This window comes from Cyprinodon tularosa, unplaced genomic scaffold (genome assembly GCF_016077235.1).
Source record: "Cyprinodon tularosa strain WSP-4 unplaced genomic scaffold, ASM1607723v1 ctg52, whole genome shotgun sequence".
In the NCBI taxonomy this organism is placed as follows: domain Eukaryota; kingdom Metazoa; phylum Chordata; class Actinopteri; order Cyprinodontiformes; family Cyprinodontidae; genus Cyprinodon; species Cyprinodon tularosa.
The window spans coordinates 1,570,327-1,689,582 of record NW_024039252.1 but is presented as its reverse complement, the minus strand read 5'-3'; the positions used below and the strand labels follow the sequence as shown (position 1 = coordinate 1,689,582).

The 119,256-nt window shown below is 37.8% G+C and overlaps 4 protein-coding genes across 6 annotated transcripts; 1 reads left to right on the top strand and 3 right to left on the bottom strand.

Annotated features, from left to right (window-relative positions):
• Positions 1-7,360: 7,360 nt before the first annotated feature.
• On the top strand, positions 7,361-9,086 carry LOC119795716 (insulin-like growth factor-binding protein 1). The gene is made up of 4 exons (XM_038303878.1): positions 7,361-7,771; positions 7,884-8,026; positions 8,179-8,307; positions 8,393-9,086. The coding sequence occupies exons 1-4, from the start codon at positions 7,426-7,428 to the stop codon at positions 8,516-8,518; spliced, it is 744 nt and encodes a 247-aa protein (XP_038159806.1). The 5' UTR covers positions 7,361-7,425; the 3' UTR covers positions 8,519-9,086.
• A 166-nt stretch (positions 9,087-9,252) lies between these two features.
• LOC119795715 (insulin-like growth factor-binding protein 3) lies at positions 9,253-16,388 on the bottom strand. Its single transcript, XM_038303877.1, has 4 exons — positions 15,925-16,388; positions 13,893-14,119; positions 13,026-13,145; positions 9,253-10,236 (listed from the first exon to the last, which is right to left on the bottom strand). Exons 1-4 carry the CDS (start codon positions 16,301-16,303, stop codon positions 10,114-10,116), a joined length of 849 nt encoding a protein of 282 aa, XP_038159805.1. The 5' UTR covers positions 16,304-16,388; the 3' UTR covers positions 9,253-10,113.
• A 9,490-nt stretch (positions 16,389-25,878) lies between these two features.
• LOC119795662 (tensin-3-like) lies at positions 25,879-89,419 on the bottom strand. 2 transcript variants are annotated; one of them, XM_038303749.1, is made up of 27 exons: positions 89,077-89,419; positions 78,809-78,980; positions 78,519-78,569; positions 78,273-78,395; positions 76,451-76,515; positions 74,780-74,863; positions 73,611-73,726; positions 73,113-73,173; positions 72,884-72,959; positions 72,654-72,783; positions 72,366-72,431; positions 69,734-69,835; positions 50,290-51,483; positions 43,960-44,111; positions 42,185-42,317; positions 42,029-42,103; positions 38,458-38,587; positions 36,638-37,170; positions 36,472-36,558; positions 36,248-36,379; positions 33,413-33,508; positions 29,641-29,718; positions 29,367-29,444; positions 29,002-29,170; positions 28,852-28,920; positions 28,727-28,756; positions 25,879-28,595 (listed from the first exon to the last, which is right to left on the bottom strand). In XM_038303749.1, exons 2-27 carry the CDS (start codon positions 78,956-78,958, stop codon positions 28,451-28,453), a joined length of 4,125 nt encoding a protein of 1,374 aa, XP_038159677.1. In that variant the 5' UTR covers positions 78,959-78,980; positions 89,077-89,419; the 3' UTR covers positions 25,879-28,450. The 2 variants fall into 2 exon arrangements, with proteins under 2 accessions (XP_038159677.1, XP_038159678.1); XM_038303750.1 differs by lacking the exons at positions 50,290-51,483; positions 89,077-89,419 and having other exon boundaries at positions 78,809-78,958.
• A 4,136-nt stretch (positions 89,420-93,555) lies between these two features.
• Positions 93,556-111,188, bottom strand: LOC119795675 (desmoplakin-like). Of its 2 annotated transcripts, none has more exons than XM_038303773.1 (24): positions 110,706-111,188; positions 109,969-110,053; positions 109,659-109,777; positions 109,431-109,572; positions 106,821-106,946; positions 106,114-106,173; positions 105,845-106,012; positions 105,629-105,733; positions 105,438-105,533; positions 105,222-105,347; positions 104,868-105,020; positions 104,596-104,750; positions 104,189-104,315; positions 103,875-104,061; positions 103,253-103,473; positions 102,963-103,144; positions 102,728-102,866; positions 101,915-102,108; positions 101,670-101,832; positions 100,357-100,440; positions 100,160-100,267; positions 99,843-99,941; positions 97,929-99,743; positions 93,556-97,546 (listed from the first exon to the last, which is right to left on the bottom strand). In XM_038303773.1, exons 1-24 carry the CDS (start codon positions 110,939-110,941, stop codon positions 94,352-94,354), a joined length of 8,085 nt encoding a protein of 2,694 aa, XP_038159701.1. In that variant the 5' UTR covers positions 110,942-111,188; the 3' UTR covers positions 93,556-94,351. The 2 variants fall into 2 exon arrangements, with proteins under 2 accessions (XP_038159701.1, XP_038159702.1); XM_038303774.1 differs by having other exon boundaries at positions 99,246-99,743; positions 110,706-111,185.
• Positions 111,189-119,256: the final 8,068 nt, after the last annotated feature.

Below are 119,256 nucleotides of genomic sequence, written 5' to 3'. Positions count from 1 at the left end.
GGAGACAATTCAAGAGGAGTCAGAGCAAGAAGATGAAACAGTGGGAAGTAGCAAAGCAATAAAAGAACAAGAGGAGGAGGGAGAAGATGGCAAGTTAGAAACTCCAGTGGGTGTAGAAACCGAGGAGCTACTGGCAGAAAATGAAAGGGCAGAAGATGATGTTCCACTAAAGGTTCTGAGACCAGGGCGGCGTTCTGGTTCTATGAGACAGAAAAGTTCTATTCAAGGTCAATTCAGAGAACAGAGGAAAGAAACTGGAAGCACATTAGTGTTAAATGCAAGTGCCCATTCTACTACATGTGAAGCAGCTGAACCCATGTCAGTATTTGAGAATAAGAGACGATTTAGTGAAAAACTAAAAATGAAGGTAAGAAAAATGAAACTCTTTATATTTCTGATGTTTGACTTTTTAGCTTTTCTTATAAATATATTTTCTTCAAGGTTTCCAAGATTAACAAGCAGAAACAAAGGGGATCAGATCAACCAAAGAAGAAGAAAAAAAGGTCAAACCATATGCAGGTGGTGGCCATTAGTTTTGTTCTTTGTTAGTCAAGATAACTTGCCACTTACGAGCTCTTTCTGACCTTTTTTTTGTTTCTTTTTTTGAAGCAGGAGCCTTTTCCTCAGTGGTTAGTGAACCTGATGGTCAACATTGAAGAGGCGACAACTCACCAGCTCGTGGTTGAGTAATATCTATCCTATTAGGTTTAGATAAATCATGTTGGGAAAACGGATGCAGAATAGAACTGCATTTTTGACTGGAAATGTTTAACTTTATTTTTTTTTTTTCATCATCAGATGCATTATATATATGCACATTACTAAGCATTCGCTAGATTCCTAATGATTGGTTGATACTAGTTGTTTTTATTGTTGTAACCAACTCACAATTAAACAGAGTAAAAATAAAGGCTTTCGTTGTATAGATTTTTTTGTCTTATTCACCACAGGTTGGTAAACACTTCCTCTGCAACTAGTTATCAAAACACATTCTAACTTGTATTTATGAAATTTTGTACATTGCAACTCAAATTTGTAAAAAGGCAATGTTGTGTAATCTGTAGGATTGCAAATGTCTGTGGTTCTTAGATACTTCATAGAAGACATTTCTAAAGTTTAGAACAATATTTTTGTTAAAAACCCTGGGTCAGCAATAGATCATGGTGGCTACAAGCCTCACCCTAAAACCAGACATGGGGAACCTGCTCATCGAAGACCAATTGATAGTTTGGTCTCAAGGTTGATCCCCTGACTTGCCTGTAGGTTGGGCTGAATCAGATTAAAAGGGCATCTAATTTGTGAACAATTGTGTCTGAACCTTCACCTATTTCTTGTTGAATTGTGTCACAAGCGGAGAAGAAAATAATTTAGCCTTAAAACATTGTAGCATTTAAAACTATTCCACAAAAGAAATGCTAGATATTTATTTGCCCTGCAATCTTACTGTGTTTCTTACTGTTTTTTTCTCCTGCTTAGAAGTCCTGGCCTTTCTCTTCTGGTAGTGATGATGAGATAAGGCCTCCTGAGGCATTAATCTGTTTGCCCAAATTGCTTAATGATCCCCACAGTTCATGAGGCTTCATGTGAACATCTCACCACCTACTGGTGGAGTGCATCACTACAGTTGATAACAGATCTGAGCATTTTTTTCTGCAATTTCTTATTTTGTTTTCCCATTTAGGTTCCTTTGAAATTGTTAATAGGTGGTAAGTATAATGTATCGTAAGTTGCACTGTTCTGCCATTTTAGTGAACTAAGCTCAAACTGACAGTAAAAATGCTTGTGCAAATTGGGCAACGGTGAGCAAAATGAAAGGTGTTAGTCAATGTTGTTCAAACATAGTTTTTCCAGTTTTTGGTTTTAATCGGGTTGGAAGTTATTTGTTCAAACAATCTTTTAGCTAAACCAACCAATCTAATTTGGCAGTATTTTTACCCAATCTATATTTGTACTAGTGCAAACCAACTTTCAAAAGGCTACGATGGCACTCGAATCGACAACCTTAGAACCTCACATTTTGATAATTACATTGTTTGATCTAACAGCTTAAACCAACTAAATTTGTTGTTTTTCCAGCCAATTTATCCTTAGAATATATCCAAATTCTACCACATGACAGCAACTCTCCTCTTAACTATTAACTACAAGTAAAGTTCTCCCACGGTCCAAACCAGTGAGGCTGCGGACGTCATCAATTTTGTCCCCTCCCCTAAATGAATCAAGCCTTGACATTCGCCTCGGGGAAACGCTCCCATTTCTCGACACGCGCCTCGAAGCCTTAGCTCATCTCATAACATCACTACCTCCTGGGTTCCTCATTTTCTGTAAACACTGGCACTTCATTGGTTCCGACGTTTCACTGCACCTCCAAGCAACTTTTTTTTTTTTTTTTTTTTTTTTTTTTTTTTTTTTTACTTTAGACACCAAATGTTGGTGAAGATTCTCAGTCCTCCATGTCAGTCATTCCCAAAAAAGTTGAAAAACAATCCACTGGAGTTTGTTTCCAAGTTTGAAGACGTTTGGCTTCCCATCCAGGAAGCTTTTTCAATTCAAATGTCAGGAAAAGCATTGAATTCAAGGTTTTATACAGTAGTTCAACAAAGCCTTGTTTTTGTTTTGAAAACATGCAAATGCAATGGATGAATGGGGGTTGTTTGGCTTCTTTTGTTAGCCTGCAATGCCCCATACCCATTTAAGTATTTAAAGGGGGGTTGTTAAAGGGGATTGTTGGCCTGGCTGAATAGGTCTTCTGCTCCCCTTTTAGAGGGGTTGGGGTTGCAATGACGGCGGGAAGGGATTAACTCAATTGCTGCATTGTAGGTTTTTGAAAGCTGAACTCTGAGTCCAAGCCCTCTGTGTAAGGTTGGTTTTTCTGTCTTAACGTAGCGTCATTTTTTCTACTTTCAGAACACAGATTTTCTTTGTCCAAAATGTGAACATTCTGGTGCACAAAAGAATTTTTGCATCTGTGGAGAGGTTGTTTGGTTCCTCCAATATAAAGATCAGAGCATTCCTCACTGCATTGAACTGCATACACCACTCTGCTCATATTTGGTCTGGGGGTTTTGCCCTTAGGATGCACTAGCCTCTAAGGGTCACGTTAGGTTTAAAATGTACTGGGAATCCAAGCTTTTTCACTTCTTTTGAAATGGAAAAAGCTTCCTGGGTAGGAAACGGAACATCTTCAAACCTGGAAAACAAAGCTCAGTGGTTTAACTTTTTTGGAATCCCATTCTTTGCAAGATTATTTCTTAGTATACCTCTTAGGAAACTGAAACGTTCATTGCTTTTAGTGCTTTAGAGTGGCAAAAAAGCAGTTTAAACCATTACATTTCATTCTAAAAACTGCACTTCAAGTTGATAAACCCAAGTTGCCTCTAAACCATTTTGTATTACCTATTGATGATAAAGTGTAGCGCTTTCTTTAAGACAGAGTGAACACATTTCATTGTATTCTTGCAGAAGTTGGTTTTTGCTAGCAGTACAGTTATGAATGTCATTCTGCACAACGGCTTTTGTGTTCTGAGTTTTTATGGACAGTACTGTAGAAATACAATGTTTTCTGTGGGCCAAAGCAGGTTATCTGACTAACTATATAAGTACCTTTCTTATCAGTGATTTAATCAGTAAATTTCTGTTAAGGTATTTGAACTAATACTTTACACACCTCTGCTGGTACTAAGAAAAACTGTAATTGAAATGTTTGCTAAAGGAGTGGAATGGAGCAGAGTGCTTAGCTGGAGCTGGTGGAAAAGAGGCAATATAAAATCTAATAGAAAAGCGACAATATTGCCACCTGTTTATATGTGCAGTTTTCCATCCTACAGAAGGAAGTACTGATATATATATATATATATATATATATATATATAATTTTTATTTTTTTCTTTCTGCAAACTCACTGTTAACACTGCAGCAAGTAAAAAGTGGTTTACAGCCTCTGATTACACTCATGATTATTCAATATTTTTCCTATGTTTACTCATTTTCATTAAACTATATTTCTAAAGGTGCATGTTTAAGCCATCTGACAGCTCATATCAACTATCCCTTATGTGGACAATAAAATGTATCTTATTTTCATATTAATTAGTTCATGATTGTTTGTGTGAGGTTTGTGTGTCAATATATTTGATGTTTAAGCAGTGGATCTGTCAAACTACCCTCTCTGTGTCATCTTCTCTATTTTCGACAATTATAGACTAAGTCTGAAATTATCTAATAATAGATATCCTACTCCTTCACCTTTTTTGGGGGTCAAAGATAAGAATTCAGTTGTTGGTAGTAAAGAAACCTCAGACTACGTGGATGATGCTTGTCAATCGGGGACTACAGTCTTCTGAAAAAAAAAAACATCTTAGAGTCTGATTAACTCTAAGATACTGACTGAATTAGCCATCGCAATTGTGTCTAACGTTAGAAAATAGAGTAAATAGAAAGTAATTCACTGTGAAATGTCAATGTATTAATTGTTAAGTGGATGACGCTGTTGTTTTTGTAGTGTTTGTATTTCTCATTTGAAAAAGTAATGTGCTGAAACATACTGCATGTTATATTGATGGGGGGGGGGGGAAGCAACTCAAACATTTTTAAAGGCTAATGCACAACCGCAGCATAAAAGTATATGGAACCATGCATGCACATTTTGCTAACAGAAAAATACTATAGCATTAACAAACATGTACCTATAATTCAGTCTTGATGTGAAATCTTGAAATTATATGTAATATGTAACTACGACATCAATATCATCAACACATGTATATTACATGTACATCAGTTTAGCATTTTTGGTGAATCTGTATTATTGTACTCCATAAACACACAAATTTTGTTTTGATGGATTTGTATAACATGTTACATGATTCATAGACTTCATTGACATAATGACTATGTAATGTGATGTGCCTAATTTTTTTTATTATAAGTTACTAATCTACTTACCGGTATGCTATGAAGCAGCAAGTATGTGTTCAAGTGATTTATCTTTATTCTAAAAGTGTTAAGCCTCCCTGAAAATGACATCATTGTTGTTCAATGCTGTAGCGCATTTATTGTTTACATTGCAACCGGTCTAACTAGGGAGTACCAACATTGCGGCTGGTGGCTTCACTCCACCCCGTACTACCAACAGGCTATCAGCAGTCCAGTGAATAGAGATCAGTTGCGACAGCGAAGGACCTCACAAGCTTAACTATGATAGGTAGCATACAGGCTATTCTTCCTATCTCCTTCTTTACTCTTAGAACAATGCAGCCTTAGGTTCACTAAAAGTCTTTATCACTACTCATAACATTCTTTTTTGAGTAATTCTTAATTTTACATCACTAAATGCTACTTCTATTTCTGATATCCTTATGATCATTTAAGTAATTCCATAATTAAGATTTATCAGAGCCTATATTCACAACTCTTTGAGTTTTATTTATTTTGTATTTGGATCATTTTAAATCACTCCTTAAAGCTCATTTATATTCCTTGACATGTCAATATCTGAATCTGTAAACTATTTGTCCTAAAGGTGCACTTTGGTTTGGTGCTTTATGATTAGAATTGACATTCAGTGTAGTTTTTGGTGCACGTTATGTAGTAATAGACCAACACATAGTAGAAGAAAACTGAGAGGGAATGAGGACAATACATATCTGTCTAAATGTTTAACAAACTGAATCTAAAAAGTCTACAGTCCATTCAACTCCCATTAACCACTGTGTAGAGTTAAAATTTTGGTTACTCAGCCAGTGTTCCAGGGCCCAGTATACCCACTATTTTTTTCTGAAATTCAATACCAGCAAACAATTTCACATAAGATGAAAAAAAAAAACTTAAAGACATCAATAATTGCATATATTGTTGATATTTATCTTTTAACTCTAACACTATGACTGTTGGATTTCCTAAACCTGTCCCTCATTCTCTGAGATATCCCCTGTACATTTTTAGAAAGTCCTTCTCTTGAAAAGTATCTCGCCAGATTGTTTGAATGAACAATCTGTTTTTTTTATCTTTACCCAATAAGCAATTATATGTTGAAAGTTTGAAAAAGAAAATCCCTTATAACATTTACTTTTTTTTAAATAAAGACAAAGCAAACTGATCCAGACCTAAACACAATACGAGCATAAGTTTGTTCCTGCCAAATTAAATTGAGTTCGCCTCGGAAGTCACCTCATTAGAAAACAGGGTCCCTATGATATACTTCTAATACAATCTGTATGCATATAGATGTGAATTTATGTGTGTATCTGTGTGCATGTGTCTGGCCAATGTCGTCATGGTTACTGAGGTCCGACACGCCAGGATTAATCAGTCTGTCCAGTAATGAAAGAAAGGAAACAGGAGCTGCTGAAGTTCAGGTAGTAGAGGAGTTGGATATTTAGTCCATTTCGGAGGTCTAGGCCTTAACATCCACATTAAAATTTTGCATGACTTTTTCTTGGTCACTCATATAAAATCATTAAAGAATACATAAGACTTTCTGGTTGTAGCCATATAAATACCAACAAGCATCATTTTTGTATTAAAATGTTTAAGCAGAAGGAAAAACAATTGTTCAGCAAGGGATTGTAATTTTCATTTAGTTTTTAAATGTAGCAAAACACGCATATTTAGTGAAACATTTGTTATAAAATGACAATATTTTCAATTAGTGGGCTATTTTAAATCTGATCTTACTCAATGAATTGAATTGCCAAAGGTTTACAGCAGGATGCATGTCGGCTTATACGCAAAACCTCTGTTATTTGTCATTGTATGTTTTGGCAAATGATTGAAGGAAAAACATCCAATTATGATCCTCTCTCTGTAGACAAACATGTTGTGATTCTAGTAGAAAAATCCATAATGTTAGGCTTATGCAATCCCTCAGAGGAGTGATCCTGATTATCTGCCTGCGTGATGGGATGAACCTTCACCAGCAAGCCCAAAGGGGAAAGTAGTTTTTATTTGCCAAAACAATGTCACTGAACAATCAGTCAGCATTACTTCAAAAGATAGTACCCTTTGCCATGTTGTCCCAGTGACCGATCATTACCACCTTTGAATGATAGTTTATAATTTCGATTATTTGGTTGTCTATTGTTAATAGTTTTATTAAGAGCTTGTCAATCCAGCTTGGAAACTTTATTTGAAGTCAAATTTTAAAGAAAAGCTTGAGCATAGTTGTTTTTATGTACAATCTCTTTATGTTCCAGTGTCAATATTTACTGCTGACCTCGTGAGCATGGATCTGTGCACGTCAAGTAGGGTCACCCACTGTTTGTGTAATCTTTTTCAAATTCTTTTTTATTTATGTGGTCAATGTGTCAATGATTAACCCCTTATGAGGCCAGATCTCCATACAAATACGAGTGCCTCACAGAAATCTCATAAGAATAAATCCTAAAGCTGTTTGATGTACTTTTAAGAAGCTCTACTACAAAAGCAATGCTTGAATTTTCTGAGAAGCTGACATTTGTTGCGGCAGTAGCTCTGGCTGTCCTGGCTTTGGGAGGTTCGTCCCCGGTATTGGTGCCTGAGCCTATTCGCTGCGCTCCGTGTACACAACAGATGCTGAGCAACTGTCCCGCACTCTCTGCTGACTGCAAGCAAGTGCTGAGAGAACCAGGCTGTGGGTGCTGCATGGCTTGTGCTCTGGAGAAAGGAGCTTCCTGTGGGGTTCACACAGCCCACTGTGGTGAGGGTCTACGCTGCACTCCCAGGCCAGGTGAGGCCAGACCACTGCATGCCCTGACCAGAGGACATGGAGTGTGCACTGAAGATGTGAGACAAGGTAGGCTTAGGAATTCTTTTTGTGATGCGTTTTAAAAGAATGTTATTTTTCAGCTTTTGAAGAAAAATTATGAGAGCTGATGTCTGCAATGCATTTTTCAAAACCCCTTTAGAGGTAGCTGATGAAGTCCAAGAACATGACTCTGTGCACTACCTTTTGGGACTTAATCTTCCATCTGATCACCAAGACGCTGCAGAGGGCCGTGAGAGTTTAAAAGCAAGAGTTAATGCTATTCGCAACAAACTGGTACAGCAGGTGAGGCAATGCATCAGTCTGATTAAAGAAGACCTTCTTGATACACAAGAAAAGAGTAAACCTAGATAGATAATCTTTAAAAAAAAAGTATAGTTGGATTAGATAGGGGATAGACAAATAGGGGGTACAAATATTTCTGCTTCTTCTTTCAGGGTCCCTGTAATATTGAACTGCACACAGCACTGGACATGATTGCCAGTTCTCAGCAGCAACTGGGTGATAAGTTTACAACATTTTACCTCCCAAACTGTGACAAACACGGCTACTACAAAGCCAAACAGGTGACTATTTTTTGGGTTTCATTCCAGCACAAAAGCAGGTATTTGTGTAGGAATATGTGTGACTCTGCTTGGTTTTATGTTATAGTGTGAGTCCTCTCTGGTTGGGCCGCCTGTTCGCTGCTGGTGTGTTTCATCTTGGAACGGGAAGAAGCTCCCAGGATCCAGTGACCTTCTTGCTAATGCACAATGCCATCAAGAAGCCACTCTTTAAGATATGAACTAACACAAGAAATACATAAATGTATTAAGTAACTTTAATTTTAGTTAAATATGTAAAATTGACCTAATGTACATAGAATTTTTAATCATGTGAGGCAAAATGGCCACCTATTTTATGAACATCATGCAAAACATTATTTATTCTTTCCTTGTATATTCTTGAAACAATTATCAACTTGTCTTTTTAAGAGTTATACATTTTTATTTTTAGCTGACTGAATAACTCCATTACTCAAAACAAGTCTGCACCTCAGCCAAACTAAGTATGCTTTGTTATAGCCAAAAACGGCGCTACCATCACGGGTCGTTTATCCAAAGTGTTGATGTTTTCTAAATCCCTGTTCAGGTATTCAATGAGGATTCGCAAAGGGATTCACATTTGCTAACCAGAAGTATAAAAGGGTTATCCAAGACACTGCACATTTCAATATGCACTGCATATTTGTCTACCTCTGCTTGCATCTGCAAGTTATTTGGCTTTGTGACCAATGGTTGCAAAGATTCTTGTATTTATTTGTTTGTGCATTTTAATGTAATGTTATAAAAATATATGCAGTGGGCTGGATGGAGTGTTATTTCTGAAATGTTGCTATGCTGTTAATGCATTTTCTAATAAAGCATTGTACATAGTACTCAGGGATGCTTATTGATACGCTTCATAAAGTTGAAACTATTTCAGTGTGTTTAATTTTTATGACTAGGGTGAAAAATAAGACAGAATTCACCTATATTTTTAATGCCTTTATTAAGTAAAAATAGATTTCAGTTGCTGTACTGTACATGCAAAAATACTTTTGCTAGGAAAATCATAAAACAAAACCTGTGGCTTTTAGAGAAATTGATCATGGCAGAGGCCTTAATCTCAAGTATTTGAGTTTTGCACACAACGTCAATAATAGAAGTGATAGTCACAGTTGACATAAAAAATAGTTTTTCTATCTGTGGCTTAAGATCCAGCATAGCAATGCATGGTGGTGTTTGAGCTGCACAAGGTCATTGTAATCAACTAAAAACAATGAAAGTAATACAAATAGGCATTTATAGTAAGGCACTGCATGATTACATTGAACAGCAAATTCATACATACAGACATTTTATGCTCACCTTATCCACATATAAGGTTTTTCAAAATTACAAGCATACAAATAATGATTACAAAACAAAATGTATGTACACTTATGCGATGCCACAGAATTGTGCGTAAAACGAAGAGCTAAAACATCGCCATTCTTCTTCTGGTGTGCTTCTTTTGTATGTGTGTTTCCTGATCGGTTTAAGGCATTTGAAATTAATTCTAAAGCATATAACTTTTCCAGAAGCTGTCCAGGTGGTAGTAAGAAATAAGAGCTTATTGTCTGTGCGTAGCACAAATTCCGGGACTTTCCTCTCGGTACACTTTCTCTGCACCCTTTTGCTCTGCCTCAATGAAAAAGGGTCCCACAGGCAACAGATAGAAAGAGCAAACATCCATATATCAGCAAAGCCATCTCTTGACCTCTCCTCCAATATCCTTAGTGTATCTATTTGTTTACAGTTCTTTTTGATCACTCGCAAACTCCGTCCCTCTCTTTCCAGCCTCCTTCACTCCTATTGGCTCTCGGAATTGTAGCGCTGGACTCCTTGATCCTTCCCATCAAACCCTGGCAGAGGCTGCCCGTATTTGTCCACACACCAACAGATGCCTCGCTTTCTGCCTTTGGACGGACGGCACTGCAAGTATACAAAGAGAAAAATTGATGGGGGACAAAAAAAATGCAGGAGGCCTTGACAAAATAAAAAAATATTAATTATTCAAAGCATCTCACACCTATGAAGTAAAACAGCATAGTTAAGAGGCATTAATGCTTAGACTGCACTGAGCCCATGCAACCTTAGCCATCCAACGCACTGTGGTATTTTGAGCTGCTAATTTTACGGTCCACCTCCTGTTTCAGACACGTATGGAGACCTTTAAGGTAAATAGAACCATAGTAAAATATTTACTTAGTCCCGTTTGTGAACAACTGTGAACCAGAAATCTATTTTCAGAAGCTCCTGGCCAGAACGAATCATCTGTTGCTGATTATACCCCACAGCTCCAAATTATGGGTACTACAAATGACTTACAGAGTCTGTGGAGCTACCCAAGGGCTGTTATTTTACTGCCAATTTTACTAAAGGTTAACCTCCACTCCAGTCAAACATGCAGCCATTCATTTCAAGGGCTAAAGCAACTGTGCCATGGCTCCACTGGCTGGTTGAAGCTGATCAGAAGGGAGATTTTCTTTTTTTAGTTTAATATTTTAGAAAAAAATAACTTAAATGATTAGTTTGTTAAGAATAATTTTCTATTTATGTTTAATCAGTATGCAAGAATACATTTTTTAATAAAGCTGCACAATAGGAAAATGATGAAAACTTGCATAATCTAGGAATGAAGTATTTTTTTGTGAAAATTGTTCTTTTGGTGATTTGCAACAGTTATCAAAGCAGTGATTAGACATTGGCAGGTTACCCTTATCAACCTACTCTTTATGCAAAGCTGCTTGAAAGGCTTTGATAAGTTCTAAAAGGTATATTATGGATACGGAAGCATTTACCTCAATCATAGAAGCAACTCATATCAGCTGTTTGTGTAACAGGAAAGCCAATAGGAAAAACAAAGTATGATTTTCTTTGCAATTAGCACTTGAAACATACCATTTACTGCTTTTTCCTCAAGTCTATGAAAAACAAAGTCGCACAATTGTTTTATCTTGGAATACTGTGCAAGTCTGTAAATAAAACGGCACAATATTTGTAAGTAACAACTACTGTTTTAATAAATGTCGGTAGGATGTTTTTTACTGCCATTATTAAAACCATTAAACTGTGTGTCCTGTGCATAGCTTTCCAAAACTATAGTTTATGCACATGATTTTATTTTTTATTAAATCTGTATTTTGTTTTGTCTCACAATGTTTAACCTTTTTCAGTTTTTTCCAGGTTTTCACAGTGAGAAAGACAGACTGCTGTGGATCGAACTTCCTCATTTTTAATGCTCTGAGTGATGTGCTCATTTGAACACAAGCGGCTTAGCAAAGCTTAAAAACTTGCCATCACTTTAAAAACAAAGCATTCCGTTTTCTGAAACAGGAAAACAAGTTTTACTCAAAGTTGTCTAAATTTATTTAATTGGAACAAAAGCCAAATTATTAATGTGATTTGTCCAAAAGGATGGTAAAGTTAATCTTGCACTAAAAATGACCTTTCAACACTAGGAAGCATTATAATTATTTCATATCAGAAATGGAGCAAAAATCCTAATCACACTATAACTAAACAGTGGTGTAATTCACCAGCTTTTGCAATTTGTTTGGGTGATGATATCAGGAGTGTAATAAGAAATAGAACCGCATGATCTACATCCATTTAATGATTAACGATTTAAATATGAATAGAAATAGAATCATGAAACACTTTGCAATGTTGACAAACATTGTATTATTTTCAACGTTTGTCAATATTCAATAAAGGTGACAAAGTAATCTATATAACTGGATATCTGACTGAATCCATATATTAATGTGAACAGATTCATTGTTATCATCCTATTACTTAGTACAAATGTATTAATCAAGATGTCATATATTAGCATCAGCAGGAACAATAATTGCTTCATTGTTTTTAAAATCTAATTAGATCATCTTAAAGTCCCTTGGTTTGGAGAAAATAAACTGTTTTATTTTTACTGAAGGCTATGATGTCTTGAGACTCAGACCAACAAATACCCACCTATACCAAAAGTTAATTTTACTTAATATTATACATGTCTCAGAGCTGAAATGCTAAAACTGATAGGCCCTCCAGTTTCTAAGTGTAACATATGAACCCGCTATGGTAGACCTGTATTAAGACGACTGCAGGCCAGGCAGAGGGAAGAGGGGTTGATGTGCAAAAAGATAATCTGTTTTGATGATACAGTTGAGATGGAGCCCCAAAGGTCTCCATGTGAATCCGTCAGAACTGCCCATTTATTACAGCCCTATCGTGGGTGAACCAATTGAGGCGGGGACGGCTGCAACTCTATTTCTGTGTCTTCTTCTCAAAAGTCCAGCAATTATGGGGCAAGTACATGGGGTGCCAGTGGCCACCTTGACGTCTGTCTCCCTGGGAGGGGAGGTAAGACAACCGTCGTCCCAGCCATCAGCTCTGCTGGGGTTTTGGCCCCTGTGGTTTGTATTTCCAGAGCCAGTGGCTACAGTCTGCCTCACTGGTGTGGTGTAGTGACGAAGCTCTAATAACTACTGATGTAAAACAAGAGGACAGCAGCGAGGCTGTAATTGGGAGGCAGAAAACCTAAAGTTTGAGTCACTGGAGTAAAACATTTAATCACTATTAAATTGTAGGAAAAATAAAAAAGCTAATTTTCAGTGACTAGATTTTTAAAGCTGCAAGATGTTAAGCCGGCAAATCATTTAATAAGGAAACATGATCAGTGAATAAAATGCAGAATTGAGGGTAATTCTTGCTATCTGTACCTGTTTTTTCCTATAGAAGCCTTTCTTATCACAGTTTGGGATGCGGAAACCTCTGGGGTTCAGGATGTTAATGATTTTCAAGGTGCTGAGAATGTGCTCAATCTCTCTCCGACATGGACCCTGAAACAATGAGAAGAAAGTTTAGTTGCTTTTTTCACACCCAATAAATTGTCTCAGCTTTCTAAAAAAAAGTGCATACTGTTCATGCTTTAAGCACATGCACATCATTTTGTGCATCACTAATGGCCTGTGAATAAACTAAATCTGACTCACTTTGCTGTGCACCCTGCTCTGCTCTAATACCTTAACAATGGAGGCGGCAATATAAAAGAGGCAGCATATAAAAATTGTATTCAACTGACTTGAAGAGGCTTAACAGTTTGCAAAGCTGCTTAGAACTCTTACGTGTAACACAAAGGATAGGGGATAAATTGAATTAAAACAGCTAACGGATTGAGCAAAAAGGCCTGTTCTCAAGTCCAAGTACTTCAGTCACTAATCAGAGAAGCCAGTCAAAGCCCATCACTAGAGTGTGCTCACTTCTCTGGCCAAAGCAAGATGAAAATAGCAGCAGGGTTTCCCATCAGGCTCTCACATCAGCCAGTCCATCATTTGCTGGCTCTCACAGCACCCGGCACGCGGACGCCTTGTGGCCAAACAACCGCCTGACCTAGGTCAGCCGCAGAACCGTGGTACACGCTTGTTGCCATGTCACTCTGCTGCACCAGATCGCTGCCAGCCATCGGTACTGCTATCCAAAACATTTCATCACCCGCAGCAGGAAGAGAAAACACCAAAACACAGAGGAGGGGAGAAAAACATTCCTCCAGTGTGTTCAAAAGTCAGAAAAATGTTTGCGGTACTTACATACTCAGACTCCTGTTTGGTTTCTAGAGAGATGTTTAGTTGGTCTTTGATGGTTGGTCCTGGGAGATCCTCCATCTTAAAGTTCTGGGTTGCCTTCTGTTGTTCCCATCTGATGGCATTTGACTTTGCAGAGTCAAAGTAGGGATAAAGCGAAGGCCTGGGAGGTGCAGGGTTACAGGGAGTTTCGAGATGTCGGCTGGATGGTTTTCCCTCCTTATCCTTAGAGTCTGCCAAAGTTTAAGAACATTGTGTTTATTTCAGACATTCAAGATATCGAGTGGAATGGTTTTCACATATTTTATAAGAAACGGGTAAACCCAGTTAGTTATAGGATTTTTTTTCAGTGTTTTTTCACACGTTTTTTAGATAACCTAGGTCCAAAATGTAAAAAATTAATAAATACAGAATAAAAATTGTAATCTAAAAATCTGCTTTGACCTAAAAATGTTAACAGAGCAGCTGGGGTAGGTAAACAACTGAAACTTGCAACAATTTGAACAACTGTAGATATCGCCTTAAATATATAATGATTGGGAATTAAATTTAATTTTGTTTCCTTTACAATGCCCAATCTAACTGTGTCATAGGTTTGTGCTTACATGCAGGCAAATCAGCTTGTACTAAATAAAATGATCCTCTTGCCAACTCTCAGAGTAATAAATAGCTTTTTCTTATGTTTATCCTTCTGCCTTGATAAATCTCAATGCAGATAAGAGAAGTATCTCGAGCAAAAAAAACACAAAACAATTTTCCTGTTCCTGTAATGGTTGTTCTAAATACTGCCAATTATTACAATTCCAATAGGAGCATGCTACTATACCAAAGTGCAAGGTTTACATGTTTACAACATCAGACATCTAAGATTGCTCTACTTTTATTACTACTTTTTAAATACTGATTAGAGCTTATCATTTGCAATTATCTCACTCTACATCATTTAAGGGTCAAGGTCAATCTTCAAGGTTTGGACATCAGACAGGAAATTATTTAATTCATAAAGAACTAAAGTAATACGTTTTTTTTTTCTTAATATAAACAGCTATTTTATTGACGAATCTCATTAAGTTCTTAAAAGAAAAGCAAACCAGATCGGTACCCTGTGATGTACAATATAAAACACAACTATGGGTCAAGGTTTGTTAAAAGGTCCGATTAGATCCCCTCCAACTACAAGGGAATGAACTGTAAATGGCTCAATCAAGCAATATAAGGGAGCTGTCCATGGCCATCTGTCCTAAAATAATTACATGTTCACTCATTAACAACATTGATCATAGTTTTGAGATGAAACACCAGTTTATAAAAAGACACCTTTATTGTTTCAAGGCAGACCTGGCACTGTCCAGTACAATAATCAATAATGTTCCAGCATTTTCCAAATTTAGCTGTAGATAACTGCTGCTCAACTACTGCTTTATCCTCGCAAAGTCATTATTTAGGAAGATAATTAAGAAATTATCAAAAAGAATCAAGAAAAAAAAACACGAAAGCATAATTAAAGAACTTTACATGTAATGTAAAAAACTAGAGCTTTTTGGATAGATAGATAGACAGACAGACAGACAGACAGACAGACAGACAGACAGACAGACAGACAGACAGACAGACAGACAGATAGATAGATAGATAGATAGATAGATAGATAGATAGATTGATAGACAGACAGACAGACAGACAGACAGACAGACAGACAAGATCTTTTACTGTAATATTTTTAAGTAGCCATAAAATTGCAAATATTCTATTGAAATAAGATAAAAATATTTCAATCTAAAACAGGCTTAACCGATCAAAAGCATATTGACTTTGCAATGTGCCCCAAATTATAGCAACTCATCATATCATTAAGTTTGATTTTGTTTTATTAGACACATGTAGTGGCCCTTATTGTCAGATACATTTTCCTTTGACCTGGGGTAAATTTGAGCATTTTTAATATTGAGTCTGAGCAGATCTTTAGTAAGAAAGTTACCAACCCTGCAGAAACATGACATTAACATCCATGCATATTTACATTGGAGCATAACATCACCTGGCATTTCATTGACCGGCGGTGTGGATGTAGGTCTGACTGACGGCTGCCTGTTCGTTGAGTTCACGCAAACACCACGACCTTCCAACAGAGCCTGCAGAGGTTTCGTTTCACCTGGCTGATGCTGACAGGTCAGCCCTGAGCTGCATCTCCTGGTGTAAACTCCGCAGGGCTGACCGATGCTCAGGGCGCAGGTCATGCAGCAGCCGCAACCCGGTTCCCGAACTCTTTCGGTGCAATCCTTGGGTAAAGGTTTGCACAAAAGCCGCGCTCTGATGTCGCACGGCTCGCATCTGATGACCGGCCCGATCGCACCTGACCTGCGGGTTAACGATGCCACTAGAAAAGTCATGCAAAGTGCTACAAAAAAGGAATCCATGGTGATGAGAGAGAGAAAGAGAGAGAGGGAGAATGTGAGCTGCAGAGAGGAGGCGCACAGTGGTCAGCCTCACTCATTCACATCCAGCCTACAGACAAAACATCTCAATATATAGACCCCAATGACTGTAGTCACACCCCCGGAGGACTTGTGGCGCACTGCTGAATAGCTTCTGCACATTATAAGGGAGTTTGCTTTAGTTTTTGTCAGACATACTGAAAATGTTATCTATAATGCATCCTTTAAAAAATAAATTACACTATAGGGAATTTGTTTTCTTTATTAAAAAAAACAGTAACTCATTGACAATAAATATGTTTGATCTAATAAAAAGATAATATTTGTGAACTTATTTGAAAATGGATAAATGAATATAAATATATAACGCTCCATGTTTCCACACCGGAGTCTATGCATTAACCATATTCCCTCTCATTTAATACTAGGGGGCGCTGATGAGCCATGTGTCAGGAATTACGTAACGTTTTGAATTTGACACACCTGCAGTATTACTGTAAATAGATAATAAATAAACTTACATATACAGCTTTTTCCTTCTCTCTCCATCTTCTCTCTTGTGAACTCCCTGTTCAAACAAGGCACACACAAACAGTTGCTTAAGTACACACCTAAGTAGTTCAAACTTTATTCAGCAAGCCCTTTAAAAGAACATAGGGCAACTAAAATGCTGCTCAGGTGAATCAAAACACAGCAGGGTATAATCATAATGATAAAATCATTATGCAATAACATCATAAAACAATACAATAAACAATATAAAGCAAAAGCCTTTCTGTTCATGCTCTCACAAGTTGAAAGTTGGAGTGAAAATAAACATTTTGAAAGATATTTAAGTTCTTTGAGATTATTGACAGACCTTACAGAAGAGGGACTGTTCCAGAATTTAGAGGCTGCAGCTGAAATATCTCCCGAGTCACAAATCAAGTTCTTTGAACCTCTAAGTGCAATTGACCTTCACCTCTCACAGCAATACATTGATGATAACACTGTAGGATCTCAGAGAAATAAGAAGGTTCGATATTATTGCATGAACCAATTTAAAAAAAGAAATCTATTAAAGAGAAAATCTGGTGGGCATGAATGACCCTTTTCAAAGGCATGGGAGGAAAATAAGGATTTACTTTTTTAGTTAGCGGGAAGATAAAAAAAAAGATAAAGATAAAAAGATTTTTAAAAAAGAAATTAAAAAAATTGTCATTATTGTCATTTCTGACCAGCTTTTTACAGGTTTCCTCTGGGATTCTGATTACCTGTATTTGATGATGACCTTCAAGAGTTTAAGAGCAACACACAAAGTAGCCTGTTGGAAGCTCCATCTTATGCTGAATTTAACCAAACTCAGCCTCAGCCAGTGGTGTTTTTTATCACTGTGGCATGAACAACAAACCCAGGCTGTTCTCACAAACATTTAATAGGGCTGACGTTGATGATTCTATTCTTTCTGCTCCCAAATTCTGGATTTACACAAATGCTCTGCTCAGCATCAACTTTTCAGCAGACAGAGTTATGCTCCTAATGTTGGAGCTAGAGGATTTACACTTGGTGAAGAAGCCTATCATGATATATTTTTGCCTTGAGATGTGAGATGGTCTTTAATGATGACAAGTCTTCTTCTTTTTTTTTTTTACAGAGGGATATGCCGCCTAATACCATCTCACTGCCTCTACCAGTAGCTGTCTCTCCCTGGCCAAAAGGATTTGGCAAGCTTCTCTTGGGTGCAGCACTCATACTTAGCTCTGCAGCTCAACCCACAAATACATTTTTCACATTCTAGCCACTTTAAGGGGAGATAAACATGTCTTTCAACTATACAGAAAGTCCTAAAAAAATAAAAAATAAAAATAAATAAAGTGTAAAATCACCAAAAACAGATTTCTTTTCTTCCTTGGGCTAAATGTATATAAAAGGATCCCACAAATAATCTATATATTTAAAATGGACATAAGGAGAACACAAATATCTGTACCCTCATAACAGCACTGAGGAAATAAAATCTAAAATTAAATTAGCTGTAATGGATATTGAATATGACATAATAAAGAAGGAGCTTCCAGCCTGATTAGTTTTTTTTGTACCACAGAAAAAAATCTACCTAAGAGTCCAAATAGAGTAAAACTAAACATGATCAGGATAAGCAAATGTTTTATTTGTATATAGGCATGTGTAGGTTTGGACAAACATGGGCTGTTGTATGGCAACAGCCTTTTTCTGGAAAGGTACTTTATTTTCTAATCAATCAAGTGCTCAAAAAATTTGATATTTATTAGACAATATAAGAAGAGTAGTTGTTAAGAGGATATGCACATGAAATAAATGTATAAACTATCTAATCAAAAACATACAATTTTGGTATATTTTGGACAGCTAAATTTAAACATAGAAAATGATTTTAGTTTACGGAAAAAGATAAAACTTTCTTTAATCCAACAAGACAGAACATCTCAGAAATGACAGAATATTTTATTTCTTTATATCATGTTTCTTTGTACTGTAAAAATAAGGACCTGGTCTTTTTGCTATTTACACACACATCTCTATTAAGTTACATCACGTAACAAGCTTTGTTCAGCTCATTTGTCTGTGCTAAATAACACACCTTAAAATAAGGGTCTATACTGCACAAGTGAGTGAGAAAATGCCTGGGTACATTGGTGGCATTCTTTAAGGCCACTAATAAATGGTCACAGACGTCTAACAATACCCCCGCACAAAATGTCCCCAAGACTTAAATAGAAAAGCAGCACTAAATAGAGGTGCAACATTAGTTGTTTTTTTTTTTTTATCTTAAAATGTATTGGAAGTCAAATATGTTGCCAAAAAGCTCTGGCATACTTCCATCTGTCAACAGAGAGGCCTACAGCAGAGCAGGGTTTATGGAATGCTAAACATTTGTTTCATATGCTAAAAAAAAAAATTATGATTTTCCTCCCTTGCCTGCATTCTTAGCTCCTCTGAATGGGCTCTCTCAGCCACCTGTGCATATTCGACATAGCAGAGGAGAGCAAGAGTAATGTAGTGGAGGAATGTCATCCTGCAGAGCAGCCACTCAATAAAAAGAAAGTGTGAAGAATGTGGTTTTGTGGACACAGGATATTACTGTACATGTGTTTAACATAACCTGCTGTCAAACGCTGCACCGTAACAGCTTGTCAAATCTTAATTCCGTGTAATTTTCCACTGCTTTAGGATAATTTGGGAAAATCAGATATACATTCTTGGAGCTTTGTGTGTTTGCTGTATTTGATCCAGCAGCCAAACTGTATTATACTGTCATCTAGCGTGCTGAAACCATTTGCTAAATATAAGATAGATACTTAACTTTTTTTGTCAGCAAATGCTTTTTCAATTACGCAATTTAAGTGGAATGAAAATGAAAAGAAACCAAAGAACATAACTTAAGACAGTATGTTTTGAAGGGGAATTAAACAGGAGGACAAGTTTACTAAAGAAAATGAAAAATAAGCTGCTAAAAGGCTCAAAACGCCAAGAAAATAGCTGTAATCTGAATTTAAAGTGCAACCCTGACTGCTGGGCATGGAGCAGTTTTAGCATTATTTATGGCCTATTAAAGCGGTTCTCATTTTCAGGGAGTTGCCTTTTTTTTATATATAGATAAAAGAAATTAGCTCTTTCAAAGCCTTTACGACATTACTGCTACAAAATGCAATAATCCTAGATGCAGTAGCATGGTAGAGGCAACTGTGAATACAGTTGGGCCATAAAACAATTATAACTAGGTGCTTTTTGCAAGACTCCAAACAGTACAGCAAATAATAAATAGAAGAGTTGTCAAAGAACGACCTTATTTAGGCATGGATCGTTTTTAGGAGTAATACATTTAATTATAATTGCTTTGAATGGAAACTCATTAGGCAACATTCCACAGCTGAGCAAAAAAGAGGATAAGTTAAAATTTGCTGTACAACATTTAGATTAGTCAGTTAGAACTGGAAGAATATAGTCTTCTCACAAAAGATAAAAATTGAGAATATTACTACACATTTTATGTTTGGAGAAAAAAACCCTCAAATACCTCCAAAATGCATTACCAACAGTCAGGTTAAAAAGTAAGATTATTATTTGGGTCTTTTTTTACGGCATATGGTACAGGCAGAGTTCATATTACTGACAGATATGAAGAAATTTACATTTTTGGTTAAAATCTTAAGGTATAATAAGGGTTGAAGTTTTTGTTTGCATACGGCCTTAATGTTTATTAAACTAACTCACTGTTAGGCCTCAGGATCAGTAGCAAAATGGCTTAAGGAAGAAAAACTCAGTCTGTCAGAGGTCAAAGAAATATCTCTGTTTTCAAACTAGGAGAACTTGTGTGTGCATGTTTGTCAGGGACTGTGTGTCCTGTGTGTGTGTGTGTGTGTGTGTGTGTGTGTGTGTGTGTGTGTGTGTGTGTGTGTGTGTGTGTGCATAACTTTCCAGAAAAAAATAAATCTATGTAGATTCTTAGAAGTAGGGATGACTGTAGAGGTCAAGTGTCTCTGCCTGGTGAGGGAGTGCGGTTAGAACATGTATAAAGGTGCACTGAAGTAAGAAAGAATTGAAGGTTAGCAAACGGATCACATGGCAATGTCTGGTTCATTTGGTGCCCCTCCACAGTCAGTCCCATGACTCTAGCTCAAATAATAATTCATGTCTGAGGGCCTTTTTGTGACACTCATCTTAGATGAATTGGAAGGAAGCATAGGTGCGCATTGTGATTAATAACATAATCTTTTCTCTTTGATTCGACTCTGACTAGCAGCCATAACTTCAACAGTTTTCTTATTATCAGAGGCCAGAGGCCACCTTTCATCCTGTTCCAAGGGTGGTTAATCATTTTTGGAGCGCTGTGGTTATAGAAGTGCCACGGTCCCCATTTCTACAAGCTTGGCCCCCCCAAGGCACTCCTAAGCTGTAATTAGGCCAGAGTGGAGGGGTGTGTGAAGCTAGAGGAACTCCCAGCATCCAGAGATTGCTGAAAGTGGCGCCACTCTTTTTTTGTGCCTGGAGTCCTGCCTCTATTCAGCCAAATTACAAGCATTTACACATTCACTATACAACTATTTCTATTTTGACAAAAATAAAACAATGAAAGCATTAATGGGAAACTGCAGTCAATAATTGAACACAATTTGCAACCCAAAAATGTATCATTGTTACTCCTTCAAGCATTTCTAACCTACAGTGGATGAAATATATGACTTGTTTGTGCTTTTGCACTGTAATCATCCCACCCCCAGCAAGTTTTTTTCACATCCAAGTAAAGCAATAATATATGTGGAGGGGAGAAAGTTGCAGACATTGCAGTGCTTCATCTAATCTATGACAGAGATGTTATCTGTGGCTGAAATGGTGAGAAAAGGATAAATATTTATTCTGGTAAAATATCATTATAAAAAAAACAAAAAAACAAAACAAACAGAATTTTTTGATACCCATGTTGAACTTCTTAAATGTTTTGGAGTAGTTACAAGTACCATTAATCTATAACTTCACTCAGCAAATACCATGAGTGTTGCCCTTCAGCATGAAAACCATAAACCTCAAGTCCAGGATTCTTGTTAACGTTTAGGAATTTCTTTAGCTTATCTGATTGCACTGCAGAAACTTGATCAACCTTAGTAAATTACACTGTGCACCACATTGTACAGTATGCGACATCAGAAGGGGTAAATTCTATAGGTCTCTTCTACAGAATCATAAGACCGTGTCACCATTTAGAGCTGCACCATCCAAACATCCACAGTGAGAAGCACCAGGTATATGTGAACTGTACAATTCATCAACCTATGTTTAATAGGTCACATATTTAAACTTGGGACTTAAATATAATAAAAACTCAAATGGTTTTCAGATATTATCTCAATGTCCTCTTGCATAATTGCTAATTTTCTTGTTTGCTTTCATTTTCCTTTTCGCATAACAAAGCGGGGGCCTCATTTTCTGTGTCTGGCCCAAAGTGAACTTTCTATTTTTGTCCACCAACCTTTGTTCTGCCTCAAATGGAACTGATGAGCCCTGCCCTTCTAATTAAGTGTCCCAAAAAAGTCCTGCATAGCTCAGTGCTCGAGGAATGACAATGGGTGCTCTCAGTCTAATAAACAAGACCTCTAAACTCTGCATTAGTTCCAATAAAAAAGTTGAAAAGACTGCAGAAAAGCTGGGAAGTTAATTTGAAGGATGTTGACTGTATGTTAGTTTAAATTAGTGTCTCTAAAATGTCTTTTGATGGGTCAGGACTGCCCAATAATATAAGTTATCATGCTAAAAGCTGCAAACATTTGTTTTGCATTCATATGAGATAAGATGCCATCTCTTGACCATAGTTAACAGAGGTATCCTAAAGCAGATATTACACTAGTTAATGCAAATAGGTGCCTAGGATTTGTATATACACTGTAGATACAAAATGGCAATAAAAGTTGTCTAAGTCTAAAGTAACATTTCTTTACTGTTACTTCTTAACATGTTTGTAACCCTGAGATATTAATTTCCATGTTTGTTTTCAAGTAAAGTATTTTTAAGCGGAATTATAATGCTTGACAGTTTGTGAAGACAAAATCAGTTGTCTAGTTTAAGACATATAGAGAACACAATGAGTTCAAGAGGATACTTTAGTCAAATGAGAACCAAATTGTACCTTTTGGCCTATATGCAAGATACTACATATGTGTGGGAGAAACACTGCATGTGTCCTGGAACTCAACACAACTGCACAAAAAGATGGGAGCAGATGTGTCAACAGTTTTAGCAGCAGAGATATGAGGATAAGTCGGAATTCATGATAAATGAGGTTCAGTCCTAAGAGAAAACCTGTTTAAGGCTGCAGAGATCTGGGATTGGATTATAACCCTCTAACAGGGCAAAGCCCTAAACATTCCTCAGATCTACAATTGTTGGAATTGCCCAAGCAAAGTTTTGCCCCTAATCAGATGAAGAAGCTATTTCAGACCTTAAAAATGTAATACTCTCCATCCGATCTAATGGAGCTTCATCAAAAGAGGAAGAATGAGCAAAAGTTTCAGTTTTAAACTGCACAAAGCCATTGTAAACAAATGTGGAGGTTCCACAAACCCTTTCTCCTCTAATTCATAGTTATGCACCTTTTTCTGTCAGTCTGTCAACTTAAATCTGTTAAATGAAAACGGGCAGAACTTGTGGTTTAAATTTGAAGGGATATTTATACCCTCACACATTGGCATTCTCAGAGCGATTACCCTCCCTCCTGACATGTTCCTCTTTGCTTCAGTGGTGTTATTTTTCAGTCTGGACTTTCCCCACCTTTTATTTCCAGACCACCTCACTCTAAATAACAGAGGAAGGGCTCTACAGTCACCACACCACACCTGGGCCACAGCATCCTCCCAGCCCTCACCGGGAATTCTTTCACCACCTGCAGAGAGGCATTAGTGAGAGGTGGGAGGCAGGAAGTCCACCCTGTAAGAGTTTTTCTGCACTTTGAAAGCTCAACTCTGCAATTTAATCTTCCCAAAAGCATTTTTTAGTAACTTGTATGGGCATGTGAATACCTAGTATACATATTTTAGTGCACTTCTGACAGAGATTTGGTATTAATGATGCACTAAAAGAAGAGGCAATGTTTCATGTTACTGTATAATGATCAGCCCCTCCCCTACCCCCTAACCTGTGCTTATTCATAAATTTTAGCTGATGTTGCTAGTGTCCTCTGCTGGCTGTAGATTTAATTTCTCTTCAGCTACCATGGGGCTGTAAAACTAATGCAAAAGTACTTATAACAGTCACTCCACTACATTTCAAAATCAAATATTGTACTTTCTAGTCCATTTTGAGGAAGATGCCAGTTACTTGTTCCTTTTGGCTCAGCTTGGCGTTGTATTCCAGTGTTGCTGTTTTTCTTTATTGAAATGCAATCTGAACACGTAAGATAGACTTGCTGAGACAACTTTTATCATTTTGTGTACACAGAGTGTACAAATTCAAACTTAAAACTTCTATTCCATAGTGAAAGTGGAAGGAGAATCAAGACACTCCTGTTTTCTTATTGGCCTTTTTTTTAAATAAGGAATAATAACCAGCTGTCATTTCTTTGTGGCATTTTTATGCTGAAGTTCTTTATAGGTGCTGTAGAATCTGTAGTAGGTGGCTCTATGCATTAGTACATCAGGTGCTTCCTGAAATGTACAAGCTTCTTTAAAAATGCTCTGAAAATTATATAGAGAAATGCATCATTTAATTTGTATTTTTGAATACTTAACTACTTTTAAACACGTACTTTTGAATAATTAGGTATTTTCAAATGTGAGTACTTCTGTAATTTAACTTGACGTTTGATCGAGTAGCTTTTACTTATAGTTTAGTAAGTATTTGACTAGGAGTATCAATACTTTTACTCAAGTACTACTGTTGTGTACTTCCTCCACCACTGCTGAAATTATATATCTGATCTTTTAATATTTCAATATTTCTTGTTGGGAATCAAGGTTTTTGACTAAAAAAGGCCAATACAAGCTGTGTTGAGATTAGTGGGAAGGATTTGAAATAAAAAACTTGAGTAGATTAAAGGAAAGAAAAAATACAACTTTCATTAAGAGCTATAGATTCATACAGTAAAAAAAGAAAAAAAAAAACGCTATAAGATTCCTACTGAGCTACAGTGAAGAAAAAAGCAAAAACAAAAGCACAGACATATGGATGAAGCAACAATCAACATAACAAATCTTAAAGTTATTCAATAAATTCATACCACTCCAACTGAGGTCAGTTTTGATTTATCTGTGCCTCACATCACATTCAATTTTTTTTTTTTTGGGTGGCGTACTTACAGTTTGAAAAAAATATATTTAGAAATCACCCAATGAAGCCAAACATTCATACCCAGCAGATATTGAGATATTTTTCATTCAACCTGTTGATAAGAAACAGGATGGTTGTCTGTAAAACGATACTAGAATCTGAGTAAATTAAAAAGGGGCTTCATTATTTTGAGTTGCATATGAAATATTGTCTATACTAGTAACTCCCGGCTGCCACTGTCCTGCATGCCTAAAATTAGTATTTGCAAACTTGATCATAGCACAATCTCCTCAGGAATCAGCTTCAATGTGGCAGATGCTTGTTAAATGTTCATTCATTCAAATTTGGCATGTCAGCACAGAGACAGCTAAAACCTGTGAGATAGTGTTCCTTAAAAAACTTAAGATATGGAACCAGTGATTTATACTATTATTAGTAATCAATGGAGAAATGTTTTTTCTTTATTGACATCAAAGCACTCAAACTCATCTAATAATTTCAGTTATTGCTGTTTATTACCAGTGTTATTTTGGCTTTCTTTGGTGAAAAGTTCCCAGGCTTTATGATATAAAGGTACTTACCACTATTGTAATCTTAAGAGTATTTTCTTTGGACTATCTTGTTAGTTTTACATTCTAATATATCCATACTCATCGTTCTATTTGGCTCATCTACAAAAAACATGAGATCTGAAGACAAACAACCTACACTGAGCAGGAGTATTCTCTATAGAGTTTGAAATGTGTTTTGCTGAAATATGAACCTGCCTTTTTTCAAACAGATAACATGTTTTCCACTGTTTATTTACATCACACATCAAACAAAATAAAATGGATACACAAAAGAGCATGAAAAGTGGTTTTCACTGAAGAATTAGAAGAATGAGATACATGCATAAAAGGTAGAACTGTGTAAATATTTGATTTCAAGTGTAAATGACTATGATGCATATTACATACAAACACAAATATACATATACTGTAAATCATATAAACTTAAAACCACATTTTTACATATCTACTTTAAAAAAAAGAACAATTTTTGTTCTTGGTGGCATCAAAAGACTAAACTTTTCCATTCTTATTTCTATTGGTTAAAAACAAGAAAATTGCAAGAAATAGAACATGTTTCAACTTGCTTGAAGTTCAGAGGTTTCAAAAACTTCTTATGACACAAACCTGGTCCATTCTATCAGAATAACAGGTGCCAATTTGTGCCCAAGGTTCATCTTCCCTGCAGATTATCTGAGATGTTGCCTTTATGTTATACACGTTATGTTTTCAGCAAAGCAGGCACACAACATGACACTGCCACCTTCCTACCCAAAAGTGTGTAATGGTTCATAACTCCTTAGAAGCTTCACCCTTTTTCCTTTAAAAGTATCATTTGTGATTATAAACAAACCCTCAAATTCTGTTGTCAGACTAGAGGAAATCTCTGTGAGTCAATTTGCAAATTGCTTTTCTTTTATGCCAGTACCTGTGCAGGATGCATAACTGGATGATGATGATTATAATCTGCTACCAGCTTCATCTAGAATCATCACAAGTTCCTACAGTTCTTCTTGTGGGTTAATGTGAACATTTTAAACATTATCAAAGAATGTGGTTCGACATTATCATGGTGTTAATACTCACATATTGTTTGAATGGCTAAAGATGCCACCATTAGAAGAAAGTAATGGAAGTGATCTGAAACAATTATCTCTGGTATTATTGTGGTGTTGAGCAAACTAACAATTAGCGTGATTCTAAATTAACTAAAAGAGGAAAACAGTCTGATGAGTCAGACAGTGAAAAATAGCAGTTTTTTTAATACATTGTAAAAAATAAAAAAAAATAAAAATAAAAAGGGTCATGTTCAACCGTTAATGCAACTGTTAATGCAACGCCACCAAAAGCTTTTCTATCACTGTAGGTCTCTCTCTGAATAGAATTAATAGCCAAAGCAAAAACATAGATAAAAACTGTTATCTCAAGTAATATAGGCTTGGATAATTCAGTTATTTTCTGAATCAATGAGCAGGTTTATGTCATTGACAGGTGACTAATGGAGTAAGGCAAATACATTGTATTTGTAAAAACTTCCAACACTGAACTAAATAGATATTTTACATTAGTTAGTAAAAGACTGACAGTGTTCTTTGAAAAACAGAGAAAGTCTAAACTACATATGTGATAGTATCTCAACAAAATAAAAGGTTAAAATCCAGCTGATTTTCATATGCATTAATCATCTACTACAGAAAAGCAGTCTTCTAACAATTTTTATGCCTGTTTGTGTTTATAAATATATGTATACATATATATATATTAGGGTTTAGTTGAGAGTTTTATACACAGCCTCTACATTTAATACAAAAAAGAATGTTTCCATTAAATCCCTATTAAAAAACATTGGTGTTCAAAAACATATTCAGAAGAACAAGATCTTAACATATAAAAGACAGTTCTATACGTGTGTATCGTACCATACTCAAAAAAATAAAAATACATATATATATATATATATATATACAATGCATAGACAAAACAAAAGAACACTCCTGCTTACAAAATAAACAAAAGTGGTTCCAAAGACCAAATTATGCACAATTTGCTCATATATTGTGCTGTTTTTCAAATAATCAAAATCCAAACTGAGATGCTCAGAAATAGTAAAGAGATGCTTACTTATCACCTACAAAATACAGTTTGTTTTATACATGATTAAGCCTGTTTGGATTGAAATAAATAAAAAATAATCTATGTAGTGCCGACAGCATATTCTCAGCAGCACATATCTGCCTCCCTTAAATAGCACGTTCATTTGTCTTATTTTTAAGAGTCTAAAAAAAGTCACTCTCTGGGTAAAGCATTGTTGTACCTCATGCAAACAGGAAAGTATTAACTATAAACTGAAAATCCTAAACCCTTTGATTAAAATTTATTGCAATTTATTTTCTTTTTTAAATAATTATATAAAAAAATGGATGAATATTTAGACGAGTTCAATTATGATACAAAAAAAAAAAGCATAATTTATTCTAAGACTTTTTAACCTCACTTGTGGAAATAAATCGAGAACCCTGATTAAACAACAATTTGGAAAAGCCCGAAATATGAGGATAGCAAACATATGAGGAAAAACAACACTGAGTTATTTCTAAACTAGCTTAAAATCAATTTAGAAAACACATTCCTGCATTTCCTTGTTTAGAAAATCTCACTATATTTCTGCTAATAGTAACCAGTGAGTATTTCTGCAACATCCAGTTAACAATGAGAGTTAAAGTCCAGTTAATAAGGAGATCTAACTTTTTTTATCCTTTGTGTCCTCAGTCTTTTGGTGTCTGAGCAGGGAATCAGCTCCATCCTACTTACTCCTTTGTGAGCCGATCATCACTTTAGAAACAAAGTTCACAATAGCGCTTGCTGGCTGTTCAGGGTCATGTTCTGCAAATAGGTGGCACACATTGTCCATTGAAGTGCCTGTTTTCCTTGCCACAAATCCAAAGATTCTACAAAAGCAGAATACAGCAGTTAATAGCAGCATGGTCATCTACCACAAACTGATTGAGTGTTTTCCAAAATAACTGTGGGGACACCATTTTGGCTGCAGCTCTGGAGTAAATAATAATTATTTACTTACTTTGCTGATGGGCAGCCCTCTTTCTTCCACCTATAAGCAGTAATAATATGACATCAGAAACAGTGAAAATAACTGTTGAGACCTAGAATTTGCTTTTATCCTAAGATTCAGAGAATAATACTCACTTTCTATCTTGAGGGTCCAATGCACAAAATATGACTGTGTTGACATTATAATGCCTTCTGAAAAAAAGCCTGAAAAAAGACAAATTCATAAATAAGAAAAGTGGATTTATTTGTAAATCAAGAGTGTATGTGTGTGTGATTTGTACTCACTTCCTCTGGTTGTCTGTAAGAGTAATTCCCTGGGAGGAAACCTTGAAATGTACCACAGTGGGGACTGGTGGAGGGTTGGTATTAAGGGTTATACTGGTGGCTTTCTGCACTGCCTGGACCCCTGTGAGGGACTCCATTTCCACAGAGCCGAGGTACCATACATTACAGGCTGCAATTACAAAAAACAGTTAAAGTCCAATAGTATTACAAATGGTAAATAACAGAGTGAGTGCTCTCTGAGAAACAATAACAGGTTCAAAAAACACTTGTTTGAAAAAAACAAAACAATTGTTTAATTATGGTCTCGTTTTCTTGTGTTTTTCAAAAACTCTATTTACAGAGAACGATCCAAGAAGTCTAATTACCTGCTCCCTGCTTCAGCAGCTCAGCAGCCGAATTAGTGACTGAATGTGAAATGTTCTCCACAACATCTTCGAGTGGATCTTATGAACAAAAAAGAAGAATATAAGAAACATTCAGTTTTAATAAAAAAAACTTATTATAAAAATAAAAAAAATATAACCACAAGCAGGCAGTTATAGAGAGGCAGTGAAAAAAAACTCAGATAAAATGAAGCTTCTATAGTGGCCATGGTCTCTAGAATTGTATTAGATGCCAAGGTTGTCTGTAAGTGTTTACCTCTGTTAGGAATAATGAGTTTACAGGGCAAAGCCAAGGGAGTTATTGAATGTTGGTAAACCAATGCAGTTAAGCTTCCTGTAAAACAAAATGAGAAAAGAGAATTCATGATGAAGTCACGCATTCAGTCACAAATAATTATTGAAATTGCTTTGGTGAAAGTAAGGAAATAAGATGCAGAGTGAACAAAAGTACCGTAAATTCTCTAATATTGGCCTGTATTCCATTAGCGGCCGGGACTCTAACATTGGCCGGTCTCGCTGTCAGAGGAGGTAAATAATGGCCGGTCTCTCATACAGGCCGGGGCTATAAACGTTTTTTCTGGGCATACCTCAACATTATACTTGTGGTAGTAACATACAAGTACCACAGCCCTGCGCAGCTGGACGACAGGCCCTGACTGCTGCCCGTCTGCGCGAGGAAGAGGACAGATACGCAGCAGAACATGAGAAGGAGCGCGAGTGATGAGGAGATTAAAGGGAGAGATGAAGAGGAGGAGAAAAACTGAGGAGGAGGATTAAACAGAATTGGAGGATTTTTTTTTTCTTTTTTACTTCAAACCAAGCGAGAAATGGTAACTGTACTTTTTCAATAAATGAACCTAGTGTTTTATAGGTTCAAAATCCGTGTATCATTCGTTCTTTCTATTTTCAATTGCCAATCAAAAAACAAAAAATTGACTGGTTATTTTGTTATTTGTTTTTTATGGTTAAACCAAAAACGAAAAAAGGATTTGTTTTTCATATATCAATTCTAAGCTCAGATCAAGAATACGAAATGGAAAAACGGACAGCAACGCAGAATTTGATTTTAATATTTAATCGGTACAGTTTACGTGACCCGGAAATAGCTCTTTGCGCAGCAGTTGGGGTAATGAAGTGGCTACCATGGCGACGCTAGAACCACACACTATGTTGATCGAGAAGCTGTTTGTTGTTGCTAGTTAAAAGTACAGTGCACAGAAAAGTTTCAAGAAAAAAGTTATACCTGGAAAATCCTGCAAATTTTCTCCGTTGTCATGTCCTCCTCAAGAGTCACACGCTTGGATCCTCGAAATAAAACGTAACTGTCCATGGCTGATAGGTCCGACTGCCTTATCTGGTGCAGTTTGATCGAACGTGGTGGGAGTAAGCCAATTGTTTTTTTAGCTAACGCTCCACCAAACTTCCGGGTCATGTAAACTGTACCGATTAAATATTAAAATCAAATTCTGCGTTGCTGTCCGTTTTTCCATTTCGTATTCTTGATCTGAGCTTAGAATTGATATATGAAAAACAAATCCTTTTTTCGTTTTTGGTTTAACCATAAAAAACAAATAACAAAATAACCAGTCAAATTTTTATTTTTTGTTTTTTGATTGGCAATTGAAAATAGAAAGAACGAATGATACACGGATTGTTCAAATAGACACAAAATCTCATTTTTATTCATTCCACTGGTAGTCTGTTTTGCTCAAATAGCAATAGAGGCCTGTCTCTAATTCTGGCCTCTTTCCAATAAAGGCCTGGACCGCGATGCACTTGAGTGAAATAAAGGCCCTGGCCTATATTAGAGGATTTACGGTAAGTAATGTTTGTTTTTATAGGACGTTTCACAGACATAAAAGCCACAAAGTGCTTTACAAAATTGCAATACAAATAAAAATACATTTATAGTCACAAAAGACATGTTCATAAAAAAAACCTTTAATCTACTAGAATTAAAATGCTTTTTTAAAGGAGTAATCTCCCCTGGTCCTGCAACGAGTACAAGGGACCATGAGCAGGTTCAGGTCCTGAGACCTCAGCCTCCGAGAGGGGGTATAAGGACACAACAAGTCTCTAATGTAGGAGGGGGCCTGACCGTGAAACGCCCTGAAGGTCAGCACCAGGATTTTAAACCTAAAAGAGAGTGGCAGCCAATGAAGAACTTTTAGAATCGGCATAATATTAGCCCTTCTGTTTGTATGAGTCAGTAACCTCGCCGCAGGGTTCTGAACCTGCTGAAGACGAGAAAACTCCTTTTTGTTTAAACGTGAGAATAGACTGTTACAGTAGTCTAAACGGGAAGACACAAAGGTGTGAATAATCATTTCAAGATCATCTCTGGACACAATTTTTCCAAGTTTAAAGATTTTCCTCAGTTGATAAAAACAGTTCTTTGCCAGTAGTTTTGAGTGGTGCTCTAAGGACACTGTTTTGTCAAAGATAACGCCTAGGTTTCTAAGGCTTGGTTTAGCAGACAAACCCAGATACTGGTGGATCCCTGGCATAGCATCAACAGGGAAACTCACCAGCACCTCTGTTTTATCTAAGTTTAGTTGCAAGGAATTTTCACCAAGCCATTGTATTTGTTTTTGTATGCAGGACAATTCAGCAGAGAGCTTAACTTCTGGATCTCTGAAGACTTAAAAGAGCAGTAAATCTGGATATCATCAGCAAACAGATGATAGGAAACATCATCAAATCTCTGAATAACTTTTCCTTATGGAAGGATATACAGTAAAAACAAAATTGGGCCCAAAGCAGAGCCCTGAGGAAGCCCTCACAACAATTCGGCAGAGTCAGACAGGATCTGGTTTGCAGAGACACTAATGCTCCAACCCGTTAAGTAAGAGAAGAATCAAGCTAAGATCGGTCCAGACATTCTGACCAAGTGACATAATCTTTTCAACAAAATTTCATGGTTGACCGTTTCAAATAGTGATGAGAGATCTAATAACACAAAAACAGTGCATTTTCCAGAGTCTGCAGACATCATAATATCACTGGATACTTTAACCAGGGCGGTTTCCGTGGAGTGATGCTTGCAGAAGCCAGAATGAAATGTGTCAAAAATGTTGTATTGCTCCGTTTTACTCATGCTTTGACCTTTCACTTGCTTATACAGAGTAGCAGTGGCAATTGTTTTGTAATAGATAGACTGCCACTTTTGTTATGCCATTGCAAAGTTATTGGGAAATTGATTTTATTTTTACTGCAACACTATTAACTACATAAATTAAGTATAAAATATTGAAATAAGAAAAGTACAAATGAAAATATTCCCCAGGTGAAATTTAAAACTTATTCAACTGCCCTTATTCAAAATAAACACAACATGCAGTATGATTATACAGAGTGTATAATAATAGTGTGCAATAAAAGTGAGAATTATAAAAATAAACCTTTGGATGTTCAAGATTAACAAAATTTCAAACAAAAATCATAAATAGAAAAATAAACAATTAAATATTCATTAATATTGTTTTAATTTATGAGATACATAATTAAGTTTAACAATTCAATTTTGATATTTAATTAAAAGGTTAAAAGCATTTACAATACAATAAATACTTTTTTACTTTATTTTGAATAGTTCTAATGTGAAGCACATTGTTGTTTTTTTTTGTTTTTTAAACTTTAACTGCTGTGCAGATTATCCGCTCAAATTTTAGGGTCTGTTTGACAAATGATAATTAAATGATAACAACATATGAGTTGGGAATATAACAATTTTATTGAGTAATTAAAACTTCTGATACATTTATTTCAATAGAATAGTTTTCTAATGTTATAACCCTTACCATTCTTATAACATATATATTAACAAGTACTACCATTATTACTTTAAATCGTTTGTTGGTTCATATTTCTTTTTTTTTATATTTTAAGAAATAAGACATGAAAGGAGTTATTGTTTTGTACCATTTAGATCACAACAAACCACTTGTACCATGTACTCTACACCAGCAGGGGGGAGTGTTGCACAACTCTTACTATTACCAACAGAGGGAAACAGTGTAAACACTCACCAAAGTAAGGCTCATTGGGACATCCTTTAAGGCGCACACCTTTCTGTGTGCACTCAATCAGGAAGTGGCGCACCAACTCATTCGTTAGATCACCACCTGTCAGAGAATATAAACCAAGTATTTGACATTTTTGAAAAAAACAAACAAAAACAGTTTGGTTTATCTAATATAATTTTCTCTCCAGATATTATTGTTATACGATTCATCAAAATCTGGATGGAATGTGGGGTGTCTTTGCGAGGAATATTGAAACAAAGGTTTGGAGAAAACTTCCTTATAACACCTGGTTATATTTTAAAATTTGAGGAGCTATGAGGCTCCAGGATCAAATGGGAGTTTACTTGTGGTTCCTTGAATTTCCTAAAAGTAGAATGAGATGCAGATCTTTTAGTCATCAATCTCCTCTCTTGTGGAACCAACTACCAGTGTTAGTCTGTGAGGCAGACATTTGGTCTACTTTTAAGGCAAGGCTATAAACTTTCCTTTTTGATAAGGCTTACAGCTAGAGTGGCTCAGGTTATCCTAAGCTATCTCTATAGTTATGCTGCTATAGGCTTAGACTGATGGAGGACATAGGGACCAATTTTTATCATTCCACTTCCTTTTTTCTCTATTCTCCCTTTCTGCAGTAATTCTTAGTTCAATCTCTTATGTTATGCTCTCTTTCTTTTTTCTCATTATATTAGCTTCATCTGGTCTGTTCCTGTTCAGCTGTAACACCATCCTGGATAGAAAGATCAACTGTGGTGTTGCCATAAACACCTTTCTTTAAAGATGTTGGAGTTTGGCCTGTTTTTCAGGGTAGTCCTGTTTCTCTGACTATGACTAACTGTATGTGCTCTCTTCATCTTTTGACATGGGAGCTGGCTTGGAGCTTGTCTGCCTGGCTGTGTTTCCTGCATGCGGCTGTCTGTGGAGCTTATTGAAATTTGCCCTTTGTATCTCAGCTTCTTTCTGTAGGTCTGCTTCTCTCTCCTTGAACCCCACTTGGTCTTGACAGACGGCCGCTCACACTGACCCTGGTTCTGCTGGAGATTTCTTCCTGTTACACTGGTGCTTTCCTCTCCACTGTCGCTGCCAGCATGCATGGAGTGAGGGATTGCTTTCCAATCAATGCAATCAGCTGGTTTTCCTTAGATAGAAAATTTTTTTAACCAATCTGACAGCATGATCTGGTTGAACTGTCTCTGTAAAGTGCCTTGAGATGACGTGCTGTGAAAAGGTGCTGTATAAATAAACTAAATTAATCAGTTTAACATATTTGTAAAAAATTCAGTGTCCGAATCAGTAATGATTCAGATAAAACATTTCTATCTATCTATCTATCTATCTATCTATCTATCTATCTATCTATCTATCTATCTATCTATCTATCTATCTATCTATATCTATATATAGATATAGATATATAGTATAAAAATAAAGGAATCCTTCTTCTCCTGGTGTGTCATTTTCTCCTCTCTCTATAAAATGCTTTAACTGTTTCTCTCTACAGTTTCTGTAATCAAGTTTCTATCAGCCACCTACTCCTTGTAAGGATTATTTTCTATTATTCACGTATGAGCTTGTTAAACCCTAATATTACTTGCCTGTTAAACATCAAGACTAATCTTTAGACTAATCTTTCAGCAGGCTTTGTTCTAATGCTTCAAAAAGTATATTGCCCAACTATGCAAAAATAAAGCAAAAGCTTTTAAGCAAAACATACAACAAACAAACCATATATTCTGAAAAAAGCGTTTAAATACGACAGATATATTGTATGTCAGGCAGGAAGGTTTCCTCCAGAATCTCGTGAGAACACGCTTACAAAACAGGCATATCTTTTGTTGAAGGGTGAAACATTAGCTGTACATTTATGATTATTTGGCACCTAAGGTCTTTTTCACAAGATGCCCAGGAGAGAAAGAGACAGAGTGATCAGAGCTGACATATAAAAAGAAAGAAGGATTCTCAGGTTCCAACATGAATATGAATACAGTGGGCAGTAAGCAAAGATTGTTTGGGTGTGACTCTTTTGTTGCTGTTGTTTTTGGTTTGTCTGTTTTTTAACATGATACTCAGGACAGCCCTGTATTATTAACATATATTGTAAAATTACTTTTAAAGCATGGTGCTGGAGTCCATGTTTCTGTGGAGGGATGTTAGCATGGCTTAGCTGGAAAACTAAAAGCAAAAGTCACCTGAACAACTAGCTGCCTTGGGTATTTTACTGTGAAATTTTCATTAAATGAAGCTAGTTTGAAATAGATAAGGAGAGTTAAACATAGCAATGAGTTTAGTTCAATCAGAGAGGAAGCATAAGGTTTACATTACCAAGCAAAAGTTGTTTAAATTCCTTAAGATTTATAACATTTTGCCACATTAAAACCATACATCTTTTGTGTATCCTTTTAACATTTTAGAAGACCAAAAAAAATAAATAAATAAAACGCTAAATTAATATAAAAGAAACAAGAAAATGTTTTCTTTTTGAACAAATTCTGAAAGGTTTAACATTTATATTTGGAACTTATACATCTAATATCCCTTTGGGATTAATTAAGTTTTATTGAATTTAATCAAATACTTAACCCCTCAGAGATCAAATATATAACATATTTCTGCTGCAAACCTTTTTTTGCACATCTCAATAACAGTTTTACACATCTGGAAATTCATTTAACTTAGTTTACTTTCAGTCCAGTTTAATCAAAATTTTCTGCCTGAGAGGAGGAGTCTGACTTGACTTTTTAGTGATCATGGGCCACACTTTTTACATTTGCAGAAAAAAAGGTAAATAAAAATTTTCTTGATGCACTGTAAAATCACAAAACAACACCACATGTAACACACCTTTTCTGCTCTGCTGGATGACCGATGGAGGAGGTGTTGCCACTTTCATAGCCAGACCGTAGGCCCCTTTAAAGGAGTGGCTGTCCCTCACTATGAAGCAGCCGGGCTCCTTCTCCTTTAAAACTGAAATAGCTAAAATAACATAATCACAGTGAGTCAAAAACATGTATACTTCTTTCATTTAGTTAAACAGGTCAACCTCACTTAGAATAAAGGCTACCTACCTTGGTCCCTTGAGATATCTGGTTTGTACCAGAATTTTGAGGTGTCCTGTACAAACTTTACAGACACCTGCTTGCCCACAAGTACATCTGGAAAAATACAGAAGCATTGAAACATTATAAAAAAGTTTAAAAACACTCAGCGAACCATAAGTGAAATGTTGTTAACCTGGCAGTGGTGAGACAGAACATGGTATTTGAGCTGACAAGTCAGGCAGCACATTAGGGAAAGGAATACTAAGGGAGCTCCCACTGTGAGGACTGGAGAACCCACTGAGGGCTGGAGATGCAGTTCCCAATGAATGTTCACCATCTGATGCTCTCTTTTTTTCAGGCAGCAGAGGGGGCTGTATCTGGGGAATCGGTGACTGATGCTGGCCTTCCATGGAGGTCAAAAGATCCCCATCTACACCCATGTCTGGACACTCTTTGCCATAGGTATGAACAGACCCGTCTTGCTCATCAATGCATTGAGGACTACGGCTGAGGGCATAGCAAGCCATATGGCTTCTCTGGCTGCTTCGTGGAGAGCTGTGCGCATTGGGAGCAGGATGGGCATGAGGGAGGTGTAAAGGGGGGGAGTGATGCCCATAGTCCAGAGATGTTGAGTGCGATACTGGCGGTCTAGCAGAGAGGAAGCTATTCAGGGAGGATTGGTGGGTCAGAACATGATGCTCTGGCCAGGAATGATTCACAGATGAGCTGGGTAGACAAGAAAGTAAGTAAAAGTTTAATACTGCTCAAAAAAACCTATAAACCCAACAGCAGTAATATAGCTAAAGGTGCCTCTTTAAGTATTCATTTCCCTGGAACATTTTCACGTTTTATCACTATTATAAAATACTAAACAAAAAAAAAAAAAAACGACATAAACGTGCATGGACCTTTACTTATTGAAATTATTTCTCAAATAGCATCATGAGGACCAAGAACTTAGCATTGAGTAGGGCTGGGCAATGAATCATATTGGCATTAGAAAAAAAAAAATGCAGAGACACTCAATTTTTGCTAAATTACATTAACAAGAGTAATACACTGACATTCTAACTCCAGCCCTTTAGGTTTTTTAGTAATATGCCCTTATATATGGGAAGGAAGAGTTGCAGTTAGCAGAAGAGTTGCAGTTAGCAGAATATTCAAGATTTAAGCATGCCAGTAGAAGTAAGCATTTTTCCATGAAAAGTAACAGTTGAGTATTGTCCAGAATCTTGACTCTGGACATAGTCTAACTTTCAAGGTCTTGAAAACAATAAATCCTTGATAAAAAGGATAACAAAAATCCCAACTTTGATTTTTTTATTAAATCATTCAGTCTTAGCTTTGAGAAGCTTGGAGAAGTTTAAAGTGAAGCCATAAAGCAAATTCCAGAGCTTCGAACATCTCACAGAGCAGGGTCTAACCTACCATCTGAAATTTGATATAGCAAAAATATGACCTACTGAGATGTGGCTGTCAACCTAAATAAGCAGGTTGGGTAAGAAGAGTAGTAACAAGAAAGCAGCTAAGAGGACCTTCAGAAATTTAGAGGTGGTTTTAAGATGATTCAAGTGAGAGATAATCCAGAGGAAAACATATTAGTTGTTAACTCCATAAATCTGGTTTGTCACAAGCAGAAATAACAAGGAAGCAGGTAATATTTTATACATTTTACCCTAAATGCAAAATGCATTGTATGACAAAAAACCCAAACTACACTCTAAATACTCCATCCCCATGCTGCAGCATGGTGGTGGAGGCATCCTACTTTCTTTAGAAGAAACATAAAAGCACATCAGAGTTGATTTAGATGGGTAGAGCTAAATACAAGATACTTCTGGAAGAAAACTAGTTTGATCCTGAAAAAAACTTGAGAGTAGAGTAGAGGTTTACCCTCAAGCAGAATTACTATTAAAAAAATCCCACAGTTTCCCCCATTCTTATTTAAAAGACAAAAGCATAAGAGATCCTTCTGATTCAAGCATACAATAAGCATTATAATTGATCTGCTACCTATCGATCTGCTGACGATTTCCCATGATGGAGGTAGAGTATGTTGAATTTAGCATCCTGTGGCAGTTATGGGAGGGATCTTGCAAAGCTTCGAAGCTAACATGATTGATCTCGGAATGTCCTTGTTGTTCTGTGGGGGTAATAAGAGAGAAAAAAAAAGAATATTACCAACGGAAGGAACCAAAATAAATAACTAATTTACTTGTCAGTACTTTATACCGTTCTAAAAAAAAAATTCAAGTACATATAGCAAGAGCTGCATATATAGAAAAAACTGTCAATCTTTTGTAATAAGCAAAAAGCAAAGTAGAAAAACGTTTAAAAATATATATTGAAAGAATTAGCTGAGTAAAAAGGCTCAGCTCTAACCTCATCTATCTATCTATCTATCTATCTATCTATCTATCTATCTATCTATCTATCTATCTATCTATCTATCTATCTATAAAGCCAACTACTGATTATCTCTCCCACAACCCATTAAGTCAACAAATAAGGCCCAAAATAAAACTCAAAATTAAAGAAAAACTCCTACCATAATTATCTTAAAGCTTTCTTTAAGTAAACCATAATCTGGGCAACTGGCATATACTTATATTCCAACTGAGTCTCTTTCTCTCTCACACTTTAAAGCTTTAAAGAAATCAGATTCAACACCAAAGGGGTCTCTGTTTCCACCATGACCCCCGTTTCCCCTGTGTTTACACACATATACACATGGACTTTATATGGAGGAAGAAAAGTTGATCTGTTACATTCCATCCAGCTTGGCAACCATGCAGATGGAGATTAACTGAAAGCAGTATTGTCTGCGACACAGCAGGGGCACAGACCCCCATCCAAACCCCACAACCTTTAGACAAACTGTATATCTTAGTAGATCAATTAAAAAGAAAGAGGTAACTGATTGGAAAATGAGAGAACATACTCTAAACACCAGGCAGTGTAAAATCATAAAGCTCAGCAACATATATAATCACAGGGTGTACATCCTAGAAAAAGACCTCAGCCCCAAAAACAATGCAGATAGTTATAAAAATGTTATTTTAGTCAAAACAAAACCACACAAGCATTCCTGTGGGTGCAGGAATTTGTTTGGGGAATCTCCCTCAACTGATGCAAAAAGATTGTTTCCACTCTGATGATAAAAGAAGATAAAAAAATAAATAAATAAATAAATATGAGAAAACCCTCTTGAAGAATTCAGAAACAACAATGTGGGAATTTTTCAGGGAAAAAGGGGAATCCAAATAGTCCAGTCGCAATAACAGTCAGACATGACAGAGGTAGAAGGTTATGGTTTCAATTCCTGGTTTGGGGTCTTTCTGCATTGAGTTAGCATGTTCTCCCTGAGCATGCGTGGGTTCTCTCTGGGTAATCTGGCTTCCTCCTACAGTCCCAAAACAAGACTGTCAGATTAATTGACATCTCCAAATTTTCCTTGTGTGATTGTCTCTCTGTGTTTCCCTGAGACAGACTGACAACCTGCCCATAAACTGAGACAGACACAGGCCCCGACAAGACCCTGACTAAATAAGAGAAGATGAATGGATGGATAAACAAAAGGTAAATTGACATTTGGAAAATGATTTCTGAGGGTAAACAAGCTCTCTCAAAAACTATATTTTTACTCTCAAATATAGGTTTATTTTGAAGCCGAGTGAATTTTTTCTCAAAAATAGATTTCTCTCTCGAAACCCTTGATCTTGATTCAGGATTTTTCTCTCGATTTATTGCCTAGTCTCAACAGAATTGACAGCTGACAATACATGCTTGTATTAGAGTTATTAATGACCTTCCTGTGTAGAACCTACTTGTGAGTGGATAGCTATGTTTACATGCACAAATATTTCCTGACTGCATTGGAATGTGTTGAAATAAAAAAAAAAAAAAAATGTAATCAGATCGTACAGTTTATATGGACATGAGAGACTGATTATGCAAATCATTGTAATCTGATAGTATCTAGCCATTCAAAGAGGAACTGCTTCATGTTGACATGGGGGTCAGCTTAAGGGCAGATTATACTTCTGCAATCGCACAAATCAAATGTCGCTCTGGTTTGGTCGCAAACCTGTTTTGCTGTTATGCTTCTGCACAGTCGGTCTGGAATTTCTAGGGACGCACAGCAGTGAGGCGCGCAAGGGGGAGCCTATTTGAGAACCCGTGAGAACTTTGGCGGATGGTCACGAGAACTTCGGCACCGCAGGTGGGAGTGTTTATCTTCCAAAACAACAACTGCGCGTCTGCAAGATATCACTGTCATTGAGATGGATTTAGAGTTGCTAGACATAGAAGGGGAACAGGTTCTGTTAATGGAGTTGGCAAAAGGACAGATTACCCTTTCCTCATAGTTGTCCATTGTAGTTGTTCCTCAGTTTTTAAAAATGGCGCACTGAATTGAGAAGGGCGACCACACAGACAGGCGGAAAGGCATATCAAGGACCAATCACAGCTGCTTTTGTCTGCGCACTTCCGCTTTAGGTCTGCGCAGGTTTGCTATCGTCCAATGCTTAGTCAGGATTTTTTTGAGGTGCGCAACGACGGTTGCAGAACCTCTGCGTGGGGGGCATGGTCAAGCACAGAGACAGATTTGATGTTGCAGAGGCTATGCGTCAGAAGTATAAATTGGATTTAGGTCAGTTTACATCAATCAGAATTACTTGATCCTCCTGACAGCATTTACATGCATGCCCATTGGACTGTCAATTGGCGTAAACCAATCTCTTACAGTGGGATTACAGTTTCATTCCAATCCTGCTAAATCCAATCCGAAAATTGACCATCATGTTTATATGACGCATTTTTAGTCCGATCAGTTGTTAATTCCAATTCCATATGTCCATATAAACATATCTGATGTTTTACACGTTTTTATTTATTAGCGTTCCCCTAAACCACTGTAATACTTAAAGCAGCTCTATAGAGCTTTCAGTTTTGGTCAATTTTGGCTCCCCCCAGTGGACAAAGCTGTACTGTTTTGGCTGAAGGAAGACAGCATTTCCCATGAGCACCAGCACAGTAAAATTCTGATCTCCCCAATGGTCTGCAGTTGGATTGAACTGAGAATACAGGGATGCCCTCACAGGTACACTGCCAACCTTAGATCAATACCTTGAGACCTGCCAACTTCCCTGTCCATTGGAATTCCTCACCTTCATCAAAACAGGGAAAAGAGAAGCACAAGTCCTGGCAAAAATAGGGAATCTTATTCTAGTTGGCAGATGGCTGAGTCTGGTTCTGCTAGAGGTTTCTTCATGTTAACAGGGAGTTTTCCTCTACACTGTCCCCACATGCATGCTGGGTGTGAGGGGTTGCTCAGTAGTCAACAACAAAATGCAAACATTAAATCATAGCCACAAGCTTCTTCAGGAGGAGCATCAACGACTGGATGCAATCAACTGCTTTTCCTAACCAATTGTTGGCCTTGTATTTTCTCTGTAAAGGGCCTTGAGATGACGTGTTGTGAACCTCATAGAAACATCAACATCTTTAAACGTCTAAACATTTTCAAAACTTGAAAGTGTCTAACTGATATCTTTTAAAACAAACTGCACATCTCTGGGCCTACCTTGATTTGTTCTGAAGCCTCTGAATGACTGCATGTTGGGAGATGGAGTGTTCCTAAGTTCAGGGAAATCGGACACTAAAAATACAAAGAAAGGGTTGACAGCAATTATGCATAAACAGAAGACATGTCTATTAAAAGGACAGTTACAATATTTACCATAAGGTGTTGGCGGTGAGATGGGAAATGCAGGGGTGGGTGGAGTCATGTCAGGTCCTGACTCTATTTCATTGGTAATGTCAGGGCCCCGGGCTTTATAGCTGGTACCATCACTTCTACACAATTTAGAGTGCTGTAACAGACAGAGTGTGGAAAGAAATCTTATGTTGTGCCTTAGAACAATGAGATAATATGAACATGGAATGGAATGTGATGTATAGATGGCCACAGAATCATAGACTTTTGTTTTAAGACTGTCAGCAAAAAATAAAAAATAGACTGCTGTAGACAACCGTAGAGAAAAACTGCAACTTTTTCACTTCAAGTTTTGCAGGAAGCAGAATCTTTAAATTGCTTTGTATCATGCAGGAAAATACAGGGATGCCCTCGCAGCTACACTACCTAACTTAAATCAATATCTTCAGACCTGCCAACTTCCCTGCCCATTGGAATTCCTAATCTTCATCAGAACAGCGGAAAAAAGGAGAAGCACAAGGCATGGCAAAAACAGGCAATCGCAATCTAGCCCAACAGGTTAGATAGAAGCTACTGTAGAGCAAGATTCTTTAAGGCCCCCTAAATGTCCCTTGTGCTGCACCTTTTAGATGTGTCCCTGCTTCCACACCTATGCTAAAGACGTGTTTGCTCTGAAATAATGAGATTACAGACCACTAGCTTTCTCATAGTCATTAACAGTCGCATTAGTGGAGTGGGAGTGGTGGCCTAGTGGTTAGGGCAGAGAGCTTTGAATCCTGATGTTCTGAGTTTGAGCCCAACTCCCACAGACTGCCGCTTTGGGTCTCTGAGCAAGACCCTTTAACCCAAATTGCTCCTCGGGCGCTTTGCAACGGCAGCCCATTGGTCCCCAAGGCGATGGGTTAAATGCAGATGTAAATTTCTCAAAAGTTCAATTATTATTATTGTTATTGGTGCTTTTTGAAACTCATGAGCTAAATAGGATACCAGCTATTTTAGCTACCGAGTAGAAACCCAGAGGAACTCTCAGACACATCCGCCCATCAATCAGGCTAATTGGTCTTCTGATAAAGACAAATAAAGTTTTCATCCCTGATTTGTCTTGAGTTTTATCCCTGTTCTACTATGAAATTAGAAATAATTATGTAAAGTTAGGATTCAGTCATCTAAATGGTTCTGATTTCCTGATTCTGATTTTGTAAAATCATTCTTACCGGTAGTCGTTTTCTAAAATAATGTTTTGCCTACCTCTTTGATTTGCGCTGTGAATCAGTTTTTAACACATTCCAGTTATTCTGTTAGTTGTAAGGCTAATTTAACTTCATTAAAAATCCTTCACGATAACCTTCTTCTCTCTAACATAAAATACACACTAAACTGGTACATCATTGCATCATTATGTTAATAATGTGTTTTAACCATTTTTATTTTTTCCTTCTTTCAATATGTTCATTATTTTACTATTAATTATTATTAGTCTATTATAGACCATTAGCGGTTTAGTTGTTCTTTAATCAAATATTTTTCATAGTCATTTTATTTAAATCTCACTAGCTTGGTTAACTTTTAAAACAAAAATATGTTGAACTTGAAATTGAACTGATTTTGTTCAACTTTTAGCCCTTAATAGGAAGTTTTAAGAATTTAAAATTCAAATATGTTTTCACAGGTTGTTGTTTGACAATGACGGTGCTTGAAACACTCATTTGCACATCACAAAGGAAAGGTAAAAAGGGGAAAACAAACAAACAAAAAAAACATGATTTTGAAAATAGCAGTTTGCATGTGCCTAGACTTACTTGAAAATGGGAGACGCATGGAGGATATGTCTGCTGGCTTTTGTACTCCTCTGGGTCATTCCACCCTGAAAAGCCTGAGTGATCCATTACATCCTTTCCTTGGTAACTCAAACTCCGCGTGACACCACCTCCCCTGTCGTTTGACTGGGCAGCTGAATACACAGAAGCAGAAAGAAACAAGAAGTTGATGAATCCTATAAACGAAGTCTAACGTAACATCTTAAAAACATAGTTTGGACGCTAAAAAGTTTTACTCATAATTTCAAGAGGGCCTGAGGGTGCCAACAGCTATCATACAAATATAACCACCATGAGGATTTCTCACAATCATTCATAATATCTAATAAATATTTCATTTTATTTATATATATATATATATATATATATATATATATATATATATATTTCAATAAAAAATAGTTATTATATTTTATATTTATTATATTTTATTATTTCAAAAACTGAAATGATAGAACTGTAAATATTGTCATGTTTATATTACTGTTTTTATGTATTTTTACTATTCTCAAGGCTGCACTTTCAAAAAAATGTAATTGTCTAGAGAGCTGTTCTTAACAAAATTTCTTTTTGTGTATACAAAATGACAGAATAAATCTGTCTAAGTCTAAGAAACATGTCATGTGTGAAAAAAACATGAATCTCTTCAGAGTAAATTTACAAAAATCAACCAAAGATTAAAAGCTCAAGAAGATGTTGGTTATATCAACCCACATTAGCCAGATCAAGCCAACACAGAACAGATTACTGAATTCCAGCTTTGATTAGTTATTGTAGACACATTGCTGCTCCCGATAGAAATAGTTTACAAAGGAATGCTAAGTCCATTGCTTGTGAGTGACGTCATACGGACGCAGCCTGTGTGCGTTGCTTGATTGAAAGGGGGTAGGAGTGTATTTTTCAAAAACAAAATGTGTCAAACTTGCTAATTTCAAACAAACTTATTTTAATCTAAAGGGACTGCTACTAATCACAAGTTAAACACCTGTAATCCTTTAAGGTCAAGTCCAACGGTGAGCTAATGGAGAGCAGATAGTGGACTTTGTGTGTGCTTGAAGTGTGACTCTTGTGAGAGGTATTACCAGAGTGTTAATTTGCACCCTCAAACTGAGCTCTGACCTCTGAGCACCAAAGATCATTTTTTCTAGTACATATTAGACTGTTTTACATTATTCTTTTCATTTTGCTTCAACAGCTGCATGATAGAACCAGAAATACATAGCAAATATGCTATGATTTCAGCATAAGCTTTAATTTTGCTGTATATGGAGTTATTTTTATGTTATTTTTATTAAATTAAAGATGGTGATCTGAAATAGGAAAATTATTTTATAATGTAAAATAAATATTTTACAGAAAACAAATTTTTACCCTGATAGCAAAAACTGATTTTATTCAAGACTGAAAAAAAAGCTTCACAACAGTCTTTTATCTCCGCCTATCAGCTCAGCCATAAGCTCTCGTCCACATTTCCAGGTAAAGCGCTGCTCATCTCTATCGCACTTAATACCACCGCTCAGCTGACAGTTCTGTTGAGACTGCTCAATATTAACACAGGACTGCCCATGATCCTGCCAAAAAAATCCTGAATCAAGAGCAAAGAATAAAAACATATTTTTCAGAGAGCTTTTGTACCCTTGTAAATCATTTGCCAAATGTCAATTCATCTTTTTATCCACTGACAATCTTTTCTCTCAAAACATTTTCTTCAGGCTCAAATAACATCAGCTTTTGCAATCACTGTGCAAATGTGTTCTTTCCAAAATATTTTCCCCCTTTAGATCACTTAACTCCATGGCTATATTCTTTTTTCAATGTGGGATACCTGATGTATCACAGGAAAGTTTACAGTTTGTTGTAGAGATACAGGATTTAGTACATCTGCTCTTTGAAAAACGATTAGCTGCTCTGTTCATCTAATACTTTGCTCCCCTTTTTTCATCTTTTAAAATGTTTGGTGTTAGGTTTTCATTATCTCTGTTTTTTTCCGATTGCTATCAATATCATCATTATCATGTAATTTTTTTACAATAATCGGTAAATCTAAACAGACTCTCTGTGTCAATCAACGTACCTTAATAAACAAGTATTTTAGCTTTAAAAAATACCTCTAAAACATGTAAAAGCAAAAATTCAAAAGCAATTACAAACTAGGAGTGCACCGATTCTGTTTTTACAGATCCAGTCCAATACCTGAGCGTATCGGCCAATATACGATACAGACACGACTTCACTGTAGAATTGATGACCCTTATATCTTGCCATGTGAGTAAATGATTTAGCCTTGACGCATTGATAAATTAACAAATAACATAGAGATAAATGTATTTTAAATTTTCAATTAATATCGGAGCAGATATCCAATCCAGGTATCAATGCATCTCTAATTCGAAGTCAAAGAGTTTTTATCTTCAAAGGAAAAATTTACATATGTCTGTATATTTTTGGCTTAGCTACTGTTCTTTCAGTAAATGGCATTTTAGGATTCAGTTTTGTTTTACCAAAAAAAGTAATCACGGTTCATTTGAATAATTATTTCAGCCCAAAAGCATAGTGGGATCATTGTTCCATTTCGGAACGCAGTTTGAGATCGTTTAAGTTTTATGACATAATGCAGGATTACTTTCTTCAACGTTTTCCAGGCCAAGGACCCCAAAACTGATGGCGAGACGGAGTGGGGACCCCCTAATTATATATATTGTATGAATTTGTGTCATATCAAACTGTTCACTCTATTACAGATGGAGTAACATAACGAAAGTAATTTCGCCCTGGGATTATTAAAGTATTTCTGAATCTGATTCCTGGTTGACAGGACAGGTGCTGTGAATGAAACGGTGCCCAGCTTGAAAGAGCTCCTGTGTGTCACTGAATGTGTGCATTGATGACTGAAAGCCATCTTCTGCCTTCATTTATCTGTTTACTACAGTGTTTTGAATTCATGTTAATGTGTAAAGACATTTCAATTAGTGGAAAAAATTGCACTGGGGAATATACAAAAAAAAAAGTCTAATGAACCAAAACTTTCACGACCCCCATGCAGTACCTCCGTGGACCCCCTGTTGAAGACCTCCGGTTTAGAGGAAGCCATAGGATGGATACACTGTACTCAAAAGGACAGACATGGATGGGCTTTGGGCTACTTAGGTGGGCTCTGGCATTTAAAAATTATCATTTGGTACATGGGTGTCAAAATGTGACCAACGGCCTCACACTAGCATCACCAACATTAATTGCTACAAAAAACAAACAAAAAACACTTCAATCTGACACGGCAAGGTTTTGTAATTTGTTATTGTTCTATTTTGAAGCCCTGTGAAAATGATAGCTTCAGTTTTCTGTTCTCAGCTAGGGTGGTCTTCTGCTTCACCACCAGTCTACCTGTCTGCTGAGTCTACAGGGACCTCTGCATGAAAAAAAAAGTTCTACACAACTTTCACTCAATGGTTACATTCTCTTTTTAAGGACATTTACATGGGAAATGGTAGCATGGCAGATCAGCAGTTTCAGAAATATTCAGAACTGCCCAATCAGATTTAACAGCTTTTCACATTAAAAACAACCTAAATACGCTTTTTACCTCTGCCAAGTAGGTTATGTTTTAGGGGAGTTTGCGTGTTTGTTTGTTTGTCTGTCAGTGTACGGGATATATAGAAAAATTAAGGACATTTTAATAAATTTTTTTATCAGAGGTGTCCTTCAGGCCAAGGAACAATCCATTGAATATTGGTGATGATCCAGATCCTAATCTGGATTCAGATTTTTTTTTAAAACATTCTCTAACATTGTGAGATTGGGATATTTGGCAGAACAATCAGTTCCCCAATAAACCAGAGTTGCAGCATTGACTACTAACAGGCTCATTATCAGACTCAAAAATCTGCAGGTATTTTACTACAGACTATAGAAAGAAAAGGTAACGTTGTTGGTTTGTTAGCAGGATCAATTTAAAAATTCCAAACATATTTTAAGGACATTTTTTACCAGCTGTGCCTCATGTGTGCCTAAATATATTTACATTTATTAATGATCCAGATCATGTGTTATTTTAGCCATCTGTGTAAGACACAATTTGGGGCAAAGTTTGCTGCTTGGCAGAGGTGTGCAATAGAGTATATTTCAATTTTTTACAATCTAATGATCTGTTTAAAATACTTTAATTTCTCTTTGCCATACCTCGATACTGAAATGTATAGGGTTGCAGAGATCTAATTGATAGATTTAATTGCAGTGTTAATAAGCAACTGAACGCCTGTTTATAAAAAAAATAGACCATTACTGTGTCATAAGTTTCCAACTAGAACCAACTACTAGCATATAACGTCTGACTGCGGTTTATGGTATTGTATCTATTTTCCACAAATTGTTACAGAGACATTTTAAACGGAGGCTTGTATGTTAAACTCCTACAAACTCCAATACGGTCTATTCTATACCAAGGTTAATCAATAGAATACTGCACAGCACTCATTGTGTAAGAGAAAATAAATACTAAAACCTTCTACCTTCTGGTACCAACTCTGTACATTAGGACTGCTCAATGCTTAATTTGTGGCAGGGAAGACATCACTGATATTAGTGAGGTGTTTGCACAGAGCCTGAGACGCATGAAAAGACAAAACAAGCTGTAGCATGATCGACCTGCAAGATAATCAGCAGCTTTGCCAAAATACCACAGAGTAAACTCTCCACTCACTCCAATAGGCACAGTAATACCTGCATTAAAGGTGTAGACATTTGCTGTAAAGCAGGATAGTTAAATGAGCTTAGTTCATTTTTTTAATTCATGCTAGTAGAAAACAACAGAAAAGAAACAATAACAAAAGAATAGGTAACTTTATTATTTTTTTTTTACTTTAAATTATTAACTTTATTATGTATATATGTATTATTAACTAACTTCTGTTTTAGCAGAAAGAAGTCTTCTTTTTTCTGCAAACACTATTCATGAGTTACATTTCTAAAGAGCAACCAAAGCCAACACTTATCTTCCTACAGCTTTTCTTGTAAATGAAGCGTCTGTGTTGATATGCACTTACAGGCAAGTATTTGGAATCAAATGGAAAAGGTGTGCCTGGGGGTACACTTGTTCCTTCTTTGGAAATTCCTAAATGCCGTACATTGCTTTCCTCCCTCTTTCTGCGATTGCAAGCTATGATTCATGAAGCTACACACCTTTCCATGTTTTCCCTGCATGGCTTAGTTTCACTTTGACTGCACCTTCTTAAGTATGCAGCACAGAACAGTTTAATCTGATCCAAAAAGGGAATAATCTGTGTAACACAGAAAGATATAAAGTGCACTTGATGAAATCATAAAATGTGAAATGTTCTGTGAGGCGATAAAGAAAGAGCGTATTCTTTGGATACGTGAGGGCTTGGGATGCATGACCACAGTTCATCTAAATATAGTAAATTTCGAGGACACCAAAGTCTTCAAGCTGAATAAAAATGGATCTGTCAGTCAATACCAAAGCAAATATTTAGTCTCTAGAATCAAAATTCAAGAGTCAGAAAAGTTACCAAGCCTGAAAAAGTTGGTCTTCTTTTCTCCGTGTACCTCATTGATCCTACAAACACACCTACACATACAAGTTTGGACAGAACTCTTTCTTTGGAAAACAAAATTAGAATTTCTGGCGGGAACCTTGTCATTTCTGCCCAGAAAACATGCTGGGGGGAAAGGGGGGAGAACCAGTAATGTGATACTCCACCTCTTACTGGAGCCTATTAACCAACTACAGTATTAGCATTATTTCAGTTTCTTTTACACAGAGTTCTAACATAACTTTCTCTGAAAAATATTCATTTTAATAATCAGATTTCATTTATAATGCCTTTCAGACCATGTTTAATATTAATGAAAAAACTTGAGAGTTAATTTACATTGGTCAGGTTTAGATTGAACCTGCATATAGACAAACTGGGTGGGAGGGAGGGAGGGAAAAGAATGGTCCAAATGGGAGAGGATAAAAAATAGATGAATGACTAGAAGACTGAGTCATTGAAACATTTTTTTAATCCATTTCCTTCTATAATCTAAGTAAGGCTTGCTGACAAATGAAGTGTTGATGAATGTTGGGATGAGAGACACTGGAATGGTTTATGGATTAAAACAAAATGAGGCATGAATGAACAGTGAACCAAGAAGGGATAAAGAAATGATGAATGGAAAGGTGTAGTGGACAGATCAAGGGATGGACAAAGATGGATAAATCAATGATATTGGATAGACTTTGATGTATGGATGGATGGATAGATAGATATTTCTTTTGATGATAACACTCAAGAATAACTAGGCTGACTATCTTACCTGTCTGATGGGTGCTTTTTAGGGTTGCTGTGTTACAACCGTTGAATCCGACATCGATGCTGTTTGAACATTTCCCCTCTAAGCCATTGAACCGTGTCCCTCCATCCCTGTTGACAGAGTTGCTGAGGCCTGATCTAGGCACAAACGTGGGATCCAGGTCCATGATCAGCTGATTCAGCTGGTCAATGGAGTTATCAATGTCCATTGTAAGAGATTTTATCTCGTCATCATGCTTTTCGTTTTTATTGCTACTGGTGTTTGGCTGTTGTTTGTGAGGTGCTGCGCTTTTGACGGTGTCCACGTTTGTGTTCCTGATGGTGTTCTGTGATTCGATTGCGAGGCCTTCTTTGGGTGAAGTACTCCTACATTTGTTCCCGGAATATCTTTCTGTTTCATTTCCATTCTCTGGCATGTAGTTGTATTGCTGTGCAGCGACCATCTGTTGTTGTCGAACCCAGGACTGAGTTGAGTAGCTCCCCTGTCTATATACATGCTGCTTTGGTGTAGGAGCACTGCTGGGATTACTGGAAGCCACAGAGTTGCTTCTTGAGCTCAAAAAGGCTTTTCTAGCCTCAGCATGGGATCTCTCAAACTCGTCCATGTGTTGGGGTGCACTGCTCGGCAGGTGGTTCTGGTTTTGATGCTCCTCTGATCCAAGACAAACAAAGCCATCTGACAAAAGGGAGTTCTGGCTGCTCTTATGGCACGAGGATGACAGTGTTCCTAGGCTATCCACGCTGTGCAGATCGTGACCTGTTATAACTTCATCATCAAGGATGTCAGTCTCTCTTTCTCTGGGTCGGGTGTCTCCATTTAAGTGCAACTGTGGTTGAAGTTTCTGTTTCAAATCTACCTTAGGGCCCGGATCATCCATCTCATCCAGGGAAGGATCTTCCAGACCAAAACCACTAAGGAGTTGTTTCAGCTGGACCTTCTCCTGCGGACTGGGTCCCTGGTTAGTCTTCACAATGGTGCTTGTGGTTGTTGTGGTGGTGGTGGCAAGTGCGGGTCTTTCTGTCCACAGGGATGTGCTTGACAGGCCCGAGTCACTGCTCACAGAGAGAGCATGGTCGCTATGATCAGGGCTTGAGGTGGTGGACGTTGTACGGGTCCCTCTGTTCAGAGTGGCCTCTCCACCAACAACGCTCCTCTTGCTAGCTGCTCTGTCGTGGATTAGACCCTGAGACCGCGGTGCTGCAAAACAGAAGAAATGCTGCAGCTTCATACATTTAGCTGATTTGGTCACACGCAGAAACAACACAAACAGGGGACTCACAAAGACAAGACTGTCACGTGAACACTCATGTCATTCTATAACTGACGAGGACACAACAGAAATCAGGACTCAACTCGAAACAAACAGACATTCAAGACAACAAATCAACTCTACAACATGATAATTCAGGATCTCTGAAATGAGGATCTGTTGAAAAAATATTACATTTTAATTTCTTATCTGGGGTTGATAAATGTCTATTCTTTTTGATTAAGTATTAATCTGAATTAGCTTTTTTCTCCTGACACTAAGAAAGTGAAGATAACATCAAAAAATAACAAAATAAAAGCAATAAAAATAAACAAATTATTCTAACTACATTTTAGATAAACAGCAATCAATATCTCTCTTCTCCAAAATATGTTTTACATAGACAAGTACAGTGCTCAGAAAATAATTTGACTCTCTGTCCAAAGGATGTGAAACATTCTTTAAATATTGATCCTTTATATGTTCAACCTTCAAAGTTACTCGTCCTCTTATTCAATAGAAAAACTGTGTTTAAAACTCTGAATGTCCAATGAGGAGGCAGTGCTGTATCTTAACTCGTAATTAGTAAAGATTAGTTGTGGGCCATTATCGGGGTTTTCGCACTGCGTTGATGCCAGACTCTTCAAGCGATAAAAAACAATATCGCCATTAATCTATTGTTGGGAGCTGTCCATACTAATGATGACTTTCACATTGATATTTTGGTGCGGATGTATATCTCGTGATATACATCCGAGATATACATCCGCCCACACAGGTTGTCTTCCAACCTGTGTAGGCGTACTGTGAAATTAAATTAATCTGATGTGACATGCTGACATGATGCAGCTAAACTCACAGCTCTATCAGCCAAGCTAACCAATCTCCTCGCTCAGTGGATAGCCAAAAGCTGCCAGACAAGCTCATTCTCCAGGCGGCAACAGGTGACCCACCTTACAAACTATCTGCATGGCGAACTATCATGAGGAGAATACTTGCCCAGCACGCCGCGGAGAAAGCCATGAACGATGAGAGGTTGATTGAGGCGGCGTGTGTGTCAGATTTTTGGGACATCTATAATTGGAAGTGGGACACTCAAGATTTTGACAGTTATAAATCATTTTTTTCTGCTCATTTGTTACTGTGTTTTTGCTGCAAAAAATAAAGCAAATTAGGAAATTTTAATCTAGATTAATCAATATTAATTCCAAGAATACTGTGAGATTAATCTACATTAAAAAAGTGTAATTATGCCCACCACTAATTATTATCATCACCACCATCAAGTCTAAAACATTTGACTTAGAAAAGTGATAAAACGTAAACGCTTTAAAGCTATCAAAATAAACACATGAATGGGTCTTATGTTACTCTACGTCACCATCTGATTGGCTAAACAACTCTTTGCAATATCTGCACACTAAGTAGGACATTTTTCCGTGCATTGTACACTTTGCTGAAAAAAAAAAATGCCTGAGAAGTTTATACAAATAAATAAGGGAAACATTTTCTACTTTATACTCTTGCAGTTCTGGGGCTTCATGTATAAAGTGTGTCTGCCCGGAAAAAACACGTGAAATATTTAACACGAAACTGCAGATGTATAAAAGTAAGTCTTGTGTGAAAGTGTGCAGGAATTCACGCAAACTTTTAAACCTGTCATGAGAATTTGCAGCAGTTACGCAAACTTTTAAAATCCACAATTTATTTGACCTTTTATTGTTCTAGAAAAAGCCTTTCTAGAATAAAAAAATGATGCCAAAGAAACTTTGTGGGACTATGAGATATTTGGCCATACTCATATGAATCCAAACCAAACACCTGGATCTTTGGATCCAAATGAAAACTAGTTTTAAATTATATTGAGGAAATACTGGTCTAGTTGTAAGTTGGATAATAGACAGTAGCATTCTCCTTGCCACGCAACATCCCACCCCCATTCTGCCTTTATTTGGGAAATGCAAAAGTCAGAAAAAAAATCTCTGCTTTCCTTGCTGATCTCAAAAGAGTTAAGTCTGCCAAACACTGATTAATGTAACAATAACACCAACATAAACAGGATGGGTGTTCAAAAATAAACAAACATATGTAAGTTTAAAAAAAAAACATACAGTTGGGATAAAATATTGGATTATTTCCCCTCAGGAAACATTTTAGTTGCTAACAGTGAGACTTTCACTTTATGGTAAACAGCTGTACAGCACAGAACTCAATTCAATTCAATTTTCAATTCAGTTTATTTATATAGCGCCAAATTCACAACACATGTCATCTCAAGGCACTTTACAGTTCAACCAGATCAAATTGATACAAAGTTTTCTATCTAAGGAAAACCAGTTGATTGCATTGACTCATTGACTCAAATACAATCCCCCACACTAAGCATGCTTGTAGCGACAGTGGAGAGGAAAAACTCCCTTTTAACAGGAAGAAACCTCCAGCAGAACCAGGCTCAGTGTGAGCGGCCATCTGCCGAGGCCGACTGGGGTTCAAGGAGACAGAAGCAGAGATACAAAAAGCAGCTGTAAAAGGCGGCCCCGTCCAGGAAACACACAGCCAGGCAGACGAGCTCCAAGGCAGCTCCCATGCCAGAGGACGAAGAAAGCACATCCACTCAGTCACGGTCAGAGAAACAGGACCACACTGGAAAACAGGCCGATCTCCAACATCTATAAACAAGGGTGTTGATAGAAGCAGCACAGCTGATGTTTCTTTCCAGGATGACGTCACAGCCAAACAGGAACAGACGAGGCAAAGCTACTCTGAGGAAAAGCAGAGAGAGCAGAAGGTTAGAGATTGAACTAACAGATTCTGCAGAATAGGAGAACAGAGAGAGAATGAAGCAGAATGATGAAATGGGGGTCCCTATGTCCTCCAAAAGTCTAAGCCTATAGCAGCATAACTATAGAGATAGCTCAGGATAACCTGAGCCACTCTAACTATAAGCTTTATCAAAAAGGAAAGTTTTAAGCCTAGCCTTAAAAGTAGACAGGGTGTCTGCCTCACGGACTAAAACTGGTAGTTGGTTCCACAGGAGAGGAGCCTGATAACTAAAAGATCTGCCTCCCATTCTACTTTTAGAAATTCTAGGAACCACTAGTAAACCTGCAGATTGAGAGCGAAGTGCTCTGTTAGGAACATAAGGAACAATCAGATCTCTGATATAAGATGGAGCTTGGCCATTTAAGGCTTTATATGTGAGAAGGAGGATTTTAAATTCTATTCTTGATTTAACAGGAAGCCAATGAAGAGAAGCCAGGACAGGCGAGATATGATCTCTCTTTTTAATTTTCATTAGAACTCTGGCTGCAGCATTTTGGATCAGCTGAAGGCTTTTAACTACAGTTTGTGGACTTCCTGATAGTAAAGAATTACAATAGTCCAGCCTTGAAGTAACAAATGCATGGACTAGTTTCTCAGCATCACCCCTGGACAGGATATTTCTAATTTTTGCAATGTTCCTCAGATGAAAGAAGGAAATTCTAGAAACCTCTTTGATGTGGGATTTAAATGACAGGTCCTGATCAAAAACAACACCAAGATTTTTTACTTTATTATCTGAAATCAGTTTAATCCCATCCAAATGAAGTGACTGGCTAATCAGTTTCTTTTTCAGAGACTCTGGTCCAAAGACTATAACTTCTGTTTTGTCTGCATTCAGAAGCAGAAAGTTAAGAGTCATCCAGGTTTTTATGTCTTCAAGACATGCCTGTAATCTATGTAATGGGTTAGCTTCATCTGGATTTATAGACAGATATAGCTGGGTATCATCAGCATAACAGTGGAAATTAATCCCATGCTGTCTAATAATTCTACCAATTGGGAGCATGTATAAAGTAAAGAGAATTGGTCCTAGCACTGATCCCTGTGGTACTCCACAGGTAACCTTTGAGCGTGTTGAAGATCTATCATTAACATGAACAAACTGAATTCGATCAGATAGATAAGATTTAAACCAGTCTAGTGCTGTTCCTTTAATTCCAACAAAATATTCAAGTCTTTCTAAAAGAATATTATGGTCAACTGTATCAAATGCAGCACTAAGATCCAACAGGACGAGCACAGATACAAGTCCATTATCTGAGGCCATGAGAATATCATTAGTGACTTTCACCAGAGCTGTTTCAGTGCTATGATGAGCTCTAAAGCCAGACTGAAACTCTTCAAAAAGTTCATTATGGTGGAAGTGATCGCAAACTTGTTTGGCAACTACTTTCTCAAGAATTTTGGATAAGAAAGGAAGATTGGATATAGGTCTATAATTGACCAAGTCATCTGGGTCAAGAGACGGTTTCTTAAGCAGAGGTTTAATTACAGCAACCTTAAAAGCTTTAGGTACATATCCCTGTAACAGAGATAGATTAATCACATCTAAAATGGAGGAGGAGATCAAAGGGAATACCTCCTTAAATAACCTGGTTGGAACTGGATCTAACATACAAGTTGAAGGCTTAGATGAAGACAATAATTTTGCTAATTCAGAGAGTTCAACTGGATCAAAGCAGTCTAAACCCAGTTCAGATTCCATGACTACCTCAGGTACAATCGCGGATAGAGGAGTGCTTATGATCTTATTTTTAATAAGATCAATCTTATTTATAAAGAATCCCATAAAGTCATTGCTGCTAAGAGCAGGTGGAATGGACGGTTCAACAGAGCTATGGCTCTGGGTGAGTTTGGCAACTGTATTAAAAAGAAATCTAGGATTATTCTTATTCTCCTCTATTAATGAGGAGAAGTATGCTGCTCTTGCTTTACAAAGGGTCCTCTTATACAGCAGTAAACCATTTTTCCAGACTAGGAAGGACTCTCGCAGGCCTGTGGAGCGATATTTTCTCTCCAGTTTCCTAGCATTTTGCTTCAAAGTACGCAGCTCTGCATTAAACCAAGGAGCAAGCTTTCTATTTTTAACGGTTTTCATTTTCAAAGGAGCTGCGTTGTCTAAGGCAATACGCAGAGAACTAGCAACCCCATCAACAAAATCATCAACCTGTGAAGGGGAATAAGCTAAACTTTTGCACTCTGCAGCACTGCTCAGTGACACAGAGGAGAGAGAAAGTGAAGCAGATTCTTTAAAATTTATAACTGCACTATCTGATAAAGATCTACTAAAATTGAACCTTCTTTTGGGGGAGGAGAACTCTGTTAAAGTAATCCTGAAGGTTATTAGAAAGTGGTCAGAGAGGACAGGGTTGTGAGGAAATACTGTTATTTCTTCACATTCTATGCCGTATGTCAGCACAAGATCCAAAGTATGAAGATGAGAATGCGTGGGACTATTCACATTTTGAACAAAGCCAATAGTGTCTAAGATAGCATTAAAGGCTGCTCTTAAGCTATCGCCTTCAATGTCAGCATGGATGTTAAAATCTCCCACTATGATGACCCTGTCAGTATTTAATACCAAATCAGAAAGGAACTCTGAAAACTCATCTAAAAATTCAGAGTAAGGACCTGGTGGACGATACAAAGTTACAAAAGAAGAGGTTTTCTTGCCTTGAAATTTGGAATCAGGGAAATTAAGGGTTAAATGTTCAAAAGAGTTGTAGTATTAACTTTTTAGGAGTAATCAGTAAGTCAGACTGTAGAATTGTTACATAGACAATACAGTGCTCCTAGAAAATAATTACTTGTCAAAGGATGTGAAAATTTTAAATATTGAATCCTCATTATGTTCAACTTCCATCTTCTCGCCTGTTTTCTGTAATGTGAAAACAATGTCAATGTGGATTTATCTACAATATAAGTATTAGTTTATATAGTCTTTTGAGGTTGATGCGATCTTAGCTTAAAAACAACCGCATTTAATTGTTTTACTTCCCAATTTGAGTTCATTTTTGGATTTTAATTGTATATACATGATTTACTCCTCCCAGGTGTTCAATCTTTGCTATTTGATTAAATTAATCTGTGTGAGACATGTACATGATGCAGTAAAAGAGTCGTATACAAGAGAAGCTAACAATGTTCGTCATATACCAAAATTTGCCACAGCTATCTCCCCCTGGGGGTCGGGGTGGAGCCACTTAAAAATTGTGGCAGAACTATAGAGAGAGAAGACTGCCAGCACCAAAGTGGGATGGATGGCCGTGTGTGTCGATTAGACGGCTTTAATAAGGACACTCCAATTTTAAGTTATACCACTTGTTTTCTGCTCATACTTGTAAACCTGGTTTTGGAAAGAATAAAGCAAATAAAATATTTATCTAGATTACAATATAATTCCAAGAAATTACTGGAGTTCTACATTAAAAATTTTATTTTTTTTGGCCAAACTTTATACACCAACCAACACTAAACATTATGACTTAACGTGATAAACGTAAACCGTAAGTCATATAAACCATGAATGGTCTTATGAACTACTTACTCTGATTTAAACACTCTTCAATAGCCATATTAGTAGGACTTTGTTGCCGTTTGGTCACCTGGAAAACATTAATAATGGTCCTGGTGTTTCTAATGGCACATTTTCTACTTTGATGCTCTATGCAGTTTGGGCTTTCATGTATAAGGTGTGTACTGCGGGGAAAAACCGTGTATTAGAAACTCAGTGAAAGTACGGTTGGTGTGTGAAGTGGGCAGGAATCACGAACTTTTTAACTTTTCCATGGAATTGGCTGTCAGTAGCAACTTTTAAATATCCACTTTAATTAGACCTTATTGTTCTAATGAAAACCCTCGTCTAAATAAAAAAATATGCACAAGAAACCTTATACTAAGGGAGCATATGGCATAACTTGAATCAACACAAAGCAGGAGGACAAATGAGGAAGAAGAAGATTTTGGAAAAGAGTCTGGGTGAAGTGAGAGAAAGACAGTAGCAATCTTTGCACGCAACCCTACCCATTCTACTTATTGCTAAATCAGAAAAAAACCGCTTGTGATACTGATAAGGTCTAAAAGTAAGTAAAATAACACCACGAAAGGTGCTATGTTTCAAATAGATAAACAAACATGAGAAATTAAAAGAAAAAACTTAACTTGGATAAAATATTGATTTTCCAGTGCAACTAGTTTATCATAACAGGAATTATTTATGGTGAACATGACAGCACCAACTCAATGATATTGGTACTTTTCTTTTTGTTGCTAATTATATCAGGAATCTATTTTTTCTCTTTGCTTCCAATAGATTTTTTGCTGTAAATACTTTTAATTTGTCCTATACATAGCCTTTGCATTTCACAACCCTAAAATGATCTACAGTAAAAAGCCGCCTCCAACCTTTTAACAGAACCTCATATCAGAGCTTAATTACCTTTCCCTAAGACACTGGATGGTGAAAAACAAGGTAATAGAATCACCATATTGAGATACATTTTTGAAAAAAACTTAAATCAAACAAAGACCACCATTACCACTGCACCAGAAAACTTCCAAGCTTCCAGGTAGCAACAAAACACAAGCAGTTGCCAGTATTTCTCTTCATGTGTAGGTTATGGATATGATATATTGTTTGCATACTGCCAGAAGATTTAGATGGATTTGGCTTGTTTATTGCACACTGCTGACAATGAACCACAGGGCTCACTTTCACTTACCCCTTGACACACAGCATAGGTCCAAATAACCTTCTTAATCCTCTAATGCAACAGAATAAAGACCACAGCAAATAAAGAATAAAGATAGTGTTTCCATGTCCCTCTCACCCTACCTCAACAAAAGAGAGCTAGAACTTTGACTCCTGTGCTTCTGTCTAAAGCTATCACCTAAAGTGCTGGGCTTTGAATTTAACTATGAGTAGAAGGTACAAATACCAGACACGCATGTTAAAACCTTTCCTCTATTCCCATCCTTCTTTTCTTTAAAAAAAAAAGACTTCTTTCAGCTATAGCCTGGGCCCCACACAAACCTGCATCCCATCTCAAAAAGCTTAAAAGTTCAACACAGTTCTTCTCTGCTGGGAGATTTCCAACAAATCCTTCCCATGACATTCCATTTAGCAAGGTGCAAACCTGCATTTAACCTCTTCACCTCGATTCTTGCCATTTTTTCCCCCCTCAGTCACCCCTGACATTCAACACTGCGCCCCCCCACCATGCACTCCATCATGGCCACCCATATACTTCAAGAGGAAAATATCTTACCTTAACTGTCCTCCACAGGTAAAGATTTAAGAAGATCAAAGTCTGAGGTAAAGCCAAATATGTACAGGAGAACCAGCTATGCAAATGCATCAGTAGAAACATGACTTTAAACAAGGGGGTAATAGCAGAAGGCATATCAACAAAGTTTCAATAAGTTGGTTGGTTTTCTTCCTTTGCTGAGAAGGTGAGAGTGATGAGCTCTACAGAACAGAGGTAGTGCAGGTGGGGGTGGTGAGGGGTTGAAATATCCATGTATGGGCAAAGGAATGTAAACAAGGAAGGCGGAGCTATCAAGCTGCATCGGGTTGGAGGAAACCAGAAACCCGACCTCTTACTCCTTTTTTATGGGACTACCTCACTGGAGGAAAGAGGGAATAGGAGGCGAAAAACGACAGATCGAGAGGCAGTGGGGGTGGGTGAAAGGACAGAGGATGAAAACAACATTCCAGGAGCTCAAGACATTTCCACTCAGTAAAAAGACACTTTGTAATTAAAAGGAAGAGATTAACTTCTGCTGGGAGGCCACAGCCGTTCTTTATGTAAAATAGCAGGCAAGTCAGTCTGAGAGAAGACACGAGATCCATCATAGCTAGATAAAAACAGCCATTAAAAAAAAAGAAATAATTTACTGCAATCAAGAACATAGAACAGCTTGTGAATTTTGAGAAAAATCACTCAGATCCTTCTATTTAATATTCGATATAGATTCTTTTATGGTGCAGTCCTTAAAAAAAAAAAAAATCCACCATTGACAGAGGAGAGAAAAAAACCCACAACTGTTTCTAGCATTAGGAGGTCTGGTTGTGTACGACTATGCAATTACTCTGCCCTCTCGCTCTGTTGCTTGTTCGGAACCATTTTGCTCTCTAAATGTCTCTCTGCGTGGAAGTCAAAAACATAATGAAGACAATTTAAATCTTGATAGTTCTTTGCATGTTCATATTTATTGAGCTATTCAACAATGTATCATGTTAAGAACTGAAAATTCTGCATATTTGATTAGAACTGTATGTGTTGTATCAACAAAAAAACAAAAAAAGGGTAAAAGATAAAGGGTTTATGGACTAGAGAAGTATTTCTTTGCTCTTGTCTAGACTTAGAGAGACTTTGTCATTTTGTACACAGAGTGTATACAAAAATAAATTTCTTTCAGTACAGCTCTCAAGACATTTCCATTTTTAAAGGGCAGAAGTGATCAAATTTAAGCAGCAGTGATAAAATGTAAATATAAGACTGTCATAAGATTTAAAGTTTCCAACATTCAACATATTTTTTTTTAAACCCCATTTTATACAACATTCAGCAGTCTAATGGCGGTGGGGAAGAAACTGTTCTGGAATCTGCTGGACCTGCATCAGATGCTTTGAAGCTTCTTCCCAGAAGGCAGCAGGGAGAACAGTCCATGGTGGGGGTGTGAGGGGTCATTTATAATGTTGTCTACATGTGACTGCAATATTATCAAATCATAATCACACTGTCTAATATCACATTCAGAGTTTGAGTAATAATAATTTCGCAAAGAAAATAATTAATCACAATTAATGCTGTCATCTGCAAAATTAAACAACAATATTGTCTTCTCACATTGCTCCATTACTATGCAGCCCACATAAACAGAACTTGGTTTCTTTGTAAAAATGCAAGATCTGTCAGACTGAATGGACAATGACTATGAACAGTCTGTTTCTGTCTTTGGGAGGTAATGATTATAGATTGCATTGCATTTTGCATTAGCAATCCTCCTACTGATATGTCCTGGTACCTCTACTTTACAAGTGCAATTAAGAGTTGTTTTATCTTAGAATAGAAAATAAATAAATTGTACTTTGTAAGTGATGAACACATAGAAAGTCAAATATATTAACCAATGGAGGCCTGGAAACACTACAGGCCTAATGAGGTGGCGGATGCTATCCTGAGGGGATCTCCTCCTAAACCTGGACTAAAGCATCTGGCAACTTCTGGACAGTCTATGGTGCAACGTGACGTTGGTGGATGGATCGAGACATGATGTCCCAGAACTGCTGTAACACTGCAGCACCTACAGGTCTAGCGTTGTCCTGCATTAGAAGGCCAACCGCACCAGCATATGTTCTTACAAAAGGTCCGAGGATCACAAGGGCTCATGTGTGATAGCCCATGTGTGAGAATGAACTCCACTACCTGAGCCCTACCTTTGTGTGTGTCTCATTATACCATGAGTGCGAAAGCACCACCAACATTCAAAAGTGACATTCAACAGTGATAAGAATAGGTACTGAGAAGTGGTCTGTGGTCCCTACCTGTAGAACTACTCCTTTATTGGGTGTCTCTTTCTCATTGCCAATAGGCACTAATTTCCACCTGTTGTCTGTTTCATTTGCACAACATAATTTAAAATTACATGACTTAGATTGTGTTGTTTGTGTTCCCTTTATTTTTTGAGCAGCGTATAAACCGACAGACAATGCTTTTTAAAGATTTGAGACAGGTCAGAAAACTGATCTGTCTTCCCATATACATTTTTAAATCAAGAGGCAGGATCTAAAGTGATGCAAAGCAAAGACGGCAACCAAGTTCAAAAATAAACCAAACCAAACAACCTTTGTCTTAATTCTCACTTTGCAGCAAACACACTCTAGCAATTAAAACGGAGCCAGTGAGGTAAATAAAATTTTCTCTCACAACCTTATCACTAAGGTGTCAAACAGCTTCCAGGCTTCCTCCCCCAGACAAGTCACTAGTTGCTACTGTCTTTAAGGCAAGCTGGTTCAGTGTGAGCACTTCTGGTAAGTAGATGCAGAATTTCAGGAAAGTTCTCGGTCCTTCCTCTCATATGTTAGAGTTTACACGCGAAAACAAAGCAGTAAACATCCCACATGAATGCTCTGGAATCAAGGCTGGGATAAAGAAAAGCTCTCCAGTTGATGCCTCTTGCTTCCCTTTGATGAAATCTTAAATTTGTGTGGTTATGTTTTCATTGCAGTCCCAGAAGCTGGCGTTAAAACAGTGTGTGGACGTATTGGGGTGTTTAAAGCGAAAATAAAAAAAGGCAGATTGTTTTCATCAAGTCGAGCTTGGCTTATAAAAACATCCAATGAACACTGGGAAAGGGTGGTTCTATTTCATCCCTACTGACCGCCAGAGGCGGTGCTTCAAGCACTGAATGATCATTCTTGCGCATGCGCAGGTCGAGTATTAATGACAACAAAGTCAGCTGTGACCTGCCGGGGACCCACGTGACTCTATATAGTCACGTGGCACCCGGCAATCAATCCCTTTTGTTCTTCTCGCGCGCAGGTGTGTTGAGTACCGGAGTGTGGTCGTGTGAAGCTGGTTGCTTCTGTGTATACCACTAGTTTCCTGGCTGCTTGTTGCTGGTAGCCCCGTGACCGGGTTTGGTCGGAGCTGCGGGTAAGTCTCGCCCTCCAGGGGCTGCACAAGCTGCTTTCACCTTACCAGATCTGCGGTGACTGGTAAGTTTTCGTTCTTTTCTCAGCAGTAGTTTACTGTTCGCTTTGATTTGCCACGTTAATTTTGTGGCTCTTTTGACTCACGGTAGCGTTTCTGCTCGCGCTGAGTTGTTTTCAGTTTGTTTGCCTAAGCCCACCAGTAGCGTTTCTGCTCGCGTTGGGTTCTTCTATAGTTTGTTTATCTACACTCACCAGTGGCGTTTCTGCTCGCGCTGAGTTGTTTTCAGTTTGTTTGCCTAAGCCCACCAGTAGCGTTTCTGCCCGCGTTGGGTTCTTCTATAGTTTGTTTATCTACACTCACCAGTGGCGTTTCTGCTCGCGCTGAGTTGTTTTCAGTTTGTTTGCCTAAGCCCACCAGTAGCGTTTCTGCTCGCGTTGGGTTCTTCTATAGTTTGTTTGCCTAAACTCACCAGTGGCGTCTCTGCTCGTGCTGAGTTCATCTTTAGTTAATAATCGATTTGCTAGTGGCGTTTCTGCTCACGCTGAGTTTGGAATCTCTGCGGGGGTTTTCCTACAACGAGTCGCCAGTAGCGTTTCCTGCTCGTGTTGACTTGTCCTTGGTAGCAGGCTGATCACGCCTTTCAGCAGTATGATGCTGGATAATTTATGTTGCTCGACCTGTCTTCAGCCGGATGACGGGCATGACTTGTAACCCTCCTGCCTCGGTGTGGAACATCTCCGGGAGGCGCTGTCAGATGACGCTTGCCCCAACTGTCGCGTCATGCCCCGGTCGGTCAGACTGGATCGGTTGGCTGCACTGGAGCAGCCTACCGACTGGGCGAGCGCTTCGCCGCGTGCTCGTTTGCCGATGGAGAAAGCGGTGTGCAAACGATCTACTGTGGCTGCACCTTCGGTACCAACGAAGCGTGCTAGACGGACCGATGCAGGGAGGTTGTCCACCAGAGTGGATCATCTCACTACTGAGCTGGCCCAAATGAAAGCCCTCCTCCAGTCCTTTCAGACTGCTGGTGATCGCGGCACGGCTCTCCCTACCGAGCAGGATGAAACGTCAGTCAATGACGACGATGCTGTTTCTGTGGCGGCCTCTGGCACCCATTTCTGTGAGGACCTTCCGGAGCTGGGCTCCGGGGCCTCTGGGTCGGACTCCATTGCCTCCCAGGAGGATACGGGGGAGTCTGTGACATCCGCTATTCGAACGGCTCTTGCCCGTTTACAGATTAGTGTTCCTCAGGCCCAGCCTGCGGCTTCCAGCGCCTTCTTTAGGCGCAGTAGGTCAGAGACTGCCTTTGTGGTTCCTCCCTCGGCGGAGTATGTGCGGGAACTGCATGCTTGCTGGTCAGACACCAAGGCGTTTTCACGTCTGACGACGGATGGCAGGGTCCTGGCAGCTATGCAGGAGGCACCCAAGGTTGGCTTGGGGCAGATGCCAGCGGTGGAACCGGGCATTGCCTCTCTTATAATCCCGCCTGATGAGGCCTTGCGGCCCAATGCCCGTTGTCCGCGTCCTCAGTGCCGTATTACCGACGACCTTCTCTGTAAGGCCTATGACTCTGGGGCCCGCATGGGCCGGATTGGGAACTCTCTCTCCCATCTTATGCTGGCCCTGTCTTCCTCCTTGGAATCTGTTCCGCTGGATCATGCCACGCAAGGCCTGGTTGATGCATCTCTGCAGGCCTTTGCTCTTATGACGAGGGAACTTGGACGCACACTCTCCACACTGGTTCATGCTCGCCACCAGGTCTGGTTGGCGCAGTCACCACTAACTGAGCCTTGTAGGAGGACCCTCCGGGCCCTGCCTGTGGTCCCGGGGGAGCTTTTTGGTTCAGCGGCACTGGACGCCTTGGACCGTACGGCTCAGGCCTCTAGAACGAGGCAACAGCTGGCAGGGCTTCACAGACGTGATCGCCAGCCAGTAAGCACCTGGGCAGCTGCGGGTCCTTCACGGAGGTCCTTAGTGCCTTCTCCTTCTCCCACTGAGCCCCAGGGTCTGTTACCAGGTCAGAGATCGGTCCGGGGACCTGCTCTAGATCGGAGGAACAGAGCTCGAGACCAGGCTGGGACGAGGTCCTTTCATCCCTTTCGAGCCGCGCAGTCTGGCCGGCGTCCTCCCGGGCCTTCGAAGGGCCGGGGGACCCGGAGATGATGCCTTAGGGCCGGCGGTCGGTTATTTTTCCCCGGAACAGCTCAGCTTCTGGGCTGCCCACACCCCGGACTTGTGGGTGTTGTCCACCCTGTCCCGGGGGTACCGTCTTCAATTCCGCCGCCGGCCACCTATCCATGGCCGGGTCAGGATGACTGTGATCCACGACCCGGTGAAGGCACAGGCACTGAACCAAGAAATCTGCACCTTGCTGGCCAAGGGTGCTATAGTGCCTGTGGACCCCCTGCTGGATCCAGGGGGCTTTTATTCCACGTATTTTCTGGTTCCGAAGAAGACCGGGGGCCTGCGTCCAGTCTTGGACCTCAGAGGCCTGAATGTGTACTTGAAGGCCATGCCCTTTCATATGCTGACCACCAAGGAAGTGTTGCAGGCGATTTCCCCGGGCGATTGGTTCACTTCCATAGATCTCAGGGATGCTTATTTTCACGTTCCGATCGCTCCGCCCCATTGGCGGTTTCTTCGTTTTGCTTTTCAAGGGAGGCATTTCCAGTTCAGGGTCCTCCCGTTCGGACTTTCACTGTCCCCCAGGGTGTTCACCCGATGTGTTGCAGCGGCCCTCTCTCCTCTGCAGGCACAGGGATTGAGGATCCTCCCATATCTGGACGACTGGCTCATTTGTGCCGCGACGTGGGACCAGGCGCATCGAGATACTCGGTTAGTGCTCCATCATGTGGGATGCTTGGGCTTGCAGGTGAACATGGAGAAAAGCAGTCTGACCCCCTCACAGGAGACTGTCTTCCTGGGCATTGCCATGGATTCCATCTCAATGACTGCTTGCCCGTCACCCCAGCGGGTGGACAGTATATTGAGCGTGCTCCCGGAATTCAGGCGCGGCATGGCGCTGCCTCTTGTGCGGTATCTTCGACTCTTGGGCATGCTTACAGCTGCGTCCGCCGTAGTGCCCTTGGGGCTGCTGTCATTGCGGCCCCTCCAGATGTGGTTGAACAGCTTGAATCTGGATCCCACACGGAACACTCATCGTCTCCGAAGACTTCGGGTGGGGCCTCAGTGTCTTCAGTCTCTGTCCAATGGAGGGTGAGGTTGTTTATGACCACAGGGGTCCCGCTCGGTTCCCTCCCGTGTCGTCGGGAAGTTGTGTTTACAGATGCATCCTCCACGGGCTGGGGTGCAACCTGGCGGGGTCAAATGGCACAGGGGACATGGTCCCAGCGGCAGGGCAGGGAACACATCAATGTCCTGGAGTTACAGGCTGTGCTTCTGGCTCTTCAGAGCTTTCTTCCAGGCTTGCGGGGGAAGCACGTGCTGGTGAGGTCAGACAACACCACAGTGGTCTTTCACATCAACCACCAGGGGGGCACGAGGTCAAGGAAACTGTTGTGCTTGACTCAACGGCTTCTGACCTGGGCAGCTCCACGCATAGCCAGCCTCAGAGCAGCCTACATCCCAGGGCCGGAGAACGTGCCAGCAGATTTTCTATCCCGTCAGAAGCCGCTTCCAGGGGAGTGGAAGCTTCACCAAGAGGTGGTGGAGTGCATCTGGAAGGTCTTTGGCAGGGCGGACGTGGACCTCTTTGCCTCAAGGGACGCATTTCACTGTCCCCTTTGGTTCTCGTTGGACAACAGCAGCCCTCTGGGCCACGATGCTCTGGCACACGACTGGCCCAGGACCCTCCTTTATGCCTTTCCGCCATTCAGCCTACTTTTTCAGACTCTCCTCAGGGTACGTCAGGAGGGGCACAGGGTCCTGCTGGTGGCCCCCTACTGGCCAGCGAGGACTTGGTTTCCTCTACTGTGCGAGCTCAGCTCCGGCTCGCCAATCCGTCTCCCCTCCAGGAGAGACCTTCTTTCCCAGATGGGGGGTCAGATCTTGCACCCCGAACCGGACCGGCTCCAGCTCTGGATTTGGCCCCTGCAAGGCCGGGGTCCACCTTCTCAAGATACACTGGGTCCATAGGGCATACAATGGCTAATGCATGGGCGCCGTCCACGCGAGCTGTCTATGCTAACAAGTGGACGGTCTTTGCGACCTGGTGCCGTGATAGAGGGCAGGACCCGGTGCAGTGCTCAGTTTCTGACATACTGACCTTCCTGCAGGCATTGCTGGATCAAGGACGGTCCCCATCTACCTTAAAGGTGTATGTGGCTGCCATTTCCTGTTGGCATGTTGGGCTGAATGGTTGTTCTGTGGGCCGAGACAAGGATGTTGTACTGTTTTTAAGAGGTGCTCGGCGTTTGCACCCACCCAACCGCCCTGTGGCACCGGCGTGGGACCTTTCTCTTGTGCTTGAGGCTCTTCGGTCCCTCCCATTTGAGCCCCTGGCGTCGGCGGACCTCAAATGGCTCTCACTGAAGACTGCGTTCCTTTTAGCTATGGTTTCCGCAAAACGTGTAGGGGAGTTACAGGCTCTCTCGATAGCCGAACCCTGCTGCCGGTGGAATCCTGATGGCTCAGGCGTTACACTGTGGGCTGATGTAGCATTTATTCCTAAGGTATCACTGCCAGCAGGCAGCACCCAGCCTCTCCATCTTGCCCGGTTTGACTCCGGAAGTCCCTCTGAACCACTGTGTCCTGTCCGTGCCCTTGAGACATACATCAATGCCACGGCATCCTTCCGAAAGACAAATAGCCTTTTTGTTTGCTACGCTGGCTCACGGAAAGGTCAGGCACTTTCTAAGCAGCGACTTGCACACTGGGTTGTGGATTTGATCTCCAAGGCTTATGCCTTGCAGGACCGGCCACTGCCGGCGGGAGTGAAATGCCACTCTACAAGGGGCATGTCGACATCGTTTGCTGCTATGACTGGGGTGCCATTGGATGTTATATGTCGTGCGGCCTCCTGGAAGTCACCTAGTACCTTTACTCGGTTCTACAGGGTGAATGTGGCTGCGCCCCATCCGCTTCAGGGAATCCTCGAGCAGCATGCCTCTACATCACATTAGGTGGGTGGTGTAGTCGTTGTTCCTTGAATGTTGCTGATTCCTCGTGACCTTGTTGATATGAGTCATCCAGTGCTTGAAGCACCGCCTCTGGCGGTCAGTAGGGATGAAATAGAACGAAAGTTACTACCGTAACTACGGTTCTATGAATCCCGGATGACCGCCAGAGTGCTTGGTCCCTCGGAATCTCTGCTTTCGCGAGAAGATTGAGGGATTGATTGCCGGGTGCCACGTGACTATATAGAGTCACGTGGGTCCCCGGCAGGTCACAGCTGACTTTGTTGTCATTAATACTCGACCTGCGCATGCGCAAGAATGATCATTCAGTGCTTGAAGCACCGCCTCTGGCGGTCATCCGGGATTCATAGAACCGTAGTTACGGTAGTAACTTTCGATTTTGGTTTTAATGTCGCTACAACGTCGATCTATTCTGAGAGGTTGCTGAGAATGCTGTGGTTCGGTGAAGAACGACAACCACAGCGGGGACAAGACACTCCAACAGGGTGGCTCTTTAAGTACTTATATGTATATAAATATATATACACCCACATTTATATGGGTGTGCTGGACTGAGAGTTTGTATGTGTGTGGCATGCCTATTCACTTGAAGAGTCAACAAAGAGGAAATCTCCTGAGAACTGCTCTTCCTCTGAACCCAGCTTTAAAGTAAAACAACACTTTTGCTATTCTCATCACACTGAATGCCATTGTGCCGTTTTGGCCCCTACCTATTCTTCTCTCCATTTTATAAAAGGTTACCATGCCTGCCTGAGAGCAGAAGTTTTAAGCTCCATGAAAAAAATGTCTGTTTAAAATCAGCTCCAACTTATACCAAGTTAGTTCAACTGGTGTGAATGTTAATGGAACCACCCTGCTGGTCTTAAAAAGCACAGGGTAATGGACATGAGATGTTATTTTAAGGCCCATGTGGGAGAAAGAGTGTTCCACTTTGTTTTTGCTATTAAAACGAAAAAGGAGGAAAATACTTTTAGGTAAACGCGGAATTTGGACAAGCTCTAAGAACAAAACAAAGAAAAACAAATGCAGGAGAGACACAGCTTTTTCAGCTCTGAATTTCTGGTGTTCCTCACTTTTACAGAGCCAATTTATATCACACCCCCCTCTACATGAAATATAAAAATAACTTCTGCAAACTTCACAAAAAAACTCTCAGAATAACTTTCATTTTTTACTGGCCTCGCCCAGTTATAAACTATTCCACAGTCTTATTTTGTGGCTGCATTTTCTTTTCTTTAAACAAAGTCCCTTTTTTTTCTTAAGATTAAGAAATTTTAAGAGCATCATGCGTATTGTATTTTGATCGACAGCAGCTCTATGGCAATCATGCATCTCTGCTTTCTTTACAGTCATAAAAAGTGCCCAATGAATATTAGTTTTGACTTTTCTGAATTTGACCCAGTAAAATCCGGGACATCGTTTCAATTTGTGGGACACAGAGACAGAATGGAAAAATGTGGGATGAATGACGACATCTGGTTTCCCTGCCTGCAGTTCTCTCTATACCAATACACAGAACTTCTAGTAATGTTTGTGCTTAGTGCATGATTCACCATCTTAATCTCAGAGATAAGATAACAATGTCTACAGATATTGCTAAAGCAGCACAGTGTCTGTACCTTCACCATCACAGATGTTCTTGTACGAGTCCCAGCGGCTAAGAGAAACTGCCATGTTGTAATCCACAGTAATATCTGGCCCATTTTGCCACCTGTCAGCACCTGAAAAGGAAATCCACATTCTTGTAAACCCTTAAAAAGCTCTTTAAGATTTATAAGACACCTTACATCTATACAGAAAACTAATATCTATCAGTAATTTTTAGAACAGAAGTCCAACAATGTGGAACAGGAAGACAGGAGCTATATATATGACTATATTCCAAGATTTGGAATTTACCACCTTGGGTTGGAATCAAACTGATAAAAAGTTAAAGCTAAAAGCTTCAATTTAATTTGTTGAGATGTGCAAAAACAAAATGCATGATAGACAGAGTATAAAGATACAGGGTTTCAAACAGCTTTACAAATAGCACCCCCCCCCCCCCCCCCTTACTTCTTAATAAGTGGGCTCACTGTCTGCTGAATAGAAGTATTCCTGCAGCATAAAGCAGCCACCACATTTTAAAGTGAGGATGGCGGGTTCTTAGGGTGACATGAAGTGGGAGTTTTCGCCTCATACAAAGTTGCATTTTTCTATGTAGGCTAAGACATTTCAAACCGAATCTCATCTGAGCACCTTGTTGCACATATTGCTGTTTACACTAATAACTTGGGCAACTTCTTGTGGCTTTATTTCAACAATGGCTTTTATCACACCACCTATCCATAAAGCAGAATGTACCTGGTGTAAATCCACTAGTGATAACATATTCCCCTTGGTGAGTTAAGGATATCGTCTGCTCCTCTGCAGTTTCCCTGGATCCTTGGACATTATTTCTTATATCTGTGACTTTCCTTCTTTAGTCTGTATGGTTAGGTTTTTACATTTGTGCAAACTTTCTATTCTGGATAATGGTTTGAAATGTTAGATCAGATGATCAAAGTTTAAATATTGCCCAACTTTTAGCTTTAAACTCCTCTCTACTGCATTCCTTAGTCTTCATGAAGCTGTTGCTTAATAATTTCCTCTAATAAACCTGTAAGGCCTTTATAGAAGCATTAAATAAGACATAAAAAGACCATATAATACCATTAGAAAAAGGGACATCTGTTTTCACATTAAAAAAGCAAAAATCTATAAAATGCAAAGATTTTATTTATCTTAATTTTATAAAATTGACTTAAAGAGGTGTCTCTGCAAGGCATTGAATTTAAATGTATCAGCTGGATAGAAATATGTTGTTTGACAAACATCTTTCCAGCCAAAGACTAAAGGTGCGTTCACACTGAACATGTTATGGGCATCAAAGCATCTGATTTACATGCAAAGTCTATGGGCGATAGCATCAGGCAGCATCGAGAGGTCCTGCAGCAGGTCTGAACATCGGCGACATGTATCAGGGCGTCTGGGTGTCAGAGCATTCTGGCGTCTCGGCTTCGGAGCGTTCAAGACGGAGTTAAAAAATCTGAACTTTTACAGCTCGATGTCGAGCATCCACAAATCAGAAAAGCTACTCCAGCAGCTGTTTGGGGGGGAAAGACACTATACTTAAGTTATGATTGCTTCTGTAGGTTTTTAAAAAAGCCTGGAGAATGAATTGTACAAGAAACAGAGAACGAGCTCTGATCATTCTTACTGCACAAAACATTTTTATTAATTAACTGTGGCGAAAACAGTTTATAGATACGTAAATTAACTAACAATGTTATTTCCTGCCAGTGAAAAATATTCAAGTGTATTTTCCGGTACTTGCAGTTTTTACTACAGACCTTAAAGACTTCATATTCACTTCCAGCCTCTCCAAACAGCAAAAGGAAACCTTCAAAAGCTCTCCAGCTTCAGAGAGCTTTTACACTGCCGCCCACTGGTATGCAGGGGATCCGAACAGGAACTGCAATCTTTCAGTAGGATCATAATCCTGATGAACTGACTGCCCAGATGATGTTTTGAGATGGATTTTCTCACTTAAAAAACTAAAACTCTTATTCATAAAGCAATAAAGCAAAGCAGCTCTCTAGTTTGTTGCAACAGAACAGAGCAGCTAAACAAGCAGAGCAAAGAGCATACAGAATATCAAACCACCTTGACCAGCATTTGACCCAGCATTCAAGTGTCGGCGTTTAAACATTTTTGATGCCCAAAACGTGTTCGGTGTAAAAGCACCATAAAAGAGGTTGGGACTTCAAACAGGCTTACATTTTTTAAGGAAACAAAGGCGGCATAAGGATTTAGGTAACACTTTTACTTCACAAAAATATCTAAATGAATTATCTCAAAAAAAAAAAAAAATTCCCTCACTAGACCTGATCCATAAACAAACAAACAAAATAGAATATCAACAGTAAACCAGAAGGTGGGAGACCATCATATTGACAAAAATACACAATTGCATAAATAACACAGAGTTAAAGATACAGACCTAAATAGTTTCACTCAAGTGAGGTTCTGGGGGAGCACATGCTGGGTTTCTTTACCCCTCTGTCAGCACACACTTCACACTACATTTCCCCTCTGTTGCATTCCACATCCCCTCTCACCAGGGGGGCCGAGTGGGAAGCACGGAAAGGAAAATAAAAAGCACTCTCTGCCTTTCTAACTAGTCTATCTTAATTGAATTTTTTTGTAAAATATGAGAAAATAAAAACTCACCTGGGATTCTTTCTGGTCCCTCAGAAAAGACAAGCTCAACTTTGCCATAGTCTGGGAATCTGGGGTCTATAATAACAGCACAGAATGCTATAAATGTTAGGCATCCATAATCAAGAAAACATCAATTAATTATTTCAGAACACAAAAGATTTCTTGGAAAACAGATTTGTGGGCTAAAAGGCTAGATTGCGTCCAGCCTGAGCTTAGTAGGAGTCTTGCAAAGCTGGGGAGCAGCTCTTTACCAGGAGCCACAAATTGAGGCCTGCCTCAGAGCTTTTTCAGGTATACCTTTGTTGGCGTTCTCCATGTCTTCTTTTTCAAACATCAGGTTGTAACCCTGTACTGCTCCCGTGTGGAACTGCAGCCGAAAAATCACCTCTTGCTCAGAGGTCATGTCACTTTTATGATAGCATTTTATCTAGGAAGGAAAGCAGGGGAGGAGCATGGTCACAGTAGGCAGTAGAGTCCTCTTTGGGAACATGGGATCATATTCTTTTGTTGTTATTTTTTTCCCTTACCATAATGTCCCCTTTCAGGAGCTGGGCTGGCTCCAGATTGATGCACACTCGGTCCCTGTGACCTGAACCAATGTGACTTGAACAGAAAGCATAGAGGATACAGTCAAAGTGAGCCTGACAAAGTAAACTGCTACTTAAATTCTATCATAATCAGTATCAAATGAATCTCAACACCATGTGTTGAAGTTAATGTTCAGTTCACCATAAGCCACATGTTCAACAAACTTACTAGACTCCAGAGGAGTACACTGCTTGCATTCCTTGATAGACCTTGATGTATGGGTGACACACTAAAAACACAAAGACAACAGCCCACAATTAATGTTTTTTTTTCTCCAGGTGCCTTGATGGCATGACTTCTGAGCTTATTTTGCTGAGGGCTGAAGCGTGATAAGCTGTTGTTGTGAGAGAGCGACTTTTGCGCGGAGATGCGATGACGACTTCTTGTTGATTCAATGAAATGAGTGAAAACAGTAATTTCCACCCTGGCACCTCCAAAGGGAACAATTCCCAGTACTCTGCTGCAAACTGAGAATTTAGGAGAGTATAACCTTTTTTTTTTTTTAAACACACAACCTCTATGTGTCTGAACATGCAAGTGTCAGGGGAGAAAAAAAAAGAAAGAGGAATACAGTTCAAATAAGACTCTGATGTGGTTGTTCTTTAACCCTTTCTTTTCCCAAAAACCCTGGTAGTTTAGTATTTTGGTAAACATTACGAGTTTAACCTCTGCTGGCGGTATCAAAGTTTGGGATCCCATGAAGGATGACGCAGTGTAGGAACAACGGCGAGGCATTGATCTTCATGGATCCACTTAGCAAACTGTTGAGGATCCAGACATACCTGTAAAGAATACAAAGATGTGGAAATAAATGTGCAGCAGGACTATTATATGGATAGAAACAGCAGAAAACAATACATCTGCATCTTTCTCTCTCTCTCCTTCCCACTTAACATGTTAATGTTTTATATTTATATACCTTTTACAAATTTAACATGAAAATATTAACATGTTACACTTTATTACTTTAACTCACTTCAGACATGAATACTAAACTTGATGCTGTATTTTAAATTTCTGTGAAACACCTTAAAGATTTTCTAGGAATTGTTGGTTTTCAAAGTTTTTGTATGAGATATGCGTGGATTGGACGATCACTGAATAAGAGTTTGATCTCCTGCTAATCGGTTAATCTCTACCATTTATAAACAAGGCTAAATATTTAAGACAGTACACCTTGAAGATAATATCACCCATCAGAAAATGAGTAGGTTAACAATCTGGAACTGGGCCTTTCTAAAACCAGCTTTAATGTCAGGAATGGCTTCCGACTCCAGTTCTATTTTATTTGCTAAGCACTTAAAAACAACCACAGCTGACCAAATTGCTGTACAAAAAAAAAAGAATAATAAAAAGCATAAAACAGTACAGATTTAAAAAAAAAAGCAAAAACACACAGCACTTGGCAGTTTGCGCATAGTCGGTAATGCCTAAATTAAGACACGTTTTTGTGTCAAACTCTACAGAAATACTTAACTTTTAGCAATAGCTTTTACATAAATCTGTGAAATTATTCCTCTCATATTTTTCCTCATATAATTTCAAAATTTCCTTTTTTGTTTTTGCTTAAAACCTGAAAGGATGTTTGGTATTAGTGTCAGCGATGATGAATTACACAAGGTTAGAATTACTTCAGGTCACCATGGGAGACTTTCCTCATTTAAACAACAAACAATGGCAGGCTTTCAGCTAAAAAATAGATGAAAACCACCAGAACATTGACTGTGTGCTATGCAGTGCAGCAAGTCAGAGACCTAAATGTTGGGAAGGAGATGCATGCAAAGTCAAACAGTATGCCTCTAAATGGAAGGGTACGGCTGTGTAACAGGTCTTACCTTTTCTGCGAAGGTGTCATCAGAGCTGAGACCTTATCATCGTAGTATTTCCTCATGGCAAAGCGGTCCAATGCCTGATCAGCACTTTGATGGAGACAGAAAGACTCGCTTTACACATTTAGGCAATTATGACTCAACAGAATGATTACATTGATTATGATAGTGTTGACCCTAACTTTAGTTAAAGCACAGCAGACATATACACATGTCTAAAAAGAGGGAAAGTAAGTTGAGAGGCAGAGGATTCCAGCAGAGAGGAAGAGAATGTCAGCCTAAAGTAAACAGAGTGGGACAGAGAGAGGCCCGAGTGTGTGCACAGCTTGGCTTATTCAGACGGACCTAAAACCAACAGTCCCCCATTGCATATTCTGTGGACCCCTGCTTGTCTGGCTCTGCTCCCCTCTTAATTTGCTGCTTTCCAAATCTGGTTTACCATTTTCCCTCCACTTCCTCTGTCTGATACATTCAGCCCAGTGAACTACTCTCTGCCAATTAGGGACAAACAGAGCTCAGAAACATTGCTTATCAAATCTTTACCATATTGCTCATTCAACATAGTCTTTTTCATATGCAGAAAGGAGCCACAGTGCTAAATTACTATAATGGCTTTTAAATATATCAATATTTAATGACCACATTCAAACCTTTTACATAACAGTTAGTACATTCCTTCCATTATTTAAATTGTCTGTGATTATCCACATATTAAGTTTAGCTGTTTTAGAAGCCTTTTTGTGACATGTCTTTCTTACACCTCATACCACAGGCAATGGAGAGTATCCAAAGCATTACAGGAATCACAATATTAGACGTGATCAGTCAGGAGAAGGGTAGAAAAATGTCCAAATTCAGGGAATGAGCAAATTTTTCAGAGTATTTTCTCCAGGTGATATAAAACAGCAACAGAAGAACACTTTAAGTTTTTAGAAAACCTCCAACCAAACCCAACCTAAAGCCAATTTCTGGAGGTGATCTAAAGAAAGTCCAAATCTGACTGATTTATGGCATATTTGGGTAACTAATGCCTATATATACCCAACTAAAAAAAAAGGCTAGATGTCGAGGTATTATGCAACAGAATAATATTTTTTTATCTTTGTAAAACGTTTTTTGTTTTTAACTTGATTTTACAAGTTATACTCCACAAGCATTGGTCCTGATGTGTTATCTTTCTTTTTTACATTGAAAAAATATGGCATGTTTTCAGAGCTAGGTCTCCTTTCACCTTTTGAGAACTTCTTACTGGCAAAGTTTGAAAAAGAAACCAACATGGGTTTTGTTTTTGTGTCAGGGTTTCTCAAAACAGACACCCTGGCCAAAGGACATCACAGGGTAAACACATGCTTCTGAGCTGATTCATGAAATTCAATCCTGGGTGATTCATGGCTCAAATGTGGTTTTCTTTTGAATCTAGAAGAGGAAACTTTTGTTTGAGTTCTTTTTTCCAAGTCACCTTAGGGCAAAATTAAAGGAGGTAGATAAATCAAATGTGGTTAAGCAATGACACCGCTTTTGGTCCAAACAGAATGAGTCTGTATGAATTGTTGTGACTTGCTCTTTGGTTAACACAAAGAGTGAGGGCATGTATGTTATGATAAATCTGGACTCTTAGGGGGAAGAAAGGAGGAATTTATAGTAACGCTCATGAATCACAACGTTGATTGTGGTTACCTGGCGGATACGTCAGTGAAATGCACAAAGGAGGAAATGACAACACCAATTCGACCCTTGCCACCCTAAAGAAAAAACAAAAACAGGACATGACAAAGAATGATTCAGCACACATGTGGTTTTAGTCTATTTTAAAGTGCTTGAAAAATAACATATCATATTTTACCAAAATGCTCCATCTTTTTAATATGCATATTCTTTTATTTTTGTGTTTTCAGCTGAACACTCCACTTACCAAGACATACATTTAAAACAACCAAACATTTTAATTTAAGTTGAAAATGTTAGAGTCACAAGGATTTGCAAGACAAAATACTAAGAAATTGTACAGCATCCACCAATGACTTTAACAAATACCCTGTGATCGAAAACACAACATAAATAGAGAATACTTTTTTTCATTAGTAGAAACCATGCATAATAATTATTGTAATGGAAAAACAGTTTTTTAGTAGAGAAGAAAACTAAGAGATTACTTTGTCACCAAGATTTTTAGGGCAAATAAACAGGACTTTGTTTTGTCAATAATGTGCCTGAGTGTGCTTTTGTGTTGCAGTACTACATTATGTAAGGATGGTTCTTAAATAGAAACAGTAAATAAAAAAACGCTAGCACTTAAAAGTCAACAACCATGAAATTTTGCCTTAATAATCCCAATTTTGCCACCAACGTGTGAATATACCACTTAGAAGTATACAAGCCAGTTCCGTGATCTTCTTTTTGCTCAAATAAATATTTTTTTGTCCCTAGATATCCATTTTGGGGGGTTAACAGATATGTGGCACTGTTGCATTAAGTGTTAACTATTTTAATTTTAAGCTCAAATATTCAGTGCTTAAATAGCCTGTCCTCTATGTCAAACAATGCCGATCTTCAACTTGAACAACTTGAAGATGTCCGGTTTTGCAATTCAAAGATCTCTTCACCTGTTCATAACACAAACTTCTTTTCAGCCTATTAACAATAAATGGCATCAAAAGTGCCTGATGTGTCCTTTGATGATGCCGAGAACGAGAAGGAGGCCTTCTTCGCCTGACATTCCGCAAATGATGAAATATCACTAATATACACAAACATAAGTCGCTGAATGTTATGGGCGCCTCAATTTTTGTTTGCATTATTCCTGCCTTGAGAGCTGCAGCAGCAAATAGCCAATAGCCAATTGGAGGAGAGGAACAGTGCTAGGGTGATGTGTAAATGGCACAGTTACACTGAAAAAACAATCCAACCGTTTTTGGCATTTACTTAATCATATTCAGTTACTTTAACACAATTGTTTCATGTTAGCAGGGTAGGACATAAAACAACTGTGTTAAAGTAACTAAATCTGATTAAGTACATGCCAAAAGTGGTAGCATTATTTTTTCAGTGTAACTGATCAAAGCTCGGTCCGAACTCGGCATAGATTGGCTTCAGAGGGCTAGTGTAAATGGGGCATAGGAGTTCTCAAGACTTGGCTTGCTATTTTATCAAGGTACAAAGATCTTAGGTTAACTTCTAACGATCGCAGTCTCATCATCCTAAGAAATATTTTGATATATTTATGTCAATATTCTTGTCTAATTAGAAAATAAACAAAATTTAGATTTCAAGATGATTTTCATGGTTGTCACTTCATTATCTCTTTATCTTTCAGACCCTTGGTTATTTGGTTTATAAGCCTTTTATTTTTAACAAACACCATTAAATCACATTATCCCTAGAAACTAAACAGTTACCTCATGATGTAAATATAATCAGGCAACAGATTGGTTGTCATATTTTATGAAATTGCAATGGTAGCAAGACCTGAAAATACCCAAAACATTGAATTGACGCTCACCCTGCAGTGTATAACAACCACGTGTAAAGGATCAGCATTCAGCCAGCTCTCCATGGCCTTACAGATGGTGCAGATCTTATCCAGCGGAGGGGCATGTAGGTCTGGCCAACCTGTGTCCAAAGTCTAAAGAAAATCAAACATCATGATGAACACATTCTTTCACTACTTATCTTGGTTTTCAACATAATATGTAGATGAGATAAGATAACTTGATAAAACAGAAGAAATACAGCCATAGACCATTACCTTTGGGTTCATCTTGGTAAGGTCATGCCTTCTCTCTGACAGATTAATAATCTAAGAAAAACAGCACACCACAGACTAAAAAAAAGCATTTACTCATTCACTTCTTTATATAACGATAAGTGAAATATACAGTCTTAATACTTAACGTTATGCTTAATAACTTATTACTCGTATTTTAATATCTGAGATAAAAACCCTTCAGTATTAGATTGAATCAATACTGTACATGAGTTTGACATTACATGACTTTTTCCTAATATTTAAGGCTAAAATAGAGGATCAACACTGACCAGGTAATTATCTGCATGCTTAGACTTGAGCATTCGCGTGACATCCTTTAGGTTGTGCGAGTAGATTTCCTCGGAGCAGCCACGAGGGAAGGAGACAGCAATGATCCGCTCTGTGATATAGGTGAGGTCGAGCTCGTAGCCCTCCTCCATTATGAATCTTTTTCTTTTAATCCTTAAAAAAAAAAAAAGACATACATATTAAACCGTTTACATATGACAAAGCACTGTAGTTCTCTCACAACGGTTCCATTTTAAGCGGGTGACTTTACTTGAGTCAATATTTAATGGTCAAAGTCCCCTGTTTTAGTCATTGTGACCAAGTTTCCCGCAGATATCTCTGGAGAATGACTTAAACTCCACATAGCAAGATAGAGGATGCTTTGTTTACAGAGCAACGGCTAGCAGAATGTGTCATAGGTACTGTACTGGTTGAAACTAAGCAATGCCTTTTTAGCACAGGAAAGATAATTACTACTTATCTGCAGAGAGAAAGGAGCATCATAACAGAGGTACTGAATTACTTGACCACAGCAAATCAAGTCAAAGCAACAGTGACAAAGGAAAAAACAAAACAACTTAAAGAGATAGAGAGAAAAAAAAAAAAAAAGATATTCAGTTCAACCTAATTATAAATCCCTTGGTGGTGGCATTTCCCCGTTCATAGATATGAACTTCCTGCAACTGCGGTCCTGACCCTAGAGATCCAGTCATCATTTACCCCTCCAAACTCCACATAGAGATATCTGTGAAGATTCTCAGTCATCCAGGTCATGTCAAGTTTTGAAAAGTTCAGTCTAAGCAACTGGATGTGAAGCTCCACAGACAGATGCTTTATGTTAGTATCTTATCATTTCCTTGAAGCTGCACTGTTTGTTGGCTAAAGAATAGCATGCTGTTTTATTGTATGCACTCTGGGATAGAAATTATAATATGAAGTGAGTTTAAAAAAAAAGTAAAGGTAAAAAGTTTGAACATACCCAGTCACCCACGAGGTCAAAAATACTGAAGAGGAGAACTATGTCCATTTTGTTGCAACAGTGTGCTGCAGATGGCCCACATTACTTTCAGCATTTATGTGAAGTCACATATTTAGAACCCTTTAGAAGCTGTTAAATATTAATGAAGAATAAGCGTACTCCTCCAAGCTAATTAGTTTCCTTGATGGCATTGAAAAATAACAAGCCCAGGGCTCCGACGCAACCCTGAAATACTCCAGGTTTCAATCCAACTTAGCATTTCTGGGATGTGCTAAAACAAGCCCTACAGAATCCCCATTCCTTAACCCACAGAAATCAAATAACTTTGCAAGAAACCAAAGGTTACCCAAATATGTCTCAAGATCATTGCCCAGCAAAGTAAAACAATATACAATGGACAAACATAAATTCTTCACAGTTCATAGGGTCTTATAAATATAAATAAAAAATATAAATAAATAAAATATGAGCCTATGATCCGGAATCATGTGTAAGGCAACTATAGGCTACAGTTCATCTTTCTGAGAGGGCACAGTGGGGTAGTAATAAATAGGAGACAGTGTAGTCATGGCTTAAACCAACCCTTGGATTGGAATGAAATGGGCCACGTGAAGAGGTCATCTCTCAGGGAAACTGGGCTGTGACCAATACACACTGTGGAAACAGAGTGTGCATTGGTCGAGGTCCTCGAGGGTTGTGGAAACAAGTGGCTTATTTAGACAATTTCTCATGTGATAATCAAGGGAAAACAGAAAACGGATAAGATGCTGAAAAACATATCATCAAGCACTTTGGGAACCTTGTATAAATTACAATAAGATTGGTGAAATTTATCCTATAAAGGTGTCCATTTTATTTAAATTTCGTAAATGACTTGAAAGTTTTTTATGGTGACAGTTACTCATTGTAGTGACGCACTGATTAGGGATATAAAACTTATTTATTGAGCAAACATTTTGGAAGGTAATAATAATCATCCATTTTGCTCGATCATTTTGAGAACCCTGAAATTTTAAAACAAAAAGAATAAGCAAAAATTATTACTGCCTAGTCCAGCTATGCCTGGAGGCTTTTAGACATGAATGACCAGCAATGCATTATAGCATTACAATACAATGCTGTTTTTGCTTTGCCTATTTGAAACACTCAGCAGCTAATTGTGAGTAGTCACGTGCAACTGCTTGTTATCAAAACTATTTAATCAGTCAAATGGCTGAGATGTGTTGCATGTCTAACTCCGGAATGTAACTGCTGTGAAACAATCAGAAAATAACATCTTATTTATCTGATTAATAAAAGCTTTATCAAGGCCATCCCTCTCTCTCTGTTATCTTTACTCTATGCCTCTCTATCAAATTTGTCTCTCTCGTCATCAGACACAAACCAAAGTTTCTATTTTGTGGTGTAAATTGTGAGTCTTAGATTGAGGAGCAGATACATGAAATAAACAAAGTGAGAAAACAAACACAGCTAGTTGATCCAATTCAGTCTGAATCCCCCTTTAGAGACATTTAAGGTTTTCTGTGGAGGTTTGACTGATCCAGGTGTATCTTTATTTATTTCACTGCACCTGAAAATCCTTAGGATTCTGTTGTTAAGTTATTACAATTTAATAAAAAAAAAAAAACTGTTCTGATTTCCATAGGATTTCCATAAGGTTTTATGATGACAGGTTTGTTTTATTGTAACTGCAATTTTTTTCGTTGTTGTCTCAATGTGTGTTCTGGTTATTTAAGCAGGATTCAACATGTCGCCTAAAAAAAAAAAAAAACTTTGTTTTGTTTAAAAACATTTTTGTGTTGTCTTAAAAGATTGGGGTATCGGGGATGCGCTAACCTGGTTGGGACCACAAGGGTGGGCATCTAAAAAAGTTTGGGAACCACTGATCTAGATAACAAAGAAAGGTCTGATAAAATGAAAATACCTTATGTGCATCAGTCATGTAGACATAAAAGCATTGTTGTAAGAGAAGGAAGCTGCTCACAGAACCACTTGTTACACGCTAGGTGTGAACAATCTCATCTCTGGGCTCAAAAGTTGTCAGCTCTTGAAGCCAATTGCAACCAGCTCATCAGTCTGGGAAACGAAAGACACGCAACATGTTTACTGTTCCTATATAGAGTCCATGTGGGATTTGGTGGAACAACAGATTTGCAACAGATGATCGATTAATGATATGATCTTAAAATGGAACAACTTCTTTCAGGAATGTTTCTGACACCCAGATTAATCATTGCAGAAAAAAAAATTTTTGCTACTATAACTGAAGATCTAGGAAATTTACCTTTTGAAACTCCAAATTGGTTGAACACACCCATTTCTTTTACTGTCGCTGGACATAGTTAAAGCTTTAACTTTACCCATTGCATCTTTAAAAAAGGGGTTCCCAACAGGCGAGGAATCGAGACAAATGTGGCTAATGGGAGAATAACAATGCTTAATCAAACGTTAGAGCTACAACCAACCCCAGAGGAAAAAGCATTGGCTTGTTGAAAGAGTTTACAGGTTGACTTAGAGACTGGGAATGATTTTAGTTTTAAGAAGAAAAAAAAATGTGGACATAAATATGCAATTTTATAATTGGTAATAAATGACATTAATAGCCTTTACCTATTCTGACCACATTCTAAAACAAGAGTATAAATTTACCACTTTTAATAGTCAAAATAGGCAATTAATGTGTTTCAGTAATAAGGAAACCCAAATCAATACTGCATAAACATAGAAAAATAAATATACCTTCCAAATTTCCCATCAATATTTACGTTTCTACTTAGTTCAAATCATTCCCACAGAGGTGCAAAGTTCTACCCAATGTTAAAATATAAAGTTCACTACTCGGTGAACTGGTACTGTGGCAGTATACCAATCTTTTCTACAAAACCCTCTTACTTCTCTCACTCAGACGTACCTGCCTCAGCACGCAAACACAGATAATTGGTCTTTAATTTGCCCTGACTGCTTTTGTTTCTAGTTTGAAGCACAACATTAACTCACAAAGGCTCAGAGTAAGCTGTGAAAAGGTTCAAAAATCCAGAGCCCACCCATGGGACTAAGAACTAGGCTGGTAAAATAGTCTGTCAGCCAGGCAAGCAAGATTCAAGAGACAGGTTGCAAGGGCAATGGTGAGCAAGCTGAAACAGGTTTCCTAAAGGTCAGGATGTTGGGGATTAGGGCGTGTCTGACTCCAGATACTTCAACCACCCTGCAGGTAAGTGCTTGACTAGGCTGTGCTGGAGTTGTCAGCCACGTTTACACATGCATGACCAGTACTTAGAAGCTGCTTCCAATGCTATGCTTTCAATTGCCCTTAACAGTACAGGAGAAAAAAAAATCTAAACATTCCAGTTTCACACTAAATATATGCATGTGCTTTAAGGAGGAGCATGCATGTTAAAAACACTAATTTAATTCAATTACACACTTTATATAAGACCAACCCTGTATAAATATACAATTTTCTTTGAGCAGGTCAACCAGCAGATAAAATCAGGGGGGCACATGGTTAGACATATAATTTATAAATAGCCTGTTGATTCTAACATCAGTTGAGAGTTGGTCAAATGGTGTCCAAGATATATTTTAGTAGTTTAATTACTTTGCATTCTGATATTCATTTAGCTGAAAATAAGTCAAATTAAAAATCTTAAAATGGGTCTTGTGATAAACATATTGGGGTCTCATTGTGATAACATGATACAAATGGAAATTATAAAATGTTTGAATATGTTTTGCTAACTGTAATCAAAGTAGTCTATCTGCTCATATTTCATACAGTTCTGCTTATACAACATAAAATATATCAAATGATAAAAAAATAAGAGATCTGGGCATGTTCTATAATTATAATTTCATACATTGTTACAGATCAATACAAAGTGTGAGATATAGAAGTACCAGAGGGGTACAAAGGGGCTAAGTAAATAAGTGACATTAGTAAGTAGGGCTTTGAGAGAGATTTATTTTCTAGCTTTCTTAACAAGGGCTGGGCAGTTGATTGAATATGCAATATAATCCGATTTAAGAAAAGGCATTTTTCAAATCACAGAGGCAATCACATTTGGTCACTTTACATTTATCAAGACAAGAGACAGATTCTTTCTCTCTCTCTAGCCCTTTAGGTGGTGGTAATCTGTTTTAAGTGGGTTTGGTACTATAAAAAACCAAACAGGCTCCCCGCTAGTAGGTAGATCTATGCATACAAGTAGAAGTAAGCACTTTTCCAAACAAAGGTTAGAGTAAGGTTTTGCAACAATTGACGCTGAGGAAGAATGCTTTCAAGGTCATAAAAAAATAAATAAATGAAAAACCCTGGATTGAAACATCTAAAGGTTTCCGGTCATTGCACAGAAATTTAAAAAAATAGACAATTTTGAAAAAGAATTAAAAAAACTGCAACACTGAAAATAATCCCAATTTTTATTTTTGCCAAATCGTTCAGCCCTAGCCTTGACATGATTTATTGGATACACCCTAACCCCATTTCACTAATTAAGGTTTGTGGCAATCCAGAGTAAGTTCTGAAGTAAATTCCTGCATACTCTCAGCATGCAACTATCCTGCAGTCTAGCTTCAGTAAAGGATGGTGGATTTTGCATCTGCTTTGCATGTTGTGAAAAATCAGGGTTATTTAGCTTAGAACACTGTTTTCTTGGGAGAACTACAATCTCCAAAATGTCTGCAAACATAACAAAACTTAGATCTATAAATACCCAAATAGGTTGGTTGCCTCCCATATGGTTACTGGACTGTGTGTAATTGTGTTTCCAACTTTATTCTTTAGCAACGTGAAGGAAATTTCCAGCATGTTTTTCCTGCACAAATACGTTTTTTTTCTGATTAATAACTTACTGTAATCAAATGAGTTTTTCAATGAATAATAGATATTTTTATGCTTCCGTCTATCAGCTATCTAAAACAATAAATCTTTTTACTTTCCGAACTTAATCTAGGTTCATATGTTAAAAAAGTCTGCATTTCAATATTGTGGGGTACCAACTAGTCCACCATGACTGGAGTAAGAGTAGACAGAAGGACAAGGCCACAGTTTGTTCTGGCCTTTTCCTGTCAGGGCCTCAGTATGTTTATGCTGTGGCTTTGACACCCATTCAAGCTTGAAGAACTGAAATAAACAAACCAAGACAGCAACTGAAAAAATGTCACAGAAGTGGGTGTCTGGTATTTTTAGCACATTTATTTTGTAACCCTCCAACTTTAGTACTGGTCTCACTGTATCAAAAAAACATTTTTAAGCACAAACGGCAGCTTTAAGATTTTTACACTCCCAGAGCTTCCCAAAGAACTCCCTAATTACCATTTTCTGTTCCAAGGCCATGGTGGAATGTGATCCAAAATGGATTACGTTCCCACTCTACTCGACCAGTCTCGTTTCCCTCCTTCCTACTATGTTTGCCCCTTTATTGCCTTCATTCCCTTTTCTTCTCTACAATCTTTGCTCCGTTTAATGACTTACACATGTCAACCAAATTGCCTCCTGCAGCAAGGCAGTGACAAAATGTAATATACTGGTTCTTCATCCGATTCAACAGTCACAGTCTTAAATTTACAGAGCACGACCCTTTGCCAGACCACACGTCAGGATAACTCATTTAGCTGCTGCTTTTATTCCTAATTGCCATCCTTTATCATAAAAAGATCCATTCGAGAAACCATTCTTTTGATTAGAGCACCAAAATATCAGCAGTCTTTTTCTGTAAAAATCAAACTAACTTTAGATTTGTTTTGTGAAAGGGAGAAAACATTTATTGTTGGAATCTCCCCATGTGGTTTTCTACTTTGTTAATATTTTTAATTTAGCTTAATATCCAACCCTCTACAAGTTTCCACCTCAACGTACCTCTAACCCCTAACCCTCTTGATACATAAAGCAATGTATGATAGAAAATCAACTTATATTTTTTTTCTCCCCAATATTTATTTGTAGGTTTTATTCAAATCCCTCATTTAGATATAATGTATTCAACACTGCTGCTGCAAAATTTTGAGCTTTACTTTAGAACAAACCAAAGATATACATAGATCAGGAAAAAAAAATGTATCACCCATTTAACAACCAGTTTGAATTGGAAAAGCAAGAACAGCCGAATTTCATAAGGAAAGGCCTTTCAACAATTTAAAGCAAAGTTACACTAAACATTACAAGATAGCACCTAGTTAGCCCCACCATGAATATCAGCAGAAAACTCTGTGTTACCGCTTTAATATTTGCATTAATTAGAATGACAGAGCAATGCTCAACCTTGTTTGATTTTAAAATTTGCAATATAAATATGTTCATTATGGCCTCATTTGGGGTAAACACCAGAGGCAAGAAGCAAACCATAAACAAAAACCCAAAGAGAGTAATTTTATAATTTAAACATAAAGGGTAAACCAGTTTAGAATGAGCTTTGACTGCATGCAGTGAAACTATATCGTCATTTATTACAGGCAAGCGTATCTGAAGAAAACCATTTTCTGCCCTTATGATGATTTTTTTTTCAGCCCCTAACAAAATCAAAATCAAAAAATAGTTTACATTTTGCCCAACATACACTTTCTAAAATATCTGTCACAACACAAAGTACGTCCTTTATATATCAGTAAATTTTTCATACCAAGTAAAGTTTGCAACCGAACATGGGATAATACACAAATAATAAAAAAATTATCTCATTAAACTGAAAATACAAACCATGTATTATAGCTAAGCATAATAAACTATTATTTTTCGAAAAGAAGACTTTTTGCAAAATGAAACCAGGTGAAACTAAACCTTTCCCACTTTAGGAGTTCTGGATAGAGCATATTGACCGATGAAAAAGTGATTTTTTATCCTAAATGCAAAATGTTCCCATATTTTTTTTTTTTTTTTTTACAATTTTGGTAAAATTGCTCCTCAAGGTGGGTCGCTCTGTCAGCTAAAGGCACTTTTAAGTGTCTCTATACTCCAACTAAGAATTAATCAAGCACTAAATTAGTTGCCGATTATTTCAAAATTTGATTAATCGAGATTATTACGATTAATTGTTTCAGCCCTACAATAGGCCCCTATTTCCCCCCCCCCTCATCCAACAAAAAAAAAAAAAAAAAACACAGAACCAAGAGAAAATTAGCAACTGTACTAGCTGTATTTTTTATTTTATTGATGTAAAGTGAGTTGAAGATAGCTTGAAGTAAAATGAACACCAATTTCCTAGTTTGACGCGGTAAAAATTTAAATATAGTGTTTACTAACTCATTTCCAGTGTCTGTTCTGATGTCATTGACTCAAATATAAACAATAATAGAATTTGTTTGGATTTTTCTTTTATTGTTCTTTTTTAAAACATTTCATTTTTGGAAAAACTGCATTTGATGCTAAATTTCACCACCCAGTTGTGTTATTTTTGTTTTTCTCAGTGTTTGTTTGTTAATGGACATAAACACAGTGTTTTCAAACATAAGCTTAAAGGAATAGTACACCCAAAACATGATTAGCCTTCATTTTCTACTCACCTCCATGCTGAACAACACTCTGGAGTACTTTTTTGATATCTCAAATGCATCTGGAGATCTGGGAGGCTTCTTGCTGTCTGCTGACATTCAAATAATGGAGGTCCATGGCGCCCGAGACAGAAAGGTCCATAAAAGTCCACAAAAACGTGTCAATATTCCTCCATACTGCTCGTCCAATGTAATCCAAGTGTCCTGAGTGGGTAGCATCCAGAATTTACTCGAAACGAAGTCATTTAGAATGTTTTTAGAGCATAAACAGTAGTGTATAGGATTTCCTAATAGCGCCCCCATGCGCGCTCACGATTCTACGGAAGCCGGCAGACCAAACCGGAAGGAAGTGCGCATTCAGCGTCTGGTCTGCCGATAATGCAAGCGTAGAAGAAGAAATGTGCTGTTTACCTGTGCAAAGAAAGAAACAACGAAAGAAAAATGTCTGAGGACTTCAGTGTTGAGGAAGAGCATGAGTTCTTTGCCGAGCTGAATGCGCTGGTTTGGTCTGCCGGCTTCCGTAGAATCGTGAGCGCGCATGGGGGCGCTATTAGGAAATCCTATACACTACTGTTTAGGCTCTAAAACGTTCTAAATGACTTCGTTTCGAGTAAATTCTGGATGCTACCCACTCAGGACACTTGGATTACATTGGACGAGCATTATGGAGGAATATTGACAAGTTTTTGTGGACTTTTGTGGACCTTTCTGTCTCGGGCGCCATAGACCTCCATTATTTGAATGTCAGCAGACAGCAAGAAGCCTCCCAGATCTCCAGATGCATTTGAGATATCAAAAAAGTACTCCAGAGTGTTGTTCAGCATGGAGGTGAGTAGAAAATGAAGGCTAATCATGTTTTGGGTGTACTATTCCTTTAAGGTTTAAAACAAACGCTCAAACTGTAATTTAAATTTTAATAAAATACTTTTTAAGCAAAGGGAAATCCTAAAAGAGTTTTGTTTAGGAAATGTAAAGAACAACAAACGGTTTGTGGTGCTTAGAAGAAAGGTGCGCATAAGGGTGTGGATGCAGGTGCGCGTCTGATATCCAGGTGATGGAGGCTGTAGCTGCTGTGATGTAAGCACACTTGTACAAGTCATCAACAATGGCTGAACCAAGAAGCATAGCCCTCAGGACACGAATACCGCAAAGCAGCTGTAGCTTGAGCAAAAAAAAAAAGAAAAAAGGAAAGAAAATGTGTTTTCCTCCATGATCTATCCAGTGGGAGAACTCCAAACAACAAAGGGAATATAATGCCTTTTGTTTCTGTGAGCTATATTTACAAACTTGAGGGGGCAAGTCGTTCTCAAGCACGATCCCATATGTTTTACATTATAGGTATATATAAAAAAAGGATACTTAGTGAACCATAACCCAAAGACAGCAAGAAACCTCGAATTACAGTTAATTCACCTCAATAAATGAGGGTCCAGCCAGGCTGAAAGGAATTTTATTAAATACTCTTAATGGGACCTTTTCATATTAAGTAGAAAATTATATAAAACAAATCCCAACAAGTTCTCTTTCTAATTAGCTACAGTAATTTATCTGACTTTTAAACCCACTTAAACATATTTCAGGTGATGTCCATAATAAGAGTTGCAAATTGTGCCATGATTTCTGCGCACTGGTTAAAGGGATCAACCAAAGTTTGTCCAATGTAATCGAGAAAATGTTACAAACTATCCCAAAAAGTTAGCAATAAACCATTAAAAGAGTCAGAAAATCTCAAGTTAATTACTGACCAGACTTTAAAACACCCCCTGAGCCATGAAAAAAGAAGAAAACGCAGAAAACGTGGCTTACCGTTTGAGGAGAAGCTTGAAGTCTGGTCTATATAGTTGAGTCAGTCAAAGGTGCTGACAGAGAATGAGTGAGCTGAGATCCAAACGGCGCTCCGCCCGTCATACAGGCGCAGAGCGCACCGAGAGCTTCATTATGCTCTGCTGGAATGTGATCCCAGGGGCCTTTATTTTCTCATAACAATCCTCTAGCTCTCCTCTGCTTTTTTCCTTTTCTTCAAGGTGAAAAATGTAAGTATTTGTTCGGCCCCTAAATATTCCGTAGAGTTCAACTCCTCCAGCTCAGACAGTGATTTGTTAAACCCACCACAAGTTCTAGCAAAGGATAATTTTCCCACCGCGCTGTGGAGACTTTTTTCCTCTTAATCCCGCCCCCTTTTTCCTTTACCTCCCCTCTCTGAGGCCTCCTCCCTCTGCCTCCCTCCATTTGTTCTCACCATCCCTTCTCTAACAGCCATCCCCCACAGAAGAAACTAAACTTTGGTCGTTGGTTTAACAGGGGCGGAGCTAGATGGGGGGCCATGGCCACCCTTAGCCAATCCTTGGCCACCCCTACCATTTATTTCTCTCTAATACAGATGGTGGCAACAATAATGCTCTCAAGTGGAATATTCAAAACTTTACATTTTTTCATATATTAACAGTTACTTGACAGCAAAAACACTTTGGTTAATAATACACATCAATATACTAACATTAAAGAAGATAAGTACAGAATCCAAGCAGAAATAGATTTTGTGTTTAATGGGGTAAAGAGAAAATGATGTGTCTCTGCAAGTCATTTAGTTTTCAGTAAAATCATAGATACATATCGATAAAAAAAAAAAACTTTGTGTAGACATTAGTACTTATCAATTTAAATTTTATGCAGAGTAATTACTGATAAAAGCAGCTAAATAAAACTCAAACCTAAAAGAATTTGATCCACTATACCTTTTATCTAGAAACCACAGATGTTTGAATATATTCGCCTATTTGTTAGCAAAGGCTGGAGGAAAGTATAGTTTGTCCTTATTTAGAAAATAAGGATGTTTTGCTTGTTGATTTTCCTGTTGGAAAAGTGTAGATTGACTGAGAGGTTTTGGTGCCTATCTACTTTCGGCCACCCCTCAGTGTACATTGGTTATTGCCTGGCCACCCTTATAAAAAATGTTCTTGCTGCGCCCCTGGTGTTTAACCTTTACTAGTTATGGTACATCACATTATAAGATAGTTTCTCATCTAAAATGCTTCATACATGCAAAACAATATAAATTTTTTATTTTAAGTAAAAGAGCCATTAACATATTTCCATGTTTATGTTTTAAGCAAAGTAGAATACAGTTTACACAACAAGAGTAACTGAAATGATCTGAAACAATCTTTTTTTTTTTTTGTCAAAATGCAAATGTCTAATTAACATGAGACACTATCAGGGATAGAAAAAGACAGCGGCTGGCAATGGAAACAAAACTATATTAAAGTTGTTTCTACAAATAAAATACAACAAAGAACAAATAACAGTTTTTTTTATGACACAGTGACAATTAATGGTACAATTTTATCCCTGAACACAATGCCTGAATTTAACATTTAATCATGTTTTTATATAACACTGGCCTTATGGAAGCAAAAGTGGCAAACATAACAATATAAACAGTACTTTTAGTTTTTAGGCTTAGTAAACATTATAATGTAAAGTGTGTCTTTATTTAAATAAGTCAAATTTTGTATGATCACAAAAGGAAACAACCGACCATGGTTAACAAAACAAATTTGGCATTTCTTTTTGCAAAACAGCATAAATGGAAGCACAGAATGATTTGTTTCCACCTAAAATCAGAGACAAACCAAAAAATGCTATTCGCAACTAACAGAATTAGCCTATCTAGTTGTGACCATCATTATTTTAATTTGATTAGTGTCTTAACTTCATCCAACTCTCGATCTACATTGTTTTTTTTTTTAGAGTGTAAAATGATCTAGCATGGGAATTTGTCAAACAATGTCTTTACAATGGTACATATAGCGTTTACATTTAGTTAGTTGTCAGAACCTCATTTAAATCCCATATCAAAGAAGTTTCTAGAATTTCCTTCTTTCATCTGAGGAATATTGCAAAAATTAGAAATATCCTGTCCAGGGGTGATGCTGAGAAACTAGTCCATGCATTTGTTACTTCAAGGCTGGACTATCGTAATTCTTTACTATCAGGAAGTCCACAAACTGTAGTTAAAAGCCTTCAGCTGATCCAAAATGCTGCAGCCAGAGTTCTGATGAAAATGAAAATGAGAGATCATATCTCTCCTATCCTGGCTTCTCTTTATTGGCTTCCTGTTAAATCCAGAATAGAATTTAAAATCCTCCTTCTCACATATAAAGCCTTAAATGGCCAAGCTCCATCTGATATCAGAGATATGATTGTTCCTTATGTTCCTAACAGAGCACTTTGCTCTCAATCTGCAGGTTTACTAGTGGTTCCTAGAATTTCTAAAAATAGAATGGGAGGCAGATCTTTTAGTTATCAAGCTCCTCTCCTGTGGAACCAATTACCAGTTTTAGTCCGTAAGGCAGACACCCTGTCTACTTTTAAGGCTTTAAACTTTTTATAGTTAGAGTGGCTCAGGTTATCCTGAGCTATCTCTATGGTTATGCAGCTATAGGTTTAGAATTTTGGAGAACATAGGCACCCCATTTCATCATTCTGCTTCATTCTCTCTCTATTCTCCTACTCTGCAGAATCTGTTAGTTCAATCTCTAACGTTCTGCTCTCAGAGCAGCTTTGCCTCGTCTGTTCCTGTTTGGCTGTGACGCCATCCTGGAGAGAAACATCAGCTGTGCTGCTTCCATCAACACCTTTGTTTATTGATGCTGGAGATCGGCCTGTTTTCCAGTGTGGTCCTGTTTCTCTCACCGTGACTGGCTGGATGTGCTCTCTTTGTCCTCTGGCATGGGAGCTGGCTCGGAGCTCGTCTGCCTGGCTGTGTGTTTCCTGGATGGGGCCGCCTTTTGCAGCTGCTTTTTGTGTCTCTGCTTCTGTCTCCTTGAACCCGAGTCGGCCTCAGCAGATGACGCTCACACTGAGCCTGGTTCTGCTGGAGGTTTCTTCCTGTTAAAAGGGAGTTTTTCCTTTCCACTGTCGTTACAAGCATGCTTAGTGTGAGGGATTGTATTTGAGTCAATGAGTCAATGCAATCAACTGGTTTTCCTTAGACAGAAACCTTTGATAAATTTGACTGTATGATCTGGTTGAACTGTAAAGTGCCTTGAGATGACGTGTTGCGAATTTGCCGCTATGTAAATAAACTGAATTGAATTGAACCTTACAAAAGCAAAACTACTTTAACAAAGGTTTACTTAAATGGAGAGTGGAGGATGTTCTTTATCCGGGTGGATCATCAAAATAAGCAGTCCTCCTAATTGTCAACCATTCTGGTGATATGTTGATGTAAGGCTACGAGCTCGTCCCTATTTTCACTTACCGGTGGTGAGTCTGACATAGTGGAAAAAATGTAAATCTACCTTTGGGAAGTACTCTTTTATGAGGGATGCAAACAGCAACTTTAAAACAGAGAGTGCACATGGAGAACTGGGCTCACACACGTTTAATAGGTGTTCCCTCTCCGGAGCGGGTACAGAGTTGTGCATGTGCTTTTTTTTTTTTTAATGGAGAGGGTGGGTCTTTTCAAAAGTTCACAAAAATCTGAAGTAAAAAGTTAATCTAACAAATAATTCAACTAAAAGAAAAAAAATCTGTTAAATGAAAAATTGTAAAAAACAAAAAACAAAAAAAAAACCCAAAGAATTAATTTGTAAAACACGATGGGCCAATAAAAATATTAATATTGTGGTATTGGGAGTGTGGGCCTAGTGGTTAGAGTAGTGCGCTTGTGCTCTGAGAGGGGTGCAAGTACCCGTTTCAATCTCCAAACCCTTAACCCCACACTGCTCCCCGGGTGCCGCACAATGGCAGGCCACTGCTCCCCAAGGGGATGGGTTAGAATGCAGAGCGTGACTTTCCCCATTGTGGGACCTTAAAGGGGTTTACTTTACATTTACATTTTTAAATATAGTCCATAAAATAACGTACACTAAAATAAAAGTAATTCAGGCAGGGGAACCAGATTTTGAAACTTATGCTTTCATAATATAAACCTTTTAGGACAGGAAGGTTATTCAATATGAGAACTAACAATACTGTGAGCAACCCAAAAGGACACAGTCCCTCATTAAGTTATTGTAGCTTTTTTTTTTTTTTGAACACTGCAAAGTACTCCCAGAGATAATAGAATCGCAATACCTTGTATAAATATATTTATCTGGGAAAATGACTATTTTTGTATGTTTAATGTTTTATAACTTTCTTTTACCTGTGTTTAGTTCCTTGTTAAGCAAAGAATTACCTTGGATAGGCATGGTGTAACAAATTTTTTGCCTTAATAATTTCTTCTGGAAAGATTTACTTTATATGTAAATTGTAAATTGATGCTAAGACATGTGTGAGAACTTTTTGAACCAGTTTTATTTGAATTTATGACAAATCATACAGACAATATTTAAAGTAAGTCGTTTTATTTTCCAAATATTCAAAGAAAACATCAGTAGTTGCCGACCACAAAAACAGACAATAATGTGTATGAATAAAGCTTTATAAATGTTGCTAAAAAAAAAAATCAAATAATGAGGCTAAGTTTAGTAAAAAAACAACAAAAATACAAAGAAAATAAAAGACTTTTTTGTCAAAATTACTGTTCTTCTCATAGTCACCTCTTTTATAAGCACATTACTCATGCCACCAGACTAGTACATATTTAGTAGAACTTTCTGCAACTACTTAATTTGGATTGCAAGTGTTAATAGTATTTTACTTTTTTTTTTATTTGAACAAAACATAAGCATTTGCAGTAAACAATAAAACATTATTTGCAAAATATATATGAATTAAGCTACAACAAAGTACACAAAAAAAGGAGTAGAAAATGATTGATTACAGCTATACTGGGTGCGTGAAGTTAGTTTGAACAGAAAAAAAAAACAAGACTAAATTTATAATTTTAACATAAATGGTATGTAAAAATTATTTGTAGCAAGTTAAAAACATGTTACTACAAAGATGTCAGCTTATATCACAACTACAAACTACCCTACCATAAAGAAATTGAAAACAAGCAAATCTTATATAAATCTAGACTGATTAACATTGAACAATAAACTCAGCTATGTTTAAACATAAAACATAATAAGAAAACAATAAAATTGGAAAACAGCTCAATAATTTGGTTTGCATTAAGCGTGAGTGTTTAATAAGTGGTACTGTTTGAGGAGAAACTGTAGGAGTAACTTGAGGTATAGTCAACACTGCCCCTACGAGATCCACTCCTCGAACCAGCCCTGGAACCAGAGCGAGATCCAGGGTTTGAGACATTATAGGGGCTGCTTATTCCTTTGCTGGAGATAGACGAGGCCTGCAGCATCTTCATTCCATTGCCTTCCTCCACCATGCAGTTATCCATGGCTTCTTTGTAGGAGATCTTCAGCTTAGTCTTAGGACAGGTCAAATTCTTTGGTAGGTTCCGGGATTCCTGCAGCTTCTGTGCCCCTTTACCATCTAGCCAGCCTTTCCGGATGGCCTCTTCAATGCTGATGCGACGCCCTTTGTGAGGTTCTATTAGGCCTCCTGTCAAATACTGAAACTCCATAAATCTCTGGCCTGCCTCATAAGGAAGCCAGGTCTCCTTTACTGCCTCAGCTACAGAAAGCTTCCGTTTGGTTTTCAAATCCTCAAAACCAACATAGGCTTTTTGGGCTGCTTTCAGTTTAGAGGCCATGTTTTCATCTAGGATGCTCTGATGGACTGCATCGTCAAGTGAAAGACGGTCACCGGTTGCAGGGTTGATGATGCCACCTGTGCAGGCCTGAGCCTCCAGCAACCTTTGTGCAGTAATAGTGTCAACAATACCTCTTTTGAGAGCTTCAAGAATAGTTATTTTCTCTAAAGTCTCTGTGTCAAATATGGCTGCTACAGGGCTTTGGTCATCAAACATTCCAGGGGGAGAGACTGTAATTGAGATGCTGTTGAAGCGTTTACGAACAGTAGGAGAAGATGGAGTGGCTTGGGTGGGGCTGCTGCATGTGACCATGTCATCAACACTACTGGTTGAAATAGTCATTTCAGTGCTGCTGGTCCTGCTAGCAATTTTGTCAGCTAACTCAGTCAAAGTTACTGTTCCAGCACGGTACTGATCCAACATCTTTTGGTCAATGAGAGCACGGTCTATGCAGTCCTGAACGTCATACTGGGTTCCAGTTTTTCGGTCCACAATGACCAAACGTGCAGTCCCATCTGATCCAGTGATAGTGATTTCCTCCCACTCACATTCCTGCTCAGAAAGGTCCAGGAATGTTTCATAGTCAATTAGCTCCTTGTGATAGGCCTCCCTGACTGACATCTCAAGCCCTGTGTCTGGATCAACAATTACAACACGCCTTTTGCGTAGCACATTGGTGCGACTTTCCTGAGTTTGCTGAGCCTTTTTCTTGTCTTTGAGGGGCAGGAGTATTAGGCCTGTTTTGGCATCTTTGATGCATCTCTCCTTTAGTTGAAGATAGGTCAAGTTCTCCTTGGTATTAGGGTCAAAAAATCCTTTTGTGTCATCCCCTTCATAAGTTAAAATCTCATTCATTTCCTCATCAAAATATCCTCTTTTATAGGCAACAGAGACATCAATACGGTGGCTCTCAACTGGGTCAATAATTCCACCGCTTGCAATTTGGGCCTCCAGCAGCCGGATTCCATGACCTCTCTCAATAATATCTTTCTCAATAGCCTGGAAGAGGGAGATTGTCTTTCCTGTACCTGGATCTCTGTATCCAGTTACTGCCTTCTCTGCCGACAGGAGCTTATTCTTGAACTCCTTCCCTACAATGCCTCTTTTTGTAGCTTCTTCTACAGTTAGGAAAACATTGTTAACTGGATCTACAACGAAGCCTGATGCAGCTTGAGCTTCCAGAAGCTCTAAAGTGGTTCCTCTCATTAACAATCCTTCCTTCATTGCCTGATACAAAGGCATTATCCTGTCATTGGCCTCATCATAGATACCTGCAATACAGGTCGAGCCATAGAGATAGGACTTTAACTTGTCTTCTATGTCTTTTGTGGTGATTTTACCCTGATTGAGCTTTTCCACATCAGTTTTATCCAGCAGCTCAGATTTAACTAGTTCATCGATAGAGACATCACCACGGAAACCCTTCACTGTCATGGGCTTCTCTGGACCACGAAGCAGGAGCAAACCAGACACCGGTTCAGCCGTACACTTCCTTCTAAGGTCACTATATGTGACCTTCTCTTCATTTGCTGGGTCCAGGTAGGCAGTAGGCCTTTTATTCAAAGCCCTGTATAGATCCTCGTCTATAAGATTCCGATCCAAGGCAAGATCTTTTGGAAGGAACACACTTAGAACAGGGTCTATTATGCCCCCAACAGACTCCTGAGCCTGGAGCAACCGGATTGCAGTTTCTTTGTCAACGTGACCCTTCTTACAGGCCTGTCCCACAGACAGCACCTTGCCGGTATACGGATCTTTAAACCCTATGCTAGCGGCTTCAGCTTTTAACAAAATATCTCTATCTTCTGTATCTACAATCCCTCTTGAACAGGCAGTATCTACAGGCATCCTTTCATTAAAGGCAGGGTCCACGATGTAGCCTGTTGCTGCTTGAGCTTCCAAGAGCATGAGAGCACTCTCTGGGCCAATGAGATTCCTGTGTTTGGCTTCAGTGAAAGGCATTTTCCCATGTGAACCTGTCACCATCCCAGCAATAATGCCAGTGCCCTTTAGACTAAGCTGGATGTCCACAGCTACTTCCTCCACTGTCTTTTTACCATTTAGAAGCAGCTCCAGGGTCGCTTTACTGATAATACCACAGTCACAGAGCTGGTGGGCTGTGACTTTGCGGCGTACCCCGTCAAATACAAGCTTTGATGGATCAATCGTCATGACCTTCTCATCTGTTTGGGTATGAATGTTAAGTGTAGCTGGTCTCTGTTTGAGTCTGAGAATCTCTCTCTCCAACTCTTGTCTCTTTTGAGCCAATTCAGATGCCTCCTTTTCTGAGATCATGAGACGACTCTTGTACCTCTCCTCCACAATATTCAGCTCCCTCATCAACCTCTCAATTTCATTCTTAAGGGACAGCCTCTCTCTGTCAGCCTTGTCTCTGTCTGACTCGCATTGTCTAATCTGGGTTTCTTTAAACTCGTATTGGCTTTTTATAGTGGTGAATTCTTTAAGAACAGAATTTTTTTCATCCTGCAAACGCTGTTTGCTGCGTATCTCTGTTTCTAGAGAGAGTTTGAGTCGAGCAAGCTCTTCTTCTAATCTCTGGTTACGGTTCTTGTCCTGTTCCAGTAGTTTAAGTCTGGAGAGCAAGCTATCTCTCTCCAGCTGTAGCTCACTGTATTTACTTTCGGACACGTGCACCAACTGGGAGGTCTGTGAAAAAATAAGAAAAGAGAGCATTATAATGTAAATAATTTGTATATACACATACATACATATACACATACATACATATATATATAAGAATATGTTGCACATTATTTTTTACATGTTACTAGACAGTTCAAGTTATGTTTAAATATCTGTGAATGTATTGAAATAAAACACACATCCAACCATACATGAAGAAAGATTTGTGAGTAAGGAAAAATTGTGCTCAATTAAAAAGACAATAACTCACTTATAATAGTTATACACAGCATCAAAGTACCACAAAATCAGAATCAATCATACAGCATATAGAACAAAACATGCAAGCAGAAAAGTAATCAATTAGTTTTATGAGTATATGATCCTTCAATGTGGTTGAAAATACCTCAATTGACTGCTTTTGGAATTTTTCTATTTCCATTTTAAGCTTTTCTCTCTCCTTGGTCAGGTCACTGATGAGAAACTGGAGCTCTGATGTCCTCTTGGAGCTAGTCTGAAGCTGGACATGCAAGGCTGATATCTGAGTGGCACTTTCTGCATCGATAGCATCTTTGCTATTTTTCAGTTCATCTCTCTCCTGTCGTACTGCCCTCAGCTCTTCCTCCACCCTCAGTCTCTCTTTGGTCAGGTTCTGTGTAAGAGTTTTCAGCTTTTCTATCTCAGTGTTGAAGTCATTGAGCTGGCGACTCTTCTCTTCGATTGTCTTATACAGGCTTTCATTGCGCTGGTTGAGCTCATGAACTCGCACCTGCTCTTGCTGGAGTTTTTGTTTCAGTGTTTTGAGCTCATTTGTCACAGCTGCCAGTTCTTCCTTGGTGGCTTTATGATCCCTTAGGCTCTTGTCCAGTTGCTCCTGGAGAGCCTTGATTTCCTGCTCATACTTCCTCCCAGTGTTTGTGACCTCTATCTGAACTGATTTCAGCGAGTTAATTGTGGTGGTATGCTCTCTGCACGTTCGTGTCATCCTCTCCAACTCTGATTCCATCCTCTTTCTACGGGTAAATTCCTCTTGTGTTGCCTTTTTTTGCTTTTCCATCTCAGCTTCCATCTCATCCAGAGAACACTGCAGTTCCCTGATACGGCTCTGGAGCCTAGCAGTACTCTGTTCAGCCTTGGCTTTCTCACTGGTCTGCTTTTCAAGCTCCACTCTGGTGATGTGGATCTCCTGTTCAGTCACTTTGAGCTTGTTAATTGTCTCAAGGTAAGAGTTGCTCTTTGACCTCAGTTCTGCCTCGGCTTGCTTCAGGTGATTGATTTCCAGTTCCAGAGCTCTTCTCTTTTTGCCCTCTTCCTCCAGGTTAAATGTTAGCACACTGATTTTCCTGGACTTTTCCTGATTTTCTTTTTTGGATTCCTTCAATTGCAGCTCATCTTCTTCTCTCTGCTGTTTGATAGTTCTCAACTGCTGTTCCAGCTCGGTACGAATCCTCGTCTCTTGAGTCACTGAGGCCATCTGCTGGCTGGCTTCCTGTTCTGCCTTGCTCTTCTGCATTTCTATAAGGGCAATGGATTGTCTCTGTCTTCTGAGCTCTTCTTCCAGATCTCTTTTCTCGGCAGTAAGCCGGTCTACTTGCAGCCTTAACTCTGCTGCATCTTCATCCCTCTGCTGGGACACTTTCTGAATGGTGGTCTTGGTGATGTGGATCTGTGTCTCATATGTCTGTTTGAGCTGACTTATCTCCTGGGTGCACTGTGTTCTTACCTTTGATATATCTGACTCTGCATTTCGCCGGCGTGTAGCTTCCTCCTCTAGCTGCATCTTCAGTCTTTCAATTTCACGTTCTTTGTCCTTCACCGACTTCTCTAGATCTATCTTTATCCAGCTAACCTCCTCCAGTTCTTTCTGCCTGCGACGGACTGCTGCCTCATACTCCTCCTGCTGGCTTGAGTAGCGCTCTTCCGCAAGCCGTCTTTTCCTCTTTTCCTCTTCAAGCTGATATTTAAGACGGGTCAGTTCCTCGTTAAGATGTTGAATCTGGCCCTGTGTGCTATCAAGGCTCTCTTTAGCAGCATTGACTTGCATTACTGTAGTTCTCTTCACTTCTTGCACTGATATGAGTTCATTTTTACACTGACTGAGTTCCAGCTTGTAGTTGGCCAACGTATCCTCAAGAGACCTATTTTTTTGTTTTTGATCTTGCAGTTCATCCTGGAGACGCCTCAGGTCCTCCTCTAACATCTCAATCCGGGTGTTTCTTAACTGAGAACACATTAAGCAGTAAGAACACAGTGAGATGTTTTCAAACATATTTGATCAGTTACATACAGTTACATTAACTTAAGTGAATCAGATGCTAACCTTCAGCTCTTCCATGTTTTTCAGCAAGTCACCCAGGAACTTGTAATAATCGCTGGAGCGGGTAAGCAGCTCGATGTAATGTTCCTGAAGTTCACCAGCCTGGGGATGGTAATTAGATTAAAATTACTACTGTTCAGTGCAGAACAATACTCATTTTCACAAATTTCTTAATAACTTGATTTTTCGTTTGGGAACAGACTTGATTTAGTACACAAGGTCTTTAAAACATAGCGACAGTTATCTATATTATTAAAAATCATCACAGAATAAATATGAAAAAAATAGCATATGATTATTTTAAAGATGTTGATGATTACCTCTTTTCTGACATAAGAGGCTGGAGACTGGAGCAATGTTCTCTTGATTGGGACATTAAGCAAAGTTTCCAGACCTGAACTGTAAGAAGCAAGCTGCAGCTCATAATCCTGAAAACACCAAAGGAAATGTTATTTACATCATACTTGTTAAGGACTTTTTCATCAAGATACATTTTGAGATGGAGCTAATGGATTACCTTTATGGAAGTAGCACAATTGTCAGCATTTCTCTGAACATCCTCAACTTTCTCCTTCTTGGCTTTGATCTCATTATGAAGAGCCTAGTTAAAAAGAACAACAAAAATTAAAAACATTCCATATAATTTCCCAGATTTTTAATACATATCTTTCTTCATTAGATGTGGAGGTTTGTGATTTTTTTTAAAGAATTCTTTAGACTTTATATTCTATACCAGGGTTCTGCAAACTTTAAAACCCAAAGATCTGTTTTGCCCCAAGCCTGGCTGATTAAAAGTTGTTAAGATCCGCAAATATTGAAGCTTTGTAAATTGATTAGGACCTTATAACTAAAACAAAAGTTATTATTATTTTATTATTCCTTTAATTATTTATTCCATTTATAAACAACTAAGAGTCTGTTGTATTTCAGCTTTTAACAAGGAAAATTGTGAAAAGTTTCATTAGGATGAATTTTTTTCTGTAGGATATTATTCATTGTACAAAAAAATTCCACATAACGTCCAACCTAACAATAAAAAATTCATTTCAATGTTATTCTATTGTGAAAGTTCAATCAAAACCCAATCAAATTTCTAAGACTGGTATGCCTCATTCTACAACATTAGTTGTTGCTTTTCATTTTAGGCCACTATTAAGAACCATTGCATTCTAAAAAAAAACATTTGCAGCTACAGATTGTAGACCTCTGTTCCATAAAAAAGTATATTTTAAATGCTCTAGATTAAAATGAGCATACTGATCTAAAGCTTTGTACACAAATGATCACTAATGCTTGACAGAATCAACATATTCAAAAGTCCTTGACCTGTTTATACCTCAGTCAAGATGGATCTGTGATTTATTTCTCCTTCTATTGGCATTTTAAACTCAACAGAAGGTTGTACTAGTTGTACTGTAGTTATACAAATTGGTTGAATTGTAAAGTGCCTTGAGATGAATGTGTTGTGAATTGCCCCTATATAAATAAACTGGATTGAATTGAAATAAACCTTACTATTTGTCATTAAAATTAAGTATGAGTAAGAATAGCTGTGGACAAAAGCACTTTTTCTTACTGAGTGTGCAATAACTGAGAATATAGCTGTAGGCTGTGGCTATCTTGATTTAGTCAGTAGGAAATACAAATTAAGAGCACAAAAATAGTATATTGCCTTATCAAATCAAATAATCAGACGGAATTACAGCTAAATAGCCTAAAATACCTCCTTTCACCTAAGCTTTTTTTAACCCAAAAAACAAAAACAGGAAACATTTCCTTTTAAAGTTTGTAATGATAAAAACAAATTTGTGAAAATATGGAAACGCATGCCTTTTGTTGGTTAAGATAGTCATTCAACATCTGGATATCAGTGAACTTGGCCGTTTGAAGGGTGTCCTGGCGTTTCCTGGTATTGTCTATCCAATGCTCCATGGAATTTCTGTCCTGCTGATATTGTGTTAACTGCTCCTTTTGTTTGTCCAGGTCCAGCATTCTGAAGCAGGAAGAGGAAGAGATTCTTTAGTGCTTTACCAGCAGTAACATTACATAAATGTAAGCACTGTACCTTACAATACCTGCTATCAATCTGGTTTTGAATGCGGCGCCAGCGGTCGCTCAGCTGGCCTACCAGTTCAGAGTACTTGGACAAATCCACATCACATCTGTGGAAAGACTCGGAAATCTGCGTGTTACAGTGCACTGCTTCAGCCATGTTGGACTCCATGGAAGTCAGCAGGTCCCGTCTCTGTTCAAGTTCGAGCTTCATGTTCTATAACGAAGATTCACACAATAAGTGCATTTGTGCTTCGTAGATTTTACAACTTAAACAGAAAATAAAAATGTTTGTATTTTTTGTGGTAATTGGCAATAAGCTTTTGAACTTATAATTGGCAAACTTAAATTTAAACCTTTATCAGTTTTAATTTATTATGATTTTTCTTTTACTGTTAACAATTGATATTATTATATTCAGACTTCAATGTAATATTAGCTAATTTATTAACTAATGATTTAAAAAAAGTCCCAAACCATTATTAGGTAGTAAGAGGGGTAAAAGTAGTATACTGCTTTTAATATATGACAATTTACCTTTAAGGTTAAAAGATGAAATTGTTATACTAATGATGAAAAGCAAGAATTTATTGTCATTTTTAGAAAACTAAATCCTATATGTCTAAAGAAATCCATTTGTTTTATATATATATATATATATATATATATATATATATATATATATATATATATATATATATATATATATATATATATATATATATATATATATATGTATATATATATATACACACATAGTGCCAGCTTTCAAAACCAATTTAAAAAAATAATATAATCCATGAGAATAACAATTTCTTGAAAAAGCCATATCATACCCTTAGAGCACTCCGGTGGTTTTCCAGTTCTTGAGGGTCTGTGGAACTGGTTTCCTTCTCTGTCAGTCTGGCCTCGTGAACTTTAATAATATCCTCAGCTTGGAGAAGGCTTTGGAGTAAAGCCTTTAGTGCAGTCAATCTGTACATTAAATCAGCAGGTAAAGAGATTAACCTAATTTTAGTTTCAGACTATATTTGTTTTCATTTTTACGCATGATAAAACAACAACACACACCTCTGAATGTAGATTGAGTAGAGATGCTGTAAGCCGCCCAATTTTTGGTTGATTATTTCCAGTTCTGAGCGGAGGAACTTGGCCTGCTCTGAGTCTGCAGGAACCCCCTTTAGCTGCTTTGTAATCATTTCTCTTAGGTGCATATACTCATTGTAAATTGACTCTAGATCTTGGTGTGCACCCTGGAAATCAACATAAATCAATATGTATTTATATTTGTATTTAAAACTCTTTCAAACATTCTTTGGTCAGTCCTATAAATGTGATTTAAATAAAAAAAAGTAGAATACCTCAAGATTCTGAATGTGCACTGAGCACTGGTGCACACCGTTTTCCCCCAGAGGAACATGGAGATGGTCAGTGATGCTGGATTCAGCTATTTCCAGCCTGCGACGTATTTCTTGCAGATTGGTGAGCAATGATAGGCTGATGACAGTGGTGGTTTTGGTTGGTTGTTTGGTGGGGACTTGGTCTTCTGGCTTTGGGGCTTCAGGCTTCCCTTTTTCCCCGTCTGTAGTGCAGGAGTTCAGAATTATAAATTAATAAAAGAGAAACTAAATAAAACTGATTTCAGTCTTATACTGAATTAATACATAAAAACAAACAGATGTGCTTTAAGTTGGGATCTCAAGGTTAATTAAGTTATTATTTTAAAAATTAGAGATGCACAAGTGTGCACAATGTCTCGTAAGCCATAGGTACTGTTTATGTGAATTCCCTTTTGCTACTCATCTTTGAAAAAAGAAAACTAAAAAAAATGAATACCACCCCTTCATAAAGCTAGAAAATGTGTACTTTCTTGAGTTTTTATGAATTTTACTGAAACAAAGTCCTAAATTGTTCTATAACAAAAAGTTCCCCCCAAAAGGTTCCCTAACTTATCATAACCAGATAAACAAAATGCATGCTTACGGTTGTTGGTTAGCTGAATGATCAATGTATCATAGTGCTCTTGAGCCTTGTCAAAGTGGCCCTGAATGGTTTTCTTATCCTCTTCCCCAAACAAATCAGAACCCTGGCTTGTGCGGAGGAACTCCTGGTAATGAGTCTCCAGTCTTTTGATGATGCTGCGGTACTCCTCAGGACGCATCTTCGACAGCTTAAAGATAAAACGTAGGCTTAGACTGAATGTGAAACATTTGAGCTATATAGCTAAAACAAAAACACTAAAAATACATTTGAATTCAGGTTTCATTCATGTTAAGGATTCCTCTGTGACGTCTTACCATGCTAAGGGTGAGGGAATTAATGTAGTTGACATCTTTGAGGCAATACTGCCAGGCGATGAGACTCTTGATGTTGATGAAGAGCTGATTCCAAAGGGCCATGATGGCCTCATAATACTGCTCATTTCTGCCAACAATATACACAGTCATTCATTGTACGTAATATAAACAACACTATATACCAGAACTTCTTAATCTGACAAAGCAAGAGAGCCTCAAACATTTGGTTCGAGCGAATATGAAGAATTAGTAAGATAAATCAACTGACTTCTGCTCCTTGGGCAGAAGTGTGTTAGGTTTTAGGAACAGTTAAACATCTGGATTACTTAATTGACAAAGACACAACGAATTGGAGATTCCAAGGAGGCCACTGCTTTGTACAGAACTTTAAAACAACCAACTCTTACTTCGAAGCAACTCCGATGCTAAGTGGATTTGGAGGTGGGATAACCAGGCACACTGAGGGAATCTGCATGTCCAGACCTCCAGGTCCTGTCACAAGCCATTTGGAGCGCTGAGAATTGTCTTTCAGAATACCCTCGTTCCCTTTCAATATACCTTTCTGAAAATATTCAAATAAAACACACACAAAAATAAAAAAACATGAGCACAGCTACATATACTTAACTGCTGTTACTGAGTATGTGAGTGATGGGGCTGGAAAATGAACATTTCCCACCTGGTCCTGCTTAAAGTCACACAAGGCTTCAACCATGATGGGGCTGGTGGATTTCTCCTCAGGGTTTCGAGGCTTAAGTCTGACGATGGACTTTGACTTGCTGACCAGACTGTGGACATGCCTCTTATTCTCCATGATCCGATCTTTCTCTTTCTGCAATGCAAAGTAGAAATTTTAACTTGGCTTCTTTACTCATCAACTTTGAGAGAAGAAAATCAGACCATGCTTTAAACTCCATCAGATAAATTCAGACTGTCTACCAAACACCAAATGCTGATATTAAATGCTTTATATCAAAAAGCTTTTTTTAATAAGCTAAATAGGCATACAAAATGCTAGAGAATACATATTTACCTCCAGATTTTTCAGAAGTTCCATTAGGTTCTCTAGACTAGTGTTCTTGTCACATATGAATTTGGTCCTGATGGTCTCATGTTGCTTCTGAAGCTTTGCATTGATTTCATTTGCCTCCTTAAAGAACTGAAAATTGACACACAAAAAAAGTTATTTTATGTGAAAATATACGGGGTAAGATTTTCATCCAAACAACACAAACATCTGAAGCCATACTTGGCTGTAAGCAGCGTTCTCCTTCAGATGAACTTGGATACATTTTGTGATCTGAAGAAGCCAGCTCCACTGCGTCTGCAGGGTGTCCATGTAGGCCTGTGGGGTGCAAAAAGTTAACTCAAAATATTACAGCTGTTTTGAGATATAGTATAGAATCAAACAAATGCTAAAAATAAAGGAGTCAATCTTACTTCAATTTTATCTGAGGCAGGATGGTTATTGCTCAGGAGACCAGATGTTTTCTGTTTCAGCTTGTTTAACTCCTTCTCCTTCTCCTCCAAGTCCCTCATTAGCTTCTGTTAGATAAACAGGGAGAAAGAATCCAAACAGTTAAACTAATAAAATACTATAAAACACAGGAAACCAATTTATAACTAACTAAAAGAAAATAACTCGGGGATTCTTACAGAGTAGCTCTCCTGCTTCTTGGGGATATAGCTGTCGATGTTTTTGTCTCCCCAGTCAAACACCAGCTCCTCCTCCTCTTTTTCATTCACCCACATGATGGCTCGAGAGACCTCGTCAATGATGAACTGAAGTTCAGTAAGTTGACTCTTGCGATTGTTGGACATTTTCTTTAAGAGAAAAATGAGAACTTTACTAATAGACATAAAAAAAGAAAAAGAAAGAAAAAGCTTAACATGATGCTAATTCTGCTAGAAGAGTCATGCTCTACCTGTAGGCTGTCCATTTCTTGTTCCAGGATGGTAAGGTGGTACTTATCGCCTATTGCCTTCTGGAAAGCAGTTCAAATTTTTGCTCAGGTTTGAGTTGCAAACATCACAGAGAAACGTACGTAACACACTTTTTTTGGTTTAACCAGTTTAAAACATTTTAATAAGCTGTTAGAGATTGTGCTTGGATGAGGGAGTTTTACTTTAGCTGTATATACGTCCACGACAGGCTAACTGGCCAAAAGAAGGCACATTTCTTTTCTCTTGCTTATAAAAAAGACACGTCTAGTTATCAAAATATTTATATTACCAAGAATGAAAACCCCAGTCAGTCTGAGCACCACTTATCACTTGAGCTGAGATCCCAGTTAACAAGCAGCATGTTTGTTAAGCAGCCGACTCAAGCCTCTACCAGAGAACACTGAGCCAATTAACCTGAGATAATAGCTTCTATTCTGTCCTCTAAAAAAGCATAATGGTAAAATGAACGATATGCTAAGAAAAATAATTAATTGCTTTTACTTATTCTTTCTTATTTACTTCAAAAGAACTAAATATTGATATTACAGCTTTGATATGTGATATATTGCCTTATTTTACCCACTGAGGCTTTTTACTTCTTTTACGAAGCCATGCCTAATTAACAGAAAGAATGTAAAGTAATGTAAAGTGATCAAAACAGGGTTAAAAAGTAGATAAATATACTTACCAGTTCCTCTCTGGCACGTGTTACTTCTGTGCTTCTTTGAATAGAGCTGTGGAATCTATTGTGGGCAACAATTTGCTCTCCTATGGCGTGGGAGTCGTCTCCAAACGGTGTTGTCTCAATGATCCGCTATCAGATTGAAAAACAAAATAAAACAATGATGTCAATAGTGATTTGCTTTTTCTTCTCAAATTTTTTGGACAAGAGATAATTTCCGTGAGAATAGTAGGGCTAGAGTTGGGGTAGGTTTGTATGAATACCATTATTCTCATTGAGGATTTCATATTATTGAATCTTAATTTTTTTATATATTTATATATATATATATATATATTTATATATATATATATATATATATATATATATATATATATATATATATATATATATTTATATATATATATATATATATTTTTTTTTTTATTTATTTATTTTTTTTTCACAATTTTGGTTTGCTTGCTCTGTCAGCTAAAGGCATGTTTTAGAGTCTCTATAGTTCAGTTAACAATTAATCGACTACTAAATTAGTTGACCATTATTTCAATAACCGATTAATCACAAATAATCCAATTAATTGTTTCAGCCCTAATTCAGATTCTTCTGTAGTCTCTGGATATCGCTTTTTACCCACTTGTCTTCTTTGTGTCATCCAAATTCGGTTAGTCTGTTTTTCTTTACTTATTCCATTATATTCTACCACAAACACCCCTTTCCTTTCTCTTGATCCCTTTTCGGTACTTAGCACTTACGAATCAAGCACAGTAGATAACTATTGGCACTTTCACTTAGTCTAAACCCAGATTATTTGTTCCACAAAGCTAAATTTAATGGTTGGCCCTGGAAAGGCTAAGATCAAAATGGACTGCTATGTGTACCTGCTTTTTTTTAATTATTATTATTATACAGTAACATATTTTTATTTACACAGTAAATTGGAGATCTAAGACAGTAAGTCACCAATAATATTCCGGTGTGGGGAAAATGCTGAGATCAAAACCTGTCAAGTATTTCTACTTAGAAGAAGAATCAGATAAAAATGACGGCAGTGTAAAGTAAATTTTTATTTTATCTAAAAATAGATTTTCCTAAAATGTTTAAACACAACATTCTCTGTACAGAATATCCCACTAAATAAGTCTTGATAATATAACTTTAACATGTTCACTACAAAAACAATAAAGAAATAAGTAAAAATGTCTGAAATTCAGTGTATCTAGCCTCAATTTGTGTAGGTAAATGAGATAATTTGCCAATGGAATGAGCATTTCTACTCTTAAACTAAGATAATTAGATAATATGCACTTGAAATAAGACAATACAATTGTTTTTTCTTATTTTAAATGTAAATTGTCTGGTTTGATTGGCATTTACCTCCTCAGTGCAAGACAAAAAACACTTACTTTAAGAAAAAATAACCTTACAAAGATTTACATTTTTTGCAGTGTTGCTGATTGGAGTTTCTTAGATGTGTATTTATACAAATAAAGGGGAACTTATCAGTGCAGGTCAAACCGAATACTAGCACTTTCATGCTTCTTCTTTTACCTTTTTTACCCTCTAGGTGTCAGCAAACTATCATTCATTTATTTAAAGCAGGAAACTATTTCAACAATGCCCTCCTTGTACACAGCCCTCAGCTTTGATAGGAGTTCATCCAGCAAACAACCTTAGCCCGTCCCTGTTCTGTTCTCTGCCTTTTTTTTCACCCTTCCCTCTCAAGGTTTTTGTTCCCTAACCACTCCCTTTTTCCCTTGTGAATACATGCCCAAAGCAAGACAAGCCCAACTTTTAACAACAAAGACAACTTGTGGAATGTGAAATATCAGCGATGTTACCCTCCGACAACAACGAACAGTGCATCTGAAAAGCTATTTGTCTGCTGTGAACTACAGGAATACAGGCTAAAAAACAACAACAAAAAAACCAAAAAAAAACAAAACATGTTAGATATCTGGTTAGTGGAGGAATGCGTGTGGTTAGATTCAGAGGGGTGAGGCGGTAAGTGGTGACAGAATGACAGGGTGTGTTGTTGAGAAGGTGGAGCAACGACGAGTACGAGAACAGAGAGGCGTTTTCCCATGAGCATACTACAGGTCAAATAGGTCACCCGGGTTCTTACGAACTGACTCAGAGGACAGTGCAACATATCACACTTCTACACTCCCCCTTTCTCCTCTACTTCCATGACTCCTTTATTTTCAGCACTGTTTTTATCAAAGATCTTTATGAGCTTTCTGGTAAAACAGAACTCTCCTTTTTTCTCTCTCTGCTCCTTTGTTTCAGCCCATCAGGATCTCTTAGCCTCTTTCATTCATGGATCAGGTTTTGGCAGCGAGTCGAGATGGTTTCAGTTACCGTAGGGTTGGATAGGTGACAGGGGAACTTTATCACTCTGCCTTAGACTCCAGAAACAAAAACTATTTAAACTTGTTTTCTGGCTTTTTATTCACATGTCCTAGAAGGGCATTTGTATTTATCCACCATGGATTTATAATATAAGAACTGATTTTTCCAGTAAAAAAAATAGAAGCTATTTTTTGCATCCTTTAGAAATTGTCAACAAATGTTTAAAAAAAATAATAATAAGGTAAACTTTCACACTGAGGAACTCACCTTCTGCTGGTTAATCCAGCTGATGGCGTCATTCAACAACCTCCCACCATCACTGCCAACACTGCCTCTGTTACCCTTCATAGTCCCATATCCGGCCATTTTCTGTTTGATGGAGTTAAACCTATGTTGCAGCATTTCACATCTGTGGATATGTAAAATGTTATCAGACACAAATCAGAAAATCTTTGAATCCTATCTAAAAACTATAGATAATGTGTTTGATCTTACTCTCTTGGAGCATCAGACGGTATACGCATCTCCATCAGATCTCTGCAAATAATATTCAGCCTTTGAAGGCTTTCTCCAGCCATTAGTATGAATCTCTCTGCGTCAATCATTGAACCTCCCTAAAAGAAAATCACACAATGTCTATTTCTCTGCAAAAATGATGTTCCTAAAATGCTAGATCTTTCTGATTCTAACAATTTATTAGATTAAACAGTCATCTTCTGTTTAGATCTCTTTGGAAAAACATAGCTTTAACAAGTAGAGCTTTACATCATTTCAGTTCTGTAGAGAGTATATGTGTTATACTTACAGAGGTCAGAATAATATTAGCCTTCTCCAAATACTCATGACTTTGGCCTACCAGGATACCAGCTTTTTGCTGAAGCACCATCGGGCTGAACATAGGAAGAAGGACAACAGACTGCTATAAGTCAAATAAATTAATCTATCAGTTGTAGAAAAATTTGCTTAAAATATAGTCAACAAGTTGCTAAACTCCATCTAGCTTCAAACAAATCAAAAACCATTGGGGTCAAAGTAAAAAAAAAAAAAAAGATAAGTAAAATAAGTTGACACACTTGCATCGATAAAGACCATTGCATGGTTTTAAGTATATGTTTATATATTGCAGCCTAAATAAGGTTTTTATTGTGCCTATATTTAAAGAAAAATCAATAATTAAATCAGTTAATAAAAATAAAAAAGCTTTCACATAAGCTGACATCATTCTTAGTGACGGCGTTGGGAAGACATTCAAAGTGGGTGTGTTTAACTATTACTTTTGTTTTCTGATTGTGCAACAAATCAAGAAAATGCAATAAAATTACACCTTTATGTGCGTTTACTTACAGAAACAACTGCTAATAAAATGGACATAATTATCCAAACATGGATATTTTAATTTTATTGAAATTCATTGAACCTATTTGTACTAAAACTAGTTTTAGACGTTTTGCATCACAGCCTCTTTAAGGTAAAATGTGTGAAGAAGTTAGGAACTTTATTACCAAGCGTCCTATAACAGGATATTGTGTGTGGGGCCCTTACCTTACTGCACCAGGTCCGAGGGTCCCTTGGGACACCTTTATGGTGCCACCGCCTCCGCCGTACATGGAGGACTTGGTGTGGGTCTGGTAGGAGTATCCTGGCTCCATTTGCTGGAACTCTGCCTGGTAGCCGTTTCCAGTCATGAACACGTCGTTTCTGAAAGAATTCAAGTCGGTGCGAGAGTTATTCCTCGGCCCCAAAGAGGCCAGTCTAGGGTCAGAGCCATAATGACTCATTTTGTCCCGAGTTGTTGTTGCTTTTTTCCCTGCTTTAATATATATATCTGTATATATTTGTTGTTGTTGCTTCTTTTCCTTATTGTTTCTGCTCTTGCTGTCCGGACAGCGGACCCACTGCGCGCTTTTCTCCGCCCCGTCTCCTGCCCTGTTGCGCAGATAATGCCGCTCTGTGAATAGACGGAAATAAGCTGCTTTTTGGACTGAAACCACACCTTGCTGAGTTTACGAAACAGCACGACGAGTGTGGGAAAGGTTTGTCTAGTCACCTTGTTCAGCTAAATGGTTTTATAGAGCAACGCCCTTCCTAAAGTGAACAGAATGTCATGTCTGGTTTAATTAAGTATTTATGTGACATTTCAAACGGGGGAATTTGGGATATTGTTACAGATGCACCAGGTTAGGCTATTCCTGGCCACGCCTTTCTCCAGTTTTCCTTTTTGTTTGTTTAGTGTACTGAAGCAGAATCGATCAGAAAACAATGAAACAAGTTGAATATTGTGCATTAAAGTTACCCAAATACGCGCACGAACCTGTTCCCTTAGAAATGAATATGCAACACTGCTGGATCACCACTTTAAACTCCTGTCATACCTCCTGTCTCTATAGAAAATGCTTAACTGTACGACCTACTGAGATCTGACAGATATATCAGTGGAACTATGCATGGCTGCAGATGTGATGTTGATGATTATAAGGGAAAGAAAGTTGTTGTAAATCAAAAAAGGTCAATCATGCACGATTATTCCTTAAAATATAGTGCTAAAACTGTAGCAGGTGCTTCTCTAATAAAGATAAAACACATTCAGACTGATAACCAGAGATTTCCTTAAAATTTTTGCATAAGAAAGGCTTTTGTCTAAAGTGATATGGTTATCCTAAACTAAAAAATCTAATGCTACTGTTTTGTCATTCACTTAATCATGTTTAGTCATGTTAGCTGGGTAGGACATAAAACAATTCTGTTAAAGTAACTAAATATAATTAAATAAATGCCAAAAATGGCTGCATTAGTTTTTTCAGTGTACAGTGTGAACTCAGCTAAGCCTTTATCTTAATAATTTTAATCTCGATAGAGCACATAAGAGTATATGCTGTTGATGTGTTTATGTACCAACAATCAAAGAAGTGTTTTAGTCTAAATACATTTACATTTAATGAAAATGTGCAGGGCGAAAATAGTTTTTCTGTATGCAGCATTTTGAATTGCACCTTTCAGAGATTTAAATAAGCTAAAAATAGTATGAAATGTATTAAAAGAATAACAGATAAATAAAATATTATAGATACAGAACAAAATAAAGTTTTGAATATAAAATATAAAGAAACTAAAAGAAGAGTATTTTTTCAGGAAAAATGTATAAATTAGGCAGATTATATTCTCTTGCCAACTGTTTGATATTATCTATGTTACTGTGAATTGTGCAAGCTTTTGGCCACAACTGAAAACAAATACAAAAAAGGGTAAGTGGAGATAATATACTCATAATTATACATATGTGTACCACACCAAAGAGGTACAAAAGTAGATTTTGTCATTTAGAATGTCTTTTTTTTATTATATGATAGAATTGAATGAAATAGAACAAAGTACAATAGAATGGAATAAAATATCCTTTATTTTCCAACAGTGGGAAAACTATGCTATGCTATGCAAATAAGTAAATGAAAGCAAGCATGTACACAAAATACTATTAAAACAAGTAAAAGAGAGAAAAAGGTTTAAATTTAGTGTGAAGCAAAGGAAAAGCCCACATTTCAGCGGTTAAAAATGGCAACCTCCCCTGTCCTTTGTACATATCTCACTGTTTTTCTTTATCATTTATTTATTTTTTCCATTTTTCTAATATGGAAAGAATCTGTTAAAATAATTATTGACTCAAGCTTTTGGCAATGTTTAGCCACAGTGGAGTGAGAGGCAAAAAATACTTTAACCCACAAGAAATCTTTCACCTGAAGTTCAACATTCTTGAGGTTGGAAGAAGTTTGCACACCAGTACAAGCAGTAGTGTTTAAACAGTGTGAAAAGTGAAAGAGTGTGAGAAACACAGGAGACAGTAAAGGGTGGGTCATGGATGCACGCCTTTAGTCACTGTGAGCAAATATTTCAAAAACTGCTGATAAGAGTTATTTCTAAATAGCTACTTGCATTATCTTATCTGTCTATGTAGTAAAAGTAATATGATTATTCTGATAAAAAAGTAAGGAAAAAAAAGAAAAAAATAAGGAAATTTTGATCTGGTTTGTTAGTCAGTCTCAGGTGAAGAAGAAAATTAAGTGTTGAGTTTGCAGAAATGCTGGCCCCTCTGGCCCTTATTGAAAGTGTTTAGGAAATGTCAATGTGTCAGGTTAAATAAAACACTTTGGATAATATATGATACATGAACAAGGAGCATAATTTGGGAAAAGAATCTATTTTCTGAAAAGGAAAACAACTGCAAGTCAAAGTCAAGTCATCTTATTTATAAGTAGTCTTTCTGAAAGGAGCTGTTTAGAAAGACAGGACACAGAATCTTAAAAAAGCAATATAGAGCCGTGTAGAACAGATGCAGCAGAGAGAAAGAGAGGGGCATGTTGTCAGTAAATATGGAAACCCCAACCCAAGAACCGACATTCCAACCTTTTGGAATTCAAGACTCTTAAATCATCTGCCTCAGTTATCTTTTGCAAATTGTGTTTTTTTTTATAAATGTAAACCTCGATTGACAACAGTGCCAAACAGTGTCTCTTTAAGAATATAACTTTGCACAATATAGTTTCTTGAAAAGGTATTCCCGGAGTCAAACCGAGTCACACCCAACATGCCTAAGAGGTTTTGCTTTATCTTACAGTTTAACAAACTTTCTGTCAACAAAGATCCTGCAAGAACAAACTTGTGTAACTTACCAACCCAGTAAATTACAAAAACCAGTCAGAGTGGGGTGGGTGGAGTATGGGGGTAGGAGGGAGACCATTGGGGTGTGGGGGGGTTGTCCTTCACTACAGTAAAAGAAAGAAATCCTATTATTGGCCCTCATTAAACTAAAATAGAGAAAATGTTAAATCTTTGCTTTGATTGTCTAAACTTTTTTTGTGCATTTCAACTTCAGGTTTGTATGGGATGTTTGGAAGGGAAAGTAAAATCCCAGTCAAATCGTTTTAGTATGGTTAATATTTTACACGCTGTTTGCTCTTGCTAAAACCCGTGTTTACTTCCTCCTACATTAAGAGGAGGTTTGCTAGAAAGGTTACAATCCTATCAACACATTTGCAATGACTTATCTCAGAAAATAAAAGAACAGAATATGGAATCTGCAGCAGCGCTAAGCTGCCAATGTTTGAACACCATCAAGCTGGTTGAATCCTGATGACACATATGAACTAATTTCCAGACACTGATACTGACATCATGCACTGAGAACACAGGGTTAGAGGGGGTCATACATCATGACAGCTGTTTTAACAGACACACTGCAGGCACTTCACATCATCGTGCTTATTAATGTAGTATTACAAAACAAACTGGGATGACTTGTTGAAAGGGTTAGCACTACCCAACTTATTTTCCTGAGAAATTATTATTATAAATGTGCAAGAAGCCAATTAGTGCAGGATGTGAATTCCTCTTCAGGTCAATAAACTCTTTTTGCAATGGAAAATAAGCTGAAATATTTTGATAAGGATTGAAGGAGTCTGAGAAAACAAAAAAAGAATGCTGGAAGCTTTATAATAATGTCAATAAAACTGAGATAAAGACACAGTTTGTCGTAGAAATTTTCAACATTGAACTTTGGATGCCTTAACTGGTGGACAACGAAGGACTGCTTTTCTTCTAACAAACCTGTAGGCATATTTTGGCCTCACTCCCTCATTCCTCCAATATCTTATCAGTAAGAAGAAGAAGCAACCGTCTTTTTTATTGTGTATGTCATTATTTTTTGTGTCTTTGTCTGCATTAAATCCTCAGAACAAAGGCACAACCCATGAGTTTATTGTTGCCTTTATCCAAGTTGATACCATGACCACGGTAATAAACCATGGATTTTACTATCTGTCGAACTTTTGAACTCAACTCCACAATGTGATAACCTTGATTTTCAGAGACAGGAGTACTTATTATTCCACTGCATGGTTCCATAAAAAGATTTCATGTGATTTTTTTATATATAAGATTGGACTTTTTTTTCTCATCGCAATGGAAGGTGCAGATTCTGATTCACAACTTTAGCTGCAATTTTTCTTTTCCCTTCTCAGAGTTGTGGATTACTCACTGCATCCGTGAAAGGGCTATGAATGTTGTTTCTTGTAAAAAAAAATGTGTAACCAGTCAATTTATGACACTGAAACAGACAGATAGAATAACATGTTAATGACTCTGGCAGCCCATATGCGCAGTATTATGACTCATACCATTGTTTGAGGGCGGATCCTTGACACACCTGTATGAGTTGCTAGGCAGTGCAATTAGAAAGTCTAAATGATAAAAAAAAAACACAGTGTGTTAATCTGACAGTACAACGGTCAAGCTTTTTTGCAAGCATGCACAATTCTTTGCCAATGACAAAGAGTCACACCATACATAGGTGTTATGTAACAGATAGTATTACTTGGAATAATATTTTATTTTGCAGAAAAAGTTGATCATTTATTTGTAAGAACACTTTCTATGTATCAATAAAAAAAGATTAATTAGAAAACCAACAACATTATCTACTTACCAAAGTGGTAAAACAAGAAAGCACAAAATTACTCTAGAGGGCTGAACAATGGTCATGAAGCAGTTATGTTACTTACCAGCAGGGGTCATTAGAGTAAAACAAAACACAAAATATTGGATGATTGATTTTATACTGATATATTAATTTACATACCAACATTAATACAAACCTTTTTCTTATCTCAGCATTCTTCCACAACATTTTGGAAGTAAAGCATCAATTTTAGATAAAAAATGTCTTGGCTTAATGACTTCTTCTACTTTATTCAAAATGTGTTCTATCAAATTCTACTTTTAAGCAGTAGCATTCTTCTAAACCAAACTCTATCATCCAAGTTTGTGGGGTTAAGTCATGTTGGAACAAATAGGTGGAAACCCCAATGTGTTCCCACGGATTTGAGACAATTAGGTTGTCCAAGATGTGGTTGTTTGGTGAAGCATTAAGATGTTATTTTAATGATACTATGAATTGGAGCCCAATCCTGAAACTCAGCCCATGCCATAATCCCCTCTGGACCAAAGTTCACACGTGATACAATGCAGTCAAGCAGAAACTGTTATCCCGGCAAAGGCCAAACCCAGTCTTGCCCGTTGAAGTACCAGATTATGAAGTGTGATTCAATCACTCCACTGAATATCCCTCCACTGCCCTAGGCACCAGAGCTTAACACCACCACACGTGATACACTGCATTACCTTGGTGAATTAGGGCTTGGATGTATCTGTTCAGCCATGGAAATCCTGTCAATACAGGGGCTCTACATAAGGCTTTGGAACATATCTGGATAACATGAAGATTAGAAATCAATAACATTGACAGCACAAAGCTGGCAAACTCTGTGCCTTGGCATCTGCTGACAATGCTCTTTTATATTATAAAGCATACTGCTTTGTGGCGTGGTTGCTAGCATCCCCATTGGCTTTATTTTGTCATTATAAACACAAATAACTTACTGCAAAACAACTAGAGCTAAAACTGGAATCCTCCAGCAACTAAGAGCACTTCATTTTTTCGAAATGTTTTTAGAACCAGTTTGCTTTGCAATGTGCTTGGTATTGGGCTATCTATGACAATGAAAGTGATTGGAACACCTGGTTTAGTTTTCATGATCACCATTTTGAAATAAACCAAAGATGTCTTGATTTGATCTATTTAGAATTTATTTTGAAAATTATTTTAGATGAGTTTGAATGAAGTTCAGTAGTAAGTGTATGTAATTACACTCAATGGCCAGAAGGGTGAAGCATTGCTGAAGACCTTCATGGAGCAAGTGGTTAGATCTTGTTTCAAATGTTCAGATAAAGTTTATTGATGTTTTTCATAAACAGGGCTAGTATTGAACTCCATGTTTCATTTTGATCTCTTTATTTGTTAGGTGAATATTATGATTATTGAAAAAATTGTATTTATTGGAACTTTTGAAGAAATTGATTTGTGTTCTGTGTTAATTTATTTGCTGTAAGTGTATTTAAAAAAATAACTAAAAAACACTTTTTGTCTTAGTTTTGCTTCAGCAAACTGCAGACCACTTAAACTATAAAAGTAAAAGTAAGATTTAAACTTCATAACAGTTACTGCGCTCCCCCAATAAAGGAAAAGGTTGCTACAATTCTTGATGATAACTTCATTTTCTTTGTTTTAAACCAATGGCAACAGTTTCAGATTTAACTTTGCATCATCTTGAAAAACAATTTATTTTGGTATGTGGCGAACAACGAGTTTGTTCAGTACTGAGTCCAACCACCAAATAAATTAATTGTATGGATGAAACAAGATATCTTAATGGTTTTTCTTTCTTCTTTTTTTTAAATACCGACAGACCATAACAAGAATGAGCTTAAATAAAACGAAACTAACAAGTCTATTTCCAAAATGTAAGGAGTAGAAAGCAGAGATAATTGCAAAAAAATGTAAGGAGTAGAAGTAAAAAGTTGTCTAAAAAATAATTACTCCAGTAAAGTACACATAGCCAAAAATTACTACTTAAGTAAGGTAACAAAGTGTTTGTACTTTGTTATTTGACACCACTGACAACAACAGATTATGCCGGTGGAAAGCTAACACTGGAAAGAAGGTGGTGAAAATCTCCTCGGCTCACCATGAAAGAACTGTAGCAAAGAGTTGCATCATAGGATCAGAAGTTACCATGCTACCATGATGTACATGTACATGCCTCGTGGCTATATTTGGAGGAATGACAGAAAAAATACTTTCTGTCCTACTTTCAAAAATATTAACAGGTAGATCATTCTGTTACTCAGCACAACACTTAAACAACACATAACTGAAGAATCCTTTAAGCACATTTAGGTTCCATGTATTTACAGATGAAAACTTTTCTAGAATCTTCAGGCAGGCAAAATTACAAAACCTTATGATGCTAGTTGTTTTAAAATCTCATCAAACAGATCACCTCAAGAGCAAAACCCACAGAGGAATGTAAGATCAAGAATCCTGAATGACTTTTTTGAATCCTAAAGTGTCTCTAACACTGTATGTAAATATGTAGGTAAAGTTTAATAATATAGCACCTTAAAAAGAAAAAAACAAAAAGTGCTTCACTATAAACAACCATGAACATAACAGAAAATAAAAACATAGTAGAAGAGATACAAATAGCAGATATGCAACATCATACAGAATAAAACTAGTTAAAAGCCAACCTTATTAAACAGGTCTTTGGCTGCTTCTAAAATGACTAACAGAGTCAAGTTAGTGCAAATATGGAGGCAAAGCATTCCACACTTTTAGGCTCCAGCTTCAAAGGACATGTTCCCATTGGTACTGAAATACGTTTGTGGACCCATTAACAGCCTTTGAATGAAGGATCTCAAACTGTGAGACGGAGAATACAGCTCTAAAGTAATACAGGATGGAGCTTGACCACACAAAGATTCAAGCGCAAAGACTAAACTACCAAATTTAACTAACAAACTGGTCAATATTAACATAGAAAAACATATAATCTGTAATAATTATGATAAAAAAAACACTTGATGTGAACCAAGATCTAACCAACTCTTGTCAGAAGACGGCTGTGCATGTAAAAACTAGTGAAAGGTTTTCTTTATTTATTACTTCATTGCACAAAATTCCAAATGGTTGATGACATGCTGTTGCCGTTAGGTAGATGAAGCACTACATGTTTGGTCTTAATCAAGAAATAACCAGGTACAACATTTATTGTAGGATTGTGTGAAAGTAATGCAATCTGATTTGCCTAATGTACAGCTCTTTGCAAAAAAAAAAAAAAAGTAGATTATCATGATTTAATAAGACTGGCCAAGACAAAGTATTGCATATTTATAGAGTGGAAGATAAATGCGGCACATGGTAATTGTATGAATGGTGTCTTTGTGGATATTATTCAAGGGTTTTACATCTTATTACAATATGTCATACAACAGAAACCGTATCTATTAGGTACAGGGAAATTCTAACACAAGCGATGTTCTAACACAAGCAATGTTTTATTTTTAAGTGTATCATTTTTTTAACCAATAAATCAAAATAAATAAAGGAAATGTAAATGTCTAGATGTTCTTGATGTAACCATTATTAAAATAAAGTTTTCCGAAATAAAGATTTAAAAAACAGAAGCATTCCCCCCAAAAAGTT

Excerpts from the sequence above, each read along its gene's own strand:
- LOC119795662 (XM_038303749.1), bottom strand. The coding sequence starts at position 78,958 with ATGGAGGAGGGCTACGAGCTCGACCTCACCTATATCACAGAGCGGATC. Across the intron at positions 78,396-78,518 it reads TTACCAAGATGAACCCAAAG|ACTTTGGACACAGGTTGGCC; the intron begins GTAATGGTCTAT and ends GATTTTCTTTAG. Across the intron at positions 44,112-50,289 it reads AAAAAGCACCCATCAGACAG|CTGCCCAGTCAAACGACAGG; the intron begins GTAAGATAGTCA and ends CTGTGTATTCAG.
- LOC119795716 (XM_038303878.1), top strand. The coding sequence starts at position 7,426 with ATGCTTGAATTTTCTGAGAAGCTGACATTTGTTGCGGCAGTAGCTCTG. Across the intron at positions 7,772-7,883 it reads CACTGAAGATGTGAGACAAG|AGGTAGCTGATGAAGTCCAA; the intron begins GTAGGCTTAGGA and ends AAACCCCTTTAG. Across the intron at positions 8,027-8,178 it reads GCAACAAACTGGTACAGCAG|GGTCCCTGTAATATTGAACT; the intron begins GTGAGGCAATGC and ends TTCTTCTTTCAG.
- LOC119795715 (XM_038303877.1), bottom strand. The coding sequence starts at position 16,303 with ATGGATTCCTTTTTTGTAGCACTTTGCATGACTTTTCTAGTGGCATCG. Across the intron at positions 13,146-13,892 it reads CCAAACAGGAGTCTGAGTAT|GGTCCATGTCGGAGAGAGAT; the intron begins GTAAGTACCGCA and ends TCATTGTTTCAG. Across the intron at positions 10,237-13,025 it reads GCTTCTATAGGAAAAAACAG|TGCCGTCCGTCCAAAGGCAG; the intron begins GTACAGATAGCA and ends GTATACTTGCAG.
- LOC119795675 (XM_038303773.1), bottom strand. The coding sequence starts at position 110,941 with ATGAGTCATTATGGCTCTGACCCTAGACTGGCCTCTTTGGGGCCGAGG. Across the intron at positions 106,013-106,113 it reads AAGAAATGGACAGCCTACAG|AAAATGTCCAACAATCGCAA; the intron begins GTAGAGCATGAC and ends TTTCTCTTAAAG. Across the intron at positions 105,534-105,628 it reads CTGCCTCAGATAAAATTGAA|GCCTACATGGACACCCTGCA; the intron begins GTAAGATTGACT and ends TGCACCCCACAG.